The sequence below is a fragment of the Diabrotica undecimpunctata genome, chromosome 3 (assembly GCF_040954645.1).
Source record: "Diabrotica undecimpunctata isolate CICGRU chromosome 3, icDiaUnde3, whole genome shotgun sequence".
NCBI lineage: Eukaryota > Metazoa > Arthropoda > Insecta > Coleoptera > Chrysomelidae > Diabrotica > Diabrotica undecimpunctata.
This window is the reverse complement of record NC_092805.1, coordinates 4,394,299-4,515,748: the sequence shown is the minus strand read 5'-3', so window position 1 is coordinate 4,515,748 and position 121,450 is coordinate 4,394,299. Positions and strand designations below refer to the sequence as shown.

Genomic DNA, 121,450 nt, shown 5'->3' with positions numbered 1-121,450 from the left:
TACTTATTATTTTATTGTGGGGGAGGGTTTGTTGGGCACCGAAATTTTTTTATACTACCTCCATTTTAAGTCCTTAAAATTTATGAGTAACACCGTCGGAAAATAGTGCTCTGTGGGGCCGAAACCCCCCTGGGTGCGCCACTGGATAAACATATGGTAGTCAGGTAGTCTGTTAATGTCAATTAACTCTGTTGATATTAATCACTTGGGTTACTTAGGTCTTGTATTTTCAAAAACTCTATTTTTTTTGAAAAAAAATGAAATTTAAAGTTTTGAAATAAGTTTGCATGAATTTCCGTCTAATATTTTTTCTATAACAACATGACAGCTTTAATATATACAGGAAAATGAAAGAAACATCTGGTATATACAAAAAAAAATGGCCAGTAGCACTTTAAATAAGATGAAAGCCGTATTGAGTATTATGCAATGGAAAACTGGTCATAGAAATTAGAACTAGAGTATTGAGATGCTACATATTCTCTGTTATATGCAGTTGAAGCCTAGACAATTACGGACACATCTGAAAAAAGACTTGCCAGCTTTGATATGCGGTGTTATCGAAGAATGTAGAAAGTATCATGGACACAACACGTAAAAAACACGGACACATTAAGAAAGATGAAAAAGAAATATTCAACACTAAGAAGGAAAGAAAAATGAGCTACTTTGGTCACGTAATAAGAAATGAAAAACAGAGTTAATGAGATTGGTTATACAAGGGAAAGTGGCAGGACAAAGGTGGCCGGGGAGATGACTCACGTTTTTAAAGCAGTGCAGTGGAAAAACAACAATAGAACTCTTCAGAACTGCTGCTGCAGACCACAAATACAAGATTAATAGCTCCTTTCCTCTGAAATTTCTTCTCTATTAGACGTTTAAGTAAAAAAATTCCGACTAGCATGAGTGTCAATACACAGCATGACTACAAAACTTATGAAACTTATTTCAAGATAGTTTTGCAGTCACAGAGTCACATATGTTTCTTTTTTTGAATAAAGATGAAGTAACTGCATTTTTCACTCTGTAGGTGTATCTTTCCTTTCTAGGCATTTATTAATTTGATCCATCTGTTAGATGTTAGATGTAACTCAATGTTTAGATTACCAGATCCTGGAGCTTTCCTATTTTTTATGTGATTATGTATTAGTATTGACATGTTGTTGTTCTGCTCAGCTCAAATCTCGTAGTTATGACTGGTTGGTTATATTCCACCTAATCAAGTATGCTATTATTCTAGGGCTGTAGTAGGACTAGGGAATTAAGACTGCGATAACGGCCGTACAAAATATATCAAAGGCACTTCAGACGAAAATGGAAAACTACGAAGAAAAAACTGAGAAGATCCCCATAATGGAAACAGTTAAGAAAAGGGACATGAGTGTCCAAGCAGAAATAGAAGATATAGAAAAGGATATGGAAAGGAGGAAAAAAAGAATGGAGGGAGAAATTACTGCTTGCTTAGAGAGAGTAATAAGTAAAGGAGAATATAAGAAGTACGTGGACGAAGAATGACCGGAGCATGGCTTTAAAAGAACAAAAGCAGCAAAAAGAAGGGAAATTCCAAGCAGGAAACAAAGATGTGATAGTTACGCTGGATAAAAGAGGAAAAAGTGAATTGGCAGACAACTACATCGCAGAATGAGCACATAACACATGATTGGAACTACTAGTCAGAAAACAAGGCAGGGATCAAACAAACTATGTCCTAAATTTATTTACCTCTGAAATGATGGGAGCAAGTAGCCAAAAAACTATAAATGCGACTTATACGATCTCGATCGAGCAAAGAGGCTCAAACAGCTTGAAAAGTGCCATGGATTTAGTAGAGGTCATAAAGGAGGTAGGGAACAAGGGAAAGAGGGAGCAACATATCTACTACGTAGTAGGAGAAAACACGGCGTGGGTGGAACTAAGAAAGGTGCTGGAATATAGCCTACAGAGTACTAAAGTGGAAATTACACGGGTAGTTTCAAATTTCAGAAGAAGGACAGAAAGAGGAAATATTATCATCAAAGGGGACGAGAAGTTGTAAGCGGACATGGTAAAAGAAGTCAGGCAGAAAATGAAAATGTTATCATCAAAGGGGGCCAGAAGTTGTACACAGACATGGTAAAAGATACGCAGATAGAAAGTGAACGTAAAAAACAGCAGGGTTGACATAAAAAAAAGAGAAAGACAGCACAAGGAGATCTCCGTCTAGAGCTGATAGGACCAAGAGACAAAATCACGGAACTGTCGATGCATATCGCGTCCAAAAAGGGGTCTGAATGTTAACTCGAAAGTTCAGGAAAGGCTGGTACTAATACACGACATTGACAAAACATTGGAAGATGGGGAAATCATAAGAGCGTTGGCGAACACTGTGGGACCAAGAGAGGGAGGAGGATCAATTGAAATCTGCAATAGGAAAGAGGGACGGTTTGGGGGAGATACGGTAGTAGGCAAAGCTAGTAGAACAGCGGCTGACACACTAGTGCGACAGAGAAAGGTCCAGATAGGATTGGTGAGCTGTAAAGTAAAGGCACTCAGTTATCGACTGATACGCTGCTACTCCTGTCTGCACTTTAGACATACCAGGGATAAATACAAAGAAAGGACTTTCAACTGCTGAGAGGAATGGCACAGCGCTAGGGAGTGTAACAATACGTCACATTGCGGAATCTGCAGCAAGGACCACAGAACAGACTCGGAAAATTGTCCTGAGTTCAGAAAGCTCGTAGCTGAAAGAGACTCTAGGGGAAGAAGCACAAATGTCCCGGTAGGAGGAAGAAAAGAAAACTATAGTAGGACTTCTACAGAAAGAAAAACAAATCAGTAAAAAGAAGAATAACACAAGAAGAATCAAAATTGGGCAGAGATACACGTCTCTGATATTACAGATCATAATACAAAATAGAAATCATAGATAGACATGCCATAAAAAAAGACAGAGGGGAAGGTCCCCCAAATGGTTTAGAGATAAAGTAGATGATGAAAAGTAAAAAGGAACCCGCAAAATAGAGGTTGGTAGGAGAAACAGAGCTGAATAAAACGGTTGAGCAAAGAAATACAGTAAAAATTATTGAAATCTTTAGGTACTTTCGCTTGATCGTGAGTTTTATTATTTATCTGTCTAGTGGAACAAAATTCTATATATTTGTGGTAAAATTAAGAGAAATTACGTTTTTTGTAGACAGTTTGGATATCTCTATACTCTACACTGATATAAATCGACATATTCAAATATTTATACCTATAATGCATTTAATTAAAAACCGATTATGTATGGCAATATATCTATTACAACTAAATAATTTGGAAAACTATAAACCGTTTGAAAATCATTGAGAGCACAGTTTTTATGATACAGCTGATCTCTAACGTAATGTCATACATCATTACTGATTTATGTAAAACTTATAAAGAATTTAAAAGATTAAGTTGCAGTAATTTTAATAAGGTAATCTGTTCAAGTAAAAAAATATTATCGTTAAGAAGCAGCCAAGTTATATTTCTCCCCCTCGTATCTTTTGAACGGTTTTATTTATAATAGTGAAATATTTGGAGGGAGGTAATAAACAGACGTAGGCTTCTTAACTAGTTATAACAAGTGACGTAGTAATAGTGACAGATGACCTTACAGCGCCACTCTGACAGATAATTTTAAATAGGACCTTATGGCAAGTGCTACCTCATTTGAAAGGTATTGGAAACACCTATTCAATCATACTAGTTTTATTTGAGTTTAAGCTCATTGTGATAAATAAATTAAATGAATACTAAAATTGTAGTTTCTAGAAAAAATTCTAGTTTGGCATTTAATTAATAAAAATTCTAACGTCCGTCTATGGTTATTTGTAAAAAAAGTTGACGTTTGTCAATTCTCTAGTTGTTTTTAGTTTGCAAAAGCGTTTATAGCTCAATATTTAGTTTCTGTTTCTGCTTAGTTTAGTCAATTCTCTAGTTATTTTTAGTTTGCAAATGCGTTTATACCTGAATATTTAGTTTCTGTTTCTGCTTAGTTTAGTCAAGTTGTTTTTAGTTAGTTGTTCTTAGTTAATATTTAGTTTAATTATTGTTTAACTAGACGTTTACATTTTTACAAAGGCAAAATGGTACGTACTGTAGCCGACAAAGTAGCAGCTGTGTTAATAATTGGTGAATGTGGAAATAATTTCCATGCAGCGGAACGTCTTTTTAATGAGAGGTACCCCAATGAACCCTACATCGAGAGCTTAATTGAGGAAGCTTCTTCGGAAATTTAAACAAAGAGGTAGTGTTCAAGATGTCAAACGATCTGGTCGACCAACAATTAGTGATGACAAAAATTGACATAATTTCAAAAATTTTAGTGAATCCTACTTCTTCTACAGCCCAAGATGCATATATCTATGGAATCAGTCAAAAGACAGTACACCGAGTGTTGGCTGGAAACAAATTTCATCCATACAAATTAAAAATTGTGCACCAACTTTTAGATGATGACCCCGACCGAAGACTAGAATTCTGTGAAAATATGTCCAATAAAATTAACCAACAGCCCGATTACATACAAACCTTTTGTTTTAGTGACGAAAGTACTTTTTCTCTTAATGGAAATGTTAAGAAACACAATGTGAGGTATTGGATTGACACAAATCCTCACGTCTTTCGTGAAACACATACTCAATTTCCAAAAAAATAAATGTTTGGGCAGGTATTTTGGGAAACCACATAGTTGGGCCTGTTTTTCTCAATACTAACTTAACCGGTGAAGTGTATCTGGAGATGTTTCAAAATGCAATTGAACCGTTAATACCTGAAATTCTGGAGGATAACAACTTGGCAATTTGGAAACAGCGTTTCAACAAGATGGTGCTCCTGCACACCATTATGATGCAGTAAGACGTTACCTAGATGAGGAATATCGTGCTGGATGGATTGGACGACGAGATACGATAGAATGGCCAGCTCGGTCACCAGACCTCACACCATTACATTTTTTTCTGTGGGGATACTTCAAATATAAAGTTTACGCTACAGCACCCGATAATATTGACATTTTGAAACAACGAATTGTTGAAGAATGTAGGGCAATTTCCCCCAACACATTTGAACGAGTACGACTAGAGTTTAGAAATAGGATTCATTACTGTCAGAAAGTAGATGGAGCACATTTTGAACAATTACTATAAGAACTGGTTGTTAAATATTTAATAATTAAATGGGAAGCTACAATTTTAGTATTTATTTTTATTCATCAAAATGAGCTTAAACTCAAACAAAATTATTATGACTGAATAGTGTAATCCACAAGGAAACTAAGTTCCTGTAGCTGGCTGTATATCATGTATCACAAAAATTTTTTGTTAAAATCCTTTATAAAATTTATATACCTTTTATAAAGGATTTTAACAAAAATTTTTTATGACTGAATAGGTATTTTCAATACCTTCCAAACTATAAGGACCCATTTAAAATTATCTGTCACAGTGGCGCTGTAAGGTCATCTGTCACTATGGACCGTGGAAGTGATGACGTAGATTTTATTGACATCTGTCAGTTTCACTTTCCAAACAAACCTTGTTTAGTGTGGATAATTTGTATTTTTTGTTATTTTTTTATTTTGTTTACAGAATCTTTCCGCTTTTTGCAATATCTAAGTTTTCTAATAGTTACTACAACAATTTTACAAGGTTGTGTAAATAATAAAGCATGTTGTTTTATAAAAATAGCAATAAAACGCATTTATCAATAAAGTAAGGTTAGAATGTCTTTAATTTAAACTTTTAAACTATATTTCATAGAAATAGAACACTGAATTATGATGGTATTATCGTAAAAAACACTATACTTAAAAAAAGCAGCAGAGGAAGCAAAATGTTAACTTTATAGAATTTAAAAAGTCTCGAGATTGGGCATTTCAACTTTTGTTTGGAAAGTAATTGACAGTTTTGACGTCACACTTCCACTATCCATTATGTCACCTGTTATGACTAGTTGAGAAGCCTACGTCTGTTTATTACCTCCCTCCAAATTCCACAATTATAACAATAACCGTTCAAAAGATACGAGGGGGGAAAGAATAATTCCTCTTTGAATAGTTCTATATGAAGACCGTTGTAAACACCTGTCATAAAAACTTTGCTATCAATCATTTCCAAATCGAGTATAAGTATCTAGGTATATATAAGAGTAAAATCATAAAATCTAAATGATTTATTTTACACAGTCACCTCTATTTTATAAAAGTACCTTAGAAGGCAATAAAATTAGGAACCTTGATAGAGAGAAACACAACATATGTGCATAGGAAATATTAAAAAAACATCGATACATAAATTTGACACAAAATAATCATTATAACTTCCTTGTATTATCTATCACGTTTACTAATAATTTTTTTTTATAACAATTGGCAGTGAGAATTCGTTGCAGTTAGCCTAAACTTTGAATATAATAAAAAAAAAAGTGTTAAATGTGAAAAAGGGGTTTGATTTCGGTGTTATTTTTTAGTTATTACCAATTAGATGAGAAAAATTGAATTTTTTGAATATTAAAAAGATAAATATCTGAAATAAAATTCCAAAATTTTGTCTTATATAACATAAAAAAAAACTTCAAAATGGCGTATTCTAAAAGTTGCTCCGTTAAATAAAAAAATAATTTAATAAATCCCGGATTGATTATTTATTAAGTAATTTTTAAAACTATTTATACGCACATATAATTTTTTTTGTGTTATACAAAATTTTTTGTGGTAAATACAAAAAATGTGGAATTAAATAATTCTACAAGATATACTTGTAAAATCTATTGTAATCTAAGACTTTTATTAAAATATTGTAATGCAGTTTAAAATTGAAGTTATTTTTTTTGTTTATTAACTTAAAAATTGTACATTTATTAAAAAAATTCCTTAGGCTCTCCTATTAAACGGATTTCAATGGTTCGAATTTTATTTGAAAGCATGAATGCCCTTTTATGTGTAAAAAAATTTTCAAGTAGATTTTTAATGTATCTATTGTGTTATTTCTTTTCTGTGATATTTCGTAGCGTTAGCACGTTTACCCTAATTTTGTTGGAGGAATTGCGGACAAAATGTTGAAATATAATAACTGAGAAGGCATCGGAAATATTGGGGAAAACCAAACCAGTTAGACAAAATGAATGGTTTGACGAGGAGTGCCAAGAAGCAACACATAACAAAAATAGAGCATACCTAAAGACAATCATGCTAATTGCACAAGAAGAGCAAAGAAGGAATACCGGATACTAAGAAGGGAAGGAAAAAGATTACATAGAAGAAAAAAAGCTATTTGAAGAAAATCATTTAAAAAACATAGAATGGCTAAGAAATCAAAACGAAACTCAAACGTTCTACAAAAATATAAACAAAATGAGTAGAGTTTAAGCCAAGAATAGGGAGCTGTAAGGATGAAGAAATTTAACAGCCATTATATCGAAGAGGCAGATAACACCGTAGCAGATCGAAATGAATGGAATCGATTCAACCCAAACGAAAGACCACCTACCACTGAAGAGGTTGCTCAAGCGATTAAAAAGCTTAAAAATAATAAAGCACCAGGAACTGTTCAAATTTGTAATGAGCTCTACAAGAATGGTTTTGACGCCCTGGTACACGCACTGGATAAACTTTTATTTCTTTCTTGCAAAATGAGACGATGGCCTGTGAATGGTCTCAAGGCGTGATAGAATTGGCGGCGAAACAGGTCGGTCTAGTCATCAACGAACACAAAACAGGACAGTACATGTTGGTTAGTCAGGATCCTATATCAAATGAAGAACGGGAAACAGCATTTGGAAGTCATATCTTTGAACTTGTTGGCAGCTTCAATTACCTTGGCTCGCTAGTGACTACTACCGATAAAACAAGCGAAGAAATTAAAAGACAAATAAACCTTACAAATAGGAAATACTACGGACTCCAAAAACAATTCCACTTAAGAAATATCCAAAGAAAAACTAAAATTATTATATACAAAATACCGCTGAGGCCGGTCTTCACATACGGAGCGGAAACTTGGACTCTAACGGAGAAGGATGAAATACTTCTGGGAATATTCGAACGTAAGATACTGCGCAAAATATTTGAAGCTATAAACGATCAAGGGCAGTGGCGCAAAAGATTTAATTTTGAATTATACCAACTCTTTATTGAACCAGATTCATTAAAACACAGTAATTTAGATGGACCGGACACATAATACGAATGCCTGACAACATGATTGCTAAAAAGCTAACGACAGGAATACTATAGAAAAAAGAAGCAGAGGCCGACAACGAATTAGGTGGTTAGATGTTGTCAACTTTAGATTTAGATTAAGTGGAACACGTTGTCAGAAACCGAACAGAATAGCGACTAATGATGATGGTGATGTTTTTGTTTAGTCTCTCTACTTTTTACTCGATTTTCTTCAAGCTTGCTACTAGTTCTTCTGTTTATTATTCTCATGTAAGACTTATTCTTCTTTTTAGTTACCAGTTTTCATTTCATTAAACCAATTGATGTTATCGGTTGTAGAAATTAATTTATCTGTTGTATTCTCCCTTTACTGTGATATTTCTTAGCGTTAGTACGCTTATCCTAATTTTGTTTGCACATTATGTTTTTTAATAGTTTTATAATATTCAAGACTGCTAACTGTATATTAGATTTATCGTAATGATACATGACTCTGTCGAAGACCATGGTACAATGAACAATGAACTCAAGGTATGATATTGCGCATGACATTTGACAGCTGACCCAGGTGTGTGACGTAATCAAGAACGCTCGAACCCACGTTACAATGAATACAACAAGAGAACTAGTTCCATTAATTAAATCTTCTGAAGATAGTATTGTAGAACATGACTCTTGTGATATGCATAAAAAGAGTTTGAGTATTTCTATGATACAGAAGATGTTAACAGATTCAAATCTAAATCCCAAAAGAGCCTGCGATAATACAGCGGCGGCTGGCCAGGTGAAGTAGGTGAAGGTGAGGTTCACCAAAAAAATATAATTAAATTGAGACAAATAAATAAAAAATGAAAGCAACATTATTATATCTAAATTCTGAAATTAATTATTTATTCTCTTTTAATTAATCTAAAAATTAAAAAAGACAACTAGCTTTATTAGCGGTACGTACTTGACGGTCAAGTCATGATCTGTGTCACTAGCCGTGTAGGATTCAGGAATAGGTGAGTGAATGTCATTTTTGAAATGCGAAATCCATCTGCATAAGCGTTCACGGTTGCCATGGTAACGTGACGTCAGCCTATCCTTAGTGATAGCTGAAAAAACTGGTAAGTGCAGTTCCATCTAAAAATATATTATCCGTCTTCACCCACTGTTGGATGTGTATTTGGTATTCCTATTTTTCGGAAATTTCTCTCAGCGACAATATTTTGAAATTTAGTCTATTATATAGATATTTTTTATATAGTATAGTGTATAGTATAGTGTTTATTAGTTTAGTTTAGTCACAGTATTAATTTTATTTGTTTAGTGCACTTTATTAATACATTTCTCTGTGGTTTATTTCAGATTTCGGATATAAAGTGTTCTCGTGGATTTCGTTTGGACAAAAATAATTTTAGACGGACATGAATCCAATTAATGACTTCTTCTTCTTCTTCCTATGCCGTCTCCATTAACGGAGGTTGGCGACCACATTTCTAACAGTTTCTCATACTTTTGCAACGTGGAATAATTCGTCTACAGTCATGTTTGTCCAGTCTCGAATATTTCGCAGCCATGATTTCCACTTTCTACCTATTCCCTTTTTGCCATCGACTCTACTCTGCATGATGACCTGCAGATGACTATATTAAATGGTGGCTAAACTAATGACTTGGTGTGTAATATATTAGAGACTCCGTTTAGGCATTGGAAAAATGAAGATAAGAGGGATGTTCTTTTACATGGTCGACCAACCAGTATTTTAAACATCTGCGTCTGATTCAGAGTGGTCGGCTACAATCAGCATCTGACTCAGAGTGGGCGGCTGAATCGAAACTCACCAACCCGTTTTAGCAGGCGTGGTGTTTTAATCGCCAAAAAACCCTCAACGAAATGTCAAGGTTCAGAACTAAAATACCCCAGGCAAGCAGAACGAATCGTATCTAGTATAAGTGCCCTAAAAAAACTGTTTTCAAGTTATTAGGGCCCTAAACTCTATACATTTTTTTAACGAATTTTTAATGAGATTTGGGCGCGAAGTAGGTACCAAAACTTCTTTTGGCTCCGGCAAGCTTTCCTCATCTTCACCACTTTTTTAGGCCACGAGCCGCCGCTGCGATAATATTTTAAAGTTAGGCGAGAAGGTTAGCTTTGTCCCAATTGCAACTAAATCAGATTCTTTGCCTGGTAGTAAGAATTCGTCATATACAGGTGATCATTTTGAAAATGATGCTATCATCTGAAAGACCATATTCAGTAGAAGAGTTTCTTAACGAATAACTAAGAAATTACAGTAGGTACTTTTATGTACAAGTAACATTTTTATATATATTTGGTTTTTTTGGTATTAATCTCAAATCCCATTCGCTTACTGTATTCTCCGATTATAGTGACAAGTTGTTGAAGATCGACTATGTTGTCACAAATTAAGACACCATCATCAGCATATCGTATGTTGTTGATCAATACTCCATTCACTTTGATTCCCATCTCTACATCCTCCAAAGACTCTTGAAATATGGCTTCCGAATAAATGTTAAATAAAAGAGGGGAAAGCACACATCCCTGTCGAACGCCCCTTCTTATATGTATGGGTTTGGATATAGAATTGTCTATTTTTAACTGTGCCGTTTGATGCCAGTACAAGTTTTCAATGCATCTTATGTCTTTTCGGTCTATATCAACTTTCTTGAGGATCTGCATTAACTTGTGGTGTTGGACACGATCAAACGCTTTTTAGTAATCTAAAAAGCATAGGAACACATCCCTCTTCTGATCGTAACAATTTTGGACCAGCACCTGTGTTGCTACTATTGCTTCTCGTGTTCCTAAACCTTGCGTCTTGAATACGTCATGCGCGAAGCGAACCGATTTTGTAACATATCATACCTTGTGTTCATTGTACCATGGTCGAAGACTTTTCTACCTCTACGAAACATAGGTGTGCGGATTTGTTGTGTTGTATAGATTTTTCTGCTTTTTAAATCATTATAAATACCGCATCCTCAAAGTATCCCCAGAATTTCAGATTCAGAATAAAAACTACCCTAATCTTCAAAAAACTGTAAAGGAAAAACTCTCCAGAAACAAAAAAAAATGACAACAATGAATAAAAGATAAAATTAAATAGCATTATGACAATTAAAACATTGCTCTGAAGGAGAAAAAAAAAAAGAATATATTATAACAAATATGGTTAGCAACTGATGCATTCCGTATGGATTTTGACGCATTATTAACACTTATTCTTCAATTCAGAATTCTTCCATATCTGCATGTATAATCATATAAAAAAAATCAATAACTGTTAACACATTTAGATAAACAATTCAAGCACATTATAAAATCCTATGCTATCTAAATAATTTGTACATTTTTATTCTACATACATTTTTGAAATATCTGTATAAGAAATGTCCAGTTTCGAGTATTACTTCAAAGAATTATCACTAATTGACATAATAATATAAACAGCCGTTTTCTAATACGATACATGTTTTTTGTCTAATTTTGACAGCTATTTAAGGCTGACCAATTCAAAATTAATGCTGAGAGTTAGAATATGTTGTAAAAATGGTAAAACTATTGATTGTAAAATCAAAGATTAATGATTATGAAAAATGTGAAACAATTTAAAATGTTATGTTAAACGGTGAGAAAGAAGGTCTATTCAAGGCAAAAATAGCAGAAAAAATATATTGGAACATGAAAGGAAGTCATAATACAATTTGGAATAAGATAACCAGTATTATTAGAGATACTACTATTGAAATACTTGCAGTGCCGGATTAAGGGGGGGCTATGGGACTATTAGCCCCCGGCGGTAAATTTTGAGAGGCGGTACGTCGCTCCCAGTACGTTTTAATTCTATATGTGGATATTTCAAATTTATGGCGTTGATTTTCTGAAATATCATGGTAATAAAACTTCGACTCGTTACCGATAAGATCCGTGCCTGCAGTAGCAGGTCGCACAAAAACTCGTTTCATGTGTCCGGGAAATCGGCTAGCGCCACTGCGCCTGACGGCAGCGTGTCCGGCTCCAACACGCCATGGCGTCAGTGCTCAGTCGTGTTTCGTGTTAGCGCAGTTTTCGAGACTAGTCTCAAATTTTACTTATTTATTAGTGAAGTGTTTTCGTGACGTTTCGAAAAAATGAGCGGAAAGGAAGGAGGTGCATTTTGGAAACGACAAAAGTTAGATAAACAGCAAAAATTAAATGTAGTATTAAAAAAAAACCAAGATTCAGCTTTTTTTTACCAAATCTAAAAATTTTTACATCCTGAAAAGAGTTCTCCTGAACGTCAAATTCTAGTCGAAAGTGGTGTTAAGTTGATTTACAAGATCCAAAATTCTGTCCAAATTGTGTAGACGAAGTGCTGAAAGAATTCAAAACACAGGATCTTAACTCTTTGAATCTTCAAAAGAAAAATAGGGAAACAAAACAGGTACTGCACTAAATCATTATTCTATAAAGTTTTAAAGAATGGTGAAAAAATTCGGCGTGAGTGGTTAGTTTATTCCAAAAGTACAGGCTCTTTATTTTGCTTATATTGTCGACTCTTTTCAAGTGGAAATTGTACTTTTTCCTTTTTTACTGGATTTGACGACTGAAAAAAGGCTAAAGAAAAATGTGACAGTCACGAAAGGTCAGTCGTTCATTTAGAACATCTTAAAAATTTTATTTCAAGAAATTCATTGAGTATGAGGAAGATCGATGATTCTCTGTGGCAACAGATTAAATATGAGACCACATATTGGCGAAACATATTACAAAGAGTCGTTATTGTCATAAAATTCGTAGCTAGTAGGGGACTACCTTTTAGAGGAACCGAAAATTTTGGTTCTACTAGCAGTGGCAACTACCTTGGATAACTAGAGTTGTTGGCGGAATATGATCCTCGTTTAAAAGAAAATATGCTTCAAAAGGCTGTAGTTCAGTATTTTATTTATCAAAAACGATTTTTTTTTAATGTTTGCAGGTGCTTTCGAACCACATATTAGAAGAAATTGTAGAACAAATTCATTGTGGCAAATATTATTCAATCAGTGTTAACTCTACACCTAATATAACACGTACTGACATTCATTATTAGGTATTTCTCGGACACCGAAACACCTGTCGAGAGATTCATACAGTTTTTAGACAAAACTGGCCACAAAGCCAAAGATATTTCCATATCTTCGGCTAGCATTGTAAAAATTTTGTCCGACCTGAATATAAATATCGATGACTGCAGATGACAATGCGAATAACATGTCTGGCGTTTATAGCGGTCTTCAAGCCCGAATAAAATCTAGGAATAGTTAGGCAAAATACGTACCATGTGCTTCCACTAAATTTGATTATGCAACAGAATGAATGCACTATGGAAAGTACTTTTTTTTTGTTGCTGAAGAAATTTGATTTTCTCAGCTTCAACTTCTGATCTATTCAAAAATTGTGGCCATACAACATTTGTTCCAAAAAGAGATAATGTGACTCGATGGTCAAGACGATTTAATACATTAAAAGCTCTTAATTTATGCTATCAAGATATAAAGCAAGCACTTTTAGAGTTATCCTCTAATGACGACAAGAAGATGCCAGTTGGCTGTCAAGCAAACAATTTACACGAAAAATGGCTACGTTAGAATTTGGTATTTATGTTGCCTTTTGGTTCGAAATACTGGAAAGAACTGACCTAGCGAGTAAATATTTACAAAGCGCAAATATGGACTTACATATATGTTCGTCTTTGTATAGCTCATTACAACATTTTTACGAGTCTCTTCATGATAAATATAATTTATTTGAACAAAAGGGACAGCTCTTATCACAACAAACGGAATACAGCAAAGAAATTAGAAGTCGCAAAAGAAAATTACAGTTTGACGAAGCAGATACAAAAGAGATCCTTACACCGCAAAATAAGATTAGAATTCAAGTTCTGTATAAAACAATTGATTATTTAGCAAATAATCTGAAATCTAGAGCAAAAGCTTATGAAGATCTTGCCATCACTTTCTCATTTTTATTTTCTCTACCCCTTTCAGAGGATAACGTGATTTCTTTCTCTTTCAGTGGCGGTATAGTATGACTTAGCCCCCCGGCGGTCCATGAACTAAATCCGGCACTGAATACTTGGAAATACTTGGAAAAACATTATGAAAGAAGGTAGAGAATAGATGACCTGATAAAGAAAGCAAAAGGCTTCAATCAGATTAGATGTATCCAAGGTGAAAATAATAAAATAGGCTAATAAAGAAAAAAAAAAGTTGAAAAATCTTATACAGGATTTTGAAAATTCTAAGAGGCATAGGAGGAATAGATTCTTGGAGGCTTCAATTTTAAGATATATAAAAAATGCAATTTTTTTTTTATAATTATTAAAAACCCATTTGAAAAAGATCTGACTTTTTAGCTTATAAATATTTATAATAACTTTGATTTTTTTACATTACGCGCTTGTAAGCAGGCTCACTGAAAAGATGGTGAAATAACACAATATTAAAAAAAAGAGGGTTCTATGACTAATAATAATCGAGATGGCAATTTTTTTTCTTAAAATCATATTTCCATTTTTTATTAACTTTGGGAGCTGAAAATTGAACAGATTATAAACTAAGATCTAAACTTTATGATATATTTTATAGATGGCATATTACGAGAAGGATTAAAAAGTTATAACCCTTTAAAGGGACGGTACTCGTAAAATATCACCTGTCCGAGCTCCTTCTTTTAGAATAGAGCTTAAAAATTGGAGCATGCTGAAAAATTTGCAATATCTCGGTTCCTATTATTAAGTTCCTTAAGTACAAAAAGATTCGTTTTAAAATCATTTGTTCAGAGAGTGAAAAAACTTCTTAAAAAATAAGTTGTTTTAAATTGTAATTTAAATAAACAAATTTGGAGTATTAATTTATAATTGATATTATAAATTTCAAGTTTTTTATGGAAACAATTTATTATTATATTTTCAGTGATTTTCCAAGTTTTCAGGGAGGTGAAAGTAGACTAGTTCTTAAATTCTTTCAATTTCTTCAATCTTCAATTTGAAGTTCCATTCTAAAAAAAAACAAGCTCCGCAATTCTCCTCTCCACTTTAACATGGCGGTATTTTACGAGTACGATCACTTTAACGGATTATAACTTTCGTAAGTTGGATTCGTGATGTTTGGCATGTTAATCCTTTATCCTCGTCGCCAATTGTAGAATTGTAGTGTCTTTCGTATTTGAAAGACGTAATTGTAATTAATCACCTCATTAATATTGTAAAAACGTAATGTAATAATGTAAAAATATTTTATTTCGGAAAAGTATACAAACGTGATCTTTTTATGAATCCACGAGTGACAGCCGTCCTTCAGCGTCATACCAACTTACATTTCTTGTTAGGGAGTTTTTCATGAACATAACACATTCATTCACTATGAAGAGGGTAGGACTTATAACCGAGCCTGGAAAAATGCCACTTTCTGAATACATAATACCTGATGTGTTGTTTGTCCTAACCCTGAAAGCTCTATTCTGAAGGAAGTTTTTAATAAAGAAGAGGCAGTGACCTTGGATATTCCAACTATGTAATTTATTATAATAGTCATATATATATATATATATATATATATATATATATATATATATATATACCCGGTATTTAGGCGGCACACGCCCTTCCGGTAGGGATCTATGGAGGAGTATCACCAAGCCGCAAGCCCTTATCTCTTGCCGTACTGCTCCACCATAGGCCGATCAGATACCAGCATATTCTAGACTAAGCCGCAGATTCATTTAGAATTTTAAACTTCTGCGTTAGCCTTTTTGTTTTCTGTACACCGAGCTGGGGATTGAACTGACATCTCTCGCAGTGAAGCGAAGGAGAAGCCAGCCGCCCAGCCCGCTTGGCTATCCGATCCGACCTATTATAATAGTCATGCCAGGCTGTATCGAAAGCTCTTGATATGCCAAAGAAAACCGCTAGACATTTATTACTCCTTAGCGCGAATGCTTCAGAATTGCCACTTTCCAAATCTATGATATTGTCTAGGGATATTATAAAAATAACTACATACACAAATATGTAGAAAGCACAGATTTGGGCAATGATTTAAACTTTGGTTTCGACAACTAACAAATCCTCGGATTTTTACCATTTGTTCTTAGATATAAGCTTAATTACTATTTTTATTGGGAATAAACCACAATTTCATTTTAAAATAAGTTTATTTTCGACGTTTCGTCAATTTTAAATATAATAATCTTTGAATTTAGTTATAATCATTTAAGTATGTTTGCGAGAGTAATACAAACAAAGCTTTTTTAACCCCAATTAAAATTGTCAGTCTTAAATACCGTCAAAATTAGTATAATCTATTTCTAATGAGTATAAAATTTTTGTATGAAATCAGTATTGGCATTCTATACATTATTAAAGTGCAATTGATTAAAGTCTGTTTTATTAAAACGTTCATTTAGAATTTTACAAATACTCGACGATATCACACTTAATAGAAATGTTCGGACACGACCTGCCGAAAGAGATGTCTATATTATGCTGGCTTTTATTGCGTTCAGTGAGCAATTTCTGGAAAATCGGTAAAATTTCGCGGTCTAATAGTTCACTTTCAGAAGTGGCGTTGTACATCGATTTTTCCCGTTTAGGCGTGTGAGCAGCGTTCTTCAGCGAATTCACGTTAGGGGTACTTTGGAAGTAGCCCAACTTGTTACACTGCTGATTGCAAATATTCGTAGGCAGTTGCTGTTGCTCTTGTTGTTTTTTGGCAGGTGATTTGTCGCGTTTTTCTCTTTGCGAAGAATGGCGATTTCGTTCGGAAACTGTTCGGTGCATGTGAGGATCGTCTGAAAAGTATAATAAATTAACTATATGAACAAAAAACATATGAACAGTGTTATATATTAATCCTCAGAACAGTAGACACTTCGAAAAAATTAGACAGGCTTAGAAAAACTCTTGCTCCAGGACATCAATGAGGATGATTCAGATCGCCGAATGCAGTTTTGCGAAATAATTCAAGATTTATCTAATTAAAATCCACGCTTTATTGACCAAATCCTTTTTTCTGTTTACATGGAACATTGTATTAGCAAAACTCCTGATATTGGATCCTCCCCCCAAGATATTTATATCTTACATAACTTAATTTTTTCCTATGGGATTTCTTAAAATCAAAAGTTTACCGATCGACCACAAAATTTACCAGATTTAAAGAAGATTGTTCAATAATATTGTCGTCCTCGGTTCAATTCATCAAGCAAAAAGACAAAAGAGGGAATCTAATCGTTATGAAAAGGAGACCAGAAAAGTGGCCTCTGATGGCGGACATATCCGGAAATGCGAATGCGCCAAATTTAAATTTCATGACATTTCACAATAATCATACAGTGGTGTAGGGGTTCTAATTTATCTATTTATTTGTTATAGTACATAATATTAATATTACATAATATTAATACATAATACACTTAAAATACTTTTTTTAACACTAGAACACAATAAAGTTTTAATTAAATAATAACAATTATAGTCTAAAATGTGAAACAATTGTTAAAAAACTTCAATAGAAAATACAAATAATCTTTCATGTGACAGTTAAGATAAACAATAACATAACCCAACTAAATTTGATTTCTTAAACAAGGAAAGATTTTTTCTTTCTTTGTTTAATGTGGCCTTTCAAGATGGCACTTTCTGTCTAACAATATTTTTGCCCCCACTACCTTTACATTCTCTCTTTTGTCTTTTTGCTCGATGGTTCAATTACTGTTAAGAGGCAGCTGAGAGTAAATTTAAACAGTTAATTTAGCCAAAAACGAGATGTGGTACTCTGGGAGCGACCGAGGAGCCAAAGCATAGCTTTCTTATCGTCTACGTACGAAGCGATGGTTTTAATTTATTTTAAATTAATTTTAATTGTATTCAATTGAAATGAAATATCACCCTGTATATATATATATATATATATATATATATATATATATATATATATATGTGAATATGATTTTTTCTGTGTACTTACCTTCTTCTTGGGATATACTAACTCTGCTATTTTTCTGATGGCTTTTCATGCACCTGTGTTGGCTGCCAGTGTCCCAGAGTTCGCTTTTACTTACTACGTGAGTACCGTATTCAGGTTTTTTCTTGGGAGTTGTTCGGTTACTGGGGACGGCAGTTTTGTGGCACATTCTTTCTTCTTGTTCAACGACAGTTTCGGCTTTTAGACTAGACTTTCTTCGTGTTATTGTCATGGTTTCTGAGTCGTAGCATCTCGACGATCTGAAATATTAATGAAATTGTGTGAAATACATTATATTTGATGTTTAAGTATTTCACATGGTGAAATACTAAACATCAAATATAATGTCTTAATTCGCGTAAATAATATGAAAAATCAGAAATACAGATTGATTTTGACGTGACAACGTCTTAAATTAGGTTGTGGCTCGGAGTCACTCATGAAAAAGTGTAACGCCCGCTCACGTCTGTTACGATGAGTCACCGAACGAGAGAGAGGCCCGCCGGACCGGCGAATGCCTTGCGTCTCTCTTTCACTCAAACATGATCGGTCCGCTGCGCGCGCAGCACTAGAGAATTAGGCGCGTTGAATCGGTGCGTGCTTGTGTCTCTGTCTTTCTCGAGCGTTCTTGGCGTTGGAAAACCGAGAAAGCGTCATAATACAAGTTCACACGTGTGGTTAAAGTATCGTCAGCTGTGTCATTTCATATTTCTCCTATCATCGTCCTATCCTCAACAAAATCACTCAAATAGAAATTAGTTAAGTTTAAGTTTACATGTACAATGTTTTAGTAAACAAAATATATTTCTATAGTTAAAATTTGTGCAATTCTTATTTTCATTCAATTCCTTGTTCCTATTGTGCAATTTAATAATATTCATATCAATAAATATTCTACCGAGAAAAAGACGTTGTCACGTAAAATCTTCGCCCGTAAAACCGACTTTACAGGCAACCGATTTTTTTGTTTTTAAGAGGGAGACAATGAACATTTTAGCCCTCAAGATTAAACCTCTAGCGAAGGTAGACGTTACTCTTGCAATTTTAAATGGATAGGAGATCAAGTGACATAATTTTAAAGTAGCATTTTTACTAAAAATAATTAAATTTAGAAAATAAACTTGATACTATACTCACACATTTAGATATTTGGGAGCCAAATTTTAGCATGTACTTAGGGATTTTAGGGAATATTTCTCAGGGATTTTAGGGTTTCACAAGAAAATCATAACGATGGACAAATAGATGTACATTTATTGTTAGTCAAACGACAACTTCTCTAAACTATAATTTGATAATAACTAAATTGTAATTCAGTAGCGCACCTAGAATTTGCCTCTGCGGGGGGGGGGGGGTTTGGTTGGTCACCGAATTTTTTTTTATGATGTTACCTCCATTTTGAGTCCTTAAAATGTGTTAGTAACAGTGTCGGAATAGGGTCCTGGGGGGGGGGTTAGGGGGTTACCCCCAAACCCCCCCCTGGGTTCGCCACTGTTGTAATTGATATCGTTCTGTGTATATTAAACAACTTAAAAACAACTCGCATTTTGCAAGCTCGGTTTTTGACGATTAGTTCATCGTGCAATCCATAGGCGTCCAATCGTAGGGGCCGCAGTTTGTTACAATACTATTTATTTATGAGACCACTTGATATTATGTTCATATAATCTATGATATAAATCTAGTAAAGTCAAGCAAAGATAAATCTTACCTTCTTTCGTGCGTAGGAGTTTTAGTCCTCACATATTCTTCCTTAGGATATTCCACTGGTTGGTAATCAGGCGGTTTATCATATTCCGGTTTAGTAATCTCCTTAACTGTGTTGTAATTGCTATCCAATTCTGAGGTCTCGTTGTTTTGTTTAACGGTACCATTTAGATGCTTTTGAGGTTCAGGTTGAGGTTCCTGAAGTATAGGAACAGGGGATTTTGCACGTTTGGGAGACTCTCCTATGATTTTCTTCTTCCTGTGAAAATACAGATACCTTAAGTATCGAATTACAGTAAAATTTAAAAGCTAAGGTAGTAGAGACCACGCACAATATATTGGTTTGTATATTAATAATACTAATATTATATTTAGGACATTTTTCTACTTAGACAAAAATCAGCATCGATTTGATCGAGTCTAAGCCACAATTACTGAAGACTAAGACTTAGTCCGTAAAGATTGACAATTCCATTGTAAAGTCTTGGTAAGACCTATGGTATGTTACGGTTTAGACCTATGTTGATGAACAAATTATCAGTGTAAATTCGAAAATCTTCTCAATGTCCGTTGATACAGAATAAAGGAGTTTTAAATATTTGTCGTAAAACCTTAGATTCAAATTTTCTATGATAAATATATGCTTTACTAACAGTTTTTAATATTTGCATTTGATATGATTGTATTTGTTTAAAAATTTTTGCAAAATTTTATGACGTTGGGGAGCAAAATGACTAAATAAAAATCTGAATTAGTTATTTTGGAACAAGACCTTTCGATCTGATGATTTGATTGTGTATACACTTGTGGTTGATGATGGTGTTATTTGAAGTGAATTTGTATAGTTTCACCGTGTATAATAAGGAAACATATCGATTAGTAGCTTATTTACAGTTTGTTCAACTTCCTGCAAACTATTGCCCAATATTTTATTGAGGAAATACCTGCAATCATTTCCTCGGATCAAATTATATTTACCAGCTTTCAAAAGTCAAAGGTTTTTGTTCTATGCAGAGGGCAATACACTTATTTGATGAATCTTAGCATTTTAGTGAGATTTTAAATATAGCTTCGGGACTAGTTCGGGATGCAGTCGATTATAAATTTTTACCTCAACAACAACTATAGTGTAATAATTCGGTAGCTGTCAATAAAACTATGTTTTATAAAGCGTTAAGCTTCGGCTCTTATAATTTTCATTTTTAATTTTGCTATTACTAATATGTGGTCCGAATCATCATTTGCTCCCCTGTATGATCTGACAACTTGTGTGAGTATTAGTGTGTTAACATTTGCTATTTTTTAAATATATTATTAGTAAAACATAAATTAAATTTGATGCAATCATGCAAACAAGTTGTTGATTTTTGATATTTTCAGGCATATAGTTCTTTTTATAATAGGCACGAGATATCATTCTATGTCCAGCGAAACAAAGAAGTAACACAACTAAACGTTGTATTATAAAAACAAAACAAACACACAAATATGAGTTGTTTTAAAATCTATTAAGTAAAATGAATGAACCTATTTCTTCGTTGAATCGCCACACACACTAGACCAGGGAAATAATAATTTATCAACACAGTAGCTGTAACTACTAGCTAACTACTATCTAGCTGAGGTTGGGCCGGTTAAGCCTGGGACAATTTTGTATCTCAATAGCATTGTAAGCTCCTCCCACTTGGGGGAACAAAAATGGCAACCCTTTTATTCTACTGTCGTGGAGTAAAAACCACTTCGTAGTCGTCTTCTTTTTGTCGTCAATTATCCTTCTTGTTTGTCATCTGTCACTTCTTAGTCGTATGTATTCATTATTTTTTCTTATCTGTTGTCTACCACAATTATTGTCAGATACAATGTCGTATAATATATACGTCATTGGTTAGATGATTATTATGATGTTATGATGACAATTAGAGTACTGTCAAAAAACACTGTATTTTTGCTCATTTCCCTGGGCTATATTATTTATGCACACTATTCTATTTTCTGCAATTGAAAGAGCCGATTACATATTTTTAATGTACATAATAATATGTGATCTTCTCCTTTATATAAATATTTTCTAATAACTTTTTATTGTTAAGCACTGTTAAACCATGCTAGCTATCTAATTTTAAAATATGGTTTTCAATTTTCATGATTTCAAGCTACAGTTTTTACTCTAATTTATGTTTAATTTCTAACTGTAGTTTTTTCTTTTGTTCAACAGATGTAGTCGTTGTTCGAAAGTCACTAGAATTCGTGTTGTGTGATGTCCTAGGAAATTATACTATATAGAGTGATAATTTGAAAAATTCTCACCCTTAATATCTTCATTCGCGTAAATAATATGAAAAATCCGAAAGACAGGTTTTTTCAATGATAAGAAGAGTTTTTATAAATATTTTTGGTACTCAAGATTCAACCCCCTAACATGATTAAATCTTACCTTTACAATTTTAATAGGTTGACTGCCGTGCGAAGAATGATGTGATGCACGGTGCATGGGTAACGTGACTCTATATTAATTGACTATTGATAATCGCGCATCACAAATTATAAAAGCCACGAGAAGCAGCTTTGGTCCCTCATATCAATGTATCGTTAATGCAGTTTAAAAGTAGTGCCGATTTAACACACAACACATTTGACCTGTAATATACGTGAATCAATGCTTACTTCTATTTTTATTTTATTAAGAAATTAACAAAACAAAAGAAATTGGAAAATTTTAAAAAGTTAAGTTTATTTTGTATATTTCAAAAAAATAACTCAAACAATAATGCTTATGGATAAATTTCTGTAAGAAACGTATCCAAGTGTTGCTACGCCACTGGTAGCAATTAACTTATACTTCTTAAAATCTATCGAGGTAAATTCTCCAGCAAATTCTCATGAAAGCCGATAATGTATTCAAAAGATATTTTTATCCACAGACTAAGTTTCTCCGACCAATTCCCAAAATTTCCGTTAGGAAGCATTCAAAAGTTGGTTTTTACCTACCTCTGTATAGAAATCTTGAAGTTGTCCCCCGCAAACCCCTTAGCAATATCATTGCAATCAGAATTTTAAGTATTCAGTATGATTGTAGTATTCAACCAAGTGGGTCGACGTATTCCTTGGTTATAGTTTGTATAATTCACGTTTGTATAATTCAAGTCTTTTGTCCCGCATCTTTAGAGACTAAAATTCCACCCATTTCATCGCGATTATAAATCTGATCCCCTGTCAACCCTTCACTTTCAATTAACTTTTGAAATTTTTCTTTAAAGAAAAAAAGACTGCTTATATCCCCAGAAAGTTCTTCACTGCATACAGTAGGTTTCTTTCCACCATTTAAGCCCAACCAACATGTGCTACAAAATCTGGTTCACCTCCCTTTTTAAATTGCTCGTAGAATTGTTTTTAATGGTTTTTCCTGCAGTATGGTGCCCGAAATTGGGACTCCTTTTTCTCTAGCTTGACGAAACCATAGGCACAGTGCCTCACTTACTTCATTGAATTCACTTTCTTTGATCATTTTTCTTTCCTTTAATATTTCACTGCAATTTGGCTTAACACACCACGTCTCGACGTCTGCTCTTTTTCTTTTCGAGTCACCAGTTGTGTTCTTGCCGACCTAGAAATCCATAGATACCTTGCCTACACTCTCTCCTTTGTCCAGCCGTTTTAAGCCACACAACATCTATTCCTTTAATAAGTTGACCTGTTTTCTTTTATATGAAGTTACCATGTAAAATAAACAACAACACATAACAATTCAACAAACCTTTAATATTATACGTCGTAATACGCACATGAGGGCATGCGTAACGAGATCCAATGCTGACTTGAGTTGATAACTGTTATTGTGTTGTCGAGTTTGTGTGACTCTACTGTAGCTAAAAAATATTCAGTGCCCTCCCCCTCGAAAACAAAATTATTTACGGGAATGAAGATATTTATGGTAGCAGATTTTTAAATTGTCACCCTTTATATAAATCAATGTTTACTAAATCTAAAAACATGCTTTGTATTCTTTTGTCTACAATAAAACATCTCGCAGGCGCGCTAAAATAGAAGAAGACAGCCTATACTAAGAAGCTAGCTGAGGACTTCTACTTAACACATACTTTATTTTGTGGTGATTGTGGTTACCCATTTGACTGTAAACAAAAAAGGTATTGACACATTTTGTATAATTTCTAATTTGAGTGTACTGTAATTTGTTTGTTGTGTTTTATAAACTAGCTCTAGTGTGCATATTTAAATGTAATTTAACGTTAATGTGTGAAGACTATATACAGGGTAGCCAAATGAAAATACACATAGGAACTGTGTAAACAATTTAGAAAAAATCAGAGACCTATTGATTTTTGTTAGTTAAATGAACACTTTGCAGATATTTTCGACTGCGCCAGTTTTACCCACAAGAGAGAATAATAATTCCAATATTTATAAATTACATTTCATTTTACCACCCTGTAGTAAAAAATAAATAATAGTAACAGTGTGTTACAGATTGAGAAGGTTAAATTTAATAAGTTATTTAGCTAACTTTGCACCATCACGTAGTAATTTTGCACTTTAGCATCTAAATTTCTTGTGGTACTGCTTTTTGAATTCCGGGTGTTAATATATTCGATCGATAACGCTCTACACCAGAGAGATCAAGAAAAAGGGTCAAGGAAACAAAATAGTAGAAGAATACGTTCATTACTACAGCGGAGTGAATAAAGACCAAAGAGGCTCTGTAGGCTCTGTAATAAATATGTCAAGGATTGAACAGACATTAATGAATGAATAATCACTTTAGGCATGAAAATAAAAGGAAGAAATATAATCTTCTTCTTCTTCTTCCTCTTTATAAGCAATTTTACTTGTTCATTGGCGGATTAATACCTCTAGGAAAGTTTGTCACTCCATCTTTTGCGTGGTCGTCCGATACTTCTTCTGCCGATTGGTGACTTATCTCTTGCTATTTTGACGACACGGGTCCCCTCCATGCTGCTTATGTGGTTATTCCATTCTTTTTTTCTATTTGGTGTCCATTTATTTATACACTGTACGTTATATTATCTTCTAATATCTTCACTTCTCTTTCGATCTCAGCATATTTCCTGCAATTCTTCTCAGTACTCTCATCTCTGCCGTTTCCAGTAGCCTTTGCGTTGTGGCTGTGTCGGGTCTGGTTTCTGAGGCATATGTCAATATTGGTCTTACACTAGCTTTATAAATTCTTGACTTCAGCTCAGTGTTAATGTGTCTATTTCGTCATATATTGTTATTAAGGCATCCTGCCAGTCTATTTGCTTTTTGTACTTGATCTCTCACTTCTTTATCCAGGTCTCCATAGCTAGACAGTGTAATTCCCAGGTATTTTATTCCCATTACTTGTTCAATACTGATGCCACCAATTTCTATTTTACATCTGGTTGGTTATTTGCTGACTACTATTGTTTTAGTTTTCTGAGATGAAATTGTCATATTAAATTTTTTGTTCTTATGTTAAATTTGTGGACCAGTGTTTGCAGATTATTTTCATCTTGGACTATCAATATTGCTTCGTCTGCGTAACAGAATATTTTGATTTCTTTGTTTCCCATTCTGTATCTTCTTCCTTTGCTAACGATTTTGATGATTTCATCTATGATCAAATTGAAGAGCATGGGGTTCAATGAAACGCTTTGTCTTATTCAGCTGCCTACTTCTATAGGTTCTATAAAATGTCCATCTATTCTGACTTTCGTTTTGTTGTTTTGGTAGATGTTTTCGATAGTTTTTCTAATATTTAGGGGAACTTCTCTATTATACAGAAGATGGATTACATATTTGAGTCTTACTCTGCCAAACGCTTTCATTAGGTCAATCAGACACAGAAATATTGGTCTATTATACTCTAGTGATTTGTCAGAAATTTGCTTTATAACGAATATTGCATCTGTACACGATCTTCCACTACGAAAACCCTGTTGTTCATCTGCTAAACTTCTGATCCACTGATTTATTAACAGTTGTAAAATTTTAGTTGTAAGTTTTAGCGTAGTATTTACCAAGTTTATACCTCTATAGTTTTCTGGCTGTTTTTATCTCCTTTTTTGAATAGTGAAATTAGTTCGCTCGTTTTCCATTCTTTCGGTATTTTTATAATTTTATTAATTAATGTTGGTAGTTGTTCTGTTATTGCTGCTTCACAATATTTCAGTAACTCATTTGGTATCCCGTCTTTACCTGCTGCTTTTCTGTTCTTCAGGTTTTTAAGTATTTTCCGAACTTCCTGTACATTCATATTAAGATCCTCATTTGTGGTAATTTTTGGTGTTTCCGGTTCTAGCATCGTTTGTTCTTCCTAGAGAGATATAATAATGGGAGTATTATGCCCCGATGACAGTAAAGGAGAAGAAGATCAGTTCGAAAAAACTCTACACAAGAAATACTAGAAAATGTAAATAGTCGGACAAAATTATATTGATAGGAGACCTTAATGTAAGAACTGGAAGAAAGAATAGTAACAAGATAGTAGGCCCACATGGAGAAAGTGACTTGAATGAGAATGAAACGAGTCTGATTGACTTATGTGACCAGTTGTGTGTAAGTAAGTAGTATACTCTGTAGATTGTTAAGTGAATTTTAACCTCCCCAATATCAACAAATATAAATATAAAAAATTGAAAACTTGCTTTTGGCTATCATTTCTTTGTAAAGTAGCATAATCTTGGGAACTCAGGCTACACAGTGAAGTTAAATCGCTAGTTTCCGTGGCACTTGGTGCTTCTTTTCTTAGTAGAGGAACCGATAGTCTGTTAGTGTCACTCATTGAGTCTGCTCTAGATTCTAACAATTCCTTGGCTTCATTTCCCAGTCTCCTAATCAGCATCTGAAAGTTTAAATACAGTGTAATCAATTTTCATACAGTATGAACAAGAATAGAGAAAAAAAAAAACAAAAACCAACAAACTTGACCTTGATATTATAGAAATAAAAAATAATATTACACTTATAAACTACAAAACAACGAACAACAAATGTGAGATCCCTAAGAACTGTAAAACGAATTTAAAATTAAAGAAATTTACGTAAAGTAAAAGTAGCCGAATCAAAAATAGTAAATGAATGACGTTTCTTGCGTCTTGCATTTTCTATGCGTTTTACTCTTACGACTCTGTCTAACCTAATAATATCGCCAAACAATGCGTTGAAATTATCAACTAAAAACAATATTTATTATATTACTTATATTCTTCATGGACTAACCTGTAATTCAGATTCCTTGTCTAATAAAGTTTTTCTATATTTGGAGTTTAAACTTTTAACATCCTTAATTTTAGTTTCTAATTCAGAAACGCTGGAATCTCTGCGAGTTTTGGACATTGGTCTAAGAGTAGGGCGAAATCTTTTGTCGATAGCTCCTGCGGGATTCCTTCTGAGTTCTAAAAGTTTTGGAACGAACACCAACCATAACGTGGCCGTTGTACAAAACATTACAAACACTCCTGAAAATAAAGAAGTATCTTTGGTAGGTAATGGCTCTATATGGTAGACATTTTTTGTTGTTGCAGAGTATTTTTACGATAAATTTTTGATAAAGCGCGAGTTTTTTCAAAAAAAAAACTCGAAACAAATAGAATGGAAGTTTTACATATTTATAAAAAACTTCCAAGCAAAAATACAATATTTAATAAGTAATAGCTGAGAATATGGTGCAGGAATGTCCAAATCTTGTTTTGCCTGGATCATGACCCAAACTTTATTTTGAATTTTGGAACTGCAGGCGCAAATAAAACTGAGGAACGCAACAAAAATAGGAGAAACAGTCTACGCCATAGAAACAGAAACTTTCACGGATAAAATTAAGATACCAAATAGGAAAAGTAAGTTGAAGTATCATAAATATTGCATCTACACAAATATCGATCTGACATCAAAAGAAAAAGAAATACAAAAAGAAATACACTCGCGATCATAAAATCTGGGTCACCTTGAAAATCACCGATATTTCATTTTTAACGAGCTTTATCGTAAATAATAATAACACATATACAAACTAATGCATGTTTCTGAGAATTGTTGTCAGCTTAGCGGTTTCCTTTGCAACAAAGAATTCCAATAGTGCAGATTTTGCGGAAAAGTGCACACTTCCCAAAATAAACGGTAGCTGTAACTGCCGCTTGTTTTAAATGTCTCATTTGTGCTTCGACTTTCTGTTCAAACGCAACGAACAAACGTTTATTATTGCCACCATCAGTGTTTATTAGTACCATTATTAGTGTTTATTATTGTTTATTTTTTGCCAAAAATACCCTTGACTGTTGTTGAAACGGCACAAATGGTTGCGCTTGTGAAAGACGGTCACACTCAACGGCAAGTCACAAGAACTGTTTTCGTAAGCCTTTCTACGGTTCAACGAGTGCTTCAACGCTTTCAGGAAACGGGTTTGCTATACAGACGACCTGGCTCTGGCGAAGAAGGACGACTACGGTACGAGATGGTCGTTTTCTTGTATTTCAGGCTTTACGAAAACGGACCTCAACTGCGATTACGCATCGAAATCAATCATCTACAGGAAGTACGAAATCGCATTGTAGCGTTGTAACAGTCAGGAAAAGACTTCGTTCTTTTGGACTATCTTCTCGGGTAATGGCTACAGGACCGCCACTTCGCCTGGCGCATCGAGTTGCACGACTAGCTTTCGCTCAACAATACGCGCATAGGAGACTTAACGATTGGAGCAAAGACTTATTCTCAGATGAATCCCGTTTCTGCCTAACTGGATCCGATGGGCATGTAAGAGTTTGGAGGAGAACCGGTGAATGATTTTCACAAACTTGCATTGCTCCAAGAATGCCATTTGGTGAAGGCTCGGTCATGGCTTGGGGAGGTGTATCTTCCGACTTCCGCACAGAATTACCCTTCATCGAAAATGGGTCCTTAACTGCACGAAGAGACAAAACGAAGATTCTGGAAGTACATGTTATGCATACCATGGCAGGGCTCCGAGAAGACGTCTTTTTTATGCAGAACAACGCGCGAACGCACGTTGCCACGATCAGTATGCAGTAGTTGGACGAGGTTGGAATTACCAGGTTACCCTGGCCAGCTAGGTCTCCGGACCTGAATCCCATTAAACATCTCTGGGACGATTTGAAAAACGTATTCAACCCCTAACATCTCCCAACAACGCACAGGAGCTTAAGGATCTGTTAGTGAGAGAGTGGAATAACATACCACAACATGTAATCCGGAGAAAAATTAAGAGTATGCCCCGTCGTCTCCAAGAGTTTATTGGAGCAAGTGGAGGCAATACACGATATTAGTCATTAAAATTTCACTGATATTTTACCACGTTCTGTATTTTCCATTTTTTTCGTATGTCTGTTTTATCAACAATTTGCTTTATGTTTTCTGCTTTTTCAATAAAAACAATAAAAACCGTTTTTTCTTCTTTCAAAACAAACATTGATGACATAAAAAATACATTAGTGTAAAAAAGGTTATTACTGCACCAGAGGCAAAAATATTCAAGAAACTTGAAATTTTCAAGGTGACCCGGATTTTATGATCGCGAGTGTAGTTAAAATAACAAAGGAAGAAAAAAGTAAAGGAAAACAGACAAAAATAGACTATAAGAAGTTGTTCGTGATATGGGATGAAGAAAAACAACAACTAAAAGAAAATACCAAAGAAAAATTGCCAAAAAACTAGTAGAAGAAAAACAACTGGGGAGATATGAGCAAAGCAAAGGAATACGACCATGGAAAACGGAAAAATAAACACAAAAGAAAAACACAATCCAAGGACATAATAAAAATTGGGACTTGGAATGTGAGAGGTATTTATGAGCAGGGAGCTTTAAGAAACTTGGACCAAATTATGGAAAAATATACAATAGATATCCTTGATCTGCAAGAAACGAAACAACTGGGAAATGAAATAATAAAAATAGGAAAGAACACACTGTTCAAGAGTGGGGGACCAAGAGATATTTTGGAGTGGGATTTATGGTTAAAAATTTAGTGGGAGTTATGGATTAAGATTTAGAAACCAAAACATAGTTCTACGAAAAGCTAAGAACCCTAATAGGGAATATACCCAAATACGATATAAAGAGAATCATTGGTGACATAAATGCGAAAGTCGGAAAAGAGGAAGTATATAGATGAATAACAGGAGGACGAAGTTTACATAAGGAATCAAATAAAAAAGGGAAAAAGCTAATAGAATTTTAGCTACCGAGAACAAAATGAAGATAGCTGCACAAGTTTTGATCACAAAGACATTTATAAGGTAACATGGACTCCTGATGAAAAAATAAAAAATCAATCCTCATTGAAAGCAAACATGATAAGGCAATAATCGATTGAAGGAGTTACAGAGGGCAGATACCAACACTGACCATATACTAATAATGGCAAAACTAAAACAAGAACTACCAATAATTCCAAAACCTGTTAGAGATAGATTAAATTACTAGTTAGAGCGCCTTCAAGAGAAGCATGTTGTAAACAGACTAGAGGAAGAAATAAATAAAAAGCTAGAGAATCCAGTCAAACAGGATATAGAAGAAGAGTGGCAGACCATACAGACAGCCATGTCGGAAGCAGCGGAAAAGTGTATAGAAACAGAACATATAAAAAGACGGCAAGACTGGTTCGATGAAGAATGTAGAATGCAGAATGTTCGAACAGGGCAAAACTAAAAATAGATAAAGAAAATACCCAAAATGCCATCGAAAACTATGTGGCAAGAAAAAGAGAAGTGAAAATAATTTGCAGAAAAAAGAAAAGAAAACAGCTAGAAAAGCAATTGAAAAACATAGAAGAAACCTACATAAACAAAGAGGTAAAGAATTTCTATCAAGAAGTTAAAAAATCCAGAGAAACTACAAAGAATAATGCACATTATTGCAGAAACAAAGAAGGCTTACTTCTAGGAGAAACAACAGAAAAATTAAACAGATGGGCGGAATATTTCGAAGATCTATTAAATACAGACCAACGAGAGGAACTCGAGGGAAATGAGAATTGGCAAGAAGATGAAGAAAGGACGTGTGAGGAACCAACTTTGAATGACCTAAAAGATAACAAAAGTGCGAGAGAAAGTGGTATTCCAGCTGAGATTTTTAAGAAAGGTGGCGAAAGATTGAAGGAAAGGATATTTCATTTGACATTAATAATTTGACAAAAGAAAGAAATGCCGAAACAATGGAATAGCGCTCTTATTTGTCGTATCTATAAAAAGGAGACAAAACAGAGTGCGAAAACTATAGAGGTATAGCACTATTAGAAGTAGTCTTTAAAATACTTCCAAAAATTATTAGGAAAAGATTAATAAAACATGATAACAAAGTGATTGGAGATTACTAGGGATGTTTTAGACCAGGAAGAACAACTGCTGATTGAATAAGTATGTTAAAATGAATACAAAATAATAGCTACGAACAAAACTTAGGATTACATATGCTATTTATCGATTTTAAACAAGCATATGACTCCCTACATCGAACGATGCTATATGAGGCCATGAGAACACTAGAAATACCAGAAAAACTTATAAGGCTAGTGAGAATGACACTTAGGAGTACGACCAATAGGGTAATAATGGAAGGAATTTTTCCACGACAGTTTTCAATGAATAGAGGTTTAAAACAAGGGGATCCACTATCAACAAACTTATTCAACCTAGTATTAAAACAAATCATAAGAACATCAAATATGAGCACAAACAGGACTATTTTCAATAGCAGGAAACAGTGCATATCATACGCGGATGATGTGGTGATACTAGCGAGAACAAAAAACATTTAGAAAAAGTTTTCCAGAAATTTAAAGAACCTAAAAAATACGGATTAATGGATATTAAATTACAGTATATGAAAATGACAGGAGGAATAACAAATAAAAACAAATATATCAAAATGAGAGGAGCAGAGACTATCTATAGTTTTGAAAAAGTGTCAGAATTTGAATACTTGGGAGTAACCATAACAAACACGGAAACACGGAAAAAGAAGAAAAAGAGATAGACAAAAGATTAATGAAGGGAAGCAGGGCGATCATCATCATCATTTTGGTGCAACAGCCCTTAGAGGGCCTCGACCTTCTCAAGCTTTCTACGCCATTCTGTTCTGTCCCTTGCTTGCATTTTCCAGTTGCCGACTCCGATCTTCTCCGCATCTTGTGTTACCCCATCCATCCACCTCAGCTTTGGTCTACCCCGTCTTCTCATTCCCACGGGTTGCGTTGTTAGAATCTTTTTTATCATGGAAGCAGGGCGATAGGGTCACCAAATTACAGGCTACAAATACAGACATACAAAAAAACGATAGGGAACAAATAAAAAAATAATGAAGATGTATGGAAAACCAGCAATTACGGCAAAAATACGAGACCAAGGAGCTAGATGGCTTAGTCATATTATACGAATGTCAGAGAATCGATGTTAAAACAATACTGATGGAGGGAGAAATGGGAAAAAAGAAGAGGACGCCCAAAGAAGAAATGGTTGGAAGCAGTAAAGCAAGACTTGTCAGAAATAGGCGTGAAGAAAAATAACCAAGATTTCAGAAACCAGGGGCCTACAAGGCCTGTAGCGCTGTTATATATATATATATATATATATATATATATATATATATATATATATATATATATATATATATATATATATATATATATATATATATATATATATATATATATATATATATATATATATATATATATATCATTGTATGGCGCTAGTACAAAAATAGAGTGCTATTTAATCTTCATATTTTACTTACCTATTATTAAAAACATTGCATCTTGATGATCCACTAATACTAAAGCTACCGCAGCACCACATATACACATGATGGCGACGTTGTAAACGGATAAACCAACATGCCTGCTGTCATTAAGTGCTGGAATTGACACATGACGGGTTTCCCAGGCCAAGAAGGCACCAAAAATCTGTAAGATTTTATGTTTTATACTAAATAAAATTTTTTATGTCACACTTACCATTAAAAGGCCTTTGTAGGCATATATAGACCCCACGAAAATAGTTTGATGTTCAGAAGCACAGTATTCGTTTTCGGGTATAATAATAATATCTTCGTTAGAAGGATGTGGCTAAAATATTAGTTTTTAATATCAGACAATTCTTGCAACTAAAATATACTTACGTATCTTTCCATTTGTTTCGTATCTCGATAAAAGGGATCAGCTATTTGCCAGGTAGTCATGATAGCCAAATCTATGACAAGAAGTACTCCGACTACCATAAAGAGCTGGTAGTCTTTGATGACCTTTTTGTTTAATTTGACATCTGTAAATATGGAATGTACCCTCCAAGTCTTACTAAACATAGCTCCGAAGGCTAGTGAAAATCCAGCCATCAGTGTCCAAGCCCTTGCGGTGCATATGTAGGGAAATGCGTCTAAAATACACATGACATTGTTGTTTTTTTCAAGTGATAAAACAAAGTGTAGTTTTTTATACAAAAGAATAAGTATGTAAATTTGATTTTGAAATTAGTATTACAATAATAAATTACAAAAATATTAAAAAAACTGTTTTTCAAGTTAATTTCAATTTTTTTTATTGAAATATTATATATTTATATTTCACAATTATTTATTTACTGTAAATTCGTAATTCTTTACTGTAAACTCCTATTAATTAAAAAAACATTTATTATAACAAAAGACAGAGAAAAATGTACTATATTCCAAATATAAGGTTTAAACTTAATTTAGGTTTTAATTAAAATATGAACGCTTTGGCTTAATGCAACTCTGTACAACGGATCTCAAAATTATCGTCACGTGCTAATGCGTGCTTATGTTTTGACGAAGCACATCTTGGAAGTGAACACATTATAAATAGCTATATTCTTCAAAAAATTGTATTAGAACTTCTTTTCATGTTACACTTTTCACTATTTCTACTATTTTTGGCCTGAATAAACTTTCTTTCTCATCTTTTAACATCAGTATTAGAATCACATTAGAATACTTTTAAACATAAAAAAATTACCACTTTAATAAAAAATACAAAACAAAATTATTATCACGAAAAATAAATCATACCAGGAATATTCCGACAAACGGGTTGAAAACATTATATGCGTAAATGATACGAAAAGAATACTTCTCTTAAATATTTAATAGATCGAACAAAAAGCTTTTTTAAAAGTTTTCTTACCTATACTGGATAATCCAGAATCCAGTCCAAGAAAAATGACACTCGTATATGTCAACATACATCCAATAATGATTAAATTATTTAGTTGCGGACTGGACATTTTTATATACCTTTGATTCCTGTATTTGATGTTAAAAGCCAGAAACACTATGGCCATAATTATACCGCAAACTGACAACGTTGCTAAAATGGCGTAGACAGTCTTATTTACCCTGGTATGTTCTATTATAACTAAAGTTCTATCTTTGGGTGGATACCTTAAACAAAGATAATTGTTTTAACTTTATTTAAAACATGTAGAGAAAATGGTTTAATATATCGCTTCTCCGGAGCAACAATGACAATTTTTTGCAGTTTAGAGTTAAATCTACGAAAAAAGTCAGAATGTCCCTAAATTTTAACGAGGCAAAATTTTATTACAGCATTATTTATTATTACAACTGCATTTAGGATAAAAAAAAATGTATACGAAACTAACATTTTTTATGAAAAAGTTCTCTAATGCTGAAAAAAGTCAGTTATTTTCTTCTGCACAACCCTTTCCGAAAAATAAAGTTTTTCTGTAGCGTTCTTAATAATCTGAGCTGTTTCTTCGGTAGTTGTGGATGCCTCCCTGAACGGGTAAAACCTGAATCTGGTCTCAGCAGCTCTAATTGCTTCTTGGATTGTAGGACAATCAACGCCGTCTTCTTCTTCTTCTTCAATATCTTCATCAACATCCATTTCCACATTTTGCACTTGTTCCACAATTTTTTTATCACTTAAAACTCGAAATGTTTCTACCTGATCGTCTACTGAAATGTAGTAGTCAAGATTAGTTCCAAACTCTCTTTGGTTTACATTAAATTTTTGTATCCACTCTGACAAAGGCATTTCGTTATCCTCGTCAACATCCTGAACATTGGGAGAAACTTCAGTCAATTTAGCTTGACGAAAGCACTTACAAATAATTGATTGTTCATATCGATTGTTCGTAGAAAACAACTAAAAATTTCCGAGCTACCTCTGGAAGCTTGATTTTCGGTCCATGTGCAGAAAACGGTTTTTTCCACATTTTTGGTTATTATGTGGATTTCTAAGTTGTAAAACCACATTTGTCTAAGATAAAAGGCTTTCGAGGTACTAAGCCTAGGTAGGGGCATAGTTTGCTTTAGATCCAATGTTACATACACAGTGTTCTCTGATTTGCTAGCAAATTCTCTATCTGCTTTTTGAGATTACATGTATCGCTTTTGGGATAACCAAAAGACAGATTAAATTCATTATTAAAAATGAATCGGTATGTAGCCTCTTTTATTTGAAATTTTTCATTTCTTCCGTCAGTTCGGCATTTGTCTAGGTAAAGTTTATGCATTCTAGGGATCGAAAGTTGCGGTGAAAGATATTTTTTTTGAATATTACAATGCCTGGAGTAGTGCGACTTTTCTGCTGGGAAACTTTAAATATGCTCAATGACGTAAGCAGCAACTTCAGCAGGGGTCTTGTTAGGTCTGACTGCGTGTTTTCCCCTTCTGTCCGGTTCAGGAGCATTTTTCCCTGATTTTATTGAAGTTTGGATTAGGTCAACCTTTTTCAAGCTGATTGCAAACAAGGAAATGAAAGCCCGTTTGCATACGGTAGTTTGCCGGCCACTGCAAGTTACATTGTATTGGTAGGTGGCAGTTTTATGCTTTAATGCTCCAGTTTTCTTTCTCATTGATTCCCTTTTTTAATGCTCTTAAAAAGAAGGCAGTTTTTTGCATTTACATCTAGTTTGTAGTAGGAAGAAAATATTGATTCCCTTTCTTCTACAGTTATTGACTGAGAACACTTGTAACGGCAATTTTCATTGCACAAAATCCCAGAGTTAACGGTTTTAGCGGGTTTTACTTGGCCTATTTTAGAAATGTAAGCCAGACCACTTTCTCTGCACTTGGCACGTTTTCGTGCTTTCCATTCTTTAATCTTTTTCTGTCTTTTTCTAGTTACTTTTACTTTTAGTGGAAATATTTTTTTCTTGGTTTTAGTGGGCCAATTAAGAGCCTCTTCATTTCCATTTTCAGGAAGAGCAACGATCTCATCATATGGAATTTACTTGTAGTTCAAAACTTTTTATTCTTTGTGGTATAGATGAAGGAAGTAAGTACTTTATCTTGTTACTTACCTCCTTCATTCACTAGATATTTAAAGTAGTATGGTCAATGACCTCCTTCATACGCTGGCTATCTCAGTTATTTTAAATCATAGAAGGCTGGGGATAAGTGGAAAATTTAATTTAGCACTTACCACCTTCATCCATGCGGATAACTCATTTTCTTAAAAAATGTGACTTACTCCCTTCATCCACTAACCCCTTCAATTGTCACTGACGTCTAAAAACTGAACTGCATCAAGGATGGTAATGTTCACGGATTCCCCATTGTCCATACAAAAAAATCATCCTTTTCAAAAGCTGTTTTAGATAATAGCACTTTAAACTTCTGATGACTCCTTGATCCATAGGCTGTAAGACACTCGTGCAGTTAGTTGGTAAGAAGACTAGGTTGATATTGGTCAAACTAAGCTTAAGATGGGCTGCACAGTTGTCAACTAAGAGAAGAATTTTTCTTTTTTTTGAAGAGAGTTCCTTGTCCCACTTTCTCAATTCTTCTTCAAAAATAGCAGAAGTCATCAACGCTTTTTTGTTTGCTGTATAGTTTACAGGCAATGTTTCTATGTTTTTGAAACATCTATGATATAAACTTTTCCCAATAACCAAAAGCTTTCTTTTCTCTGTACGTGTCATGTTTGCATAAACAAAAGCCGTGACTCTTTGTTTTGAAAGCTTTCCACCGACACATTTTTGATTTTTGAAATTTAAAGTTTTGTCTGGCGTTAATTTGTAAAAGACAGCAGTTTTATCGCCATTGAAGATATCTTAATCCTTGTATAGTTGCCTTAGTTGTGGCCACGTGTTTTGTAACCAATCACCTGCCACGTTCTCGTCCACACATTTTGCCTCTCCAACAATTTTCGCGAAGGAAATTGAGTGCCCGGCTTTAAACCGATCTAGCCAATCATTAGAGCATGTGAAATCTTCACTAAACAGTTTTCAGAACTCTGTAGCTTTCTCCTTTAAAAGTGGCCCGTACACAGGAATATCAGAACTGCCACTTGCTTGAACCACTCGAGTAGAGCTGAATCTACATCACCACGAATGCACTTCCTAATCTTTTTGACATTTTATCCCTCCTCATTAAAGGCTTTTAAAATTTTGTACTTGTTTTTTAGGATTGAGCCGACAGTCGAATTAACAAGTCGAAATTGCCGACATACATCAGCAATTTTTCGACCACTTTCAAATGCTCTTATAAGCAAAGCCTTCTTTTTAGTACTACAACTTGCTATATTAAAAAATAAAAAATTAATTACTAAATTAAAATCTAAAAACAAAACGAGCCAAACACAATTTCACGGTAGCGAAAATTTCTTAAACTGACTGTTCTGAAACAGAAAATTTGACTGTTAGCATGGCACTGATAAATGAGAAATCATACAACTGTCAAGGGCACATAACTGTACATAGAAGGTATAATCGGGCTTTCTCACATTCTTGGGAGGAACAATGCCGCAAAGCCGGATACACATTGCGCTTTATTCTTTCTTGGCAGGACCTATTAAAAATTGGCGTTACAACCGAGATGACGTAACTAACGAGGCCGTAATATCCAAGTTCCATTGTATTTGTACAACGACATAAGTGTAGATTGTGACAAAATAAAATAAAATTTTGGGGTAATCTCAGAGGAACATCGGCTTAACGGACAGTTGTGTCATTGTTCGCCTAGAAAATTTGATTTAGAAACTATTTTAAAAATATTGGAAGAACAATGAGGCAACTGGGAGGCTGCAAAGTTCTGAGACCTGTGTAGACTCAAAAAGTTTATATTACCAAAAACCTAAGAGTGTTATCTAAAAGTAGACGAAATTAACTATCAAAAAAAATTATTTCAGTTTCAAAAATATTCACTTAAACTTTTACTTGTTAACTTTCTTGTAAAATTATTTTTAAAAGTCAGTTTTCCAACATTTTTGTAAAGTGTACTTTATCTACGTACAACAAGAAGTACACGACGGCTCACCTATAAGTGATATTGACAACGTACTACAAGATATGAATGTGCAAATATACAAAGAAGAACTTTTCTTAGGATCCATTGGTAGACACTCTCTTTATCAAAACACCAATGAAAATGGAGAATTACTAATCAACTTTCCCAGTAGAAAAAACATGATCATAAGCTCGACTTTTTTCCCATATCATGATACATACAAAGTGACATGGATTATGCCTGGAGATAGAAATATCGCAAACACTGGCAAATACAGCCAGTCTAAATACCGAAGAGCATTGGAAAGGAATCAAAACAAAAGTAAATGACGCAACAAGAAAGATCATAGGGACGAAGAAGAAAAAACAAAAAGAGAATGGTTCAACGACGAGTGTAAAGAATCTAGGAAGATGCAAGGCAAGGGCCGATAAAATTTGCCGAACAGAAAATACGAAAACGGTAATAAACAGAAAATAAAAGAGAATCTTCAAAACAACCATATCTATGCAGAGTAAAGGGCAGATAACCAGCAATCGAAGAGAAATAAAATCAGTCTTTAAAATGTTTCAAAAACTCTTTTAGAGACGCCAAAATGAAAAACATATGGACAAGCACATTGAGGGAAACACCGATAATTAGAACCCCTGACGATTGAACAGGTAAAACCAGTAATACGGGCACAAAGGAATAACAAGACTCCAGGTATTGACGATGTTCCCTCTGAAATATATAAATTAGTCGGCGAACAACTGGTAGGTCAAATGCATAAAGAGGGTGAAAACTACGTGTTACTGTGTAGATATTACTCAGACTCAAATTGAAAGAAAGTCCACAACTGGATTATCACTGTTAATCAAAATTGTTTATACACTGTTATATTGTTCAAAATCTATCAACTATCTTTTTAATCATTGTTGAAAAATGTTCAAAATAAAGTTTTCCTTCTGTACATTCTCTTTTAAAATTGTTCTGATGCACACTTACCTATTATGTATTACATACTTAACGCAATTGCTTGTTGATTTATTGATCTGAATATCAAGATAATATCACAATACACTTACTTGCCAATCCACTTAAGTGGATCCCCGAGTGTGAGATCTAAGTGTTGTGTTGCGGCACTATATTCGCCCACTTTTACTTCTTTACCCTCTTGAAACTGTTTCAAGAGAATGCTCGCCTTTCTTTCGTTATCGTAAAATCGTACAGGTCCGGTTACTCCTGAAAATAAAAGCAAATATTTGAAAATGTGTAATAACTTTTCAAAAAACCATACCGGATCGTTAGGAAGGAAGGAAAGTTGGAAGAAATAAAAAATAAATCAGTCAAATTACATAACAAATCTATAGTTTCGTCTTTCCTTATAATTTCAGTGATTTACTTAATATTCTAAACAGTATTTTGCAGAAATAAGCACCAATTACAGAGAGCTGGAAAGCTCTCTATAGACCCTCTAAATTTGGCAAACAAGATGATGATCACAATTAATATCGCCCAATATATCTAGCATCTTGTGTTCTTAAAACCCTGGAAAGGCTAATTAAACATAGATTATCACATTGGTTAGATTTTAATAACATTCTCCCAAACTCCCAATTTGGATTTCGTAAATTTAAATCTACCCAAGATGCTATAAATCAACTTTACGAAAAACTTATCCACTCCAGCCGCATTGCTGGATGTATAATCTGCTTTTAACAACATAAATTTGGATATGTTCATAATATGTATACAGGGTGAGTCATAACTATTGGGACATAGACTAAGGACAGGTTATTTGGACCAAAATATGGCTATTGGGCCAAATATGCCTTAATAAAATGTTGCTGAGAAAAAAGATACAGGGTGTTAAAGTTAATTTTTGTTTTTCGTTTTTTGCTAATAGTTTCCCTGTATATTTATAAATTGCTATCAAAATTGGCACAGAGGCATAATCTTAGACAAGAAATAGTATTTTATGTACAATTCCACTATCAAATACCAAACTAATAAACAAAGTTGCAACTAACGTAAGGTTTCCGTTTTCACGATAAATCAAAACTGAACACACTTTAACTTAAAAGAACTCACAAAAACTCAAACTAATGTTCTACATGGTCTCCTCCGATTTCTATGCCTTTTCTAATTCTTTTTATAAAGGATTTTCAGACGTTAAAAAAAATATTATTCTGTTCCCTTATAAGATTAGCTGCATTTTGAATGTATCTCCAAAGTTCGTCTCGTGTATTAATTTCATTGGCATAAACTAAGGACTTCATGTCCCCAAAAATAAAAATCTTGCGGGTTGTACTCAGGACTTCTTGGTGGCCATTGAAAATCACTACCTCTGCCAATCCATCGTTGAGGAAATACGTCATTAAGATGATTTCTAACAGCTAATGAAAAATGAGGTGGCGCTCTATCCTGCATAAACCACATTTTTCTTCTTACATCCAGTGACAGATCATCTAAAACATCACTAAGAGTATTTTCCAAAAAGAATAAATAAGAATCTCCATTTAAATTCGGAGGAAGAACATAAGGCCCTAGTAGTTGGTCGCCTATAATGCCACAACAAATATTCAATTTAAACTCATGCTGAAAATGTCTAGCTTTAATAGCATGCGGGTTTTCTTCCCAATAATGACTATTTCGCCAATTAAAAACCCCTCGTCTGGTAAAAGTTGCTTCGTCGGTGAACATAATATTCTTAATAAAGTGTCTGTCATTGCGATGTTTATTCAGAATACGTTGGCAAAACTGTAACCGTCGTGGAAGATCTGTTGGAACTAAATTTTGAACAGGAGTGAAGTGATAAGGATGGAGGTTCTCTTTTTTTAGAATTCTAACAATAGACGACTGACTTACTCCTGTTGCTGCTGATAGATGTCGTGAACTTATTTCAGGATTTTTATCTACTCGAACCAAAAGTTCATCTTCTTGATTAGGTGTGATTTGTTTCGGTCGACCACCCCGATTTTTAGTGTGAAATGACCCAGTTTCACCTAAACTACGATATAATCTTGCAAAAGTTTTGTGATTTGGTTGCCTTCTGTTTGCGTATAATATTCAATACCTTCTGGCTGCCGAGCGACCGCAAAAATTTTCTTGTGCGTATACGCAAATCATATCTCGCATTTCTTCATTAGTAAAATGATTGTGACGAGGCATTTCAATCAAAAAAAGTAATGATTACTTTTAAAAAATGCAACATTACACTACACTGTCACATCAAAAATAATTTACTCTGAACAAATGACATTTACCAACAACAATTATCTGATAGTCCAAAGCATACTTTTCATAAATGAAATAATATTTGAAATCCTTTTTTAAGACTCTAAGCAGTTCGACTGCGTTTTTATCGAAAACAGTTGAAATTATCATGTTTAAACAAGAGTACCAATTTTACGTAAAAATGATGTTTACGTCATATTTTCTAATAAAAATTACTAAAAAGTTTCATCAGAAAAAGTTTAGACTCAATTGGATCATTAGGAATGATCCACGTGGCGCCCTCTATGACAAAACGTAGAATTGTAAATAAAATACTATTTCTTGTCTAAGATTATGCCTCTGTGCCAATTTTGATAGCAATTTATAAATATACAGGGAAACTATTAGCAAAAAACGAAAAACAAAAATTAACTTTAACACCCTGTATCTTTTTTCTCGGCAACATTTTATTAAGGCATATTTGGCCCAATAGCCATATTTTGGTCCAAATAACCTGTCCTTAGTCTATGTCCCAATAGTTATGACTCACCCTGTATATCAGTATATATCTTACCTTCAAAACTTGTATTATGCAAAGCATCTAAAAATAGTTTTTCCCAAATAGGATCTCGGTATCTGAAATCCACGACCGATTCGTTTCTTCTGAAGTATTTAATTTTATGTGCCACGTTCTGTATTGCTAAAGCTAACGCCCAAATACCATCGTACGTGTATCCATGGAATCTCGAATATTCATCACCTTTTCTTGTTTCGTACTCCTGGTTGTATTCATCTGCTGTCTAAAATAGTAAAATCATGATCACAAAGAAGTAGTTGTATTGATTGGCTCTAAGAAGATACACAAGGGAACACATTGTTAATCTTCGCCAAATTATAGAAAAATTGTAAGAAAATAATTACAGTTTTTAAAGAAAAGCTTCTATACCCTGTTTAGAAATGAGTGATAGCACAAGGGAGGTTAAACATGTGCAATACAACTTTAGAGTGTGATTATTGCAATAAATCAGTATTAAAAGTTATTATGCAGTATTTGCAAGAAAAATGCTGAAAGGGCATGTCAAATAACCAATAATATTTTCCGATGTTCAAATTGCAAACAAAACGAGGTTATGGTACCTGAAAAAAGTGTAAAACTTACTTCTGGAAATGGTAATAGCGAAAAAAATGATAAAATCCCTGTTATTAATGACTCATTACAGTGATCTGTGGAAAAATTGCAGGAATGTATTGACTTTATGTCCGAAAAACTTGATCAACTAATTTCTGAAAATCGAAGTTTCCTGGCTGAAATGAAAGCATTAAAAAATGAAAATATACAGCTAAAATCCAAAATCAAAATACTTGAAAAAAATAGCAGCTGAAAATGATCCAAAAAAAATTGGAGTATACTAAACACTATAATACATAATAAGAAGCTAACAAAAGAACAAACAACTATTTCCAAACTTATAATAGAAAATTTAGTTATTGATGATCCTAACCTCATCTCTAACAAGCTCAATAACTATTTTGCTACAGTTGGTTCGGAACTTGCTCAGGCCATTCAACCCTCTGGATATGTTGGTCCACTAGGACCAACCTTAATATACAACATTTTTTCTTGAAGTTTCACAACAAAGGAGGAAATTGAAGATATAATAAATAAATTAAAGGGTAGAACTGCATGTGTACTAGACAAGTTATCAGTGATACTATTAAAGAGTTCAAGAGTGAGATATCAACTATTTTAAGTACTCTAGTAAATTTAACATTCACTACAGGAAGTGTTCCCAGTGCGCTAAAAATGGCAAACGTTGTTCCAGTATATAATGGAGGATATATATACTCCTCAATGTCTAGTAATTATCGACCCATTTCACTTTTACCACCCTTATCCAAGACTCTGGAAACATTTGTAAATAATAGAATTATGCACCACTTAGATAATCAAAATTTTTTATATAACGGCCAAAATGGATTTAGATAGGGTAGCAATAATCGAGAAAAGAGAAAACAGTATAGGCATTTCATTTGCGAATTATGCCAATAATTTTGTAGCTATTATAATGTATGTCATTTTGTCCGAAGGATATGGACAAAATGCTATGATTGATCTCAGTTAAATATTTTTTGTTTTTTTTTTCATAATTTTGTGCTAAAAATGTTTATTAGTTTCGATGATTAAAATTTGATACCATAGTTCCAATACTCCTCCTCTACTTATTTTTATTTATTAATAATACTTATATCCTACTTACTATTCCAGATATTGTAATTTCTCCGCTGGTCGATAATGGTAAGAGATCAGTCAAAATTGTTTGCTGTAAAGCTGACTCCAGTTCTTCCAACGTGCAGTTAAAGTCTGGCTCCAACCGAGTCCACCATCCCGGACTGTATGTTCCCATTATGATCCACTGATACTTTTTACCGTACATTTTTAGTTTGTATGCTTCGCAGAAGATATCACGGGCCCATATTTCGTTAAAATTTCCTGAAATAATCAACACAATTAAAATACACTATTTGACATGATCCTATGGGTTATTTTATTGATTCTTTTTTTGGTTGGATACTAAGAAATTCATATAGACTAGGCGGGATCTGTAGAAATTCAGACCATAATGGACATTTTCCATAGGAAGCTATTTTTTTGCTGGAATCCCTTCAGGATGTACCCAATATCGATAATCACGATATGCGCCAGTCGCAAACCCTGTGCTAAATTTTTTATTTAACAAAATCTGAAAACAATTGAAAATTTCTCATTTTTTTGCTCCTATTTTCGTTTATAATTCGGAAAATATTGATCCTAGAGAAAAAATTATAAGAAGTAAAAAGTTTCGCTATTCAATTTTACACAATATTTCGTTAGCTAAAAATTGAAAATTTAATGTTTATTGTTAAAAAATAGCAATAATTGGAAAAAAAGTACAAAAAAATGAAGTTAATCCTTTAAATGTTTTCGACTTTTTAAACTTGACTTACAAGCTCCATATTCCGCCTAAAAAAACTTTTTAATATGTTTAAAACGTGTGCTAAATTTTGTTAAGATCGGTAGGATAGGTTTTGCATAATAATTTTGCAATCCAGCCTACTGGAAAAAAATCGCAAATTTTCAAATTTATAGTAGGCCCCAAATAAGCCTCTTAGAGAGTTGCAAATTTTTTTACATATAAAGAAAGGCTTAAACTTTCAAATACTTTTTGTAAAATTTAAATTGGTTTACTAGGAGAGCCTAGAATTTTTTTTTAAAGTTTTAAACATTTTTTGGGCTTATAAACAAATTGAATAACTTTACGAGCTTTAAACATATCAATTGCAAAATTTATGAGGTTGTGAAACAACCTCTGCATTTTTTTATCAAGGAAAAAGCAAAATTGTTAAATTGTTTTCAACAAATAATGATATATCGCAAGAAGCAACCATTTTTAATGAAAAAAGTGCCACTAAGGAAGGAATTAAACGCAGCGGATGTAAAATTATATCGGCATTGTATATGGGCCACTCAAATTGCGATTTTACATTGAATAAAATTCGCTACTTGTGCTTTAATAAAGGTTGCAAAAATAAAAATGTTCAATTGTTCATGCTGCCACCAACACAATCTGCAGCTGAGCAACACTCGATTCGTGTATATTTCCAAGTACAGCAGTGGCTTGGAAATAACCTGAATGCTACTGAGTAGGGGTGGGAACTAACTCAAAATGGTCTTGACCCATTACAAACTGAGCAGGTATTACTACCTGACTCACTGATTATTCAGAAATATTAGTTGCAAATGTAAAAAACTTTGTTCAAAAATGGATTCCTTAGATTTTCTAGAGGCACAAGATAAAGCTACAGATGAAGGAGAAGAAACATTAAATTTACAGATCGAGGATGAAGATATTGAAATGGAAAATGAAGATTTTGAGGAAGAAATAAGACCTGAAGATTCTTGTCCTTCCAAAAAAAGAAAGACTTAAAAAAAATATTGAAGATTGAGTCAAAATAAAGTTTATTTATGAAAAAAAAATTTTTTTTGTTCGTTCGCCTTTGTTTTAACAATTTAAATTATTTATTAACAATCTATAAATACATATTTGTTTACTAAAAGTAACAATTTACTTCAATGTATAAATTGCAAGCTCAAAAAAATGCATGAAGAAAAAATGCAATTACTTGTTTAACATACAATTGTTTATTGTAAATTTCCCAATTTGCAATTAAAAATGGTATTTGAAAATATGATATTTCAAATCCTTGTCGTCCGAGACATCAATTAAAAAAAAAAAGAGCAAAATTGGTTAACAAGAAGCCGAGGTAATGCAATTTTTAGCGCGCGCTATGATTTTGATGGCAGGCATCAAATGCCATCAAAAGCACCAAAGATGGTAAAGCAGTAGGCCCCGATAATTTTCACTCAGAATTCTTAAAACTTATGGACTATGATGGCATAAAATGGTTGACAAATATATTTAACAGTATATATGATACAGGCGTGGTTACCCAAGAGTGGTTAGTGTCAACTTTTATAAATCTTCCAAAAAAACCCAATGCGAGAAAGTGCGAAGACTATAGAATTATAAGCCTTATGAGCCATTTACTTAAAACATTTCTAAAGGTCATCCACAAAAGAATATATACAAAATGTGAGGAACAACTAACAAGAACACAATTCGGATTTCGTGATGCTCTGGGAACACGGGAGGCCCTTTTTGCTGTACAGGTGCTATTTCAGAGATGCAGGGATGTGAATTGTGACATATATGTATACTTTATAGATTACCAGAAGGCATTTGACAGAGTAAAACATGACAAATTAATGACTCTAATGCAAGAAATTGGAATTGACAACAAAGATCTTAGAATTATCAGAAACATTTACTACAATCAAACGGCCAAAATCAAAATAGAAGACCAGTTAACTGATAAAATTGCAATAGAACGTGGAGTACGATAGGGCTGTATTTTGTCTCCATTGTTGTTCAACATTTATTCTGAATGGGTATTTAAGGAAGCTTTAGACGGTTGTGCGAAAGGAATACTAATAAACGGTGAATGATTGAATAACATTAGATATGCAGATGACACTACAGTTTTTGCCGATAATCTGAATGACTTACAGATATTAACAAATTGCATAACAGAAGTCAGCAACAGATACGGACTAGCTCTTAACATAAAGAAAACCAAATTTATGACAATTAGTAAAAAACCAATACTAAACGCTCAACTTACAATCAACCAACAGAATATCGAAAGAGTCGAGCAATATACATATCTAGGCACCAATTTAAACAGCCAATGGGACCACTCAACAGAAATTAAACAGCGAATAATAAAAGTAAAAGCAGCATTCGTTAGAATGAGAACCATTTTCAACAGTCGAGACATATCATTAAAAACAAAATGCCGTCTATTGAACTGTTACATATTCACAGTTCTGCTCTACGGAATGGAAGCATGGACACTGACTGTTGCATCTATGAATCGGCTCGAGGCTTTCGAAATGTGGTGTTATAGGCGCATCTTACGTATATCCTGGGTTGACAGAGTTACTAATGTGGAGGTCCTGCGTAGAATGGGGAAAGAATGTGAAATTCTCATGACCATCAAAACTAAAAAGTTGGAATATCTAGGACATGTAATGAGAAATCCAGAACGTTACGGCCTTCTCCAGCTGATTCTCCAAGGGAAAGTAAATGGTAAGAGAGGACCGGGAAGAAGACGCATTTCCTGGCTTCAAAATTTACGAAAGTGGTATAACACGACTACCACTGAACTGTTCCGCGCTGCAGTGGATAGAGTGGAGATAGCCGTGATGATCGCCAACATCCGGAACGGATAGGCACTTTAAGAAGAAGAAGATGATTTTGAACTCGCCGATTCACATTTCGAGTGAATGTCCCCCACCACCACCTCTCATGCATTCCGAGCGACATTTTACGCGAAAACGGTTTTTTATTTGCTTTTTTATGGATGTTGCCATGAAGCGCATTACGTAAAACTTTTCATATAAACAGTACTTGACAAGGCGAGGGTACTTGTTTAAAAACGAGCCCTCTATCACTTATGGTTACACGGCAAATGTATGCCAACTTTGACCTTCAATATCTCGGCAACCAGTAAGCCGAATGTATCTTTTTTTTAAAGAAGCGTCTTTTAATATTCTTTAAGTGTATAAATTTTGAAATTAATATGTTTAAAGCTCGTAAAGTTATTCAATTTGTTTATAAGCCTAATATATATATAAAAAATGTTTAAAATTTTAAAAAAATTTCTAGGCTCTCCTAGTGAACCGATTTGAATTTTACAAAAAGCGTTTGAAAGTTTGTGCCTTCCTTTATATGGAAAAAAAAATGCAACTATCTGGGAGGCTTATTTAGGGCCTACTATAAATTTGAAAATTTGCGATTTTTTTTCCAGTAGGCTGGATTGCAAAATTATTATGCAAAACCTATCCGACCGATCTTAACAAAATTTAGCACACGCTTTAAACATATTAAGAAGTTTTTCTAGGTGGAATATGGAGCTTGTAAGTCAAGTTTAGAAAGTCGAAAACATTTAAAGGATTAACTTCATTTTTTTGTACTTTTTTTTCCCATTATTGCTATTTTTCAACAATAAACATTAAATTTTCAATTTCTAGCTAACGAAATATTGTGTAAAATTGAATAACGAAACTTTTAACTTCTTATAATTTTTTCTCTAGGATCAATATTTTCCGAATTATAAACGAAAATAGGAGCAAAAAAAATGGGAAATTTTCAATTGTTTTCAGATTTTGTTAAATAAAAAATTTAGCACAGGGTTTGCGACTGGCGCATATCGTGATTATCGATATTGGGCACATCCTGGAGGGATTCCAGCAAAAAAATAGCTTCCTATGGAAAATGTCCAATCCAAAACAGATCCCGCCTAGACTAATAGGATAGATTTTCTTGGTAGCTTGCGGTTATGCTACACTATAAAACAAGAAAAGTTAAATTAGCATTAGTTAAATTTCCATTGAACATCAGAATAAAAAACAACTTAATAAAACAATAAAAACAAGTGCTCGTTAAAGTCACTTTTGAATTCTTTTATCAAACAGACAATTTGATGATAACAATTGTTCTTTGTGTAGAGAGAGCTATGAGAACCCCTACATACATTCATGTGTTAATTTTTTGTTGTTCGTAGAAAATATTAAAAAAACAATAAAAGAGACTAAATAGCTTCCAAAATGTAGTACCTAACTTTACGACAATTTTCACGTAAAAACTATGTTCACTATACTGTAAATTGCTCTCTTTTTAAAGCACCAACTACGGTTTGTTGTTATACATGGTCGCCTTGAGGGCTTTTCTCTGCTTATACGAATTCACTGAACCTTTTGTTTGAAGTTTTTGCAGGTTGAACGTTTTTCAAGTCGAGTTCAAATTCATAAATTATTCACTGCTGCACATAATAGAAATGTTGGTTTCTAAACATTTGGAATTTTCGTAAAAGAAGGAAATTTTTAAGTTGACTTTTGAATTTTTTTGTAAAAGAGAACTTTTACGAATATTAAATAAATGTTTATGTAAAGTTAAAAAATAACGATATATGTATATGTATATATATATATATATATATATATATATATATATATATATATATATATATTAAATTAAATGGCCAAATATATGGCCTAGGAGGACAAATTCGTTTCGACAAATTCGTTAAACTTCCCGTGCTCGAATCGGTATCAATAAAGTGTTATGATAATTTCGGCCTATCCCAGCCTCATCAGACACTTGGGCTGATACAAATTCAAACTCGGAAAGTCCAACGAATGTCTCCCAAAACTTCACTACAACAGTAGTTAGCTTACAAAGGCGCCACCTACTTTGGTGGCCGTGAACGAAAACGATATGATAATATCGTTTTCTGTATCCTTTGCGCTATGCGAAATGTGTAAAAGATAAAATCTTTTAGCGAACGTCGCTATCGCTTTATTAAATTAAATGGCCAAATATATGGCCTAGGAGGACAAATTCGTTAAACTTCCCATGCTCGAATCGGTATTTATATATATATCATAACACTTTATTGATACCGATTCGAGCACGGGAAGTTTAACGAATTTGTCCTCCTAGGCCATATATTTGGCCATTTAATTTAATAAAGCGATAGCGACGTTCGCTAAAAGATTTTATCTTTTACACATTTCGCATAGCGCAAAGGATACAGAAAACGATATTATCATATCGTTTTCGTTCACGGCCACCAAAGTAGGTGGAGCCTTTGTAAGCTAACTACTGTTGTAGTGAAGTTTTGGGAGACATTCGTAGGACTTTCCGAGTTTGAATTTGTATCAGCCCAAGTGTCTGATGAGGCTGGGATAGGCCGAAATGATCATAACACTTTATTGATACCGATTCGAGCACGGGAAGTTTAACGAATTTGTCCTCCTAGGCCATATATTTGGCCATTTAATTTAATAAAGCGATAGCGACGTTCGCTAAAAGATTTTATCTTTTACACATTTCGCATAGCGCAAAGGATACAGAAAACGATATTATCATATCGTTTTCGTTCACGGCCACCAAAGTAGGTGGCGCCTTTGTAAGCTAACTACTGTTGTAGTGAAGTTTTGGGAGACATTCGTTGGACTTTCCGAGTTTGAATTTGTATCAGCCCAAGTGTCTGATGAGGCTGAGATAGGCCGAAATGATCATAACACTTTATTGATACCGATTCGAGCACGGGAAGTTTAACGAATTTGTCCTCCTAGGCCATATATTTGGCCATTTAATTTAATAAAGCGATAGCGACGTTCGCTAAAAGATTTTATCTTTTACACATTTCGCATAGCGCAAAGGATACAGAAAACGATATTATCATATCGTTTTCGTTCACGGCCACCAAAGTAGGTGGCGCCTTTGTAAGCTAACTACTGTTGTAGTGAAGTTTTGGGAGACATTCGTTGGACTTTCCGAGTTTGAATTTGTATCAGCCCAAGTGTCTGATGAGGCTGAGATAGGCCGAAATGATCATAACACTTTATTGATACCGATTCGAGCACGGGAAGTTTAACGAATTTGTCCTCCTAGGCCATATATTTGGCCATTTAATTTAATAAAGCGATAGCGACGTTCGCTAAAAGATTTTATCTTTTACATATATATATATATATATATATATATATATATATATATATATATATATATATATATATATATATATTGTTATGATTCATTTTATCAGCCAAAGATAAAATTAAATTTACTAAATAGACCATCTAAATAAATTTTCAAGATATCCTGGAGAGTTGTTATGCTATGTAAAAATAGAAAATAATATTGGTTTGCTCTTAATATATTTCAAAGTATAAAATATAATAATTCAAAATATTTCAACTGATAAACTATAAAAGATATTTCGAAGAAATGAAAGTCCATTATCTTTGGATTACCTGTAGTAAACAAAATTTAAAGATATGCATAAATTATTTTCTTTGTAAAATATATTTGAGTGAACGTAGTGAAATGAACAATGCGACCGGGTTTTCCAAATGGACTTGTACAGTGAATAAGACAATAGGGTAGAATTTAGAAATTATATTTCTCCGTTAGTTCTTAATAATTTGTAGAAACCGATTAGCATGTTAATAGTTTTTAGGAAATTTATAATTGTAGGTAAAATTGTTGTTTGTCATCTGAATGGTAGATGGGAATAAGTGTGACGAACTCTGATTGGAGGAGATTAAAAAAAGTGGGATATTTATGTAGGAATGAGAGTTTAGCTAGATTTTAGAGGGAAAAAAGATAATCAGTTGTTTTCCAAGGGTGCAAGGCGAACACTCGTGTTTCTTTGGCGGTTCCCAAGTGATAGTAAGCATTAGAAGTATATGTTTGTGAGTTTTCGTGGACTAAGTGTATCCTGACGGAAGCTGATCCAGTAAAATATTGTAAGTCATACTTTTCTACTTATATATTCCAAGAGTCACTGTTCAGGCCGGAACGAGAGATTCAGTTTATCGAGAGGAGAAGAGGCTAGCGTCTTTTGAACGATACGTGCATCTGAAGGAGATCATTGAAGACGAGAGGCTCGCAATAATTTGTTGTAAGATTGCTGATTACCTAGGGAACTGCGAAGAATAGATAGTGTAGGCTACAAGGAACAAGGATTTGGACAACTCATCTTCAGGGAGATAGTTTTTTTTTACCATTCGTCAGTTTTTCTTTATCAACAAAGTTTTTTTCTTTTAATTGCTTCAGAAAAGATAGAAATATTTATCAGGAGATATAGAACAACAATTTTGATTTGAAATTTTAATTTATATAGTATATAACATTAATTTTTGAAGGTTCACGTACGTAAAACAAAATTTTGATAATCATTGTATGAGATATTTTTTGTTTAAGATATTTGAGTGTGAATTTTATTTCAATATATAATTTTGTATCATATATGTTTATTATTCCGGTATTCCAATAGACCTTACCTGCCATATGTAAAGCATAGATATTGAAGCACGAATATAACCCTGAGATAAGAGAATTAAATAGTGTGATAAAATCATAATTGCATCATTTAAATAAGTTTAATTAATTAATTAATTAGCTAATTAATTGCTTGGCGAACATCTGACTTTCAATATCACATTAATATATATATATATATATACATATACATTGTTATGAGTTTTAGAAGCTCAGACCCTACTACTTCAAACATTAGCCAGTCCAAGAAAAAAGTCCTGAAAGAACTTCAGTCAAATCCAAATCTAGTCATTCTTTCCGGCGATAGAGGAAACACCACTGTCGTTCTAAACATTTCTTCTTACATAAATAAGTAATTCTTGATAATCAACAACCTATCTAAAGAAAACAACTATCATCAATAAAACCTCCCTTCCCGTTGACGTAAAACAAACTTTAATTCCTCGTGAAAAGTCTTCTATAATCATTCGAATATATGGCCTACCCAAAATTCACAAACGTGATATTCCTCTACGTCCCATTGTAAGTGCATCCAATTACCCTGCACAATCATTGGCCAAAATTCTACAACCTATCGCCGAAAATGCTTCATCTTTCGTCAAATGTAGTATTCAAGAAGACGACTTACCTCTAATTAAATATTGCATGTCCAACAGTGTCCAACAATTGAATTCTACAGACAAATAAATGGTACCTCAATGGGCCCCACTCTCTTCACTAATTGGTAATATCTTTACGAAAGACTTGGAGATCCGAGCACTATCGAGATCAACGCTCAAACTAATGTTGGCTACGATATGTTGATGATACATTCGTCATTTGGTTCCACGACAAAGATGATTTGGTATCCTTTCAAACCAATCTGAAAGGTATACAACATAGTATCCAGTTTACGATGGAGATGGAAATTGATTCATCCCTACTGTTTCTCGACGATCTTGTAAAGAAAAATCATTCTCAAGATTTCTATCACACTGTTTACCGAAAACCTACCCGTACTAACTGTTACTTGCATGCCAACTCCTATCACTCTGCAGATTTACTTAACTGAATTCTGCTAGTATTCAAAATACGATTTATGAACATTCCATTTCTGTTCGCAATTCTGACACCAACTTTTGGTCAACATCATCTTCATACAGGTCACAAAAGTCTCATTCTTCTCTTCTTCTTCTTCAAGTGCCATCTTCGTTCCGAAGGTTGGCGATCATCAGAGCTATACGTATTTTCGAAACTGCTAACCGAAACAATTCGTTGCTGCTACAGCTATACCATTCCCGTAGATTCTTCAGCCAGGAGTTTCGTCTTCTTCCTATGGACCTTTTTCCTGCTATTTTCCCTTGCATAATTATTCGAAGCAGTTCATATCTTTCGCCTCTTGTAATGTGTCCCAAGTATTGCAGTTTTCGTTTTTTGATCGTAAATATGACTTCCTTTTCTTTATTCATTCTTCTCAAGACCTCGACATTTGTGACTCTCTCGGTCCATGATATTCTCAGGATTCTGCGATACATCCACAGTTCAAATGCCTCTAATTTTTTGGTATCAATCTTTTTCAACGTCCATGACTCCATTCCGTAGAACAGCACAGAAAGTACGTAACATCTCATCAGGCGAAGTTTCATTTCAAGGCTCAAATCTCTTCCGCAGAACACTCTCTTCATTTTAGTGAATATGGATCTGGCTCTTTCTATTTTTATTTTGATTTCTGCTGAGCTATCGTTGTCTTCATTTATAAAAGTGCCTAAATATTTGTATTTGCTAACTCGATCGATAATTTCATTGTGTAAATATAAATTTTGAACATTTTGTGTTGATTTCGATATTACCATAAATTTAGTTTTCTTTATGTTCAAAGATAGTCCATATTCTTCGCTGCAGTCTGCTATCTTATTCACCAATGTCTGTAGCTCTTCAAGTGTTTCTGCGATCAGAACGGTGTCGTCGGCAAATCTCAGATTGTTTAATCTAACACCATTTATTTTAATACCTACGGATTGCTCAGAGAGTGTTCTATTCATTACGTCTTCGGAATAGAGATTAAACAGGGTTGGTGACAGTATACACCCTTGTCTCACACCTCGCTTTATTTCAATTTCTTCAGTGGTATTATTCTCTACTCTCACTACTGCTTTCTGATTGTAGTACATATTTGCTATTAGTCGGATGTCTCGTTTATCTAAATTCTTTTCTGTCAGGAGTCTGATTAGGTGATCATGCCGCACTTTATCAAAGGCCTTGTTGTAATCTATGAAACACATGAATACATCTTGATTTATGTCAAGACATCTTTGAGACATAACGTTCAGTGCAAACAACGCCTCTCTTGTTCCAAGTCCATTTCGGAATCCAAACTGGGTATTATTTATGTCCATTTCCAGTTTTCTGTGTACTCTAGAGTGTATAATTTTCAGAAATATTTTCAGTACATGGCTCATCAGACTGATTGTACGGTAATCACTGCATTGTTTGGCATTTATCTTTTTTGGTATAGTAACAAAGGTGGATAAAAGCCATTCTTGTGGTATTTTTCCTGATGTATAAATGCTATTGAAAAGTTTAACTAAAATGTGAATCGAGTCTTTTTCTATTAGTTTAAGGATTTCCGTTGGTATTTCATCTGGACCTGGGGCTTTACCATTTTTCATTCTTTTTAGTGCGTACATTACTTCTTCTTCCGTTATTTCTGGACCTTCGTCTCCTTGTATGTTACTTAGCTTCTCTAGAAACCAAGAATTATCTGAGAAGCCATAGATATTGAAAAACGCCCAAATTGTTTTAATAAAAGAGATGACGGTACCCGGTAAAACTCTGGAAAGATAAGGAAATGCCAAAAAGTCTTAATTTCGTTAAAGAAAAAATCTAAATATGCATCTTTAAGTGGTAAAAGACAAGCAACATTCAGTTGGATTTATATCGCAGATAGGAGCCCAGTGATTACCGCTATAAACAATTCCCCCATTTACTAACCAACGGTTTTTGGGAGGATTAGCCAGTAACTGATAGGACATTCTTTTGTCCTGAGGTTTAGAAATCAAGGACAAAAAAATTAATGTGAGCAGACTTTCTCACTCCCCCCAATGCTAGAGACCTACCTACTAAAAAACACCTTCCGCATCCATAAATTACCCGCCGAATCGTCCTTAATGTTAGAAACTGACACCAAACAAAGAAGGATATCGTATGGTGGTCGCCAACCGTCGATAGAAAACGGCATTTAAAAAACAAAAATTGCTAGGCAATGACACATTTTACGTTTTTCAAATTGGATTGAGAGCGAAACGGTCCATGGAACTCACTTTGTTGTGAGTGGTAGGGTAGATACTTGGTGAAGGCCATTCCAGGAAGAAATTGTTCAGACGTCGTTGTACAAAATCCAAATTTGATCTGCGGCTTTGAAATCGCTGGTGAATGGAGTCGACAAATAGATGAGTAGTACGATAACAGATATGATCTCACGGCTCGAAAATGCTTATTCATTTATCCTTATCGCAAACGTGTAAGAAGCAATCAAATCGGAAATTTTTAATGATTATTATTTCTAGTAAAGGATTATAGTAGGGAACCTAAATCTAAATTAACCTTAATGTTATATATCTTACCTAATATTATTCGAGTATCCTTCTCCTTAAGCTTCGTAAGTGCAGAAAGAACTTCGTTGGTAAAGCTTTGCGTTTCTAGAACCTGGTAACCCATTGTATCTAATTCAGCAACTAACCTAAAAGAAAAAATATTTGAAAACCTTCAGTAATGGAATATGGAACATATTTTTAATTATTCTTATCTACATCATTTGTCTATCTCAACCTTAGTCTACCTCGTTGTCTAGTTCCCTCGGGTTACACCAATAGAGTACGTCTTCCAGGGTAGCTTTCATTTGCTCTGGCCAGATGTCCTTTCCACTGTAGGGCATTCATGCCTCAGATCCATACGTTAGAACTGAGAATATTAAGAATCTGTATATAATTATTTTTGTTTTTATTGTTAGATAATGGCTTCTAGGTTTTTGATAAGTCCATAATATCTTCTGTTTGGAAGCATAATTCATAATTTAATGCTTCACAGGTAAGAGAATTGTTGCACCGCTTAAATTATTGATATCGATGTTATACTTTTGTCAAATGTTTCTTATAGTCAATAGCTGATGCCATGAACTTTGTTTTGCTTTCATCCACCATCAGACCCATATTATCTGCTGCATTTGATTGTGCAGCTACCTCGGAGTTACAGGTCGTACGTGAGACAATCTTTAAGATCAGTGGTAGATTAATTAAATATTATAATGGTTATACAAAATTATTTATATTTAATTTACGGACAATCTTCACGAAATTCGTCACTGATGCCGGTTCGTCCACGCTTGAATTCTTCAAACTATCTGTGTATTTAATTAATGGATCTGGTGCTCTGTCACGAAAACTAAAGCAAAGTCGATCGAAGCATTGTCGTTCAATCACATGATAAATAATGAATAGATGATCTGTCTTTGTTGATGATATATAATATCTTACTTAACTTGCGCCTTTTTGTTCAGTTTTCTTCTTCGCGTGCCATATCAGAATTATCCGACGTTGGCGATCACCATTGCGAAGGCTTCTCGATCTTTTGCAATATGGAATAATTGTACTGCATTTGATATACCTCGTGAATACGATCAAGCAGAATTTGGAGACCTTCAATATTATCTGACAGAATTACTGTATCGTCTTCATATCTAATCTCATTAAGTAGTTCCCCGTTGATTTTTATTCCATATGGTTGTCTGACTCCTCGTTATATGTAGATTTCATCGGTGTAATTATCTGCAATTATTACGATAGCAGTTTGATTCCAGTACAAATTTTTAATGACACGAATATCCTTATCATCTATTCCGATATTTTTCAGTATTTGCATTAATTTTACATGCTGTACTTTATCGAATGCCTTTTCGAAGTCCACGAAACATGCAAATACATCTTTTCTTTGGTCACGGCATTTTTGTAATAGGATGTTAAGCGCAAAAAGTGCCTCCCTGGTTCCCATAGCATTTCTAAAACCAAATTGGGTATCTTCCAGATCTTCTTCGCATTTGCGTCTAATTCTGTTGTGAAGTATTCTTGGAAAAATTTTAAGAGTGTGGCTCATTAATCGATATTCTGAGCATTTTCTCGCATGCGACAAATTGTCGTATTGCGACAAAGATGGATTTAAGCCAATCTGTGGGAATCACTCCGGTGTTATATAATGAATTAAAAAGTGTTACTACTACTTTTATGTTATCATCCTCTATTAGTTTCAGCAACCCAGTTAGTCTATCATCTAGACCACAAGCTTATCTAATTTTAGCATTATTTATAGCGTGTTCAGTACCAGCATAATTTTCAATATAAAATATAAAAGAGGTTACGTAAATAAAAGTAATGCCAAAACTTTACCTGTTGTGAGCTAAAGAATACCGAGGTTCGTTCTGATATATAGTACCGACTTTGGTCCAATTGAATTCCTTTAGAAGAGACAGTCTTGGGGCATTGAATGCGTTTTCGGATGGTACTATCCGAAAAAAATTTGGAAAATTTTCTTTGGTGAACATCGGGTGTGTATCTGCGTATGATAGCTGCAAAAAAAAATAATTTTTAGCGCATAATGTAGTTTGATAGAATATATTTATACATTCTTAAGTTTTAAGGTTACAACCTAAGCTCAATTTGATGTATAGGTAATAATCTAGGTGTCTTGGACGCATATTAGAATGGATACCTACAATGGACACCTAGAATTGTAGCATTTGTATTTTCACTGTATGTATTAAAACACCGAAATAATATTTCAATCCTTTTTGCGTCGCCGAGATTTATAAAAAACACATTTTAAGTTTGTTTATATAACACATACGGGTATTTCTTCGGTATTCCTTTGATCTAGATGCCGCTTTAGGATATTTTGCGCGCCAAGATGAATAAAATACCTCTAGAGTGACTGTTTTTACAAGCACAGTTGTTTAAATAATCGTTCTCCGGGATAAACAAATTGAATAACTTATAAACCATTTGGTCAATCTATTTTAAATTTAGCACACTTTAAATAACTCATTAATTGCCACAATTTTAAGTCGTTAAGTTACATGCCATTATGCAAAAAACAAAGTTATTAACATTTACAAATTACTGCAAAATTAAGGGTTTTTTGCAACTATCTTGGTAAATTCTTTATGTATTTAAATTTAGAAACTCTAAGATCTACAATTTTTATTTAAACCATTTTTCTCTAAACTACTAAGAATCGTTTTATAGGCAAAAAATTACTTTTTCACTTTTTAAGATTGTTTAAAACAAAAACAAAGCAAAATCAGCTGTATGTCTTCAAGGATTTTTTATCAGCTACCCCTCAATATATCCTGTGGAACCTTCAAATATCTGTATAAGATTTTTACGTGAAATCAATAATTTTTTCCCAGATATACTGGTGTATAGGGATGGCGTCATTCTCAACTAATCGACTAAATAATTAAGGCACTAAGCACATCCATAGTAATTTTATAGTTATACCATTGACTGTGGGTTCAACTGAACTACTTGGATTACACCCCATTTATAAACTTTGCTTTCCATTTTGATTTTCAATTATTAGTATTTTAATTACATAGTCAGATCTCTTCCTTTCTACATTACAGTGCATGGTAGACCATTTTATTGTAGTCAACCACCCACTGTTTAACATATTGTTTAGTCCGCTTCTTGCATTCTTACTTTTCGTCTATTTCAGTTGCTCTCAAACTAACACCTTAATTATTACAGACATGTTTGAGTGTGAGATCTGGATAATTCAATCTACTTAAAAAATATTCTATATAATTTTATATTTCATCAGTGACCTCCTATAGTAGTGTCAGTTGGACTTTTGGTCAATACTTAGTTTCATAGAATTGTAAAAGGTGCAGATCACATATCTATGATTGTGACTGCTCATCCAAGTTGTCATTTGTCACGGCTTCTTCAAGTAATGTAGCCTTCCTTAAATTATTTTAAAGTGTTTGTTTGTCCATTTGTAGTGTAGTGTAATGTACATTTATATGTTTATGACATCCTGTTCTTGCCGGATAGGCCACAATTGACGAAGTAAGTCTATAAACGTTAATCATATAAAAACCTTTTTTCAACCATAAAACTTCGAGTTTTTATCGAAGTTAATCAATTTCTTTGGTTATAAAAAAAACGTTTCTTGGCTTATTTCAGATGCCCCTGAAGATGATCTAGGGATCGAAAGTACTTGGGCAAGATTTAATTAAACTGTGCTCGATATATGCCTTTTATCTGATTAAAATAATTAAGGGTGACTTTAAAAAGAGCTCTTACAGACATAAAAGAAGAGCAGTGTTAAACCAAAACAAAATTAAGAGAGGTACGGGAGGATGGACAGAGGAAAACAATATAATAATGGAAAAATAATTTATATAAAAAGGAAGGTCAAAGAAATAGATAGTAACAAGATGTGCAGCAGCGTAACGGTAACATTACTCCAAATAGAGACGGGTGACAGTGAAACGTTAAGAGAAGGCATGGAGATAATGTAAAGGCAAGTACATAAAAAAACTACAAAGGAAAGAAATAGGTAAAATAAAAGAAAAAATATCATCATCATCTGCAGCCTTTTTTTGAGAGATTAACTGAGCGAATCAGCAAAAAGAACATTTTATTTGTTTAAAACAGACTACTCATTAATTATTGCATATCACATAATTAACTTAGAATTTAAAATACAGCTGGTTTTGTTTAAACGTTAAGTCTGTTTGGTATATCATTTGGTTTAAAATATTTCAGTCTACTCACTTGATTATTGTCATCGAATAACCGCTTTGCAAGTACGAGTACATTGGGGTGCACTTTTAACCGTTCACCATATTTGACACTGTAATTTGTTACAACTTCTTTTACCAAAGGCACTTCCAGATCTTTTTCTATAGAGGAGGATGGTAGACTTTATTCTTGACACTTTCTTTACATTTTATTCTGAAAGCGTTGTAAAATTGCAAGATTAGAATTAGCGGTGCCCCATAGCTGAATACCATATGTCCATATGGTATATAAGCAGTTTGTTATCCAATATTAATTTAGAGTTTCGACCAATCAACCAGCACATATGTCTAAATTTAATGCCCAGTAGTTTTCTTTTGGTAAATATGTTTTTCTGTCAGGTTAGTCGCTTGTCAAGAAAGATACCTAAGTATTTTGTGTCGTTCGCCTCACTTAATTGCTTGCCATTGAGTGTGACTGGAGGGCATTCACCTCGTTTCGTTGTGAAGGTTACATGTGTTGACTTGGTCTCATTTTATTTAAGTTTTCTTGTAAATTTTCTGCTTTTGTGGGATTAGAGTCCATGGCCAGTTTTGCGGTGTCGTCTGCAAAAGTAACAACTTCTGTGTTACTGCTGGATGTAAGGTTTACAGTGAACATCAGAAATAAAATAGGTCCTATGATGCTTTCTTGTGGAACACCGGCTTTGATAGATTGAACCTGAGTGTATTCATCGTGCTGCTTTACCAGGAAGTATCTATCTGATAGGTAGGATTTTAGGAGTAGAAAGAAAGGATATAGCAATTTTTTCTTTAGCTTATAAAGTAGGGCTTCATGCCAAACCTTATCGAAGGCTTGATTGACGCCTAGGAAGGCTGCTGAGAGGTAGGATTTACTTTCCAGCGCGTGGGAGATTTTTTTAAATATTCTGTGCACCTGCTTGATTGTCCCATGCTTTAACCTGAAGCCGAATTGGTGGTGCGGAATAAGTTTAGTTTCTTCTAAGATTGGAATCTATCTTATCAATAGAAGCTATTCGAATACCTTTGATAGAATCGGCAGCAAACTTATAGGTCTACAGGATTTTAGGTCTTTTCGTTTTTTTTTCAGGTTTTGGTGTCAGGATAATCTGTGAAATTTTACATTGACTCCGAAAGTAGCCTGTTCTGATGAGTTATGATTGTGTTTTATTATTTTATTGCTTTTAACCGACATACTTTTTAATAAAAGTATTCACAATAAATTAGTAATATATACAGTTGCTAAATAAAGAAAAGGAACTCTCACTGGAAGAGGCTCCTATACGCTATGTCTTCTTCTTCTTCGTGCGACTAGGATTACTCCTGTTTGTCTGCCTCTTATTCTGTTTCAGTCGTTGTTGACTGTACATTATCTTTCCACCTTTTTGGCGACCTTCCAACGGGTCTTCTGCTATACGGCTTGTTGTTTTTACAGTTGTTCGCTAATCTATCTGGTCTGATTCGGTTTACATGTTCGTTCCAGTTTTTTTTTCTTGTTTTTATCCATCTGTTAATATTTTGAATTTTGCATTGTTCGCGTATACTTCTGTTGGTTTGTCTGTCTCTTAATGATATGCCCGCTATTGATCTTAATACTTTGATTTCGATATTGTTGATTTGTTGTTTCGTCTTTCTTGTATCGGTCCTTGTCTCCGCTGCATATGTTAGGATTGGTCTTACTGTTGTCTTGTATACTTTAATTTTGCTTTCCGTGGTCAGATATTTGTTTCTCCATATGGTTTCTCGGAGGCAACCACTTACTCTTGCCGCTTTTGATCCTTGCCTTCTGGTCTCTGTTCTTATATCCCTGTCACTAGTGATCTCTACTCCTAGGTAATTGAATTTCATTACTTGTTCTACAATTTTGCCGTCTATTTGGTCAATTTTGCCGGCTCTTTACTGATCACTATACATTTAGTTTTTTCTACTGGTATTCTCATATTAAGTTTGTTTGCTGTGATATTGAAGGTGTGGAGCTGCCTTTCTAGGTCATCTTCGTTATTAGCAATTAGTACTGCATCATCGGCATAGCATAGTATCGTGATTTTATGCGCTACCATGTGGTATCCGTGTCGTTTTCTTACTTCGTGCATTATTTGATTCATCACCATATTGAATAACAATGGGCTGAGCGAGTCTTCTTGGCGGATTCCTCCTTTTAGTTCTATGCATTCTGTTTCCCCTGTTGGCATTATAACTCTGGTCTTGTTGTTCTTGTTAATTTCATTAATTGTTCTTATTATCTGATGGTCTATTTGTTCAGCTTGTAATAAATTTAAGATGTCATTTCGCTTCACCTTGTCAAAAGCACTTTTTAAATCTACAAAGCACATGTATGCTGGTTTTCCATATTCAATAGACTTCTCTATTATTTGTCTGATAATAAAAATTGCTTCTATTGTGCTGCGGTTCTTCCGGAAGCCATGTTGTTCATCTGCCATGTTCGCTTTTTCCTCGATTTTATCTTTTATGACTGCCGTTAACAATTTTAATGTGCTATTTATCAGACTAATTCCTCTATAATTTTCAGGATTTCTCGAGTCTCCCTTTTTAAGTATCGGTAGCAGGAGACTTTCCTTCCATTCCGCTGGTATCACTCCGGTATTTATTATATCGACGAATAATTTTAGGAGCCATTTGCGTAGTGTTGTTCCTCCATATTTTAGCAGTTCATTGTTTATCTTATCAGGACCAGGTGCTTTTCTGTTTTTTAATTTTTTTATTCGTTCTTGTAGCTCTTCTTCTGATATTAGTACTTTATCGTGAGTTTCATTAATGATTCTTTCTCCGTTCTCTTCTTCTTCTTCTCCATATAATTTTGTGAAATGCTCAGTCCATTGCTCCGTAATGTTATCTATGCGTACAAATTCATTCATTTCTATTTTTTGTCTCCTTATCATCTTTCACACTTTTTTCTGGGATCCATAGAGGTCGTATTCCATATCTTTGGTAAATTTCTCCCAGTGTTCTTTTTGGATGTTATCAATTTCTTGGTTTACTCTATTCCTAATTCTCACGTAGTCTTCTCGTGCCTCCGGTGTCTTCACTCCTTTGTATGTTAGAAAAGCTTGTTTCTTTTCATTTGCTAGTGCTTTCACTCTTTCGTCGTACCATGGAGTTTTGTATTTCCGTTTATTTCTGTTAACTTTTCTTTTACCTAAAGCTTCTTCCGCTGCGTGTAGAATACATTTTTTAATAATTTTCCAGGTTTCTTCTATATTCTTTTTAGTCTCTAGGTTATGGCTGTTTAGCTTTTCTGTTAGTATACGTTATGTAAACAAACAAAATTTTTTTGGATAGATTGTAATTTTAATTGGAGTTAATAAAAAAAAAACAACTTGATCTCATTCGCTAGCGAGTTGTAATTAAAATTGAATATTACCAATGAAACCATCAGTTATCTTCTTTTGTCATAGTTCCAAACAAAATTGTTAGGTATAATACTTGACATATAAATTTCTAATAATAATGTCACAACGTTCCGCTATATATACATAAATTAGCTACCTTCGATATAAGAAAGTGTATCTACAATTCTCTGGCGGACAATTCTATACCAATAATTTTCAATTTATTCATTTCCCAGTCCACCCACTATAGGTACGCTTGCATATTATTATCCCGACCGACGTGAATATATAATTTGTTTCTTTTTTGTCAATATATATTATTAGAGGAGAAAAATCGAGTTTTTTGGAGATATTTCACAAACCTTGACAGCAATTTTTTTGTGTATCTGTATTTTATTTCAGGGTACCTAATAACATAAGGAAACTTTTCATTTTTTACGATAATTTTTTAACAAATTTAGGAAATTTGACGAGAACAAACACGACATACAGAGAATGAAGTAATAAATCAGAGGATAAGTTTAGCAGATGAACAACAGGGTTTTCGTTGACGAAAATTGTGTACAGATGCAATATCCGTTATAAAGCAAATTACTGAGAAATCACTAGAGTATAATAGACCATCATTTCTGTATCTGATTGACCTAAAGAAAGCGTTTGACAGAGTAAGACTCAAAGATGTAATCCATCTTCTGTATAATAGAGAAGTTCCCCTAAATATTATAGAAACTATCGAAAATATCTACTAAAATAAAAAAATAGAAGTCAGAATAGATGGACAACTTATAGAACCTATAGAAATAGGCAGCGGAATAAGACAAGGGAATTCATTGAGCCTCATGCTCTTCAATTTGATCATAGATGAAATCATCAAAAGCGTTAACAAAGGAAGAGAATACAAAATGGGAAATAAAGAAATAAAAATAATCTGTTACGCAGATGACGCAATATTGATAGTCCAAGATGAAGATAGTCTGCAAAGACTGTTTCACAGATTTAGCATAAGAGCAAAAGAATTTTATATGACAAAATACCTAGGAATTACACTGTCTAGCTATGGAGACCTGGACAAAGAAATGAGAGTAAATAATAAAAAAGCAAATAGAATGGCAGGATGCCTTAATAACAGTAAATGGCGAAACAGACACATTGACACTAAGATGAAGTCAAGAATTTATAAAGCCAGTGTAAGACCAATAATGACATATGCCTCAGAAACAAGACCCAACACAGCCACAACGTAAAGGCTACTGAAAACGGCAGAGATGAGAGTACTGAGAAGAATTACATGAAATACGCTGAGAGATCGAAAGAAAAGTGAAGACATTAGAAGAAAATGTAACGTACAGTGTATAAATGAATGGACACAAAATAGAAAAACGAATGGAATAACCACATAAGCAGGATGAACGAGACCCGTGTCGTCAAAAAAGCAAGAGATAAGTCACCAATCGGCAGAAGAAATATCGGACGACCGCGCAAAATATGAAGTGACAACCTTTCATAGAGGTATTAATCCGCCAATGAACAAGCAGAATTGCTTATAAAGAGGAAGAAGGGACGAAGATTGTTTTAGGGAAATTTGACGATCTTTAATGTAGTGGCTTCCCGTTGCCTTGAGGCCAATTTCTTAACCTCAGAGCAGAAAAGTGCTCTATCACTTACTAACTCATCCGCCCAAAGCCGTTGGTCAGTTAATGGTTGATTGCTTATACCGGCAATCACTCGGTGAATGAGTATGTAGTAGACAGAAATATAGTGGTGACCTGTCTGCCATTGGAGACCTAATAGCCATACAAGACATTTCACTCAAAAGAAGTTGAAGAAGAGTAAAATGTGAAGGTCCTTATGATCTGCCAGGTGCGTTTCATAAACATTGATACACTTTGTGTTCCAACTTATACTTCGGGGTGTTGACTACAGACTGTACGGCTCGTCCCGCATGCCATAGCATGGATGGTATGGAGCACGTCATTTTTTACAATGTAGAATGTAGATACCCCAACTCCATGGCCTGACCCAAACTCCAACCTTTATTTATGTATAATAATATTAATTATTATCAAGATATAAAAAATCAAGATATAAAAAATTGCATTCATCAGGCGGCCAAAGAGGCATTGGGGTACGAAGAAGCTGACAAAAGAAAAAATCCTGAGTGGTGGAACGAAGAAGTAGGAAAATTAATTAAAGACAAAAAAAAAGCTTATCAAACATGGCTATCCACGAAAGACTCAGAAGACCGCAGAATTTACAGCAGACTCAACAGGGAAGCAAAGAAGGAAGTCACTTAAAGAAAAAACGAAATGTGGGAAGAGAAATGCGAAGAGATGGACCGATGCTTAGGAGGAACCAAAGTGACACAAGCTTGGAAATTCATAAAAAGTATTAGAAAAGAAAGAAAAGATGAGGGAAATATAAACCTGATTCAAAATAAAAAGTGGGAAAAATATTACGAAACGCTATTAACAGAAAGTAGGCACGAATTTATGGAAAGACCTGACCATATCTCAATGACAGAAAACTCAGAGGTGCATAAGATAAACAAAGAAGAACTGAAAAAAGAATTGAAACAAATGAAAAATGGAAAAGCACCCGGGCCTGGAGACATTCCCATCGAGTTGATGAAACATGGACCGGATGCTCTTTTGGAAAGCATAGTGAATATTTTTAATAAATGCTTAATTGAAGGCCAAACGATTCCAGACGATTGGAATTTGGCCCACATTAGCCCCATTTATAAAAAAGGAGACAGAAAATATTGCGGAAATTATAGAGGCATTAGCGTAACTAGCTCGCTGGGAAGGTTATATGGTCGTATATTGAAAAGAAGAATAGAAGAGGAGTATAAAGAAATTGAAGAACAAAGCGGCTTCAGAGCAGGAAGATCGTGCGTGGACAACACATTTACCCTTCAACAAGTAATTGAAAAACGAACAGCTCGAAACCTCCCTACGCATCTGGTATTTATAGATCTGGAGAAGGCTTATGATACAGTTCCTTTAAAACTCTTATTTAGTGTCTTGACGAAAACGGACCTTAGTAAAACATATCTAAAAGCAATACTGAACATCTATAAATGTCCTCAAAGCACTGTAAAAACAGGAAATACTTTCTCAAGGGTATTAACAGTAACGAAAGGCTTGAGACAAGGATGTTGTCTTTCCCCCACCCTATTCAAAATATATATCCAAGAAGCACTGCACCAGTGGAGACAAAAATGTGCGGGAATGGGGTTGAAGCTTAACAACCATTATCTGACAACGCTGTTCTTTGCAGATGATCAAGTACTAATTGCAAGCTGTGAAGAAGATGCAGATTATATGCTTAGAAAGCTCAAAGATGAATACGAAAAATGGGGGATGAGTATGAATATGTGCGAATAGGCAATGAAGACGAAGACCCGGATTTGGAAATTAGACAAATGAAAAGGTGCTACGAATACAAATATTTGGGAAGTATTATCTGCAGTAAAGGAACAACGGAACGAGATATAGACTATAGAGTGCAACAAGGCAGGAAGAGTGTTCAAATTATGAATTCGATACTTTGGTCCAACAAAGCTACTATGAGAACTAAAATGACTATCTACAAAGTAATTGTAGAGCCCATTCTTACATATGGAGCAGAATGTTGGCAAATGACAGTAAAAGGAAAGAAAAAAGTTGACACGGTTGAAATGGACTACCTAAGAAGAGCTTGCCGTATATCAAGAGTAGAACGTATACCTAATGCTGAAATTAGAAGAAAAACAGATAGAGTACATACAACTTCTGAAAGAATAGAAACTAGACAGTTAATATTGTATGGACACGTACAGAGGATGGACGACAACAGATGGCCAAAAAGAGCTATGGAATACAATCCAAGTAATAGAAGGAAACGAGGAAGACCAGCCAAGTCTTGGATACAAGGTGTTATGGAAACCATGAAAGATAGAGCCATTGATGAAGACACCTGGAGAGATAGAAAAAGATGGCGATCGAAATGCGGGAAGCGGCAGAAGCTGTAGGATCCCCGCTTATATATATATATATATATATATATATATATATATATATATATATATATATATATATATATATATATAATATTAATTATCGTATAAAATTTGAGTATAGGTCTCTATATGGAATATAACAAGGAGACATTTATTTCTTAGTAATACATAAAACGAGTACTTTTAAAGTTTTTTGTTAATTAGAAATGTTAGTTAATTAGAAATATATAGTCAAATATTAAGTTTAGTCTGCATAATCATAAATATCGTTTTCCATTGAAGGAAACCTATTCTTTCTAAATATACTTCACAAACCTTGACTAAATTAGTAAATACATTGTCGTGTGTATTACAGCAATTTATTTTGTACCCTGATCGTATCTTCCTAGAAAAATCGTCGTAAATTCGATGAGAATAATGTAGATTTAATCTATAAGTAGTATACATAACACTTTCTATTTATACATGGTTTTATTTACCTGTGTTAAGTGCCAATGTTTGGAAGCTTTAGCTATGGGGTCGGTTACATGAGTACACGCTGCCCCGAACAACATGAGTTTGTGTGGTCCGCTGTGCATCATATCGAAGAAGGCTTTCACGCCTACTGCTGCGTTGCACTGAAAAGAAATTAACAATGAAATATAATCTTAATGCGAATTTGGCGTGTGGAAATGTTGAATTTATTCAGTTGATTAGGGGAAAAGTGTTAATTTAAGTGTTTTTGATGAAATGTAAATATATGTTTCACTATAGATAGGTTTCGTTAGAAAAAGTTAGGACTACACTAAATTTTACTCGGATAAGCAAAGCAAAAGTTAGTTATAGTAAACTCACAAGCGTAAATAGTTAAAAAAATTTTGGACTTTTAGGTTTAAAATGACTCTCCAAAAGGGCCATATATCCATATTGCGCAGATTTTACCTCATTTAAAACTAGGTGCAAATAGGGAAGTAGTATGGTAAAGTTTATTTCACGAAAAATGGTTGAGTGCTTAATGATTGCAATAAAACCCGACCGCAAGTACCCCAGCTTAGTCAACATTAGTTGAGCAGGTAAGTATTCAGGTTAAATTGAAGCTACTGTGGAGTGTCGTTATCTTGTTTGTATAATAAATTCCTGGTAACATAAAAACGATTAAAAAATTGTATAAAATTATAAAAACGATTAGAATACATTTTATTTCATAAAGTTGTAAACATTTTAACAGTGAGTTTCACTATCAATGGTTGATCTTTTAATGACCAAAATAAATTTGTTGATCGTTAAGTATTTCCTGGAATAATTATACAGGTTCCCTCTATTCTGTATAATTTGTAAAAGTATATAAAACCGATGAGAAATTTTTAAATATACATTTTGTTTCATTTAGTTGAAAGTGTTACAAGTGTTACCAGTGTTATACCTATTTATACCTATAAAACAGCATTATGTGGCGTCCGTGGAAAAACATTGATGGTGCTTCTTCCAGTGTTCCAGCAAAGAAAAAGCATTTATCTGCTGACGCTAGAGAAATCGTAAAAACAATATATAGTTCTTTACTTACAAGAGGACTTACTGCTAATACTGCTGCCAGTGAAATATCTGATTTAACGAAAATACCTCTAACCACAGTGAAAAGAATTACATCAAATCCCATTAAGTCAAGAAGGAAGCGTAAGGATGCCGGTTCTACCAAATGTATTGACGAAAGTGATAAGCGAAGATAATACGAAGAGCAACGGATACCTATATTAGATGCTTTAAAACAACGGCTTACTAATGATGATACACAAATAAACTGTAGCCGCATTAGTCTTTGGAGGATTTTGTCTAAAATGGGCTTCAGATATCGTACAATTGACAAAGGGCAAGTGCTTATGGAGTCCTATCGTTTACAAAAGTGGCGTACTGAATATATAACTTCCATAAGAAAGTACCGTACAGAAGATCGACCAATAATTTATCTGGACGAGACATGGTTTGACACTCATGAAACACCATCCAAAGGATGGTCCGATTCTTCCAACAGGTGTCAAACAAAAGCTCCATCAAACAAAGGGAAAAGAATAACAATTTTACATGCAGGATCAGAAAATGGTTGGGTCCCAAATGCCTTATGGCTTTCTGCAAAGAGCATTAAAGACTCCTGCGTGGACTACCATGAGGATACAACGGCAGAGCTTTTTGAGCAATTGTTTAAGAATTGTCTTATACCTAACCTTCCTCAAAATAGTGTGATAGTAATGGACAATGCAAGTTACCACAATCGTCAATTACATAAGTCTCAAAGTGCAAATAACACGAAAATTGAAATTCAAAACTACCTGTTAGAAAACGATATATATTTTGAAGAAAGTTATTTAAAAAATAAACTGTTAGAAGTGTTAAAATCATTTTCTATTAAAAAAGTTTATGTTTGTGACGCATTGGCTGAAGACATGGGACATACAGTGTTACGGTTTCCGCCCTACTATTGTTTATTTAATCCCATAGAGCATATGTGGCACCAACTAAAGTCAAATGTTAGGTCACAAAATGTTTCTCCGACTTTAAGTGGTAGTGTAGTCGAATTAATAAGGAAATGTGTTGATGATATCTCCCCAGAAAGTTGGAAAAATTCAGTACGCCATGTAATGAACGTAGAAAATTCATATGTTACTTTGAATCACATAATTAAACCAATTGTTATTAATCTTGAAGAGGATAGCGACAGCGAAACAGAATTAGGTATTTAGGAATTCATAAATATATTTTGGTTATTTTGGGTATTTTCTTTTTGTAAATATTAACTTTTCAATTCGTCTATTTTTTGTACATTATGTATTCGTATGTATGTATATACTGTAAATAGAACTATTATTACTGTATTAGTATATAAAGTATATAAAACTTTTAAACACGCCAGTTTTTTGCTGACAGTCCTAAGCCTGTAAAAAGTGTGAAGGAAAGTACCTTTCTGAATTTAGATCCATATACTACAATTATTCACGTAGAACAAAAAAACCACTTTCTTCATGTTAAAAATTGTTCAATTATCCTGTATATTCACTTGAACAACCTGAAAATACCATATGAAATAATTTAATAAATTTTTATAATCTTGTATTACACAGCTACCAATGAAATATATTAAATAACAAACTTTCTGAAGTGCGACCCTGTGTACTTCGGTAGTTTATTGAGAGACTCTTGTATACACAATAGGATCAACCATTAAGCACTCAACCATTTTTCGTGAAACAAACTATACAGTTCATTTCACGGATTTTGTCCGAAAAGTGATATCATACTGGAGGCTCATTTATAGTTACATCTCTGTCAAATACAGAAAAGAGAAGATTAGTATGTTTTTTAATTTAGCACCTAGGCAATTGCATCGAGCTTCACCGGCAAAGAGAAAATATTCATTACGGAAATCTATACTTAATTCTCATTCCTAGTAGCAGTAATTTTTTCTCGTCTTTAAAGGATTTCAGTTTGAATTATATAGCGGTATTGTATGTTGTCTAATATTGTCGTTCGATCTGTTTATCAGTATGAGTGATGTCAATTATAATTATAAAGTATTTTTTGTAGATAAACCACAGTGACAATTTTAGAAACTTTTGACTTGAGAATTATGTCTTGTGAATAATATAGGATTCCGTTCTAAGTTGTTTTATTCTATGCGGTCGATAATAATACTAGAATCCACAAGAACCAATACGAGGTAAATAACAATACCATACATAAAAGGATTATCAAAAAAAACTTACAACAAACGCATTGAGATCTATTTTTTTTTTGAACCTATTCTCTATCCTTTCATTGTTGGATGTAGGTCTCCCCCAGTTCTCTCCATATTTCCCTATCTTGAGCTGTTCTCTGCCATGTGGGACCTCCTTGTTTCCTGATGTCATCTTTCCACCTCATCTGTGGTCTGCCTCTTGATCTTTTTGCATTGTATGGACGCCACTTTCCAATGGCATTGTTCCATCGTCCGTCTCGGAGAGAGACGTTCATTGTGTCCAACCCATTTCCATTTCAGTTTTGCTGCTTGTTCTATCGCATCTACTGTCTTTGTTCTGGTTCTGATCCACTGGTTACGTTTTCTATCTATAAGTGATATACCCAACATTTGTCTCTCCATCGCTCTTTGTGCCTTCCTTATTATATCCAAATTGGCCTGTGTAAATGTCCATGTCTGTGCTCCGTAGGTGAGCACCGGTATTATACAGGAGTTATATACCTTGCTTCGTAAGTATAGAGGGATTGTTTGATTTTTTAGAACGTAAGAAAGTTTGCCGAACGCTGCCCATCCCATTCTTACTCGTCTCGATATTTCGGCTGTTTGATTTTCTCTGTTAGCTCTGATTGCTTGTCCTAGATAGATATACTCATTTACCTGTTCTATTTTTTCTGTTTGTATTTTTATTGCCTCTTGGTCTTCCGTGTTTGTCATTACTTTTGTTTTGTTGAAGTTAATTTTTAGGCCTTTTTGCAGTGATTTTTCATGAAGTTCATTCAGCATTAATTCGAGTTCTTGTCGTTCCGAGGAGATCAGGAGTATATCATCCGCATATCTGGGGTGATTTAGGTACTTTCGTGATTTTATTATATCTTCGAGGGTCAAGATAAACAGTTTAGGTGAAATTATATCGCCTTGTCGGACTCCTCGTTTAACTTTTATATTATCCGTTATTAATTTGTCGTCCAGAATTACGGTCATGGTTGCGTTTTGGTAAATATCATGTATCAATTGTCGGTATCTTGAATATATGCTACTATTGACCAGAGCTTCTTCCACCGCCCAGTGTTCAATACTGTCGAAAGCCTTTTCATAATCTACAAATGCTAAGTACAGCGGAAGGTTGTATTCATTGGTTTTCTCAATTAAGATTTTAAGCGCATGTAGATGGTCGATTGTGCTGTATCCTTTCCTGAATCCTGCCTGTTCCACTGGTTGGTAGTTATCAAGTTTATAGGTTAGTCGGTTGTTTATTATTCTTGTGAAGGTTTTATATAGTTGTGACAAAAGGGAAATAGGACGGTAGTTGTTTAGGTCTGTTCGGTCTCCTTTCTTATGTATTAACATTGTGTTGGCATTTCTCCATTGTTTAGGTATTTTACCTTCAAACAGACATTTGTTGAAGAGTATTTTTAGCATTTTTTTTATCGTGTCTCCTCCTTCTTTTAGCAGTTCCGCCAGTATTTTGTCCTCACCGGCCGCTTGAGATCCGGTGAGATCTATTTTATCTAAGACTAAATCTAATAATGAACAAGAACGAACAAAGAATTGTATTTATAAAATACCTTATGAATGAGATCGTTTTTATTTAGGTGAAACGTCAAGATCATTAAATGTTAGAATAAGTGAACATCAATCTTATATTAAAAATAGAAAATTTGAGAGATCTCAAATATGTAAACACGCATGGAAAAATAAACATAGAGTTCAATGGAACGATTCAAGTATAGTCCTAAAAGAAACACATGTTAAAAAGAGCAAAATCAAAGAAGCCGCTCTAATTATGCTAAATAAGACCAATTGCAACTCCGCCTCCGGTAAGTGCTGGGGAATTGAGTAGCTCAGTAAATGCCGGTGTCGGTCCCAAGCTCGGATAAAGCAGGAGGGTTGAGGTGATGGGCTGACAACTCATCCCTTGTCAAAAGAAATAAATGCTAAAAATTTTGACCAAAAGCCTCGGAATACAAAAAAAATGGATCAAAACAAAGACGACTAATGCAACGGAAAAGGAAAATGATATTGGCTACATGGAATGTACAAGAACTTAAAACAAAAAAAGAAGAAGTATTCAAAGAATTAGCAGAAAGAAAAATAGATATACGTATTCTCACCGAGACCAAGAAAAAGGGAAAAGGGAATGGAGAGATAGGAGAATATATTCATATCTACAGTGGAGTGAGTAAAGTTAACAGAGCTAAGAGAGGAGTCTCTTTTGCCGTTTGAAAAAATCTTAAAAACAGTATTAAATCGTGGACTGAAGTAAATGAACAACTGGTAATACTGGAAATGAAAAAGAAGGGACACAACATTGTAATTTTCGGAGTGTATGCCCCAAAGAAAGATGCAGATACAGAAAGTAAAGACGATTTCTACAACAAGATGAATAAAATACTCTCTGAAGTTAAAGAAATCTGTGAAATCTTTTTACTAGGAGATTTAAACGGTAGAGTAGGAAGGGAAATAAATAATAGAGTCGTATGAAGATATGGGGAGAAATAACCAATGACAACGGAATGCGTCTTAATTTAGATAATTCAATATAGATACAACCTACTAGGAATCTGCGTCCGATAATCGACTATGTAATCCAACGTCAAATTTCCCAGCTGAAAACAACTGACGTAAGGGTATACCGTGGATCAGAATGTAGATCCGACCATCGTTTACTTATGGCCAACGTGATAGTTAACTATCGCAAAAACAATAACACTCAGGTACAGAATATAGAAAAGGGACGAGAAGTAACATCCCCTAAATATAACCTAGAAAGTTTAAAAGAAGATTTAATGAAATTTCTTTACAAATTACGACTGGCCACAAAATTACAAAATGTGGATCGAGAAAATATATCAGCTGCAAGTGAGGCTTTGGGGTATAAAGACAAGCATGAAATAAAAAATCAAGAATGGTGGTCGGAGAATATGCAAACGTTAGTAAACAAGAAGAAAACTGCTTATCAGAAATGGATGTCAACGAGAAAGAAGGAAGTTTACAAGATATATAAAAAATTAAATCGAGATGTAAAAAGAGAAGTAGTGAAAAGTAAAAATGAGATGTGGGATTGAAGATGTGCAGAGGTGGATAGGTATATGGGTGGAACAAGAGTTGGGAAAGCGTGGAAGGTGATAAAGTCTCTTCGGAGGGATGGAAAGGAAAAATCTAACTTACATTTAATAGATGTAAATTCCAAGAGATCGAAATGGAAGAAATATCCGAACATACATAAATAATTAAGATAATAACCTGAGAGTTAAGCGATGCTCTCAAAAGATCGAAAAACGGTAAAGCAGCAGGACCTTCAGACATCCCAATTGAGTTGGTAAAGTATGGACCAAAAATATTACATGAGATGTTGGTTGAACTATTTAACAAATGCTTAAAAGGACAAAATATCCCTGATGATTGGAATTTTGGATACATCAGCTCAATATTCAAGAAAGGGGATAAACGCAAATGCTCTAATTATAGGGGAATAACTGTGAGGTGGAATATAGGGGAATAACTCATCTTAGTGAGGAGGTTGTACGGTTGAATAATAAAAGAAAGAATAGAATCAGAATACGAAGACATAGAAGAACAAAATGGATTTCCTGCAGAAAGATCGTGCACTGATGGTATATTCGTTCTGCAGCAGGTAATCGAAAAACGGAAGGCAAGGAATCTATCTACCCACCTATTGTTTGTAGATTTAGAGAATGCATACGATACGGTACCCTTGAAAAAATTGTTTCAAATATTGACGAAAGTAGGTCTCAGTAGAGAGTATGTGGATGCTATTGCAAATATATACAAAAATGCAAGAAGTGTCGTTAAAGAAGGAAACTTTATATCTGAATCATTTCCAATAACAAAGGGGCTTAAAAAAGAATGTTGTCTATCTCCGACCATATTTAAAATATATATTCAATTATCGGTAGAGCAGTGGAGGAAACAAGTATCCGGAATGGGAATAGACATAGGAGGTGGTAAATGTGTAACAACTTTATTTTTCGCAGATGATCAGGTAGCCGTAGTGAATGATGAGGAAGATATGGACTACATGTTTAGAAAACTAAAGCAAGAATATGATAAATGGGGCCTCAATATGAATATGTTAAAGACAGAGTATATTAAAATAGGAGAACATGAAGAAGATCCAGAGTTAGAAATTAGAAACACTAAAACATGCAGTGAATATAAATATCTCAGATCTATAATATCTAAAGAAGGCACTACCAAAAGAGACATCGAAAACAAACCGCAGCAGGAAAAAAAGCGGTAAACATTCTAAACTCTCTACCATGGTCTAAAGATATTAGACAAGAAACGAAATTGACAATCTATCGAACCTTGGTAGAGCCTATTATGACTTATGGAGCAGAAGTTTGGTAGATCACGAAAAAAGATAGAAAAAGAATAGAACTAGTAGAAATGGATTTTCTAAGGAGAGCGTGTGGTGTATCCAAAAAAGATCATATCAGGAATGAAGATATTAGAAGGAGGACAAATACTATATATTCCAGTGTAAACAGAATTGAAACGAGGCAACTAGTGTGGTATGGTCACGTGAAGCGAATAAATGAAGATAGATGGACAAAGAAAGGTTTAAATTACATACCACAACAAAGAAGAAGAAGGGGAAGGCCTTCAGTTGCCTGGGAAGAAAATGTACGGTACATAATGAGAGAGAGAGTCATCAAAGAAGACGAATGGATGGACAGAAAACGATGGCGTTCGAAATGCGAGAAGCGGCAAGAACCTCGCTTATATATATATATATATATATATATATATATATATATATATATATATATATATGTATATATATATATATATATAGATAAAATTAAATTATTAGCAGAATTTTTCACTAAGTAACAAAAAACAAATTTGTTTAATTATTAATGTTTGTATTTCGAGATTGGAACGTCAATAAACTTATTTTGAACTTCAATTATGGCTTATTCCCATTAAAATAGTAATTAGTAGTAAGGACACAGAAAAATTAATACAAGATGATTCGCACATTTAATTTTATTAATATTTTTAGATAATTTGTGAACATATGAGTGTACTCGTATGCATAATGAGAATAATTGCTTAATAGAATATGTTCAATACAAAATTATTAAATTGTTCAAACATTTTGCGCTAAATTAAACGTTTAATCGTTTTTGCCAAGAATAAAAACCTAATTAGATAAAAAGTACAGATTTGTAGTGTTTGATTTGATTTCATTACGATTTCCCTCAAAAACATTTCCGCTAAGGGCTTTCAGCAAAATATACAAAACCACCAAGTACATCGTTAACTTAAAAATGCGGGTAGCAGCATTAAAAAAGAAGCAATATAATTTAGGAATATTCAAATGGGAAAATTCATGCAGAAACGTGGCAGCTGGAATTTTACGGCTTTCTTTCGACAAATTTAAAAATGTTGGCGAATTAAGTACTTTAGTAAATTGTCGTTAGTTTTAATTAGGAGATTAACTTGAGTGGAAAATAGAGAAAGCTACTGTCATAAATATAATAGATTAGTTTAGATGAACTCGTTAAGACTTTCATTTCTTTTTGTTGTGAATTTTTATGATAAGATTTTTCTAAAGTACGTGCTAATTTATTTAATATTATTTGTCATAAGTCAATTTGGTAACCTCTTTATAGTTATTCTTATTATTATTCGTTTAATCGAATACCAACAAAATATGGTTGGAGAGTATTAAGGAGGTTTCAAAACAACTACTCAAAATTTTGTAGCAAAAATGATCCAATAAAAGTACTTATCAGCAGTAGTTGAAGATGAATGATCCAGACAATGATCCTGTACAATCAGTAGCAATTGAATATAAATATTCTCCAAATCTAGCATTAATTAAATTTTTGTAGTAAAAATGATCTAGAAAATTACTTATCAGCAGCGATGGGTATTAAATCTTTTTTAGATCCACCAAGGTTCAAATTTGTATTAGCAATGGAACATGACTCTTCCTTATATTGACCATTTACCCTTTACCGCATCTTCTTCTTCTTTAAGTGCCATCTCCACGACGAAGGTTGGCAATCATCATGGCTAGTCTGACCTTCGAGCCAGATGCTCTAAACAATTGCCTTGAGCTGCAACCAAACCACTCTCTCAGGTTCTTCAACCAGGAAACGCGGCTTCTTCCTACGCTTCTCCTACCCTCTACTTTTAGTTGAATTATGAGTCTCAAGATGTTGTATCTTTCACCTCTCATCACATGTCCGAGATATTGCAATTTCCTTGCTTTTATTGTGTTTTCCATTTCCCTTGCTCTGCCTATTCTCCTTAACACTTTGAAATTGACTTAAACTTTTGTTACGAGAGCAGTTATGGTATGTTGAGTGGATTTAAATTTGCGAAAACCAAATTGGGAGTTTGGAAGAATGTCACTAAATTCTAACCAATGTTTTAATCTATTTCTAATTAGTCTTTCCACGGTTTTAAGAAGACAACAAGCTAGAGATATTAGGCGATATGAATTGTGATCGTCATCACGTTTGCCAGGTTTTCTTATAGGTATTATAATATACTCCTTTCAGCTTTGTGGAAATGGTGCTTGTGTCTGCCAAATATTACTTAAAACATTAAGTAGATTGATTTTATGTTTATTTGTCAGGTTAGAGATCATATAATAAGATATATTGTCTTTGTCAGGAGCAGTATTATTATTTTGTTTGAGGACCCTTCTTAGTTCCTATAGATAGAACGGACGATCTAAGCTTAGGTTATCTCTAGAAACAGTAGCTATGGAGTTGGTAATATCATTCGGAACCCAATCTGGTGAAATTTTTTGGTAAAACTCTGGTAAAAGGTATATTATTGGATTTACTTTCCTCCATACCTCCTTAATGGGAGTATTTTGATTTATGCTTTCACAATACTCCCTCCAGTTTTTTCTTTTCTTCTCCTTAAAGGTTTTCTTCGCTAATGCGTCCATATTTTTATATTCTATTAGGTTACTTATTGTAGGATTTTGCTTATATTTAATATAAGTTAATTTTCTGCTTCGGGCTGTTTCCTGGCACGTTTTGTTCCACCAAGGTTTTGGAATGTGATGTTTGTTGGTAATATTCATGTATTGTTGTATTGCTGTATTGGCTGAGAAGTTGAAGTTTTCAATTAGATCACCATACGTCCTGGGTTGGTTTAGAGATGTAAAGAGTGATGAATACAAATTCCAATCTGCTTTGTTGAAATTCCAGATTTTATGTAGTCTCTTGGTTTCTTTTCCCTTTGGGTGATAAATTGAAAAGATAATTGGTAGATGGTTTGATCCGTGGGGATTTTGTAAAACATTCCAATTAATTAGCACTATTATATCTTGAGTACATATTGTGAGGTCTATTGCAGATGCTCGTGAATGTGTGGTTAAAGGAACAAGAGTGGGCGAACCGGCATTTAAAAATACTAGGTTAGACTGCTCGATAGCATCCAACAATGATTTACCAGATGTGTCATCAACTTCACAGCCCCATGCGACATTGTGCGCATTAAAGTCACCTCCCAAAATAAAGGGTTTTGGTATCATTTTAAAAAAGGATAGCCATTGCTGTTAATTAATTATAGTATGGACAAAATTATATCGAGCACCTCTTGTTTTTTTTATAATTTTTGACATACTAAATTACATATCAAATAATTTTTATTCATTAAACAGATCGGTGAAGGTATTTGTTACATCGGATCCTCTACTATTACTACTACTACTATCGGTTTACAGCGTTCTCCGACGCCTTCCGACTCCTAACCGCCATTTTTCTCTATTCAGCCATAGGCCTGGAGGGATTTCTCTTTCCTCTAGTTCTTTTTCAATTCCCTCTCTCCAGCTCTTTCTCGGCCTTCCTCTTTTCCTTCTCCCTTGTGGTGTCCACGTCAAAATCTGATTTGGAATCCTGTCATCTGGCATTCTCTGTACATGGCCGTACCATATTAACTGTTTTGTTTTTATGTCATCAACTATTGTATGCTTGACTCCCATCATTTCACGTATTCTCTCATTTGGTATCCGATCTCTTCTTGATTTTCCTGCTGCTCTTCTCCAGAAGTCCATTTCTGTTGCTAGTAACAGTTTCTCTGTTCTTTGTTTCATTTGCCAAACTTCGCTGCCATATGTGATTACACTTTTAAGTATGGTGTTGTATATGAGTTGTTTGTTCGCTTTAGATATTGTTTGGTCCCACAGAATTCCGTTCATCATGGATATGGCTTTTCTACCCCGTATGTTTCTGTCTTTTATAGCAGCATCGAGTGTTCCATCTTGAGTTATCTTCATACCCAGGTACTTGTATTCATCACAGTTTCTAATTTCTACCCCATCGTCTAATATAATGGACTGTTTTGTCCCTCCAATACACATGGCTTCAGTTTTCTTAATGTTGACTTCGAGACCCCATTTGTTATATTCTTCTATTAGCTTCCGAGTCATGTAACTCAAGTCGTCATGATCCTGAGCAATCAGTATTTGGTCATCAGCGAAACATAAGGTGTACAGTGCAGTCTCGTCATTGAGAGGAATTCCCATGCCATTACATTTTCTTTTCCACAGCTTGAGTGCTTGTTCCAGATAAATTTTGAAAAGGGTAGGCGAAATACAGCAACCCTGCTTTAGTCCTTTCGTGACCTTAAATCCTTCAGATATCCTTGATCCAGTTTTAATTTTTGCAGTCGTTCCATTATACAGACTTTGGACTGCTTTGATAAGACCATGCTTAATGTTGGTTTGCTGTAGGGATGACCATAGTTTACTTAGGGGTACACTGTCATATGCTTTTTGGAAGTCTACGTACATCAGGTGAACTTCTTTATTGACGGCTGTTTTTTTTTTCAATAACTTGCGTAATAGAGTACAGGTGGTCTACTGTGGATCGCCCAGCTCTAAAACCAGCCTGTTCCTCTGCTTCGTAATCTCTATAGTCATTTTCTATTTTGTTGTTAATAAGTTTCCCATACATCCTACTTATTGTGCTGTTTACCGCAATTCCTCTGTAATTTTCACACTGATCCTTGCTGCCCTTTTTGTGGATAGTTGACATGATAGATAATTTCCACTCTTTTGGTAATTCGGCTCCATTCAAGCAGTCTTAAAAGAGTTTTCTTAACTGTTCCTGGAGTTTGTCTGTACCGGCTTTCACTAATTCTGCAGGGATGTCACCAGGACCAGGGGATTTTCCATTTTTCAGGGATTTGGATATTTCTTCCATCTCTTATTTACTTATTTGTAATGGTGATGAATTTATACGTAGGTAGAGGGTAGGAACTCCTTTTGGATAGTCCTATCAGGGAAAGTGAATCAATCCTTGCCTTCCGCAGATTCCAGGTGTTTCCTGACCCGGGAAACTAGTACCTGCTAAGGGTCCCTTGTCCAGGGTTAGGGATAAAGTCCACAACGGCATTCAGGGCGGAGAAGAAGGTCTTCACAACGGTCTGGAGGACGGAATTGGCAGCCCCCGATTTTAGGGCTTGTTTAAAATCGAAGGGTAGGTGAGACTCTCTAGCTGTAGTGGAAGCAACTCGCATAGGAGAAGGATACTCTGACGTAAAATCCCTGGCCCTCCAGGTTGGGGGTTGAGGCACCGGGCCAACTCCTCGGTACTCATAAAACACGTAAAATGTTAAGAAGCCTAACCAAAGCCTCGGAACAAAAGATTGGAAACACAGTAGACGAAAACAGCAAAGAAAACGGTTAATGAATTTTTGTACATGGAATGTACAAGGTATCTCCCGAAAAACACCAGAAATCATGTCAGAACTCAAAAATGCAGAGATAGATATCGCGGTACTTACAGAAACTAAAAAGAAAGGTATGGGTTCTGAAAAGTGGGGTTACTATGACCTGTTCTATAGTGGAGTAACTAAAGACCAAAGAGCACAACAAGGTGTTGCTATTGTTATTCGCAAAACTTTAAGAAGACATATTACCTCTTGGGAAGCAATAAATCAGAGATTGATAAAAATGAACATCACGATAAAAGGAAGCAGAATAGCCATACTAGGTGTATATGGAATTAATGAGGACGCATTGGTCAACAGTAAAGATACATTTTTCGAACAACTGAACGATGAAATTATTAAAGTAGGAACATCTAGGGAGATCATACTTCTAGGAGACTTCAACAGCAGAGTTGGATGGAAATTGAACAACAAAGTGGTAGGAACGCACGGTGAAAATACCAGAAATGATAATGGAACCAGATTAATAACAACATGTACCCAAAATAACTTAAAAATACTAAATGGATTTTATCCACATCGCGATATACACAAATACACGTGGATACAACAGACCAGAAATCTGAAATCTATAGTAGATTATAGCATTGTAAGACAGAGAACTAAAATTAAAATACAAGATGTTCGAGTAGCCAGAGGGCCATCATGTGGCACCGATCATCATTTGCTAAAAGTTAAAACGATACTTCCAAACAGGTACCAAAAAGAAAAAGAGCACATCGAGTCAAATCAGTTAATAAAACAAGTACGCTACAACCTAGACAGTTTAAACCATGAGAGTGTAAAGCTACTGTATAAAAAACGATTAGACCAGAAATTAGAAATGGGTAATTTCGAAAATACCGAAGAACACTACAAACACATCAAAAGGGCGATTCATTTAGCAGCAGAAGAAGCACTGGGGAAATGTGACGAAAATCATAAAGGAATAAAACCATACTGGTGGGATGAAGAAATAGAGAAGGAAATTAAAGATAAACGTCGGAAATACCAAACATGCTTAACAACAAAAACAGATAAAACAATTTACAAAGAAGCACAAGCCAAAGTAAGAAAAAAGATCACTCAAAAAAAGAACGAATCATGGGAACAGAACTGCCAAAAGATCAACACCTACATAGGAGGGAGAAGAAGCACAGAGAGTTGGAGATTGATTAAAAGTATGAGAAATAATAAGAAAAAAGACGTTATATCACCAATAACAACAGAAAAATGGGAAGAATATTTCAAAAAATTACTAACAGAACAAAGACCAGAATTTGCTAACATGGAAGACAACACGATCCTCTACTATTTCTTTTATTAAAAACATTTCAAACTATTTTGATCTGTATTTTCAATTTCACGTTGTACACATACCTCTCTCATTTAAACTCCGACCAGCTTCGCAATATACGGGAATTGATGCCAGCTTTCTATTCCAACCGTGTTTTATTTTATTTCCGTAACATCTACCAATTTTTTTAAATCATCATTAACGTCAGAGGAGAACCGCCTATCTCACAAAATCGTTAAATTTAGTAGGGTTTTGCATTACAAAACGGGGCTATTAACTTCTGAAGAGCTCCCTAAATCCGACAGACAGCGGAAACATTTTACTCATTAAATTTTTAATCCTCATTAAGGTCTGTACCTGCCTGCTATTACGCTATTGACTTTTACTTTTCTTTTTTGCATTTAGATCATCAATTATTTTACAGGTTGTTCTGTGCCGTCGTTATTGATTTTCTTTGCAAATAGCCCACGTGTTCTATTGATAAAATAAATTTATTACTACAAAATATTTCGTCCAAGTTTAGTTCTGACAAAAAGTTTAAAAAAATCAATTTTGCCGCAGCCGCATTGGATAAAAAAGACCTCTACGATTTATGTTATTTATTTAGACTTAGACATCGAGTAGGTACTAAAAAGAATAAAAGTGTTAATAATAAGGAGAGATCATCATCCTCATCAGTTTCTTCATTTCTCACAGAAATAATAATTGGTTCTATTGTTTCCTCTGTGAACATATCGAGTTTCCAGAATGTTTCTTCCTCTGCTATGACACGTCTTATAGCTGTTTGCCAATTGTCAGATGAAATTTTTGATAAGAAGTCAGATAATATGACGAACATCTTGTAGTTTAAATGTTCAAATATTTCTCGCGACATATCCCTTCATTTGAGTCCATATTAGTCCTATGGGGTTAAGTTCACTCCATGTTCTTTTGGTATTTCATCTACCCTATACTTCTTTAATTTTGGTGAATATTGTTTGCATGGCTGCAATAACTCTTTTTTAAGTAAACCTTCTGCTGTCATTACTATTTCTTTGGTTATTAGCCAATGCAAGAGTTCTCGCTTTCTTCATTTTATCTTAGTTAACGGTTCCTTTAATCTTCAATAGTAACTGGCATTGTCCATGACTATTACAGAATAAGAGAGGCAAAACAAACTCACTACGAGGAAAAATGTAAAGATATAGAAGATCTTCAGAACAAATGCGACCTATTTAACCTACATAAAAATGTTAAAGAAATAGCAGGGCTGCAAAAAAGAAACCACAACACAACTCTTTTAGATAAAAATGGAAATACTATGATAACGACTGACGAAAAGCGAAAACGATGGAAAGAATATATAGAAAAGCTCTTCGACGACGAAAGAGGAAACCTACAAGATATACAGGGTGATCCCTAAGTAATTGTTCAAGAAAAAAAAAAAACAGTAGATTCTACACTTTAAAATATTACGATTTAAAGCAAATTGCTTTAATAAAATGTTGATATTAAGAAAGATACAGGGTGTTAAAGTGAAAATTTAAAATTCTATTTTTCGCTATAACTTTTACGTTTGTAAATATTTTTAGACAAAAATTTACAATTGATTGGTTTGGGGTAGGATAAATTATAATTTTATAAATATTTTAATGTAACTGATAGAGGGCGCCACATATGTCACATGTGTGGCATAAATTTGCGCTTAACTTTTTTGCTCTTTAAGTTAGCTTTAGTCGTGTTAAAGAATATTAAATATACATTATTTTTACAAAGAAAAGGTATACTTGTTAGTAACCTCAACATTTAACCGTTTTCGAGATAATCACATTTTATAAGTCAGCTGCATAATAATATTTGTGCGGTAAAGCACTGAATATCTGTAGATAAGCATAATTCATAGTTTATTCTTATTAAAACAACTCAAATATGATAATGTTATATCACAAAATGCTTTGTTATGACTGCTAAATGTCTTATTGGAGAAAAGATTCTTCATCTTCTTTGGTGCCGTGTCCGTATTCAGACGTTGGCCTACATTATGTTTACAATTGCCCTTTTCTATCGCTTCTTAAATTTCTAACTGGCGTTGTATTACTTTATCTCTATTGTAAAATACTGTAAACCCAAAATATGTGGTTTATGCAAGATGGAATACCTCCACATTCTAGAGAGAAGGCAGTCAGACATACTTAAATACAACTTTTCTGAACGTTGAATTGGTCGTGGTAGTCATATTCCTTGGGAATGTGGTAAGATATTGATATAATTATTTAATTCATAAAAAACCCCAAAAGAATACTTATTATTCATTACACAGTAAACACACAGGCAATTTAGTTCAGCATAATATTAGTTCGTTAGTAAATCATAATTGTCCATTTGTTCGAGATGTAATTATAGTTACTCGTAAGCTGTAACGTAATCATATATATATATATATATATATATATATATATATATATATATATAACTAATGTCATCAATAGGTTATTCCGTGTGTCTATAAGTAACCAGTGAACGAGATACATCACAGTTTAATACATTATTTAACCTCTGCGACAAATAAGATGTAGTTCCACAATATACCATAAGATTTGGATATGTAGCCAAAAGAATATATTCATCCATTATACATTATAGCCACCATGTAGCCCAGAATTTAATCCGCTTGATTTTGGTGTATGGGGCGCATTAAATCAACGTGTTTATAAGAATCCCATAAACATTCGCAACCAACTATGGGAAGAAATAAATACTGCGGCAGTTTCTTTAGAACCAATGATGATATTTAATATGAGACGATCTTTTATGGAATATATCGACAAATGAATTAAAGAAAATGGTGGACATATCGAACACTTACTTTGACAAAAAGATATGTTATTTAGTTTAGCTATTTCTTAATTTGCGATGTTGTGATTACGAACAAAACATTGCGAAATGTTTTGATTATGACTTTAATTTAACATAAAACGTAAAATGTTTGATGTAAAATCTTATTATTCTGTTATTTTGTTAAATCCTATTATTAATTATCCTGCTATTTATTTTATTGAATATTTCGTTAACTCTTAACTTTAGTTAAAGGTATTTTATACCAAATTTCAGAAGTATTAATGTTTTTGTATATTTTTCCTTCGTTGTCTGGAGTAATTGCCTTAAATCAGAATTATGCAGCTGATTTGTAAAATGCGATTATCTCGAAAACTGTTGAGTTTTGAAGTTATTAAGAAGTATATCTTTTTTTATTAAAATATTGTATCTTTAATATTTTGTATCACAAATACAGGTAACTTAAAGAGCAAATTTATGCCACATATGTAGCATATGTGGCGCCCTCTATTAGCTACATCAAAGTTTGCATCAAGTTATAATTTCTCATATTTAAAAGTACCCAGTTGTAAATTTTTATACATAAATGTTTACAAAGATGAAAGTTATAGCGAAAAATAAAATTTTAAATTTGCGCTTTAACACCCTGTATCTTTCTTAATATCAACATTTTATTAAAACAATTTTATTAGTTTATAAGTACATATTTTTTAATTTACGTTACTAAGACGCCTCTGATTGAAGTCCCCATGCAGAGATTCCAAGGTCCTCTTCATCCTGCAATATAATTTTCCGAAGGATTGGGCAAGAAATAAGGATGGGACGACAGAGAGCGGACTTAATCAAACACAAAATCCGCCGCAACTGTCTTCCCGACCCTATAAATTACCAACGGGTTCTTGAAAAATGTTTTCGTCCACAGGAATGATAAAAAGCGGGGATAGTTTTACGCCAAGGGATTCGAAATGTTCTGCAGGTTTATTTATGTGTCGCAAAAGATTACTGGTAGTAATGTATTTCTTGAAAGAATATAGGTTACTTGTAAAAATATTATTCGGTAAAACTAGGTATGTAAGTAAGACAGTAGGTTAAGATAACTACATACGCGCTTACTATAACTTAAAATTATACTAAAGACACAGAAGTGTACTTACATTAAAATCTGGTCAGTAAGACCAATTATCAATTGTTTCTAACTTAAATTAGTAATGAAATCTTAAAATTAGGTGTCTACTCACTAGTATCTTTCCTATTATTTCTAATAACTAGCATTAAATTTAGCATGCATACTCGCACAACACTTTACTCTGCTTTTCACTCACTCATTATACCAGTCCAAAAGGCTTTGTTCTTTTGAGCCTTCTCTCTAGGTTCGTATTGTCGAGGAGCTGGATAGCCTCGACGTTTACATGATGATGGAGTCGTTGTTCATGGCTCCCTGCCAATTTCTTGATTATCTGATTGACGTCTTCCATCTTGAGGTCCCGGTGAAGGTCGTTGTTCCTAACGTACCAAGGCGCATCTACTATGTTCCTCAGCACTTTATTCTGGAATGTCTGGATTATTTTGATGTTACTAGGCTTGGCACAGCCCCAGAGTTGGCAGCCATAGGTCCATACTGGTCTCAATATTTGTTTATAAATTAGGAGTTTATTATTTATGGATAGAGAGGAATGTCTTCCCATTAACCAATACATTTTCTTGTAGTTCTTCTCTTTTCTTCTTCACGTAAGCTTTCCAGCGAAGTTTCGCATCAAGAGTGATCAACAAGTACTTTGCTGATGTTGCAATAGGCACTTGGACATCATTTATTCTAATTGGAATATTATTAATTCTCTTATTGGTAAAATTTATATGGTCTGATTTATTCTCATTCAGCTTAATTTTCCATTTTTTGGTCCATTCATGGATTTTATTTATTGAATTTTGTAGTTTTTCTGTAGCTTCTTCGACGGTGTCACTTACCGCTAAGACAGCAGTGTCATCTGCGAAGGTAGCTATGGTGTCGTCTTCTAGTTCAGGTAAATCACACGTGTATATTAGATATAGGACTGGGCCCAATACACTCCCTTGTGGAACACCTGCTTCAATGTCCTTGAGATCAGTGTATGCATCTTCTTGTTTAACTCTAAAATGTCTGTTCGCTAGATATGATTGTAATATATTTGAATATTGTTTAGGCATGAATAATTTAAGTTTATGTATCAAACCCTTATGCCAGACTTTATCAAACGCCTGTGCCACATCTAGGAAGGTTGCAGAACAGACTTTTCTTTCCTCTAATGATCTTTCAATTATAGCAGTTATTCTATGCACCTGGTCAATTGTCGAATGCTTATTTCTAAATCCAAATTGATGATATGGAATTATTTTCTTTTCTTCAATTATTGGTAGGATTCTTCGCAGGAGGAGTTTTTCAAACACCTTGGACATCACAGGTAGGAGTGATATTAGTCTATATGATGTCACCTCATTGGGGGGTTTCCCAGACTTTGGTATCATGATCACCTCAGCTATCTTCCATAAATCTGGAACAAATTGTAGTCTAAAGGCAGCATTTATTAAATTTGTTAATTTTACGATAGCTTTTCTTGGTAGATCTTTTAGCAGTCTTCCGGTAATGAGGTCATAACCTGGTGGTTTGTTTGGGTCGATCCTGGTCATTGTCTTGGTCATCTTGCAGCTTAAATGTGTTCTCTAGATGAGTGGCAAATCTCACTGCCTTCTGCTGATTTTTTCTGGCCCAACTACCGTCTTCCAGTTTTATTGGAGGAGAATGTAATATTGGCCTTTTAATTCTTTTTGTAGCTTTTCAAAGCGAGTACTCTGTGCTGCTGTAAAAAATTTTCATGATGTAAAATTTTCACTTTACTGTAAGAGGTCGAATGGAGAGATTTTTCGATTCCCGTCCAGGAAACAAAAAGTTCAATGTAGTAGTTTAAAATCAGAATGATGCCTAGATATTTAAACTCTATCACTTGTTTTATTATTTGCTGTTATAACCATGCATTTTGTCTTTTTTGGGGAAATTAACAGGTTAAATGTTCTGGCGGTTATATTAAACCGGTGCAACATATGTTGTGAATCATCTTTACTTTAAAAGAGTAGTATTGTGTCGTCTGCATAATAGATTGTTTTAAGTTGTTTTTCTTCTATTTGGCATACCTTTTTAGTTCTTATTTATTTTTTATTATTTCATCCATAATCAGGTTGAACAATAGAGGACTTAGAAAATATCTCTGTCTTATCCCATTGCCAGCTTCAATAGGGTCAGTTATTCTTCTTCTACTTTTACTTTTATTGTGTTGTTTTGGTAGATATTTTCGATGGATTTGATTATTCCTAGAGGTATTTCTCTTGAGTAAAATAAAAGAATAACGTCCTTTACTTTAACGCGGTTAAATGCCTTCTTAAGATCCACGAAATATAGATATGCCGGTTTGTTGTATTCTAATGATTTCTCTTGCATTTGCCTTTTAATTCTAATTCAGTTTATTTGTTATCAATTTTGGTTGTTAGTTTGGTTATATTATTTTTTGGATTAGTTTTAATAGTTGTTTGATCAGGACTGGTCCCCTGTACTTTAGAAGTTCATTCGGTATTCTGTCATCTCCTGGTGATTTTCTATTTTTTAATTTCCTTAATGCTTCCTTTACCTCTTCCTCCTCAATATTTATTTTTTCGTTTGTCGTCACCTCTGGTGTCGGTGGTTCATTATCGTCACCTTTAGTAAACAGGGATCGAAAGTAGTCTACCCATGTTTCCTTCTGAATGTGTTTCGTTTCTATTAGTTCGTTCATCTCGTTTCTTTGTCCTCTGATCATTCTCCATATTTCTTTTTGTGTTCTGTAGAAGGCGTGTTCCATCTGTTTTGAGAAGCTCTGCCAGTGTTTCCTTTTTATTTGTCTAACTAAAGTATTCGTTTCATTTCTGATTCATTTATAGTGGTACTTTCTTCTTTTCTTCACATTATTTTTTGACAGAGGATAGAGGAGCTTCTGAAACGCCCTATTCTTCTAGCTACAGCGAATTAAATAGTTTCCTTCTCCAAATGCAATCATAGTATGTATAAGGAAAATTGACGTCCGGGACACGCGAGATCGAGAGACCACCTGGCGGATGAGCCAGGGGTGAAAAGGAAGGGTTTTTCCCGAATCTACTCGAGTCGCACTCTAGTTTTCGGATGAATAGTGGGATGCGGGGCGATTTGGACGGGACCGGGATCATGCCGGAGGTGTGTGTCATTGCGCTTAACACAATATGTATATCACCACGCGATTCACTTAGAGTTTTGTCAAAAAGCAAGTCCTTGAAATCTGCGTTTATCTGCAGTCTCTGCTCAATTGGTTAGACTCACTTTCTGTTTCTAGTTTTCTGTGTTTTATATACTTCATCTAATTTACTTACCATTGCATGTCAATCGCATCATAGCCCGTGAGATCACATAATACCAAAACGAAATATTTGGACAGTAGGTGAGTTCATTTTTAGAATCACTTTGCCGACTACACTAGCATTACAGCCACTAGACATATTTTATTATATACTCGTAGAAATAATATTTAAAGATTTCTATTAATGCAAATTTTAGATTCCCCATGTCTTCTTTAACATCTTTATCATCGTCTGGTCATGTCTTGCAATTTTTAGAAGGCTCCAGATTAAAGCAGAAATCTGAATTTGTTTCGAAACTATCTTACCGATTTTTCTATCAGATGTCGCTATTGCGTCCATAACGAAGTCATGTTATTGTTACTTCTAATAAGACAGAGAATTTTATTTTTCACGTTAAGAACGGCTATGAATAACTATTCTGATGAGACTTTTTAAGTCGAAATACGTATCAATAGATACATAGACGCTTTGAACGTGAAATAAAATCTTTTCTGTCTTTTTCATTTCATTTCATTTCATTTCTATTAATGTTCACTTAAAGAAATACACAATAATATGTTTCACTGTACACACTGTAACTGTAATCGAACGAAGGTGATATTTTGGCATAAATTGGTAACACTAATTTGACAGTTGCGGTGTTGACACTTTTTGTACTTTATTATTTGGAATTTTAAAGTAAATATCTCTTGTTTTATATTTTTACCTATTTAAGTAAGAATTTAAATAGTCGTTGTAAAGGAAATCGAATAATCGATCTCTATCTAATCACTATCGATAAGAAAACCAAAATTTAAATAAATCTGAAGAAAAAAGAAAAAATCATTTGAAAATTTAGTTGTAACAAAACATTAAAAAGTAAATAAGTAATGAAAAATGTGTTTGTTTTTGTTTAAATATTCCATTTTACATCTTTATACAACGCATACAAGCGGCTCAAATTGTTTTTAACAAGATTATTTTTTAACTCTTGTTTTGTTTCTATTTATTTACATTAAATATTAATTTGTTTTGTTTGTATAATCAACTTTTGCAATAATTATGTGACCTATTTGATTTAAAATGGATTCAGGATTTTTTTATACCTTGGCAACTATGTCAACTTCGATCTCTGTCAATGATAATGACGTGCAACGGTAAATAAATTAGATGGACTATAATCAATTATAATTATAAGTATATTAGCTATAAGTAAGAAACATAACACAAATGATAGTAGTAACCTTTTTGCATATTTATTGAACAAAAACAACGTAAATTATTACAATATTTTACTATAATATTAACATTTAGTTAAGCTACTGTTTGCTTTAAGCAGTGCAGTCACTCTCCTAGGCATGCTGTTTATGCATTTTTATGCGATTTTTTTTTAAATTTTCGGTGTGATTCCAATGAAAAATGATTCTTTTTATCAACTGACCACCATTACTTGTTGGTAATTGTTTACTTGGATAACTCTCTTTTTAGGCACTTCAAGACATTTTCAATGGTGTTCATGTCTGGTGAGTTGCCAGGCCATGGTAGACGCGAAATTTCTTGTTCTAACAAAAAATTTTTAATACTTTTAGCCGTATGGTAAGATGCTTCATCGTGCATAAATATCTTATGGCTGTTACTAAACCATTCGTTTACTTGTGGAACCAATCTTGTCTGCAAAATCTTTTTGTATTGACCTTGTCACATGGTTCCTTCTAGAACATAAAATCGTCCCATACCTTTGCCACCAGTCATCGACCATATCATTACTGAGGTGGGATGTTTAATTGTATTAATTACACATTCCCTTTCATATTTTCATCTGGACGTCTTCGAAGAAGACGTCCAGATGAAACGTCCTTGTCATCCATATTTTGAAATGTGGCTTCATCGCTGAAGCAAACCTGTGAATGTGAATATCAATTATAAAGTGCCAAAATAAAATAATTTATAATAATTTACCTTATGCAATGGTCAATAGACCAATCTCTATGCTAAGCTAAGCGTTTTTAGAGCATTTGTGGTGTTAGTTTTGGCTTCTTAACAGACCTGTGACATTTGAAGTCCATTCCACACAAATTTCGGCGTACGATGGCCACCGATACTGAGCATCCTGCTTCTTAGAACTTTTAAATATCTATGGGTGGCCCTTCTGTGTGTTACAGCTAATTTTTTTTAAAATCTGTTGCGCCTTGGGGGTGACTGAAGGTTTTTTGCCACACCCGCCCTTCCGAACTGACGGCACAGGTCGCTACTCTTTTAGTTTTTGACTAAATTTTTTTACTGACGACTGAGATACACCACATTTTCATGCTATCTTTCTCTGACTAAGAGCTGTATTCTTTAAAAGAGCAATAATGGACAAGATTTTCTCAACACAAAGATCTTTAGATTTACCCATCTTAAAAATTCCAATCCAAGATTAATCGTCTTGTTTTATGATTAAGAATTAACCAAAATCAAAAGTAACACTATTATGTAATAATGTCAATAATTACTAATGCAAATTTTAAATAAACTGACCACAAATCTATGTTTTAAATAAAAAACAACTCAAACTGTAAAACACAGAGTTGCTCCACACTTTAAGAACATTCTAATGTCATATGTAAATTTTTGACAGTTTTAAGAAAAATGTATACTATTTTCTACTTAACTATGTACCCAATAGTTATGCAACCCATTTAACACCTTAGTATCCAAGTGAACATACATTCAGTACGATTGAAATAAAAAAAAACTGAAATTTTTATGGTGAGTCTAATAAATTGAACAGGTACTAATATACAGTGATGAGTGTCTTACCACCCGGAAAAAGCGGAAAGGATAGAAGACAGATTAAGTTGTGACATAGTACGAGATAAACTATTTCTTAGACGTGGCTATTTGACTTCAGTCATAATTATACGGATGACCTCGAAAATATTTTATTTTAATAAGTTCTGATGTTAGAATAAATGATTGAATAAATTAAGATATATTATAGTAAAAAACATTAATTAGTAGCGATTTTAAATTATAAATCTTTAAGTTTATTTAATAATAAAAATAACTCACCTGAAATATTTGACTAAACTAAAGGTAGGTATGTTCTGTCCGAAAACAATTGTTGTACGTGGAATTGGTGTAATAGTTAGAGACGTGGTCTATTGACAAGAAGATTGGGGTTTAATTCACACCAAGGATAAAATTTTTGTTTTATTGAACAAGACTGGTGAAGACTGTTTAATGTCAAATCCATCACTAAATTCTCAGTGTTAATATCAATTCTTCTGTACAGGTAATGATTTTCAAAACAATTGAGAACGTTGGAATGGATGCGCGCGAACAGCTGCCTGCTTTACAGCTAACCAAATCATCAAGCCTTCAGCCATCAAATAATAACATATCGAGAAGTGTTTTTGCACGGTAAATAGAAACTTTTTATTGAAAAAACAATTCGTAAAAATGGTTGTAACGGTCGAGGAAAAAGTGCAAATTGTTGTCTAGCATGTGAATGGATTATCAGACAGCATGATTAGACAACAATTTGTGAATATGTTTCCAAATAGGCCGGCTCCAGCACGATCAACAATTCAGTCTATTATACGTAATTTTTTTTACTTGGATCCGTGTTCGCTCCAAGAGGAGTTCGTAGACGAAGGGAGGTAAATCCAGATTTGGAACGAAGCGACACTTTGATTTGTGCAAGTATTGAGCAAAATCCTACCCAATCAACATCTCGTCTCGGAGAACAATATGGAATTTCAAGATTTAGAGTAGGTAAAATTTTGAAAAGACATGGATACCGTCCCTATAAACTTCATAAATCCAACGAACAATTCCCTGGAGATTAATATAGACGTTTAGAATTTTGTCAAACTGCAATGGAAATGTCAAATCAAGATGAACATTTTTTAGAGAACGTTTTGTTCACCGCTGAATGTACGTTTTCATTGCATGGCCGTCACAATTCAATTAATGCTCGGTATTGGTCTCGAGGAAATCCTCGTCAGATTTATGTCGCTAGTACCCAGCGTCCTCGAAAAGTAAATGTTTGGGGAGGCATAATAGGGAATCATGTCATTGGTCCATTTTTTATAGACGGTATGTTGATTGGGCGGAAATACTTGGAACTTCTGCAAAATCAAATTGTCCCAGTCCTTCGTAATTTACCAATACCTTTCGATTCCATATGGTTTCAACACGATGGTTGTCCTAAACATAATTCTCGCATCGTCAGTGAATATCTCAGTGCGACTTTTCCTAATCGATTGATTAGTGGTCACGGAGATATTTTTTGGCCTGCAAGATCACCTGATCTTGCACCTTGTGATTTTTTTATGTGGGGATATATCAAGTCCAAACTATATGGAATTGAAGACGATAGGCCTAATTCTCTCCAAGAATTAAGAGAAAAGATCTTTGATTCAATGAGAGGTATTAGTCCAGAAACATTAACTAATGTTAGACGAAACTTTTATAATAGATTGGGTTTTTGTTCTGCTGCTAATGGAGGCTTGTTCGAACATTTTTTGTAAATACATTTCATTAGAATAAAATACGTTTATTTAGAATATTTTTATAGAATTTCTATCTATTTAAACATTTTTTGTAAGTACATTTATTTAGAACGTTCTTTTATCTTTGAAGAATTTTTACTTTATTTTCGAAAGTACGACATTGTTTTTTCAATAAGATTTTCATGTTTACTATAAACACTTCTAATAACGACTGAAATAAATGTTTAGTGATTTAAAGCAAAACGATATAATATCTGCTTAATTTCAAATTTTAATTTTTAAAAAAGTAAAACCGTCATGTTGGATTCGAACCCTGAGCGCCTGGACGAGAACATCGTGCCTTGATCTCTGATCCATCAGACTTTTATAATCATTTAGTGACAGTTTGGGTTATTGTTCTGCTGCTGTTCAAATCAAAGTAGAAATTATTCTTGGTTAATAATTTAAAACTTTAGATTAAATAATCACTATTAATTAAATTATTTTATTCACATTTTTGTTTTATTGTGGTCAATCAGTTTTTACTTTATGCGAAATTAAAAAATGGAAATACGTCACACATACGACGTTACACATAATAATTATGACCGAGGTGATTTAGCTTGAAGCTAACGTCTAAAGGTGTGAGACTATCGATAGTGGTAATGTAATGTAATGTAAATGATAGGTTTCTATCGATTTATTTCTCACCTAAGGTATATGTGTCGGTCTGTCACTAAGATATTTTCTTATTAATCATAATATATTTAGTCGAAATTTTTATTTCCCAGAAATTTCTTTTTTGATAAAACCATATCCTTGAACTATTCCGTTAGCATTGAAACCAATAATATAATTTCGGTCGAATTTCGCAATAGCTACCTGTCAGAGTGTCTATCTGTGTCCAATAAAAGCCGCAATATAAAATTAGCATGCATGTGAAAGAGTCCTTGGATCGATAAAACAGCGTGGCCTTGTAAAATTTTTAAAATACATCGTGCACGGAAAATATCCACCGTGAAATATTTCCCTTGGGGATGGGGCATTCGAATCAAGCCTTGCTTACTTTACGAGCATATAAGGTACTTATTTTTAAACTTTACGCTTCGAAGATCAAAGGGTTACACGGACGAATACAAATAAGAAAATGGAAAATCCCAGTTCCGTTCGAACGTTTGCATCCGGATTTTTACAATTTTACTTTAACTCTCGAAGATTACTTCTCCGTTTTGCATCCTACACTTTTACGGATTTTTGGTTATCTTTAGATAAATTAAATGCTGTCGATTGCGGGACGTTAGATGGTATTTTACATATTAATTTATATAATACCTAAAAATACATATGGTCACATATGGATGTGAAACGTGGACCCTCTCAACCACTGATAGAAATCAACTGAGAATATTTAAGTGCAAAATACTAAGGAACATATTTGGACCAACCCAATGCAGCGATGGTTCGTGGAGAATTAAAATGAACCACGAGCTGGATGAACTAACGCAGAGCGCAGATATTGTTAGATTTGTAAAGTCACAAAGACTAAACTGACTTGGTCACCTAGAAAGAATGCCAGATAATCGAGCTGTAAAAGTAGTCCAGAGATAAAAGCCCCAAGGAAACAGAACAAGAGGAAGGCCCCGTAAAAGATGGATAGAGGACGTAGAGAGGGATCTTAAAACCATTAACATCAGGCAGTGGCGAAGGAAAGTATCCGACAGGGCAGAATAGAAGAACATTGTTAAGCAGGCCAAGGGGCTTTTGAGGGATTCTTAAAGATTTTGAAATAATGCATATACAGTTCCTGTATCTGGGATGGAGCGGGGACAATGGCATGAGATGATCGTACTATTATACACACACTCAAAAATGTTTTGCATAATGTAATATTTTGAAAATTATCCACCAAATCTGGTGAAATCTATTTTTTTTTTAAAATACTTATATATATTATATATATTATATATATTATATATTATATTATATAATATATTATATATTATATATTTATATATATATATATATATATATATATATATATATATATATATATATATATATATATATATATATATATATATATATATATATATATATATATATATATATATATATATATATATATATTGTATGTTTTGAAAAAAACAACAAAAAAATTTAAAGGATTAATAATTTATTATCATTATTAACAATATGTATTATAAACATATTTTTTTTATTATGTACAGATATAGGAACTAATACTTAATAAGCCTTATTTCCACCTCTTGCATCAATGCAAGATTGAATGCGATGTCCTATGCTTTTTATAAGTGTATTAATGTAGTTCTGGTCCATGGTGCCCCATTCTTCAATCACTGCTAGTCTAAGGTCTTGTAGTGTCCTTGGAGGTAGCTGCCGGGACTGAATTTTTCTTTTGAGCATATCCCATCCGTTCTCAATGGGATTGAGGTCAGGTGAGTAAGGTGGCCATTGTAATCTGACGATATCTTCTGTCTCTAAAAAATCTGCCACATGTCTCGTACGATGGGGAGGCGCATTGTCGTCCATAAAAATAAATTCTGGACCAACAGCTCCTCGCCACAAGCGTACAACAGGCCTAAGAATGGTATCAATATAAATTTGTCCATTCATGTTACCAACAATAGGAATTAAAGCAACTTTATTGTTTAGAATGATGCCGCCCCAAAACATTATGGAGCCACCTTGATATGGGACTCTTTGTACAGCTTGGTCAAGTTTATCCCGTCGATTTGGTTTCCTCCATCGCCAATCGTCAATCCTTCAATCGCCCTTCCTGGGCGATTATCCGACAAAAGGCTAATTTTGGTTTCATCAGAAAATAACACATTTCCCCATCTGTTGTCATGCCATTGTAAATGTTCATTGGCCCATTCCAGTCGAGTCCTTTTCTGCTCTAACGTAAGCTTTGGTACAAACAATGGTCTTCTTGTAAATACATTCGCCGAACGTAACCTGCTGGAGCTCTCTTCTAATAGCTGGGGCAGTCATAGAGGGGTTTCTCCGGGCAGTAAACGTTCTTGGACATTGGTAGTAATTCTGACTGTTCCGCTTTTTGGACGATCGCTAACAGAATTCGTCTCTCGATATTTTTTCACAATCCGAGATCCATCACTCTGATTAACTCCAACCCGGACAGCAACGTTGACGTGTGTGTGGCCTTATTCAATAAAAGTAACGATTCTAGCTCTGTTGAACTCAGATGTCACTTGTCTATTCATATTGTTCACTACAAAGTGAATAAAACGCAAACCAATTTTTACAAATATCGGTTTTCAAAAACTGATGAACGCAATATGAATACTGAGAATCTTTGTGACGATTAAGAAACAAAAATCAAGCAATAAAATACATTATTTTAGTAGACAAAAAAACTCAGTGCAAAAAATTTCAAATGAGAAACGTTCAGTGGCGTTACAGATAATATGCAAAACATTTTTGAGTGAGTGTAGATATAGTTTATAGTTACATCCCCTTGAAATAAGCTTCCTAAAATTACAAACCCTTGACAGCAAACAGTGTATAACGTAACAAGTAGCTGCTAATGGAGTTTATGGATCGATATCTAAACTGAACCGCGAATTCGCTTTAAACTTGCTGGTATTAGTTACAGATTATAAGATAGAACATTCTGACGTTTTGTTCAATTAAAGTTTCGGAACTCTCTCCTGGCAAAGCCATATTAATGTGTTTACGGTCAATTTACTGCTACTAAATTACACATTTACTTAAGAGTTTTGGAAAATCATAAAATTATCAGACATTTTTAAATATTTGCAACATTAAGGTTATATTTTAAAAATCTGTTATATGCAACGGTAAGAACTTGACCCATAGTACGGTTTTCTTTCATAGTCATTCGTGTTGCCCATTCTTTGTATTTGTCAAATAATAATTATCTGTTGTGCAAAAAGGAACTGGAGCAAAGCGCAAAATCAAAAGCAAATATTAGTAAAGAGGAACGTAAAGCTATCAAAATTCTAAAACAGAGCTGGTCAGAATTGTAGTGTCTACGATCTACCACAAAATATTTGGAAGACAAGCGATTGAATATTGACTACCACAACTAGGCTGTAACCTCGATAATAAAATACGTCAATTTATCAAAATGCTTTTATTGTAAATGTGTATTAATATAAAACATAATTCTTCTTCTTACGATGCTTGCTGCTATTCTGAATAGTCCGGTTGTCGATGTATTAAACCACTTTCTCAGGTTTTAAAGCCAAGATATTCTTCTTCTCCCTGGTCCTCTCTTTCCAAATACCTTGCCCTGAAGAATGAGTTGCAACAAGCCGTATCTCTGTTCATTCCTCATAACATGGCCAATATATTCTAGTTTGCGCTCTTTGATGGTGTTAATAATCTCGCATTCCTTGCCCATTCTACGTAGGACCTCAACATTAGTCACACGATCCACCCATGAAATTCTTAAAATACGTCAGTAACACCACATCTCGAATGCCTCGAGTTTTCTTAAAGAAGCTTCGGAAAGTGTCCAGGCCTCTACTCCGTATAATAACATAGAAAATACATAGCATCTAATGAGAGAGATTTTGGTAGCAAGTGGTAAATCGTGACTTCTAAAAAGAGACTTCATCATTATGAACGCCGATCTCGATTTTCCTATGCGTTGTTTTATTTCACTGGAGTGATCCCATTGGCTGTTAATGTTAGTACCAAGGTATGTGTAGCTGTCCACTCTGTTAATTGGATGTTGGTTAACCAAAAGCTGTGTATTTAATATCTCGCGCTTACTCACTACCATGTACTTTGTTTTCTTCGTATTAAGATCAAGTCCGTGTTCTCTACTTACATCTGATATACGCGACATTATTCTTTGCAAACCGTCCAGACTATCTGCAAAAACTACTGCGTCGTCGGCATACCTAATGTTGTTTAGACGTATTTCATTGTCTAATACGCCTTCTTGTAGTTCGCCTAGCGCTTGCTCGAAGATATATTCAGAGTATAATATTAAATAACACCGGGGACAGAATGCATCCTTGCCTCACTCCTCTATCTATGGAGACTGCCTCTGTCAATTGGTCATCCACTTTAATATTGGCTGTTTGGTTGTAATATAAATTATAGATGATTCTTAAGTCCCTATCATCTAACCCCACTTCTTTCAAGATGTTTATAAGTTTATCATGCTTTACTCTATCAAATGCCTTTTTGTAGTCGATAAAACAAGTATACACATCACAGTTAACATCCCTGCATCTTTGCATAAGCACTTGGACAGCGAATAGAGCCTCTCGGGTGCCTAAGGAATCGCGGAATCCAAACTGCGTCCATGATACTTTTTTTGGTATGGTCACGAAGGTCGACTTTAACCAGCTTTGGGGTATTTTTCCAGTTACGTATATGTTGTTGAATACAGTTGTCCAGTTTATTCCCTGTTCATCCATAAGTTTTAGGAATTCTGCACAAAACTCGTCAGGCCCTACCGCTTTACCATCTTTAGTTCTTTTAATAGCTGACGTGACTTCTTCAATGGTAATCGGGGGTCCTGTTTGGCACTCAGTGTCTTCAATGGTATTCTGCCTATCATCTGCAAAAGTTACTTCTACATAATTCTTCCAAGTGTCTAGGTTTTCTTCCACAGTTAACAGTGGTTTGCCTTGGTTATCTGCCAAACACCCAACTCTTCTAGGTTTGTATAAGCCTGCGGCTTCTTTAACTTTTTTGTGCATATTAAATGAATCGTGTTAATGATGTAATTGCTGTATTTCTGCACACTGTTTTTTTAGATGTGTATCCTTAGCTATTCTAATAGCTTTTTTGATCTTTTTATCATGTCTTGATCTTTGAACTTTCGCCTCTCTTCCATCATATCTAGAATCTCATTTGTCATCCACGATTTCTTCTTTATTTTTGGTGGTTTGAGAAATTTCTCTCGTATGTCTTTTGAAACTGTATGTAACTTTTCTAGCTCCTGGTCCATTACATCCGATTGAATAACGGTATTCAAATTGTTCTGTATACCGCTTTACACTATGTTCTGTGTGTTGATAATAATAATAAAACATAATTAAGGCATCTAATCAAGCGTCTAATACAAAAACTTTTTGTAGACAGTACGTCACAGTACGTAAGTTAAATTTGTTTATTTTGAGTCTCGTTTTTTGTGCATCATCATCATCACTGGCTCGACAACCCTTTTTGGGTCTTGGCCTGTTCTAGGATTCTTCTCCATTCCGATCTGTTTCGTGCTTTTTTTCTCCAGTTTTTTATTTTTAAGGTTGTTATATCATTTTCTATTTGTTCTAAGTATCTCAGTTTCGGTCTTCCTCTTGTTCTTTTTCCTACTGGCATCTGTTTGAATATTTTGTTTGGTATTTCGCCTTCTTCCATTCTTTCTACATGTCCTATCCAACGCAGCCGTCCTATTTTGATGAATGTTATAATATCCGGATCCTGGTATATTTTGTATAGTTCAGAGTTGTATCGTCTTCGCCATATTCCGTTTTCTTTTGTGCCCTTATATATGTATCGCAAGATTTTTCTTTCGAAGGTGGCTAACAACGTTTCCTCTCTTATAGTAAGTGTCCAGGTTTCTGAGCCATATGTGAGTACCGGTCTTATTAGGGTTTTATATATTTGGCATTTTGTCTTTCTTGCGACGTTATCTGATCTTAGGTGTCTAATTAAGCCATGGTAACATTTATTTGCAATAAATATTCGCCTCTTCACTTCCTCCGTAACGTTATTATCAGACGTGACTAGGGATCCCAAGTATATAAAGTTTTTTACCTCCTCTATGTTGTATTCTCCTATTGTTATATTTTGTGGCTGCCTTATTTCTGCGTTTTTTCTTACCTGCATATATTTTGTTTTGGTCTGATTGATTTTAAGACCACTATTTTGTGCAGCTCGTTCTATTTGGTTGTATGCCTCTATCATTTCTCTTCTTGATCTTGCGATTATGTCAACATCATCTGCAAATGCTAGTATTTGCACGCTTTTATTAATGATTGTTCCTCGTGTATTGACTGTTGTGTCCCTCAGTATTTTCTCGAGCACGATGTTGAACAAGATGCATGATAGAGCGTCTCCCTGGCGTAGTCCCTTTTTCACATCTATTGTTTCCGTTAATTCATTTTGTATCCGGATTCTACTTTCTACTTTTAGAGATTCTTTTATCAGTTCTATTAGTTGTGTTGGTATATTAAATTCTTTCATTGCTTTTATTAAGAATTCTCGGTTTATATTGTCATATGCGCTTTCAAAGTCTATGAAGAGATGATGGGTGTCGATGTTATATTCACTTGTTTTTTCGAGGATCTGTCGCAGAACAAATATCTGGTCTATTGTTGACTTCTGTCTACAGAAGACACTTTGGTATTTGCCAACTATTTTTTCAGCGTGTGGTCTAAGTCTTTCATAAATGACATTGGACATTATTTTGTATGCTGCATTCAGCAGCGTGATTCCACGGTAGTTTCCACATTCTAACTGATTTCCTTTTTTATGTAGTGGTACAATAATACCGCTATTCCACTCCGTTGGTAGCTGTTTATTCGACCATATCTTTGTTATCAATTCATGTATTGTTTTTTGTAGTGCGTCTCCTCCTTCCTTTAGTAACTCCGATGCTATTTGATCCGATCCCGGTGCTTTATTGTTCTTTAATTTTTCTACTGCTGCTCTAATCTCGGCTATTGTTGGTGGAGTCTTTTCTCTGTTGTCTGCTTGGTCTAATGGTATGTCAGGGGTCGTCTCTCTCCGATCTCCTTCAAACTTTTCCGTAAAATGTTCTGTCCATCTACTTAGTATCTCTTGCTGTTCTGTCAATATATTACCTTCCTTATCTCTACACATCGTTGTTCTCGGTTTGAAGTCTTTTCTGCTTTTGTTCAGTCTCTGATAAAATTTTCTTGTCTCTGTTGATTTACTTAGTTCTTGTAGTTCTTGAAGTTCTTTGTTCATATATTCTCTCTTTTTTCTTCGGTGAGTTTTCTTTTCTTCTTTGCGTAGTCGTTTATATTCTTCCTCTGCTTGTCGGGTTCTGTGCCCCTGTTGCATCAGTAAATATGCTCTGTTTTTTTTGTCTGTGATGATCTGACATTCTTCGTCAAACCAGTTTTTTGTGCATATCTAGGTAAAATACTTTGGGTTTTGCCAATTTTTACAAACATATTTGTTTTAGCATCCGAGCCGCACTGTTCATTTAGTTCGATAAAAAAAAAACAAAACAATTTAAAACATTTATTTACTTAAATGACGTAATTATTTTGATCGTTCCGGTATAATTTCCCAACGATTTTTTTAATATCTGTTTTTGTTCACTGAGACATGTAGATATACAAATAAAGCTATTGATTTTACCTTTTTATGAGAGTTAATTTATTTAGCAGTAAGCTAAGTTTATCCTGTTGTAAACACCCACATATTATTAAATATAACGTTTAAGTATGCTCTTTAATATATAATGGCTAAAGAATTTATCACCTAGAATACTAAATATTAAAAAGCAGTTGACGGATTCGAGTGATACTTATTTATTATTTTTATTACTTAATTTTTTGCAAAAAATGATTGTATTTCACTTGGAAGTCCTTGGAAATTAATGATCAGGGAAAGGCATATAAAATATCAAAATATATTCGTATATAATAAGAGAGATCAGATAGAGATCAGAGACCAGATCTTTGTGCTAAGGCAAATACTGGAAAAAACCAATGAATTCAATATCGGCACATATCATCTTTTCGTAGATTTTAAATCGGCCTATGATAGTGTCCTAAGAAATAAATTGTATGAAGCCATGAATGAATTCCACATCCCCGATAAACTGATAAGATTGGTTAAGGCTACAATGCGTAAAGTTGTTTGCAAAGTCGAAATACAGGGCGAACAATCACAGGCATTTGAAACGCATGTTGGGCTGCGACAGGGAGATGCGCTGGCGTGTCTCCTTTTCAACATAGCTTTGTAAAAGGCGGTCAGGGATGCCCAAATAGACAGCAGAGGAAACATTTTTAATAAATCATCCCAAATTTTGGCATATGCAGATGATGTTGATCTAGTTGTAGAAGAAGTTGTAGAAGAAATGTATACCACCTTGTCAAACGCCTCAAAAAATATGGGCCTGCAAGTAAATGAAGATAAAACTAAGAATAGAGCCAGAAACATCGGCCACCAATTCACGGTTGATAATTCTACCTTTGAAGTGGTGGACAAATTCACATACTTAGGCTCCCTGATCACCAAGGAGAACGTCATGACGAAAGAAATCAAGAGAAGCATAATCCTAGCAAACAAATGCTATTTTGGACTAAGTAGACATATGAGAAGCAGAAACTTAAGCCAAAAAACAAAAATAACCATATACAAAACCCCTATACAACCAGTGTTGACATATGGGTCGGAAACATAGACCATTTCCAAGGCAGATGAAAATCTCCTGCTTATATTTGAACGAAGGATCCTGAGAAGAATATTTGGTGGCATCTGTGAAAATGGTGTTTGGAGAAGGAAGTACAACTACGAGATATATCACAGATATAAACATATATTTGGTGGTAAAGACGTAGTATCCTTTATAAAAATAGGAAGACTAAGATGGAAAGGACATCTGGCAAGATCACAGCAGAGCAACCCTCCTAGAAGAATCCTTATGTCACAACCTGTGGGAATTAGAAGTAGGGGTAGACCAAAACTCAGATGGAGGGATGGTGTAGATGAGGATGGTAGACAAATAGGCGCAGCAAACTGGCAACAGTTGGCAATGGATAGAGCTGACTGGCGTAATAGACTTGGGAAGGTCGAGGCTCTTTTATAAGGCTGTAGCACCAATGATTATGATATAATAACCGAGAAAATATTGCCGGCAAGAATTAAATTTTGACAATTAAATCACGAGACGTCAATCGAGTGATTTTGTCAAAATTTTATAAGCGGAAATTGCCAAAAGGCAACAAACTTGAATAAAACCAGAAGAAAATTTTGCCGGTAAATGATTTTCTCTCGAATGATATTCGACAAGACTGTTTCACGAGACAATTAATGCGCCATATCAACGAAACATAATCTTTATTCATTTGTTAACAATATTAACCCTCGGTTAGTGTTCTGGGGTATACCATACCACAGGGACTCCTTTTATTTCTATAAAATCGAAAGTAGATGAAATAGTGTCTTCTAGCGCCTAGTATTTTTATTTTTCTTTCAGCGATACTGTATTATAGAATAATTATGTCTTAAGAACAAGAGCATTAAACGTTAAAATGTTTATGGGCGGAGTTTGGCAGTATTTCTGACGATGATAAATCGTTCATTGATAATGAATCTGAGGAAGAACAAACCACATTAGAAAGTCAAGAGACAATCATATTGGAAGAAAGGGCTCAAGGAGAGACATCACACAAAAGGGAGAATTCTGAAGAAGTGGAGGCTGAAGAAGAAAGTGATTGGGCCAGTTTATGGTAATAAACGTAATATTACTTTCGATAACTGGTTTACCAGTTATCCGCTCATGATCAATCTACTTCAGACTCATTTCACTATAAATGTATTAAATTTTGTTTTGTTTATACTTGATGATGTGGATATAATAGATTATATTGCCTTACCATAGTGTCGTTCCACCACATATGCAGTCTATAGTTTCTCAAAATAGAAGAATGTTCATTCACATGATCCAAGGCTAGTTTTACACTCGGCATTACACCACGACCTGAAAATAAGATAATTTTTAAATATATACCGCTGCAATTTCAAGTAAAAAGGTATTATATATTAAACCAGGGCAGATCTGTTTTGAGGTGGATGTGAGATGTGACATTCGGATTTTTGCAGAAATAGTTAGGTGATAAGTACATTAATAATAATTGACTTATCCTCGCTCCCAAAAAAAAACTAAAATATTTAAAAATTATTAAAAGCTTAAAAAATTATTGCTTACAACTTTAAAGCAATTCATTTTAGAGCAAATCCGTAATGAAATTAAATAGCAACAATTGAATTTTCTATAAAATACAACTGGTTAAAAATTAATTTAAGTTAAAGTAATACTTTAGATTACCCTTGCTGCAAAAAAGCAATAAATTCAAAAAAAAGACGGGGAAAGAAAAGGTTTGTTCTCATTCAGTATTTTTCAACCACTTAAATTTCATTAAGGACTTTTATAATTCGTCTTCATAACATAATAAAAGAGTTAATTAAAATTCATTAAAATCGATTTAATATATTTCGCATAATAATTTTCCAATCTATAGTCCATTTCCATCATATTGATAGCACATTATGTATGGAAATCCCTAAACTGTTGATACGGGTGACTCAATGAAAAATAGATATTTGTCAACAAGTTTACAGAAGTATATAGGAAAACAATTTTAAATTGAGTATGACCACCAGGTATAAAGGTTGAAGCAGAATAGAATACAATAGTTTTGAGTGTTACTAATCCCTAAATAAAGTTGCCAGTGTCGGAGTGATGGAGATTAACAGGTACTAATGAATTTGCAAAAAATGTAAGATGTTTATTTTGTTGGTTATATATAAAATAATTTGTGGCCGCAACAGGGGCCGATTTGTAAAAAAATGAATATTATTTTAATCAAATTCCATTTCAGATTCACTGCTTTCTTCAGAATCTAAGGAATCTTCAACTCCAATGTTAATTATTACCGGTTCCAGCATTCCATCAGTGATATTATCCAAATTCCACATTTTATTTTCTTCCTTGTGAGCATGACTAACAGCATTTTTCCAATTTTCTGGAGTTACTTTTGATAAGGAATGTTCTAATAATTGTAAGTCTTCTAATTTAAAAGTTTTGTTGTTGCGTCCGACTTCACCCTTTACTTGAAACCATATATTTTCTATCGGATTCAGATCACAGTGGTATGGGGGTAAACGTAAAATAATTACATCACGGTTTAATGCCATTTCATCAATTATATATTTATTATAAGCTGCTTTATGTTGCCTTACAATAGGTAATAATTCCTTTTTTGTCGAATTCTCCTTGTACTCAATTGCGTGTTTATCCAACCATTCGATTATCTCTCCTTTTTTCCATGCCGTTGTTGGCAATTTTTCTGCTAGTCTTGAATGGTAATTAGCATTATCCATGACTATGACAGAATTTTTTGGAATTAAATCCAACATTTGCTCAAAATATTCTTCAAAAACGTCAGCAGTCATTTCCTCGTGGTAATCTTTGGTTGATTTTGAGGCAAAACTTAATAATCCACCATTGACAAAACCGTATTCGTTTCCAATATGGGTTATTATGAGTCTGCATCCTTTTCCAACGGGAATATTGTTTATTCCAGTAGATACACCTTCGATGAATGCCTGACGGGAACTTTTCACATTTATCAACCCATAGATATGGTACAGTATGCCCTTCATTTAGCCAAGTCTCGTCCAAATAAAAAATTGTTTTCCCTTCTTCTCGGTACTTTTTAACAGTTCTTAGATAATCTCGTCTCCAACATACAATGTAATCTTTTTTAATTAAAACGGATTTTCTTCTATTCTTTTGCCAACGAAATCCCATCTCTCTCAATAGTCCCCATAATTTCTTGTTGCTTATGATTGGTAACTAATTAATGTTTGGATTTTGTCCAATGTTGGAAATTCTTTGTTAAAAAAAAATGAGTGGACGCTACGTCTTATCATGTTTTTGTGTATTTCTTTAATTTCCAAGGGTTTACTCCCTCCACTCTTCTTGGGAGATGAAACAGTTCCTCCTTTTCTTTCTTTTAGGAATCTGTAAATTGTTGCTTCTCCCCCTGTCATATTTGAACACATGTTAACGATTTCACGAACATTACTTAAAGGGCGTTGATGTACAAGTGCATCGTGTACATTTAATATTATATTTTTCTCTCTTAGACTGAAGGCACCTTTAAAACTACACTTAACCGGGATAAAACCTGTTGTCGACGTCATTTTTAAATGCAAATAACAAAATATCGACACCAAAAACGTAGGTAGGTAAGACATGAACAATGTACATCTATAAACTAAATGGAAGATGCAAACAATTTCTAATTTATATTATTGGCATAAGCTGTAATGTGGCATAAAAACTACTTAAACTATCATTAGTGAAGCCTTATCAGTAATTCCAGTTAATGGTTCAAAGAAGGTATTCTTTTTGTGTCAGGCGATAACTTGTATAGAAAACAATAATCACCTTTAAATTACTGTTTACATTAATTTATTTCGTGAAACATTGAATTCTCTCGTTAATCACCCGTGTATAGTTAACAATAATCGTGTGGCATATATACCGACGTTTTTTACGCACAAAAAAGGTATAGTGAGATTAGTGGACACTTATTTTACAGAAGATTTTTTAAAAGATAATAAATTGTTGACGGCATCTTAAAATATTATTTTTTTTATTTATTTTAAAACAAGTATAGGGTGACGCCTATGGTTTTTTGACCTGTTGAGGATTTGCATACATAATGTGCTATCAATATGATGGAAAAGGACTATAAATTTTTTTAATAAAATTGAATTCTGCTATACAACTGTAGTAGTCGCCTTTCTTTAGTACAGCCAAAACATTTCTATAATCACTTCGAGCCCTGTCAATATCTGGCACTCTTAATCTTACCGTATCACCGACATTACCTGGAGGAAATATTAAGTTTGATGTTTCAAGCATTTTCAAGACCTTCCTTTGCACGTCTCCGTTTAATTGCAACAGAATGTTGCCTCTCTGAAATTTGATTAGAAGATACTTCTTCTAGAACCGCATTAAATTCATTCACTGATAACTGCTGAGGTTGTTCTGGTTCTTCTTCTATTAGAAGCTCATTTGGCACATCCACTTCTACTTCTTTAAGTTCTTAAGAATCAGGACCTGACTGGGTTTCTGCTACTTGTTTTACTAATGCTTCCAAATCTTCTTCAGTGAAAATATTTTCTAGAGCATCTTCTAGCAGTGATGAAGTTTTTAAACCAATTTTGACAGAAACCCCAAACATAACTTTATACAGACTGCACTTGATGCGAGAATGGTAAGCGGGAATCTTGGCGAATTGTACAAATCAAACACCTTCTGAACACTTGTTTGTTTGGTTGCTTTCTAAACAGCAGCTCAGTATATTTTCGATCTCTTGATTCGCACCCTCAACAGATCCTTGTGACTGACTTACCGTCTAATATCTTCAAATCTTTCCACATGGAGCATGGAGCACAGTTCTTCTATAATTCTGTTGGAGAATTCCCGTTCATTGTCCATCACAAAATATGTCAAGAAGAATGAATGTAACTTCTTCTGCATGTTTAGTTTTTAAAGGCCATAATTGTACAAATTATGTTAGGCGATCTTGGTAGACAAAAATGAATTTGAATTCATTATTTGCGACCAATCGACCAAATCGACTTATTTTTATCGCTAAATATCGTGATATAATTTATTACCAATCATTTTGAGATACCCTGTATATTTATTCCTTTATAAATCCCTAATTCGAGTACAGTTACAGAAATATTTACTCAAGGCTTATATTTCTCAACCATACAAAATAATATAATGAACATTTTAAGACATATTTTAGCTTTAGGCGTACATCCCGACTGGTTAAAATTCTCTTAGCTTTCATAAAGTCCGCTTTTCAATGTCTATTGTGATTTCTTTTGTTTATTTCTTCTTTAGATTTATCCTATATATCTCGGAGGTATTTGGTAACTCTTTCCGTACAATCGTCGTGGACTATAAAAACATTTATCAAATTTAAATATTTTGATTACATTTGAAACAAAATTAGATAGTTTATATAATGAAAACATTATATTTTCACAGGGATGCAAGTTTTTATATATCAGTTGCAGTGCTTCTAGACTGTCTGCAAGAACAGCGGTGTCGTCTGCCAATCTTATGTTGTTCAAGATTTTTGCGTTTATTGATATTTCCTGTTTTTCGTCTGATATTGCTTCCTTAAACATAGCTTCAGATGTACAGATTGAATAACAATGGGGACAGCACGCAACCTCTTTTGATTTCTATAATTTCTGTATCGATATTTTCGATTCTAACCTTTGCTTTTTTGATTCCAGTACAGATTGACAATAACCTGTATATCTCGACTATACACATTCTTTTCTTTTAACAGTTTAATCACATAATTTTCTCACCACAATTTCATCTCACATACATAATTTAAAACAACAACATTGATGGTTGATACTGTTATAATTTTTTAATTTTATTTTAAATTTCACAATTTTAAATAACGTTGGCTTCTGTCTTAAATAGACACATACAGTTACACCGACTGCTCTGTTACAACTTCCGTCATAACCTGTCAAGATTGTCATTTCAATCAGTTGCTTTCATAAAGTCCTCGCAGACATACCGTCTCAGGACTTGCAACTTAATGTAGAGTCATACGTCGCCATGTTATCAATCCAACGGTAACTTTACCATCTTAATTTTATATAAGAAATAATGTAAACTAAATTTCAATTAGCAATTTTTAAAGGGTTTTTACCCCCATATTTAGTGGCTACATTAATGTATTAACCTGTAAGTATTAACCACATTTTACATTAACCTTTGTCAAAATTTAAATTATTTCATGTTCTTTTTAATTAAGTGGTTAAATACTTTTTTAGGACACTGATGATGGAATATTTATTCCGAAAACCTTTTTATAAAGGATTTTATTGAAAAGTATGAAGATATGTCGTAATGTGTGTCGTAAGAAGATCTGTTGGTCGAAGGCAGAACTCATGGTTGAAGAATCTACATGATTGGTAGCAATGCAGATCGATTGATTTGTTTAGAGCAACAAGTTCAAAAATAAAAATAGCCATTATGATTGCCAACCTCTGTAGGGAGACGGCACTCTAAGAAAAATATGTCGTACTCTATCAAAAGCCTTTTGATAATCTATAAAGCAGACATAGAGATTCTGGTTCATATCTAGTCGTCATTGCGTGAGAACGTTTAAAGCGAACAGAACCTCTCTCGTTCCTAGTCCTCCTCTGAATCCAAACTGGGTGTCATCTATATCTTCTTCTATTTTTTTGTATAGTCTTCCATGTATTATTTTGAGAAATATCTTAAGTGTGTGGCTTATTAAAGAAATTGTTCTGTACTGGAGCATTCTGTGGCATGTACTGACTTTGGTAGTGTTACAAACGTGGACAGCAACCAATCTTCGGCTATTACTCCTGTTGTGTATGCTTTGTTGAACAGATCTAAAAGTAACAATAAAACACTGAAAACTTTGTTTTCAAAACATCCACAAAATTTATTTTAAATTCTTATTACTACAGCTGTTTCGGCTAATTGCCTTTCTCAAGTGATCTGTTTTTGGCATTGGTTTACACTTTATAGTCTCTAATGAAATAGGTTGAGGAGGGGAGAACTGTTTGTCTCAAGCTGGTCATTCAGAATTATATCTGTGTTTTTTAATTTGTTGATTTCCATAGATTCTAACAAAGATAGCTTAAGGCCTTTATTTTGAATGTGTAGAATTTTAAATTCGTCATTAAAAGAATGATTATGATCTAGAAGGTGAAGTGCGTATGTAGAATCTGTTTTTCTATTATTGAAAGCCCTTTTATGTTTTGCTATTCGTTTATTAAAATTTCTACCTCTTTGACCAATGTAAGTTTTTGGGCAGTCGCCACATTTAAGTTTGTACACATCACTGTGTAAGTGTTTTTTATGTCGGCTCTTGTTGTTTTTAATATATTTGCCTAGGTTGTTATTTGTTCTGAAAGCTGGTGTTATTCCTTTCTTTTTTATGTGTTTGGCTATTTTTGTTGATATTTTGCCTGTATATGTAATCGATCAGAAGGTACTGGGTTTTTCTCTGGTGGTGGAAATACTAAGTTCAGGGCTTTCTTGTGTAGTTTATGATTTAACATTTTATTAATTGCTTAACACATAAAAAAGAAAGGAATAACACCAGCTTTCAGAACAAATAACAACCTAGGCAAATATATTAAAAACAACAAGAGCCAACATAAAAAACACTTACACAGTGGTGTGTACAAACTTAAATGTGGCGACTGCCCAAAAACTTACATTGGTCAAATAGGTAGAAATTTTAATAAACGAATAGCAGAACATAAAAAGGATTTCAATAATAGAAAAACAGATTCTACATACGCACTTCACCTTCTAGATCATAGTCATTCTTTGAATGACGAATTTAAAATTCTACACATTCAAAATAAAGGCCTTAAGCTATCTTTGTTAGAATCTATGGAAATCAACAAATTAAAAAACACAGATATAATTCTGAATGACCAGCTTGAGACAAACAGTTCTCCCCTCCTCAACCTATTTCATTAGAGACTATAAAGTGTAAACCCATGCCAAAAACAGATCACTTGAGAAAGGCAATTAGCCGAAACAGCTGTAGTGATAAGAATTTAAAATCAATCTTGTGGAAGTTTTGAAAACAAAGTTTTCAGTGTTTTATTGTTACATAAAATGAATTTCCATCAAGTAACGGTCGAATCCATCAATTAAGATCTAAAAGTATATGCAGTGTTTCTTCGTCAATGCATTTAATTGGTTCAGTGGGTATCTAATCTGGGCCTACTGATTTTGTGGTCTTTGCATTTCTAATTTCTACTGATACAAGAATATGGAAATACCTGGGAAGAAGAAGAAGACCTTAAATGGTATAAGTACATTCTAGAAAACCGAAAAGATGACACCGCTAATGAAGGTGATGAAATGGAAAAAGAATGTGATTGTCTAGAAGATGATATAGGCCTACATTTTTGAGAATCTTTGTTTAATAAATAAATAATAGTATTTTCGTACACTGGTGTTTTATTTTCGACATTTAGGGATTTACTTATTTAGCAAAATGATATAAATCCAACCAACGGTTGGATCTCGTACACATAATGAGAAACGGCACTAAATACAGATTACTGAAAATAATCCTTTAAGGCCAAATATTGGGAAAGCGAGGAATGGGAAGAAAAAGAATATCATGGTTAAAAAACCTGAGAAAATGGTTCTCCACAACAACAACTAATCTATTTAAAGCATCAGTTAATAAAATAATTACAGCCAGAATGATCGGCAATATTCGAAACCAATAGGCACCAAAAGAAGAAGAATTTATAAATAACTAAATCTAAAATTAGCTTTCAACAAAACATAAATTATAATTCGATATTGTAGTAATCAACTGCCAATTAAATTTATATTATAAATTCATCAATAATAATTTTTGCAATATCTACTAGAACGAGGTAAACAAGGAAAGAAAAAGTTTTAAATATTTACAAAAATTATTGTATAGTTGTAATAGATAAATATAGTATAGATATTTCCCTATAATTTGTATTTATAATTTGTTACCTGTGTCAGAATTTTCTACTCCTCTTCCATAAGGAAAGAAACCAGCAACATAAACGTCGTGTCTTTTATTGTCCATATTCGGCTTTTGAAAATTGCAACACTTCAAAAAAATTAATAAGAAAAGAACCGTGTACACTGCAAATCGAATCATTTCCTAAATTTTCCGACCTTTTGTCACACGGTAAACAAAAATTGTTTATTTGTAAGAAAAGTGGGTAACCGTGTTAGTAGACAGCTATAAATGGCCTTAAAATGAATCATCGTTTATAAAAATCGGCAATGTTTTGATTGGTATTCGCGGAATGAGTTAAACTATCACTTTTAATTCACTGCCAAATTATCCGACGTGTCTTTCTGTACCTTTCCTTAAAATTTCTGGTTTTCCTACAGCGGTTATCCTTGATTTCCCGAGGCACATTTCACAGCTTTATTGATTTTTGTACGCAAGATCCTTCATATATGCCGGAGGACACGAGGGCGCATGTCCCTAGTTTACTTTTAATTTATTAAAACCGTCCTCTCCGGTGAGTGTATCCCTGGATAACTGTTAATTTTGCGGAAAATTGGGATTCTTTTCGGTTTTTCTTTACATTAAAACTCTCTGTAAAAGGACAGGCGAACAAGCGGATGGAAGAACTGGACCATTTTTCAAACTATGTAATTTATTAATTCAAGTAGACGGTTTTTCACCGAAATCCTGTGTGTCATATTTTTCCCTTAGGAAATGGTCTATTTTTATTACCTTTTTAAAATATATACAGGGCGATAATTTGAAAAACTGACCATTGTTAATATCTTCATTTTGTAAATAATATAAAAAATTGGCTAAACACTTCTTAGAATAAAGCTTAATAGTTTTCTTCCATTTGTATCTATTCTCTGATAGGTATTTCCAATCTCCCTTAACAATTTTAGATCTTTTAGATCGAATCCATCTATTTTCTTCAGAGGCGTCTTCTTTTTGTCTTAGCCTCAATGTTTATTAGTTCTTTGGGAATTATTCCATCTTCTAGCTGTGTAATTGAGGAGTATATCTTGCTTAAAGCAAGCCAGTTTTTTACATTCTTCAACCAAGATATTCATCTTCTTCCAACACTTCTTCTACTACATTTTATTGTAGTTTAGTTCTGAAGATGATCCAGATTATCTCGAAATGTTAGGCTTTCCTGCAGAAAAGAGCAGATTATTATGGGTCTTCTGTATCTGTAGAGTAGGGAGGGCGAGTTAAGTTCCACAGCACTTAGGCCACAATTGACCCATTGTGCATCCCTCCAGGGAGCTGTTGCCATTAGCTCATTGTCCATCCTGCCATTTCTAGGAAAGTGGACAAGTCACCAGGAGACATCTCCCTTATGTGGACTTCCTACATAGAGGTGTGTCTGCTGTCCCCAGTGTGTGGAAGTGTTTGCTTAGCTGACAATAATCAGTTAAAAAACCAACTGTCAAGCGTAGGTTTTTCCTGGTCATTCCCAAGTACTTCTTTGATGCTGACTCTTCAAGGTTACTTAGTGTTACCCTGGCAAATCTACATCCTTGCTCTTCTTTCCATCTTTTTAAGATTTAGGTATGGGAGTGATATTTGACAATCTTCGTGATTGTTGTAGTTGACAAACCAAAAATATCCCCAGATCCTAAGAGTCTTAGGCCTACCGCCTTCCCAGCCAATTGGTCAGTAATGCGGTTGCCTTTATTCCTATCGTGTCCTTTAACCCACCTCAGGATGATGGTTTACCATCCGAAGCTTGAGTTAGTAACTCGTGACACTCCATTACTAACCCTGATGTGACACGTGGTATATTCAAGGTTAGTAGCGCTTGTCTGCTATCTGTGCAGATTATTATAGTTTTTCCGGCTATACCTTTTTGGGTTATCTCTTTTGCGACTGTGGAGATACCAGCCAGTTCTGTCTGAACTACGCTGGAATTTTTGCCCATACCCCACTTTATTCTTATTTTCAGTGATCTGAAGTATATCCAATCGCTGTATATGCAATAGGCATTTGCTACGTTTGTCTCCCTATACTGTCTTGTTTCGATTTTGTAGGGTTCGTTAAAGACAAACTTTGCTCTCCCTGCCAGAAACGAGATCTCAATTGTCCTAGTCCTACATCAAGGTTCGCTCCAGCTGAGCGCAGTCGCATCATTGTCACTAGCGCCACCTCCTTGACATATATATCTAGAGGCGTGATGCCAATGATCAACTCCATTGCAACAGTTGGTGTTCTTTTCATGGTACCTGTTATATTTATGCAAACCATCCGCTGAATATGGTTTAGTTTGTTAATCGCTGTTGCCTGTAGCACTTTTAGTACCCAAACAATAGCTCCGTAAGTTAGCACTGCCATCTAAGTGTAAGTTTCATCTTAACTTTCTGTTAAGGGTAATACTAAAGTACTTCACCTCGTCAGAAAAATTTAGACTGTAGTTTAGAATCCTTGGGGTATTAAGCCCGTGATTCTTCTTTTCCTGGTAAAGAGGAGCATCTCTGTTTTCTTAGGATTTATAGATAATGAGTGTTTCTTGCACCATGTTTCTATTAGTCGAAGAGCAACTTGTAATCTCTCACATAATGTATTCTCAAACTTACCGCTTTGCAGGACAGCAAAGGGTATCGGGTCTTATCGTGATGCTTTTTTGTGACACTGTGTAACGATGTGATGAACGTCCTACAGCAACAGCGTTCAACAGTTTGAATCATGGGAGTGTCGATAATCACGCATCCATTTCCACGACAAGACGACGAGGTGGGGTCCGGACCGGCTATTTAAAGCGAGCGGCTGGCGGAGTTAAATGAGTCTTGTGGCTAACGCTCTAGGCTCCCTGGCTCGCTAGTGCATTGAACATGCGAGCCAACCCGGACAGAAAGACTTCCGCAGTGAGGATTATGCTCTGTCCTTAATCAATTAAAACTCGTGGGTATAGTGGATTGAACGTTACCGTCAACTCTGACTCAGAGTATAACGTGGATTTGCACAATCGAATATTTTGATTGCGAGAGCGTTTGGCGCTTCCTCTGGACTGAGGTGGAAGCGAGTATAAGTCTGCGTGCGATCGAATTCGCGTATTTCAGTTTCTGTTAGTAATAATAATTTTTCTTTTACAGACGTCCGCCGGGGAATTCACTCTCGCGGGATCCAGGCGGGGATATAGAACACACATTTTATATGTGTGTTTTTAATGTTGAGTGTCCTGGCTTTACAAAAATAATCTCAACGACTAGTAAGTTGTAATGACAATTTGAGATATGTTGTAAATATTTACACTTTCTTCTAATTACAGTGTCTTGAAGAAGGAATAAAAGAATTCCAAAAGCTCAACCAAAAGTCAAAAGAGTGTTTCTATAACATCCCGGCCAAACCTACTGACTGCAGCCCTAATAAACTGTGTTGTTTGTATATATATATATATATATATATATATATATATATATATATATATATATATATATATATATATATATATATATATATCTATATATAAAGAAAAGTTTCTTCAGGTCAATATGGAACCAACTGATTATGTTAAAAGTTTATCATGGCTCGGTAGTTAGTCCAAAAGGAAAAATTAGATTACTTTTTTTTTATTGTTGAGGGGGCTACAAAATGTTTATTAGGCCGTGATATTTGATATGATTTTGGTTTAAGTTTGAAGGGTCCAGATGTCTGTTTAGACGACAGTAAAGTAAGTAGGTTTAGCTCGATATTGAATACAGTTTGTCAAAAACCTACTGCAGAAGATATTATAAGTTTACAAATTTATTTAAGAATGGGTTTGGAACATTTAAATATGAAAAGAATAAATTAGATATTGAAGAAGGAACCACACTTATTTTTCAGAAACCAGTTCCGATACCGTTTGCATTTAAGAAAAAAGTAGTTAAAGAGATTGAGAAATTAAAAGAAAGTAAAGTGATAGAGGTAGTGCCTAATGTAAACTGGAGAACACCGTTAGTATCAGTGTACAGGACTAATGGAATGGATGTCAGGGTTTGTGTTAACTACAAAATTACAATAAATAAATATTTGCAAAATGTTAACCACTCCATTTCTAGAATTGAAGATCTATTTGCAGCGTTGCAAGGAGGGAAACAGTTCAGCAAGCTAGATTTTTTAAATGCGTACAATCAATTACAGGTGGAACCAGAGACAGCAGAACTTCTTGCGTGGAGCACACCGATTGGTATATTTAAAGTTAACTGTTTACCTTTTGGTACCAAGCCAATTTGTGCAATTTTCCAGCGGACAGCAGAGAAAGTGTTGCAAGGTTATGCGGAGACAGTGAATTATTTGGATGCGGCGTTATCTGACTGCCTCACGAACTACTTGGGCCCAATAATCACAAGTACCTGCTGCCACATCGCCGAGAAAGTTGGGGATTAAGTCTTAATGACCGGAAACTCCAAATTTGATTATAGTTGAAAGTAAGAATATAAATATTTTCAGTTATTCACTTCAGTTGCAAGTATTATGGTATACTTTTGTCCATTAGTGTTTAACTTTTAAATGGCGAATCTAACGACTATGTTTAGTCAAAGGGGAGAACTTTAGTTAATAATTAATGAATATAAAAATTCAAAGGCCCATGTCTCCAAAGATGGAAAAGTTAGATGGCGATGCATCAAAAAAGGGTGTCAACAAAAAGTGTACCCAAAGGAAGGTGATGAAAATTACGTTATTCTTGCAAAAGCATCGGTGGAGCATAATCATGCTCCAGATATCCACGTTGACCGGTAAATTTTTAGTAATTCTACAAAGAGGAAAGCTGTAGAAGATATATGTGAAAGACCTTTAAAGATTGTCCACAAGGAATTGAGGAAGGAAAATTTCAGCAATTTACCGTTCACGACGAAAGACATTTCTTGCGTTCGAAGAAATATTTATGCTGGAAGACGAAAATCCACACCTTCATTGTTCATATCACAGGAAGAAGTTCTACAAGTGTTAGTGAACTTAAATTTAAAAACAAATACAGGTGAAAACTTTTTATTATCTACGAAAAATAATTCCGCAATTTTTAGTTGTTTCACAAATCTTTACTTTTTGTGTAATGTAGATTCTTTGTATGTAGATGGAACTTTTCAATACTGTTCTAAATATTTTCTATTTCCAATAGATGTTATTTAATCCATAGTTGAAAAACATTGTAAGTAGAATTACAATGTTATTCATATCAGGTGTCGATTTTACTCTTAAAATCATCATTCAATCTTCGCTTATCCACTGCTAGACATAGATCTCCCTCATAATTTTCCATCTATTTCGATCTTGTGCCTCTTGCATCCAATTCCTATGACAACGTTTTAGATCGTCAGTCCAACGTGTTGGTGGACGACCTCTGCTTTGGTAGGCATCATCTCTTGGTCTCGATTCCAGTATCCGCTTTGTCCATCTATTATCTGCCATTCGAGCCACGCAACCTGCCCAGTTCCATTTCAGTGTTGCTACTCTCTCTACTGCATCAGCCACTCTTGTTCTTTGTCGTATTTGGGATCTTGTCTCGTAGTGAAACGCCCAACATAGCACGCTCCATCGCCCTTTGACACACACGGATATTTTGAACTGTTGTCCTTGTCATGGTCAACGTTTCCGCACCGTAAGTTAACAGTGTTTACTATACATGGCTACAAAAATTGTTTTTATGTTCCTCTAGTATTTTGTTTGTTAACAATAAATCACAGCAATCGTACAAAAGTACTTTTGATACATTAATAACAATACGTAAAGATTTTAATTTAAATTTCAAACCGAAGCGAATAATTTCTGATTTTAAAATAGCAATTCAAAATGCAGCCAAGTTAGTGTGGCCCGACATTATTATTTTTTGTTGCAAATTTCATTGTTGCAAACACAAAATTGGTACCGAAAAATTCAAAATTTGGGTTTGTCCTCGGAATATAAAAATCAAACTGTTATTGGAAAATATTTAAAATTGTTTTTCGGCATTCCTTATTTAGATCCAAATGATGTTGGTGACTTTTTTCTGATGAACTTTTTAATATTATGCCAGAAGATAAGAGAGTTTTGCAATTTTGTGATTACCTAGTAGTCTAGGCGGGATCTGTTTTGGATTGGACATTTTCCATAGGAAGCTATTTTTTTGCTGGAATCCCTTCAGGATGTGCCCAATATCGATAATCACGATATGCGCCAGTCGCAAACCCTGTGCTAAATTTTTTATTTAACAAAATCTGAAAACAATTGAAAATTTCCCATTTTTTGCTCCTATTTTCGTTTATAATTCGGAAAATATTGATCCTAGAGAAAAAATTATAGGAAGTAAAAAGTTTCGCTATTCAATTTTACACAATATTTCGTTAGCTAGAAATTGAAAATTTAATGTTTATTGTTGAAAAAATAGCAATAATGGGAAAAAAAGTACAAAAAAATGAAGTTAATCCTTTAAATGTTTTCGACTTTCTAAACTTGACTTACAAGCTCCATATTCCGCCTAGAAAAACTTCTTAATATGTTTAAAACGTGTGCTAAATTTTGTTAAGATCGGTCGGATAGGTTTTGCATAATAATTTTGCAACCCAGCCTACTGGAAAAAAAAATCGCAAATTTTCAAATTTATAGTAGGCCCTAAATAAGCCTCTCAGATAGTTGCAAATTTTTTTACATATAAAGGAAGGCACAAACTTTCAAACGCTTTTTGTAAAATTCAAATCGGTTCACTAGGAAAGCCTAGAAATTTTTTTAAAATTGTAAACATTTTTTATATATATATTAGGCTTATAAACAAATTGAATAACTTTACGAGCTTTAAACATATTCATTTCAAAATTTATACACTTAAAGAATATTAAAAGACGCTTCTTTAAAAAAAAAGATACATTCGGCTTACTGGTTGCCGAGATATTGAAGGTCAAAGTTGGCATACATTTGCCGTGTAACCATAAGTGATAGAGGGCTTGTTTTTAAACAAGTACCCTCGCCTTGTCAAGTACTGTTTATATGAAAAGTTTTACGTAATGCGCTTCATGGCAACATCCATAAAAAAGACAAATAAAAAACCGTTTTCGCGTAAAATGTCGCTCGGAATGCATGAGAGGTAGTGGTGGGGGACATTCACTCGAAATGTGAATCGGCGAGTTCAAAATCATAGCGCGCGCTACAAATTGCATTACCTCGGCTTCTTGTTAACCAATTTTGCTCTTTTTTTTTTATTGATGTCTCGGACGACAAGGATTTCAAATATCATATTTTCAAATACCATTTTTAATTGCAAATTGGGAAATTTACAATAAACAATTGTATGTTAAACAAGTAATTGCATTTTTTTGAGCTTGCAATTTATACATTGAAGTAAATTGTTACTTTTAGTAAACAAATATGTATTTATAAATTGTTAATAAATAATTTAAATTGTTAAAACAAAGGCGAACGAAAAAAAATTTTTTTTTTTATAAATAAACTTTATTTTGACTCAATCCTCAATAATTTTTTTTAAGTCTTTCTTTTTTTGGAAGGACAAGAATCTTCAGGTCTTATTTCTTCCTCAAAACCTTCATTTTCCATTTCAATATCTTCATGCTCGATCTGTAAATTTAATGTTTCTTCTCCTTCATCTTTAGCTTTATCTTGTGCCTCTAGAAAATCTAAGGAATCCATTTTTGAACAAGGTTTTTTACATTTGCAACTAATATTTCTGAATAATCAGTGAGTCAGGTAGCAATACCTGCTCAGTTTGTATTGGCTCAAGACCATTTTGAGTCAATTCCCACTCCCACTCAGTAGCATTCAGGTTATTTCCAAGCCACTGCTGTACGTGGAAATATACACGAAGCGAGTGTTGCTCAGCTGCAGATTGTGTTGGTGGCAGCATGAACAATTGAACATTTTTATTTTTGCAACCTTTATTAAAGCACAAGTAACGAATTTTATTCAATGTAAAATCGCAATTTGAGTGGCCCATATACAATGCCGATATAATTTTACATCCGCTGCGTTTAATTTCTTCCTTAGTGGCACTTTTTTCATTAAAAATGGTTGCTTCTTGCGATATATCATTATTTGTTGAAAACAATTTAACAATTTTACTTTTTCCTTGATAAAAAAATGCAGAGGTTGTATTACAACCTCATAAATTTTGAAATTGATATGTTTAAAGCTCGTAAAGTTATTCAATTTGTTTATAAGCCTAAAAAATGTTTAAAACTTTAAAAAAAAATTTCTAGGTTCTCCTAGTAAACCGATTTAAATTTTACAGAAAGTGTTTGAAAGTTTAAGCCTTTCTTTATATGTAAAAAAATTTGCAACTATCTAAGATACTTATTTGGGGCCTACTATAAATTTGAAAATTTGCGATTTTTTTCCAGTAGGCTGGATTGCAAAATTATTATGCAAAACCTATCCCACCGATCTTAACAAAATTTAGCACACGTTTTAAACATATTAAAAAGTTTTTTTAGGCGGAATATGGAGCTTGTAAGTCAAGTTTAAAAAGTCGAAAACATTTAAAGGATTAACTTCATTTTTTGTACTTTTTTTCCAATTACTGCTATTTTTTAACAATAAACATTAAATTTTCAATTTTTAGCTTACGAAATATTGTGTAAAATTGAATAGCGAAACTTTTTACTTCTTATAATTTTTTTTCTAGGATCAATATTTTCCGAATTATAAACGAAAATAGGAGCAAAAAAATGAGAAATTTTCAATAACGAAATATTGTGTAAAATTGAATAGCGAAACTTTTTACTTTTTATAATTTTTTCTCTAGGATCAATATTTTCCGAATTATAAACGAAAATAGGAGCAAAAAAATGAGAAATTTTCAATAACGAAATATTGTGTAAAATTGAATAGCGAAACTTTTTACTTTTTATAATTTTTTCTCTAGGATCAATATTTTCCAAATTATAAACGAAAATAGGAGCAAAAAAATGAGAAATTTTTAATTTTTTTCAGATTTTATTAAATAAAAAATTTAGCACAGGGTTTGCGACTGGCGCATATCGTGATTATCGATATTGGGTACATCTTGAAGGGATTCCAGCAAAAAAATAGCTTCCTATGGAAAATGTCCATTATGATCCGAATTTCTACAGATCCCGCCTAGTCTATAGTTGATAATTTATTATTTAACGGAAGATTCAACATTTCCACCTTACATGTGGGCTTCAAATCCATCATCTCTTATATTAACTACAAACGCATGTGCATCATTTCACTCGAAATTTAACGAATGTTTTTATAAATCACATCCCGACACATTTAAATTTACAGACATTTTGTTAAATTTTCAAGCAGAAGTATATGTGAAAATTAGAACTGCACATAGATTCGAAAGAAAACTTAAACGGCAAAAAAGATAAAACGGCAAAAAGAAAAGTTGATTTTATTAAAAATAGGCTAAATGAATATTACGTTAATCAAAACATTACCAAATTAGACTTCATTAAGTCAGTTTGCAATTATTATGCAGCTAACTTTTAAAATATAAAATATAGTGTTCACTTTTACTTATTTTAATCACTTATCAGACATTAGAATTAAGCATTGTTATTGTTTAACTGTAGTTTTTGTCATTGTATATAAGTAAATGTAGATTTATAAATAAACTTTATTCGATTATATTGTTATAGTTTCATTATTTAATCATTTAAAATTTTTACTCATACTTTGGGAATTGGGTTCCTTTTTAAATACAATAAAGTAGATTAAAAACTATATATGTTTACAAAAATATTATCTAAGTACCTAGGTAGCGTGGGGCAGTTCGTAGTCGAACTTTGGATGATGTAGTGGTAACAGGGAGAGATGATACTGAACATGTAAATTTTGTAGCATCTCTTGAAAATATTTTTCCATCTGTTCATTATTTCATTTATTTCTGTAAGAATTTCGCTATTTTTA

At 33.9% G+C, this 121,450-nt stretch overlaps 1 protein-coding gene across 1 annotated transcript; it reads right to left on the bottom strand.

Annotated features, from left to right (window-relative positions):
- Positions 1–16,430: 16,430 nt before the first annotated feature.
- On the bottom strand, positions 16,431–111,979 carry GABA-B-R2 (gamma-aminobutyric acid type B receptor subunit 2). Its single transcript, XM_072524169.1, has 18 exons — positions 111,595–111,979; positions 103,859–103,962; positions 67,360–67,497; positions 57,156–57,334; positions 55,341–55,456; positions 43,546–43,778; positions 41,862–42,087; positions 39,157–39,313; positions 34,023–34,279; positions 33,002–33,255; positions 32,838–32,948; positions 32,618–32,786; positions 27,091–27,329; positions 26,517–26,713; positions 23,970–24,002; positions 19,877–20,131; positions 18,169–18,425; positions 16,431–16,990 (listed from the first exon to the last, which is right to left on the bottom strand). Exons 1-18 carry the CDS (start codon positions 111,743–111,745, stop codon positions 16,611–16,613), a joined length of 3,456 nt encoding a protein of 1,151 aa, XP_072380270.1. The 5' UTR covers positions 111,746–111,979; the 3' UTR covers positions 16,431–16,610.
- Between the last annotated feature and the right edge of the window lie 9,471 nt (positions 111,980–121,450).

Coding starts and splice junctions, on each gene's coding strand:
- GABA-B-R2 (XM_072524169.1), bottom strand. CDS start 111,745: ATGATTCGATTTGCAGTGTACACGGTTCTTTTCTTATTAATTTTTTTG. Junction 55,457..57,155: donor TATTCTTTAGCTCACAACAG/GTAAAGTTTTGG, acceptor TTTTTCTTTTAG/GTTAGTTGCTGAATTAGATA. Junction 27,330..32,617: donor TGCAATGTTTTTAATAATAG/GTAAGTAAAATA, acceptor CTTTATTTTCAG/GAGTGTTTGTAATGTTTTGT.